Here is a 134,973-nt window from a genome sequence, read left to right as displayed (position 1 = left end):
TTTGAGATGTTTACTGGCATGACAATCATAAAAAAATATAATGGACTGACAAATAATGGAGATGTGGAAATGTGATGACTACTTTGAATTCAGAAATTATCAACTCCCTAGCAATGTTCAATAAAAGCTTTTCCCATTGAAACAATTAAACTGAAGGGTAACTTGATCTTGAAGAAGAAACCTTTGAATAATTCATTTTGGGCAAATGTTCGACTTAGACAGAGAGGATAAATTACTATTTTTTAATGCAAGTTATGGATTTTGGGTTCAGAACATAAATATAAAGATTGAGCAGAAAAAAAGTACATACAAATTATTATTGTTGTTGCATAGTACACCCTTTTATGTCTTTTGTAATCTATTTTGCAGTTCAGTTAAGAGAGACTACAGCAGATGACATCAGATAACTTGACACTTCAGGGAGATGGGATGGAGTAGAGTATCTGCCCTGAGCAGCAGCAGTAATGGTCCTGCCGCCGATGGTGGCGGTGGCTGATGACTCTGCTGAAAGTAATGTGTGAGCATAGCATCTACATGAGTTTGTTGGGGTGAGAGACAGAATAGTGTTTCAGAGAGAAATAAAAAAACGGCAGCAAGATGAAAGGCTAGCACCATTGTGTCACTCTCCTATAAGACACCTGTAACAAGATGATGAGATTTGCTGACATCTCATGTTATTGATGGTCCCATAGAATGACAACAGGAAAAAAGTCTGAGCATGTGTGCCAACTGATTGATAGGATGGTATGAGAATAAACTAAGGCCTAAGATAGAACAAGAATAGTCTGCATGACAACTATGGCAGAGTTTACTGTATTATATTGTATTAAAATAATTGTGCAAATCTTTTGAGCATAGTTTAGTTTCCACTGTCTTCTAACTCAGTCATGTAACAGATGCTGGAACAGAAAGCAGTAATGGCTGGCTGCTACACCAGTGAGATAAACTGAAGACAATAATTAACTCATGTTATTTAGACTACATTAGAGACTAAGGAAGCCCATGTTTCATTCTATAACACATTTAGATTTGGAAGAAGTATATTTCAGCACTTATGGATATCTGAGATGTGCATGGATGTTCAATCTGGCCATTATCTGGTTTAGGATTACATTACGGTTAGTGCTGCTGCTGCTGCTGCTCTTATAACACCATAAAACAGCATATCCCACCTCTAATTCAACTTCAAAAGCAAGTTTTCTGGTGACGACATGCCCATGCCCCTCATTATATTCTTATCATTCAATCAATGACAATTACAACCAACTACTACAATTTAAAAATGGTAACTCATTACTTGGAGGATGAACACACTGTACAGGAATCCCAATAACATTACTGACTGATGGGTGGACTTTTCTTTTTTATAAACCCGGGTTCCCCATTTAAAAAGCTGTGAGCTTCCTCAATAAATATGTACATTCTGCTGATAAATTTGTGAGCTCCATTTACTAAGATCTTGTGCTTGTCTTAATCTGTTTATAAATTTGTGTTTATAGTTGACTAATCCATGTGCATAGAACGAAGCTGTATTTTTGTTAATGCGGAAGTACAGTATATTGATATTGGTAATGATTTAGATCTAATTATTTCATTCCATGTGCACTTTTCTTTATTATTGTAACAGCTGGGCCTTGAAACCTGCAGAAGATCCAAAACAAAACATTTGTATCTTTAAATGAAGGCTGATGTTGATATTATTTATTAATATGACTTTGGAATAAAGAATCCAATAAGGGAAATGAAAGGAGGTGACAGATCAGAAGTGACATTTTAAACCCAAAAGTAAATAGCACATAACTCAGGGCACCAGGGTGTCTGGATTAAATGACCCCCCACCTTTCTTCGAGTGAAAATAACTTTCAAATCCATAAAGAATCAATGAACTCCACAGCATTTGACCAAGTTATACTGTGTAATTTGCTGATTCATTTTGGTCTAAATGTGTTGTTTGGATGGATTTCCATATTCTGCTATGTTCAAACTCTTTAATACTTACTTTAAGCAAAACAAGAAACAAGGTGATTGGCATGTAATATCACATTAAAACTGTCTCATTAAAGCTGGGAACAGCAAGGTTCTTCCATAAATCTGTTCCTCATTGATCTTTGAATACTGCCACATTTTCAGGCAATAATTTTGAGGATGTGCCTGAATACATTCAAAAGAAATAGCAATAATGTTATGTGAAGAGGAAAATAGATTCAAACAAAAAATAATTAACTGGCTTACTTTTACCTACACTAATTAAAGATAGCATTATATTATGCAACAATAAAAGACCGGTCATCAGTAGAAAAAGACTAGAAGTAATGGATTGAAGAGGCAGCATGAAGCTTCAGATAAGCAATTCCAGCTGCTTTGTGTGTGGTGAGAGTGCCAAACTATAATTGTCCAGTTTTTGGACCAAACTAGGGCTTTTGGCTGCTCTCAGCTCACTTTATTGTAAAAACCTTAACACACTCTTATTTGTTCAGGCTACTTCAAACAACAGTAATCTGCCCATTTTCACAACTATACACATCACCAAAATTACATCACATCACAGACATACAATTTTTACAATAAAACCACATCTAATCTGCTAAAAAAATGTTGATTTCTGTAAACATGTCCACATTTTTAATTTACAATTCATTCTTACACAGAGTAAATGTTCATATAAAATTTTGTCAAACAATATTTATGACAATTGATTTTAAATTGATTGTATGCATTACCGGTATACTGTATACAGAAACAGAATTTAGTGAATATGATCCCATTTAAGATGATTAGAGTGTGTGACTATATAATGAGCATGGCATTCGCAAAATATCATAATCATCACCCATTGAAAGGTCTTTATATCATTACAAATTAAGAAATGAGTCAGACTTGGATCATTAGGTTGATGCTTCAATCCTGAAGAGAGAGCACATTCCCTCTAAAATAGATGGTCCTGGTGAGAATTAAGTGTTCACTAAATACACCCTAAAAGAGAGTCTGTGATCATCATAATTAAGCATAAAATAAATTGAATGGTGTTATCTTCAGTAATCTTTGCAAAACAAAATATGATATTCAAAATTCACATAAATAAATAATTACAGGTTTCGGTAAAACAACAACAAAACAACAAAAGCAAAATCTAATAATAATCTAATTTCAGAATAACAAACACAGATCAGTCAGATACATTGCAGGGATGTTGATCTCATACATGTAGCACGAGCTGCAACCGTGCAATGACATTATTTTGGTTACTCATTTTAAAGTAGTAATTTTTAAAAACATTCGAAAATCTTCCGATTTTTAATCAATTCATGGTACAAATATAATCTAGATTACCTGTTGCCAGGGGGTATCGTTAGACCCAATTTATTGGGACGCGCACTATTTTCTTCTCTTCCAAACTGTCAATTAATGCAGTTTTACCCAAGAAACAAGCTTTTTAGCATGCATCTTGAGGCCCATTTCTGAGCAACACAGTGCACGGGTCCTCACATGCTTATGTGATAGCTGGTATCCTGCTGCATGCACACAGTAGTCCCCTTATTAGTCAAAATAATAGTCAAGAAAAGACTAAACTGGACTGAATTTATTTTGTAATATTTTTTTTTCTAATATCAGTTATTTTACTTTGGTGAACAAAGTAGCTTGCCTGCATAGCTAGTTTACTTGCAGGTCTTGGAAGTGCAAAAGCTGACAAACTTATTAGAATTTCTCGAAGCAATGCTCTCGCCTATAACAGAATGCTGCAATAAAAACATCCATACTGGGTGACACAAAGACTTTTAACTGTTCATGCCAAGCATGATCAAATACAATGAGTGTTCTAATAACATCTAACAGTAGCTAGGATCTGCTATCAACAAAGAGTATTAATGAGTTTTCACTCATTAATACTATTTTTTCATTAAAAAAACATTCAAACCAGAATAAAGGTTATATTTGTTTATGTATTTATTATTATTATTATTATGTACCGGTACATACATAACGAGACAATGCAGTCTCAGCAGGATTTAAAGATAGAAAGTAAATGTGATTTGAGTAATTGGAACTGTGCCCCAGTAGAGCTTTATATCAGCAAGGACCCTGACTCGAGCTGATCAAATCTGTCAGTAAAATCTAGCTGGCTGAAAATGAAAGCCTGCTTTTTGTCTCTGTCTGAAATCAGATACACTGTTTTTCATAAATTCCCATTTATTATGAGTGGTATAATGAATATAATAATTTATAATCCACTAGGTGTGTGTGGGAAAAGCGCATAAGAGCTTGAAGTCAAAAACAAAAATGCCTTTCTCTCTGACAGTGTATGTGACTGAGCAACAGGATGATGTGACACCTTTATGGTCATTTTTTGAGGAATCCATGATTCAGTAAATAAAACTTTAATAATTTAAGTACAAAAAAAGCCCTGCTATATATGATGGAAAACAAACCATTACAGTGGATTTCACCAGCAGCAAAGATCTGTCATTTGACAACCACATTAAATCTCTCTGCCTCAACTTCCAAGCATTGTTTCTGGAAAATATGCTCACAAAGGAGGCTTAGGGAATGTATCCTGGTGTTCAATCACACAGCAAGACAGATAGGATGATTAGAACCACACTCGAGCAGGTTTTCAACAATTTTGTCCCAGTACAATGACTTGATTTCACATGGTCCATGTTTTTACAAATCTGTCTCTCTATAGCCCAATGTTATTTCTCCTTGAGTGGCGGGCCACATAGACCTGGGACCTCCCCGAGGAGAAAGAGAGCATTTCATTTCACACTGACACATTCACCTCTCTACTCACTAGCCTGCTGAGGGCTGCTGGGGTTGTCAACCATGGGGAAATGAAAGGGAACTCGAGCTTTTGCCAGAGTCAAAACAACCTGAAAATTGCATTTGTGACCACACAGAGCAAAGCTGGTAGCAAAATATCTTAGATCTCTCCAGTAAGGAGAATTATTCACGTTGTTGTATTTTAACATAACCAATTGTGCCTAGCAGAGGGACAAAAGAATAGCCTGTGGAATTATATCACCCTGGCGTAAAGGGTAAACACAGGAGGTATAAAATGACAAGTTATGCTATATAAGGGAAATAAAAGTGTAGTGGCTTGTTTAATTCCCCTTTGTATTCTAATGCAAGGGGTGGACAATGTATTACACTGTGGTTTGTTTTTGGTCAAGCCAGAGATAGCTCACTAATAAACCACAAATTGGCTAGTCGCAGTCAAATAAATCTGATTTGATATGTTTTGCATGAATATAAGCCTCATCCAATCCGGAAACTACACTGCACTTTTTAAAGCATTCATGATACCCTTAGGCGTTTCATCTTCGGCAAAGCTTCAGCATATCACTTCTCATTACTTCTAGCTGAATCTTCCAATCTAGCCCTTTTAAGGTATAATATGACATCCCCGTTCTCCTGAGGTTGAATTTGCAAAGTGCACGAGACAAAAAAAAGCAAATGCATTAGGTGCCTTTTCCAGTTATTTATCCACATCGTTTGTTGTTTCCTTCATCCCCTGAATCTCCTGTTAATGAGTAGCATGCTGATAGTCATTTGCCATTCTAGGTACAAAAGGCAATAGCTTTGTTATTCAATTATACTTTTGTTTGAATCTTTTTAGATCCCACATTTTGCTGTTTGTTCAGATTTGATTCCATGTTGTGATAGTTATATGCCGAGATATTATTCAGCACCTGGATACATTTTAGTTGGAAATTTTCTGAATTAATATCAACTGAATTTTGATTTACTCTATTCATAAACCTTCAGTCAGAACCCACTCTGTTCATTTTGATAGGATTCACCATTTTGCAGATGCACACAAAGCTATCCAATAATAAAACTGATTTGTTTATGGAGTGCACACATTGACGTTATCATTTCTTATTTCATATTAGATAAAATACAAATTATAATTATGTAAACATACTAATGAGCAGCATGTATGATGTCCTTTTGGTATTCATAAGGTAACTCAGGTAGTTAGGCCAGAGGCTCTAGAGGTGTGGTAGGAAATCTATTCTCTGAGTAAGAAGGTCAGACAGATTAAAGCCTGCTATGAAATCCCAGTTTTCTATGACGGCTGTCTGCAGGGGAGCCAGAAAGCTCAAAAACTGAACTCTCAATGAGATGCAAAATTAACTTCCCATCTCCTGCGCCGAAGGTCATGCTTGGCGCTCTCTTTATTATTACTATATTTTTTTTTTGTCCACATGCAAAGGGGTGAGATTGAAGCCAAACGGCTGAGTGAACTGTGGAACCAGGCATCTGACTGAATGTCACAGTTATAAAGGATCAGATCTTGTTTAAACTGAAGCAAAGTTTAGCATTTTGGTCATCATTTCAGTTTAAGATAAAATAAACATTTCAAAACAAGATATCTGACTATTTTAGATTCACCCTGAACTAGTATGAAGGAGAAAGATTATCCAAACCAATCCAATCCAACTTTATTTGTAAAGCACTTTAAAACAAAACAACGTTGACCAAAGTACTGCATGGACACAGCAGCGAAATTAAAATAAATTAATAAAAAAACAATAAAAGCACAATGCATACACAGAAACATTCAAAAGTCTAGTTTCTCATGCTGTGTATGAAGCCAGAGAGAAAAGGTGTGTTTTAAGTGCAGATTTGAAAAGAGGGAGCGACTGTCTGTCTGAGGGATAAAGGTAGTATATTCCACATTATTGGACCAATTCAACCAATTGGTAATTCAACCTCAAACCAAACACATTTCTTTCAGAAAAAAGCTTAAATATTAAGTGATTACCTTTCAACATCAATGTATTCTATACATCAATCCTGGGTTAAATATTGGGTGATTATCCAGTTTCAGGATAATCACACAATATTTACGATCTTTATAGTTATTTTCTGATTCCTACATGACAGTGTAAACAGTAGTTTTCCATTTACTGACAGTAATGAAAGCACAGTTATTATGTCAAAAATAGATCAGTTTGATACACCTTCCCTCTTATTACAGGAAGACAACAAGTTCAGTCTCTTCATGAATTTACCTGAGAGCGATGTTAAATATGAGAGCAAACCTGCTTTGTTTAAAACAATTGCTGTGTGGTTTACATGTAACATCAACACATCAGCTCCAGTCAAAGACATGGCTGCTGAAGTCAAATGCATCTATGAAAGTCTTTGTGATGTTCTGTCATGTTCAGAGACAAGTGAAGGAATGCATTTGGAGACAAAGGCCTGGTGAGTGACAATCTTATCAGCTCCATTGAGCAGACCCCATGCATGAATATGATTCTTGTCTGCAACTTAAAGGAATAACGTGCACCAAAGATACATATATGGATATGTTTGGTATTCAATGTCTTATATTCATCATTTTAAAGTGTTTTGTTGACACTCAATATATGACTTATTACCCGTCCACTAGGAGCATCATCATGCATCTGCAAAGAACTTGTCATGTTTATTATCTGCTTCAAATACAGTGATTTATACCATATATAAACCTAGATTATTCATGAGTCAAACCAGGTTTCTAGTCTAAATGCTTAATGTAGTCATAGTTCCTGCAAGGATCCTCTTTCATAAGCAAAATAAGACCACGAAATGTAAAAACAAAGAACCAACTGAACTCGATTGGTTGAGGCGTCTTCAGTTCTCAATGACTGCATGGTAGAGAGCCCAGACTCTTCTACTCCTGTTCTCCTGAGCAGAAAACAAGCAAAGGACCAAAACCCCCAAGGAAATAAAACTCCCCACGAGTCATTAGCATTCGTAAGGTGAAGGGTCATTGACACCCCACCCCCCCACCCTTGTGTGAGCTGTTATGCTGCATTCCCTGGCTAAAAGCTGGACATTGCCGTCCTCAGAGGAGTGTCCCATTTCTTTCAAGTGCATGTCACTGCAAAAGAAGACATAGCACCCTAACAATACTAGCAGCATAAAAACAGTGGTGACGTTTCGCTAAGTTTTATATAATAGCCATTAAAGTGTGTGCTGTCTGAAAAGCCTCTCAGACGTTGTCATCTTCCATCCAGAAATTCTGCAGAGGAACAACCTCTGTAAAAGTGCAAAAGAAGAATACTTTCAAGGTGGCTGTTCAGCAAAAACTTCCTTGATTATGAGAAGCTTTTGTAGCAACTCTTTCTGCTCAAAGCAGGTGATATGTGACTATAAGAATTTTCTCATCACAAAGAAATGTATCAAACGCAACATGACAGGTTTCTACACCATAGCCACTGATAATCACTTTTAAGTTGTAATTTTGTATCAGCGTTGTATTGAACCACATGTGATTGCAACAGATCTATTATTACCTGCACTTATGAGTGTTTCTTTGAACTAAGAACATTTTGATGTGCTTAATCCTAGAAAAGACGCAACACATTTATTTTACAGTGTAGCAAAAAACATTTTAGTCATTCGGACACAGCCACACTACTTCATACAATCAAACAAAACGATGAAAGGAGACAAACGGGAGTTGCTTCTTTACCGAAAGGCAGTGCTAAACTTTAATTCCCACCCAATGAGCTTCTGCATGGTTTGTGACTTTATTCATGCAAATAAATGTTGTTAGGCTACAATAAATCCAGCAAGACTGAATGAATAAAAATACATGTTGATCAAAGCATACTCAACTGCTGCACAGCAGGCACGCATCGCAACGATGTCAAAAGTCTGACTTCAGTCAATCAAAAAAGACATTTATGATTTTCTTCACTTCCACAAAGAGGGAAATACATTTAAAAAAGAGCTGTAACTTCAGGCCATTTGCAGAGAGGATGAAGACAGTAAACTGTGGGGCCTGACAGTGTGTTTCTGTGGGAAACACCTCATCGCAGCGTAGTTTAGTCTATGATGTACTGGGTAAATGAAATGTCTCCCAATTATGCCGATATACAAGAGTGGAGTAAAAACGGATTGCTGCATAAATGAAGGCTTTACTACAGGCCTGGTGCTTGTTTTTAAAATGACTTTATGCTTAACATTATGTCCACATGTTCAAACCACCTATTGCCATGGGGCTGGAGAAAAACAGCGATGTTGAAAATATATTACGTGTAGAGTAATTAGTAAGGTATTTGTATAGATCAGGTTCCAGTCACTTACATGGAAGAAGAATGAACAGTAAAAATAATATGTCAGCGCTGATGCCTGATGTTCACTAAATAAAAATAGCACCACATTTGCATCCTGTGGTGGCAGAAGGTTGGCAGGGTTTGCTGGGTAACTGATGAAAACCAACTAACCAACAAAGCAACCAAGGATAGATCAAGTCCTAATGCATTTCGACCATTTCAATGCATTTCATAAGTCCCACTGCTCAGATGGCGTGTGCACCATGCATACTGACGATCCAAAATTCAAGTGTCTGCATTTCTGTATTTGTATGGTTCATGATTTTTTCCTAATCCTCAAATAATCACCACCAAATTTCCAACTCCCATCAAATCTCTGGAGAACTATGCAGTCTATTCTGGACTTTGTTTTAAGCTGCAGCGGGAATCAATTGTACACTGCACTTCACAGACTGATGAAATTACAAATGTGAGTAGGACTTGTGGTACTGTATTCTTGTAAGTAACACATTTGGCTTTACATGATTTGAAAATTAATCAGTTTAACGTTTCAATGGTTTTATCTGTGACTTTGTCCACAGTTGGTTTCCAGAGTCTCATTAATATGTAGCCTGAAGCATACTTGATACACCATGGACCACTCTGTATCCAGACAACTGGGCACTCGACTGTCTCACAGAGCTGCTCCACATTTAAGTGATGAGAATTAACAAAAATAAATAAATACACTATGTCCTATGACATGCCAGTGCTGCCTATTCTCGTATATTTTGTGACAAGATGAACTTTTCTTACTCTGCTTTAAGTTCTGTTTAGATGTGTAAACAACACTCGTGACTAAAAGATCACTTTCTTGCTATATTTAATGACTCGGGAGAACTTTTGAACCATTTGCCTCTATGAAATGTGGTATGTAGGCACTGTCTGACAGCACAAATCAGTCATGACTCATGATCGTTGTGGGATTTGTCCTACAAAGGCAGTGGTGGAAAAGCAAGGGAAGGAATGGTTCTAAATAAAGTATTGCTGCAGGGTTACATACATCAAACTCTATAGTTCATTCAAAATGTATGCTGTCCACTTTATCTATGTCGTGCATTTAGGCTTTAAGGTATAGTTTGACAAATGCAAGTCATTTTTCTCCACTAAAACAAGTGACAGGTGTTGAACTGCATCATAATGGAGTGTCGTATGGGAAGAACCCAGTGGAAAAGCAAAGGCGTTAACATGTTTGGGTTTTACAATTTTCACATGTTGTAAAGCGAAAAATACAAAGTTTGAAATGTTACATTTATAAACAACTGCGTCAAGTTTGATTTACACTGTGCAATGAAAAAATATTGCTTCATTTCTCTCACACATTTTCTGATTACAAGGTCTGTGATGTGGCTTCAAAGCTCTGAATGTGCTCTGGCTGTATAATATGAAAGGTGAGCCATGACCTGACTGTTGGCACTGATCGTGTAGAACAGGCCAGTCGGCCTCTGTGAACCGTTGGAGTAGGCAGACGCTCTGACCGACAATTTGCGTAGATGGAATAAAGGGAGGGAGTTTGGGAAAACAACTAACGGTTCTGATCAAACAGGCAGTCTGTCATCGAACAACGACTGATTCAGATGGGTCAGTTGCAGCTGATCAATCTTCGCCGTCCCCCTTTACACAGAACAAATGACCAGATAAAGCTGAAATTTCGAAAGACCCAAAGAATTTCAATAATTAAAATACAATCGTGGTATATTAAAACAAAAAATCCTTTGAATATAAGATACTTTATTTTCTTCATGGATCTTCCTAATGTCCCGTGAATACAGTATGTAGTAATACATTAAACAACTTCTCGGCATAAGCATCATGGTGTTTGTTGTGATCAGTCGGCACATTTCCCTTCAGGAAATCCTTTATCATCAAAGCAAAAACAAACAAACAACAACCACCAATCTAAAAGAGAAATATATGTACATGGTCTATGAGGAAAAAAATATTTCAATATGATGCATTACCTGTGTTAAATTAATGCAATACTATGAAGTTGAAATCCTGTGTTAACACTCTAAAAACATGAAATATGACAACAGAAAAGCAATAAATGCTTTTTTACAGACCATCATTCACTCAGAACAGTCAAAATAAAGTTGCATATGCTCCAGTGGTTTTTGCCACATTGTTAGCAAACTATTAAGAAAATTATCACAGTTTTATTGCTGCAGATTGCTACTAAAACAGACACATTAACAAGGCCATTATTCTTCTGGGTTTACGCTTCACTTTTAAAGATGCAATGTGAAGAAATATATATTCAAACCTTGCGGGGACACATGTCATGCTGAGAAAAATTGTAAATCTTTTATGGGTTGGTTCATCCACTCCCTGTTAAAAATGATTTTATGCATTGATTTCACTTTGCCTTTAAATGAAAGGTCTGGTTATGAAAACTTAGATGTGCCAGAGATATTTATTATTAAAAATAAAACAAAACTAGAAAAGCACTCAGAGAGCACAGACATCCACCGAGCAGCTCATTCTCCTCCTAATTTTATTTACACCATCCACATGGTGATCTGGATCATCATCAAACTTATAAATTGTTCCAAAACATCCTGCACATTTCATCCATATCCATCCAGAACCTTTTTACGTTATCTTGATAGATGGACAGACAGATACATGACCTCCGCCTCGCCTTGGCGGAGATAATGGTATACATTACAAAAAGGGTTGTGATCGGACATCAATTTATCCTGTGCATCTTGTTGATAATCCCTGAATTCTTTATGACCTGAATATTAGAGGACATCGCTCCTCTCCCAATTCTGCTCAGTGCCCTAACACTAACTGGAGTCACAGTAATTACATTTTCATGCATGGTAAGCTTCATTTTCTGAAGTATCTTGAAAGGCTCAGAGAAAAAAAGAAAAAGAAAATCAATGCTGTAACAGACAAGAGAACGATGGGAAAGGAAATGTCTGACTGTTTCAGGCCCAAACGACTCTGTCTCAAAATTAGAAAGCAGCCATTGTCATTGCTATTGTCACATCTTCACACAGCTTCAGTTATGTAAATTACAAGTGTTTGTTACAACATGAACTTTTTACTCTCCATTTCATTGGTGGCTGAAACATTCCCTACACTGCAGAAATCCCACTGTAACAAAAGTAGCTTCCTGTCTTTCTGCCACAGCTCGGCTTGTAAATAGAAATGCATCCCAAGTCCTACGCTTTCATATCACTGCAATATACGGTGTATCCCCTCAGATAAATAATAACCAAAGAGGGAAAAGCAACTCACACAGAACCCAGGATGAATTTATAAAAAGGCTCCCAATCTGGGTTTAACCGAATGGCTTTGCAGCAGTATAAAGCTTGTTTCACTCTAAAAACTGAACCTTTCAGGAGTTCAGCGCCATTTGCTCCATTTAATTTCAATGGAGCAGCTCCAGACAGTGAATCGTGATTATATCACAGACTGCAATCTCGGCTCGGTGAGATAAGATTTTGAAGATAAGATATAATGGAAACATATTGATCTTCCTGGGGAAATTAATATGACGTTTACAGGTATAGGGGGAAGTATAATATAGAATTCTGAGGAAAATAATATAGGATACTTTTCAAATAAGGTTTAAACTGAAATCTGGGAAATAAAATGAGCAATAATACAATAAAAAAAAGCATTGGCATTATATCGGTTAAGTCAAAACGTTTCGAGCAGCACAATATGGAAGGTAAGGTCTCAGCATTCCAACTCATGCCTAGGTACAAATACTTCCACTTGTGTTCACATTAAAAATACAAATGTAGGCCTATACATGAATAAATATGTTATATTCTCTTTAAACAATAGATTATGGGGCTGAAATTATGAGTATTCCCATTATTGAACAAGGTGTGGAATATTCTCCGGATTAATGTGCTCATTGTTCAGTCTTTATAACATGGGCAACTTTTCTCGAGTGGCTGAAAACAACTTTTCTAGTCAGCTTTATTAAGTAATCGAATATCTAAATCGATGAGAGGGAAGCATCTTGTTTGTTGATGTTGCTGCTGTACTTTGATCTTTTTTTTTTTCTATGAGATGCGTCACTATTAGTTAGCTCCATTCCAAATGTTGTTGTTCATTGCCTTATGAGGTGAGTTCATCTGCGGTCGGTTTTTTTAATTGCTCGCGGTTGTATCAATACCTAATCGATATCTACCAAGTTTATTGCTCCATCCCGACGAACCATTGGGAACGTGTTGCCCGGGAAACGGCCGCATGGCAACAGGATCAGAGCCTGGGGGTTGTCTGCTTCTAGGTCTGCTCCCATTTTACATCGCATTTCCTCACTAGATGGTGTGCAAGCCACTGGAGAGTACAGCTCCCCGCGCAGTGGGCTCCACATCCAGCACAACAAATCTGGGAAACTACACGGCATTTCTTTGTGGGGATCGGAGGAGGAGACGTGCGGTCCTAAAACATCGCTCGCGTCAAGGCTCTCTCTTTTAATTTTCCCGTGTTTCTTATTGCAACGAGAAGACTTCGGAAAAGCGGCAGCAGAATCCAGCTGTGATGGACACAATGATCGCGGTGCAGGATGCTTGCGTCTCCGGCCAATGGCTTACTGCGATGATGCTCAGCCTGTGCTGCTTTCTGCCGTCCTGTTTGCCCGCTGGACAAACCGTGGACTATTCCACGGTGGAAAGTGTGATCAGCAGACAAGGCGACACGACTCTACTGAGGTAAAAAAACAAGATAAAGCAACTTCACTTTCTCCCTCTGACTGGCGGAGTTCACGAATATATTTATATTTATGGAGCGCGCACTCTTTGCGCACCGGTTTTTGCTCCTTAAACGTGGCTTTCCACTACTTTTAAAGATCGAATCATCTCTTGGCGTTTACAATGAATACGAAATAGGCCGTTATCCCTCCATCCCGTGCTTGTTTTCGCCTGGCTGGGGGCGAGTCGGCGCCGATACGCACGGCGCTGCTCTCGCAAAGTGCATTTCGGCAGGTTGCGAATGGAAAAGTTTTCTGTGGTGCACCAGCTCACTGAGCTAAAGTGTAATTTTATTTGTTACAGCTTCTCTCTGATGGTTAATCCCCCGAACATTGGCATAATCCCTGGCATGTGTGTCCTGTGAAAATTGAAAGCCATCATGCGTGTTGGTTTACGCAGTTTCACGCGTAATGTGCTGTTTTCGGTGCTGTTCGGACAGGTTTGGCTGAATGTGCAGCAGTGGGATGTCGCAGTTCCAAAACGAGTGTATTTGTGGCCGCTGTCGATCAGAATGGAGTTAGGACAATGACGCGCTATCTCCCCCGCCATCCTCATCCATCCTCTTGAACCGTCCTCCCCCATCACGTAGACTGGAATGCCCGCTGCACTGGGAGCTGCCCGTTAAAGACACCAAGAACTGGCAGGGGCGTGGTTTGGTCAAATGATTTTATAATAATCTGAACATTTTCTTCGTCTGGGTAAAAAATCATGAAAGAGTCTCGGATGTTAAGCACGAATAATACAAATGTGTTCATTGTTGCCTCCGGAGGCGGAGGTTATGTAATCGCCAGCATTTGTCTGTCCCTTCATCTGCAAGACGGCTCATAAAGTTTGAATGTTGGAAATGTTACCAGGAACAGATGATTACATTTTGGTAATAATCCAGAATAAATCCTGGATTATGGATCAGATTGAAATATTTGGTAACATTGCAGTCAATATCTCTGTTGACTATTGACCAATACTTATGGAATTTGAGTCGTGTAGGGTGGGGACCTCTATCTCACCACCGAATATCAGCTGGACCGGATCCAGAATGACGTTAGGGGAAAAAATATTACATTGTAACAATCTTGTAAGTAACACTCTTCAATGTTAATTTGAAAACCCCATTTACAGATTCAAAAATCATTTAAAAATATACATCAACTCCAATTCACTTTATCTTTTCATGGTTGGTGTATAAAGATACCAGATCACCATGTGAATGGTCTAAATCTAATTATGAGGGGAATGAGCTGCTCGGCGGAGGTCTGCGCTTTCTGAGTGCATTTCTAATTTCTGTATGTATTAATGTTTAAAAGTCTCGCCATACAACTTTTTCTTTTTTAGTTGTCTTGTAATTACAAACATCTGCTATTTTAGGGTTAACCTTAACCCTCATTTTTGGAGGGTCGTGAACTTGTGATAATATTTTGTTTTACCAATATCAAATAGCGTGGGTATGCGAAAAGGCCGAGGGGGAAGCCTGCTGAGGGTCTGTGTCAAGTTGAAATGTATTTCAATATGAATCCTCTGGATGTTGACTCCAGGAGATGCAAAGTGTGGACCTGCATACAGAGCAGCTAACTGCATAAGTTTCCACTCGGCCCGGCTTTTAGTAATGCTGTCTCATACTTGACTGCTTAAGAGCTTAATTGATTTTATGGTTTCATCAGTTGCTTTTTGGAAGTGAGTGTCCTGCTATGAGGATCATTAAAACATTGTGGCAATCATAGTCTTACTTTGGCTCCAGATAAGAGGTAACTATTTTTACCACCTTCCCCCAATGTTCAAGGGCTGTCCTGCCAAAGAGACTTACACCTCTGTCTTTTTAGAAGAGCTGTCTAATTCCCTGGTGTCAATCTGGGTCGGCCGTGTGCAACAGCAGGAGTTTTGCTTGGATCCTCAGGATTTATTGGACCAAAGATAATCCCCTTGCTATGAAGCAACTCAATAAACAAGTTGCCTCCCACCCAATGAAGAAGGCACCGCTCTCCACCATTAGATGATCACCTCAGGAAATGTCATCTAGAAATCCATGTAATTGATGGGAAATGTTTTTCAAGGAGCTTTCATTTAACTATTCTTACAGTTAACTATGGAGCTATTCCACTGCTCAATGCTTTTTTTCATGCGGCTGAATTCCAGCAGTGTCAAATTGTCTTGTTGCTATGCTTTCATGTTAGCCCAGCCAATAAAGCATTCAAATTGCTGCAATTGCCTCTCTGTAATGCCAAACACTGACGTCATGACAGTTAAATGCTAGAAGCCTTCTCTGTCCAGTAATTTTCTAAACCACAAGCAACCTCTAATTTTGTCCTCTTTTCTTTGTCTTCACTGATACTAAGAGCCAGCCCAGCATTAAAGCATGACCCATGTAAGAGCTCTGTGTAGACAACAGTGCCTGTTTGTTCGGGTTCTCCATTGACAAGACCCCTGACTATCAGAAGGGCAATTCTTCTCTGCCCCAGAGCTGATAGTTTCCCAAAAAAATGTGAGCATTCTCAATTACTGACTAACCCTGCAATAATGCAATTAGTCATCGCCTCTCGATGATAGAGTAGCACCTGATAGGTGGGTTTGCTGTCACATGTTTATTTACGTCTCCTTTTCAATTATTGGCAACGCATTACTGCAGTTTTGAGTCATGTTGGACAGAGGGTTTAGTTCAATATAATGATTTTAGCCTCTTAATAATGATAAAGGGACCACATGTGTGTGTGTCATCACCTTTTTTTAATCATTTTTGATTACATAAAACCTCAAGCATTTTCAGCCACTAACAAAGGTCCCCTTATATAAGAGTCCTGCTGCTGCTACAGTGTCTTATATGAGTGCATATATGCATATGCTACATTGTTCTACATAGGAGCTTCCACAGGAGGTTATTGTTTCCAGGAGCTACCCATCCCTTTCCTCCCCATCCACTCACAGATTCCATGTCGTCTGGATTCGGTTGAACACACCCTGTCTCTTCCCAGTAAATGAGTCGCAGAGCTATGAATTTAAGGGGGACAGCCAGATGAAAAGACAGCTTCCTATGCTGTCAGGAAACACACGGTATCAGTAGCAGCCTCTTCCACATGGATAAGCAGCTGTATTCAACAGCAGAGAGTCTTGAAATCTAGCTGAAACCGAAGGTATAAGTAATATGCAGCACTGTTCTGGGGTACATCTGTTTTTCTAGTTTGGTTCTGTGTGCTACAGTCAGCTTTATTTATTTTGTGTGTGTGTGTGTGTGTGAAATCCATGCATGTAGAATAATGTAATTTTAGAGACAAAAGGTATGGTAATTGGTGCTTTTAGAAGCTGCATTTTACATTCTCCAAAGGCAGAAAATAGAAACCAAGTAAGTAAATTGGAAATACTGCAGGCAGTACTGCCAGAAATAAGACAGTGATGCGCTTACATTTGTTTCTTGGTCCGACAGTTGGCCCTCATCCACAAAATAAAGGCTGCTCCACAGACCTTCGTTTCTCTAATGGTGTAAAATTGACCTGTCACTAGTTTGAAAGTCTGGTATTCGTATAAATCTAAAATCATTGTCTCATGTCAGCAGAGCAGTTGATGAAAATCTTTTCTGTCCACACACGGTTGAGCTGAGCTATTATTTTCTGTTGAAACCCAGGACAGATAAGATGCCACATATCATTTTGCTCAGTTGTGCTATTATTGTGGCTCTGAAAGGTCCTGACATTTACTATAAGCACAAGAGACCACGCCCGGTTTAAATGGCCAGGTGTCCCGGCCCCAGTGAACCTGCTGGTGGGCTAGAAGAGAGGAAGAAGGGTCTGAAATCCAGAGGGCACAATTCAATGTAAGAGTTGCTGAACTTAACACAGACCCTCAGTCACTGACTGTGACCCTCTGCAGTTTCTGTATTTCCTCATGTCATAATGCGACTACAGCCATTTGCACTGAAAAGCCTCATCGCTGGACATGGAGCAGCCATCACTAGTCCTGAACATTGGGCTGCATGTTCATGATCTTCCTCTTACATGTCATAAAACATGATTTAGCACTTGTCACGGATCTGCGGTCCCATCTTCGTTTACCACGGTCTCCTCGAAACAAGGCTCAAGTGTTTGGCAAGTCATTTGACCTCATTTTTTTTGATGAGTGAATAAAACAATGGCTACGGGGGGAGGTGGCGGGGGGCTTTTCTTTGAGAGCATTGTCCCATTGTCCACATGGATTCATCCAAGCACGGATGTTTCTGAGAAATTCATTCTGTCTCATGTCAAAAATCTGACCCTTCCTTTTAAAGACTTGAAAGCAGGAATATTATACCATCATGGACGTCTCTTTCCTGTTGCCAAGAGAAACCGAGTGCACTGAATATGCAATCGATGTCCTTTAGTGAAAGTTGAAATCACCCAGCACGGTGACATGCTAGAACAGCGGCTACGAGGGCTTTCATTACCGCTGCCTCCTTTAAGGCCTCCGGTTAACCCTCCGCCACAGTGTACGCTCCAAATTCACAAACTGTCATGATTTCATTTTAAATGTCATTTTGTGAAAGGAGCATAATCTCTTTTAGATGAGAATTCAATGCTTTTTTTTTTTTTTACAATGAGTCTACATAGATACAGATCAGGTATATAAATGTATCTTTTAGTAGTAGCCTTCAATAGGCAAAAGTTGAAATGCACTCATTTTGACATACAACAGATGCACGGAATATCTACTCTAAGCCAAATTAATCAACACATTTTATTTTTCTGTCTTCCTAACATCTTCCAGCAGGCTCCAAAATTAACTTTTTTGTCTGTCTGCCAGTGGCTGGAACTGCTTGGCTCAACACACGAGTCTTGGAACGATTTCATCGTGATTTGCTGTTCCCAACAATGCAGCAGAATCTGCTCTGAGGTCTTGGCTGCTATTAACAGTAAAATGTGAGGCATTTATCTTAAACCTCCCGATCAGCTGTCAAATGCATCATGGCTGGCCTGTTCAGTATACCAAGCATGTTTGATATTTGTGGTTTAAAGTCTGGATGATCATCAGCAACTACCTGACATCCACACTTCCATTCCTGAGCACTGAACATAAAATGTAAATACTGTTCACTGAAAATATTGGTTATTATTGGTTGTACCTCAGGTTTGATGCGCGGTAGAGGAACAGTCCATTAAACACTATGGGGGATTTCCTTTGATTATAATTAATTATAAGGCTAATTATGTAGGCTTGGATGCTTGTGATCTACATATAACACTTAATCGATTAAGTTACGCATATAAGGTTGCTTGACAATATTTGATTCAACACTGGACACAAACCTCATCAAAAAGCAAAATGTTTTGCCATCCATTTGACAACGTGTTGTGTTTGAGCCTTGCTACATGCACACTGCACTGCAGACTCAGATGATGTGATCAGCATGTACTTCCTGACTCAGAGTATCTTTCTCCAGTGGTGATCCCTGAGTTATATCTCAAAGATGTGCTCTCTGCAGAGTTGTCTGTACTTCGACAGTTGGAGAAGAAATATCACAGATCTGCTCAGAAAAAGCTCCATATGTACAGTGGGGTGTTGCTGTTGCATATTTTACATCCTATCTCTGTTTATCGGCATAAATCAAACAGTATATTTACTTGTTTTATTTTTTTTATATCATCAGACTCACATCACAAGAGCTTTTTCCCCTTATGGGCCCTAACCATAACCCTATGATGATGATGATGATAAAGTGTAGCAGGTTTGTTGTGGACAATGATTCCACCCTACTGTGTGAGAGGAGTACAGCACATTACCACAGACAGGCAAAGGTACTTCATGCTATCAGGGGCCTTTGAGTTACTTTAGTCAGCTGAATATGGCTGGATAATTATAATAATAATTAATAAAAGGTTAAATGTGTTTGCTTTCACAACAAATAAACATTTGCACCGTGTCTTCCTTCAGCCTTCATTGCAGTTATGAGAAATACGAGGGTGCCAACCTCAGACCCTGCTTTCTCACAAGCTGTGAGGACATTTTACAGTTACATCCCATGATTGACGGCCAGGAGTTGCATCCAAAATAGTAGGGCTAACTAGGATTAAAAGCCAAAAAATGCATTTGCATTTGCAGGCACGCTATAAATGTACAATTATAGTCGTCATTTGTCAGGCAAGTCAATTTATTGCACTTTCTGAAAATGAAGGGTTTCTATTTGTAATACAGTTCAATTAACACTAAATTGATTGAGTGTTCTGGGAAATTACAGCCTAAATGGAAATGCTTTCTCAAGGTAAACCCTTCAAGGGGAATAGATGCCATGCTATGCTTTAAAGCCTTTTCCTAACATTATTATAATCACTACAAATCCAGGAATAAGAGAAATGGCTTGGGGTGCAAAATTGAGCTTTTCTTCAGAGCCAGTTTAAGACATCCACTTCACCTCTGCAGGGTTTTTGTGTTGTGAAAAAAGTTAGAAGTGTCAAAATGATCAGCGAACAACATCTCCTTTGCGGTTTTAAAGCAACGTGAAAGCATTTTACAGGAGAGGTTGTCCACTGCACCAGGAGACTGCTTTTTCACATCAGCAGAAATTTGTCTTGCAAAGGGCTGACATTATAAATTGAGTGTGTGATCTGTTCACTTGTTATTTACAAGCATATTCATTACGTGGAAATATTTTCAATCAGGTGTTGTGAGGTTTTACAGAGTGCTGAACCAGATAGACGACATGTGCACTGATTCTCAATAGGCTGTTTCACAAATCTTGCTGTTCCTGTGCACGACTTTGTAGATATATAGTCTTTTTCTCTCGGAGATCACATTTTACGTGATTAACTTGACAGCGGCAGAGTGCATTTCTTTTAACGTTCATCTTATTTTATTTTCGAGCAGTCTTGTCTTCTCCAAATCATATGCCATTGCTTCCAGTCTTTCATCACAGACAGCTGAAATGATTCCTCAGAGCCTCTTCAATTAAAATCTTTAATCAATTAGTTATCATCTCCTTGTGCTTCGTAATAGTTAGTTGTGCCGTTCTGACAGAATTGCATAATCACATCCGTGCCTCCTCAGTTGGGCCTAGTTATGTACGGGCAAGCCTTGTTATGCCTCTCATGTCAGCAGGTTATAGACAAAACTCGCTGACATCAGTGAGTTTGAAGGCTGATTGATGGTGAAGCATACCAAGCAGTGCAGTAAGCTTCTGGGAAATGAGAAAATTGCCTGCTCAGAAATATCTGCAGTAGGCATAATCATACATGCCTGAATTTTGGCTCTGTTCAGTCAGAAGTCGGTCCCCTTATGCAATGACGCGCGACCGACGACAATCTCCTTATCTCATCAAATCTAATCCAGAGTGTTTTAAGAGCATTTCTAATCAATGTTTGTGGCTGGATCATCAGGAGGAGAGGCTTTCTGTGGGCAGGGACGGGTTGATCTTAAAGTGTGACCATGGTCTGGGACTACAGGGGCTACCAGTAAACAGTTTAATCACGTGAGAAAAAGAATAGCCTGAAGTGCTGAAATCTGGCTATCAGGGGCGATGACCTTCACTGACTTCGACCATTTCAGAGAGATCTCACCTCTTTTTCAGGCTGTTTTTCTGGCATTTAGTGACATTAATCGTTGGTTTTCAATTGCCATTCAAATTTCCTTTTTTCTTTTTTTTACACAAAAATGTACACAGTTAAATTAAAGTTTTTAATGTAACTGAACGATTGCATGGGATTAATTATTTAATTGGATTCTTAAAGATGAAATACATTTCAATTACTTACTGGATGCCAAAGTTCCTTTAATCAAAAATTGGTCATGTCTCTGATGACTGATGATATATTTTGCTTCACTCAGATTTGAATGAAGAAGAAATTGCCAGTGCTTTTTACTAATGTCAAAAATAAACAAAGACATATTGTCATTATTAATTTGGTTTTATTTTGGCATGGCCAAAGTGTTGATTTGAGCCGGTTGTTGGTTTCGCGCTTTCTTTCCCTCTCTTTCCATTCGCTCGCTCTGTCTCTATTTATCTCTCTCTCTCTCTCTGTATAATGAGTATGTGGATTTCAGAATGCTATAAATGTTTATTGGAGCCGAGTAATTGGATAGTCTGCATTGGTAATTGTTAGTAAATTGAGAAAGATGCAGTGGACCAAATCAATATCAGTCAGAATAATGCTACCTTTTCTTTCCAGTGGGGTCAGGAATTAAAGTAACCCGGTAACAGAACTGTCACGCTGCACACAAATTAAAGGTTTATTATCTGGTGCTGTTTTACAGGAATATTTCATTGAAAAACTTTTAGGACAGTGATTGACCAAAGACAGATGCCCCTATTAGATGCTTGGTGTGCACATCCATAGCAATGCATTTATGCTTTATTCCACATATATGGCACAAATTAGTAACCGCTTGCAGATTGAGCCAGTTGCTTTTAGTCTCTAACAGTCCCTTCAGCTTAAACATCAGTCATGAGTAGTGCTGCTGAAATGGCCCCTGGCCTGTATTGTTTAACACAATGTTTAGTAATATAACAATTAATAGATACTAGTTCAGTTTGGGATCACAGTTGTTGGAAAAGGAACATGATTCTGTCTTTGCATAGACTAGAGGGAAGCTTTGACACTAACAGGCTATCAGGTTTTGTCCCACCATGGCTGGCAGACCGTCTCAGACCCTCTGCTAACATTTAACAATGAATTCATCAACGGAAGTATGAATATGACATTCATCAGTATTCTAATTTTAGGCTGCTTGGCTTACTTTGTTTAGCTATTCATAATTTGATTATGATGTCTCCACACATTTGTGACACTCCCACTCCTTTCATTCTTTCTGCATTTCTGTCCTTTAATTGCATGCAAAGGTAAACAGCTAATTCAGGAGGGATCAGTTGCTCCTGGGTAACGGACAAAGCTGTCTGTCATTCTTGGTAAATACTCGAGTTTGCCCTGGCTTTAGTGATTGGTCTTATCCTATTAGCTTAGCTCTGTGTTCTGTTCTGTGGAATATTCATTCATATAGCAATTGAAGAATTGTTTTCAATCAAAGGAATCACACTAAAGCTGAGACTGGAAAATAAAAAAATAGTAAGCTCGGGATGCACCTATCCCAGACCGAGGATGAAGATGTTTACGTTCAAAAACATGTTTTATTACAGATGATACTTGTGCCGGGAGGGTGATTTTTTTTTCTGCTGAGTGAAATCCTCATCAATCCACCTGTCAGTCAATTTTGGATGATTGCATGAATAGCATGATGTTTATTAACTAAATAACTTTGTGTATTGACCATAACACAGGGAAATAAATGGTGTCTGAGACAGGTCGAAATAGACGAGTTAGAATTTGAAATGGGGGCATTCATTGATGCAATAGAGTTAGATACCAATATATTAAAAAGAAGAAGCACATAATACTGTGTTGTGGCTGGTAATCGCAGGTTTGGGCTCCAGTTTGCTGATATTCGTGACCGATGATCATCAAGAGCGAGGCCCTGAACACGATCATGCATACCCTGAGCAAAACTTGCAAACATTACTTCATTCATCATCTTGGCTGCGTTAACAGTGATGCCGCTAAATGAGAAGCTCTGTGAAAAAGGGCTACAATGTCTCTCCAGAGATGCTTTTACTATGCTCTTTAATGACATCTAACTTAGCTCAGTCAGCTTTATAGAACATAAAATTAACCATGTTCTCTGTAGTACAGTCTGGGTCTCTCTCTCGCCTCTTTATTGTAGACAGCGAGCAATATCAAAAGGGGAATTCCAGCTCAAAGCTAATTAGGATCCGGCTCTTGAGCTATATACCTATGACATTTCAGGTGTCCATAAAAGTCGTTGCTGTTAAAATTTGATTTCTTAACAGTAAACCGAAGAGATGCAGTCAGGCGCCACAGAAGAGAATGTACCTGGTGCATGTTTCAAGCTATTATACGTCCTGCAATCTCTATAACAGCCAGTTGTCTTACCGTAAGTGGAAGTGCGTGGGTCTCGTCTGTCTTCTGAAAACCTTAATCCAGACAGCGTTTTTTATTGCAACACACTAACCCCCCCCGCTCCATTCATCTCTGTGTTGTGCGAGCGACATTTTCCTTTCAGAATATTTATCCTTATTTGTAACAGATCAGTGGCTATAATGAGTAGACTTTTTAAAACCCAGTGAGGATAATCCTGTCATCTTGTTTTTTTCTTCACGACCACCTTAGGGCCATTCAATGAGTACAAATAAATAAATAAATCTTCAGTGCCGCGTTGGTGAGGCGTACTCTTTGCTTTTTTGTGCTCCATATCTGCCATCGCATGGAAGAGCTTCATGTGAAAACAGGTGCTCGATCCGGTGATATGTGCTGGCTCGCTTCAGGGAATATCAGCGCCGACTGCTTTATTATGTCGTGATAATGCTGATGCCAGTGTGCAGCAGCACAGAAGTGCAGGGATGGGTGACTGTTCTTGACACAGCGCTTTAAAGAAATTACTGCTTTCACAATGATTTTTGGATTGTTTTCCAATTTTTTCCATCAAATGTGCTGACATCTAAAACAACCACCTGATAAACAACAGTGTCTTCCATGACAGGCCAGCATGGCCGTTCATAGATGATTAAGTTTACAGTCGCTCTGGAACCCATGGATATTTCTGTTCTCCACTGGTATTTTTAGGTATCTCCCTTTTGTTAAAAAAAATAAAAAAAATCACCTTGAGAAATGCCTTTAGATCAGCATGAGTTCTATAGCTTTTCCACAGGTTAACGTTAACCTGAGCATGTCACATGTTACTGTGCAACAGAAAAAGAAGTCACAGGAGACTCAAATTACTCGACACTGGTCAAACCGAGACTGCGAAGCAAATCCGTTTTGTAAATGGTTTGAGGAGAGCTAGTAGCTGTTTGCAGCCATGTTAACAGAGACATCCTTTGTGTTGTATGTGCTTTAGCTGACTATACTTACCTGGATCCTTTCATATATAGAAAACTGACATGGAAAATATAAAATGTGGCAGCAGCAAACAGATCTGGTTGGTAGAGAACAGAACTACAAACATGTTCCCCCACTGTCGTCATTACAAAGCGGGTTTAGACGCAGACATATTGTATTGACAATCACAGCTGCTTTTGCAGAATAAATTGTTTCAGCACAGCGATAGTGTGGTCTCGCAAACAAAGGTAAGTAATTGCATATGTCAAGATTTGATTGTGCAATAATCCAAAATATAAAAGGACGATGTATTGATAGGTAGATGACAGTTTCATGAATGGCCATGATGTCATCTTGACTAAGGAAGCAATTTCCATCACTTAGAGAGAATTGTTGGCCCGTCTCCAGGCAGTATGTATTCATGGGAGTCCATATGCTCTAATTCAGAACTCTTTAGAAAACAAAATAAGATTCTGCCCTGAGTCGAATCAGAGGAATGTAGTACATTTGTTAAAACACCTTAGATTAGTGCAGCATAACATATTTGATTAAAATGTTTCCAAAAACCTAACACTTGACACAGAAGTTGGGTTGACAGAGTGTTTGCAGTTGGTTTGAATACTATAACAGTGTAGGCATTTGCAAAAATAAATGTTTTGGACAGTTAGTGCAAAGAGCAGCTGGTAACATAGTGCATATTCTTCTTGAATGTCTAACAGTCTGTTTAACTGTATATGCAACCCCATAGTGGTGTGTTCTTCACAGAAGCAGTGTGATGCTACAGGGATGGCTGACATACAGTGCATTATTTTATCTCACGCATTTCATTTACAGTTTCCTCTCTTACAGCTGCTAACGGCTTATGGATATTTTTCCATTCCTCCAAATTGACTTTTATTTCCCAGTAATCAGCCAGAATGTGCAACTCAGCTGCTGCTTTACTGGCTTGATTATTCCACGGATGGAATATATTTTTGATCTCGGCCTTAATAATAGGGAGATACTGTATATAGCTGCATGCATGAATAATTCATGCAAGCATTTCTTTGTAGAGAAACATAAGAAGAACAATGCTGTAAGCTTACATAAATGGTTTAAGAAACTGCTTAGCAACTACGAGTAAGGCAAGTTGGATACCTGAAGTTCCAAGTTTACCCTCAGAAGTACCTTCTTTGAAGCCAGACAGAAACTAAACTCAAAGGCTTCTGTCCATATCATCTCCACCCCCCTCCTTGATCTAAATTCTTATCATTTTCTCCTGGATGAGACACACTGAAGCTTCTCCTGGTTTACTCTGCCACTGAGGAAGTGACAGGTCCAAATTATACAGTCTGGGGGCCCAGAGACACTTTAACACAAACAATTAAATAGGGATAAAAGCACCAAATAAAAGGAGGAGAATTCCAGGAAGAAAAAAAGGGCGAGACAAAAAATTAAATAGAAATGGATAAAAAAAAAAACAACGAAGCATTTTGTTAGGGTTTGCTAATAAAGCAGACAATCGATTGAGTTTGTGGCGAGCAGAATGACAGTAATGGCTCTTTCGACTTGTTTCCACGCCATAATCAGATTTAGTGGCACATCATGTATATTTATTCAGAAAGCTTTTTTTTTTACACAATGTTCTCGCCAATTGGACGGATCAGTCACGCTTCAGCGCGCACAAACAATTTTGAACCCATAAGCTGCTAACTGTTCAGCGATGTCTTCCCAGCCATATGGCTTGCAAGCATAGTAATTGCCTTTGCCTGCGTTACAGGACATTGTGGATGAATTCATGATCTGAACAGGTTCTGCTGTTTGGCAAATCTTTCTAAAGGACACTGGCCTTCTGTTTACTCTGCTGTAACCGTCTGAGCCCTAAAATAGATTAATGATCCCGAAATTGTCAGTTCATACACAAGCGCAGGGGATACTGCCGATGTGTCCTTGAGCGCCACACTTAATCTAAATTGTGTCAGTTAATATCCATCTTCATAAATGCATTATACGCATATCATAACTTATGTAAGTCACCCTCGAAGTCAGGAGAAACAAACAGTGCGAGCTGCAGGTAGCACCTTGGCCCACAATGTAATCCTGGGGAATATGAAGTGGCTTTGGTATGTAGTGCATTGCTCTTTGCATTGTCATAGCGTGGAGTCCCATTCATAATGTATTCCGTGCACACAGATGCTCTTTCGCAGGTAGCTTTAGAGAGCTGTACTGCTCTGAACAGGTACCTCTCAGTTTCCATTATTATTTAAAGCTATTGGTGGCCACCCTCGTGCCAGATGTGCTCTAGTCTACACAGTAAACAGGACCCACTGCCACGCTACACAGGGCTTGAGGTCAGCGCTTCATCAACAGTATACCTTATCTGAGTTGTTGTTTTGCTTAGACCTGGACCCAGCATATCCTGCCAATAGAGTTTGCAGTGTTGCCCAATTAGTGCTGAAAAGTGTAGCCGTGCGTCAGCAGAGAAGGCGTTTCATCAATCATCACTCCAGCTGCAGACTTGTTCCAGCCCTGTTCACTGTCTGACAGAAAGAGGAACGAGAAAGGAGAATGACAGCGATCAGCCAGTTCCAGGGACTGGAAAAACGCTTATTTTAACATAAAAATGTAACTATTTGTGTTATTTCACATTTCTATGGCTTATTTAGAGTCGAAAAGAAAGGGATTTGAGGAAAGATATGGGACACTGAAAATTATTAATAAACATGTCCTGTGTGAGTGTGTGTGTGTGTGGTTTTGTGTGTTTTATTGATTTCCATTACCAATCACTCTGACTATGCAACATCACGCATTCTGACCTCTGTCAAATATTATACATTCAATATGTCAAATGTTTGCACTGCCTCCCTCCCCTCTTGTGTCAGCCACGTACAAAGCAACTGCTCCTGCTTGGTATTCGCTTCAGTGCTTTGTGAGAAAAGGTCTCAGGTATTTGCAATGCCTCCAGAAATGGTTAATTTTTGTATGGAGGATCTAATGATAACGATGAATGGCCATCATCACATGAAATACATTTCGCTTCATTGGATTGTCAGTCTCAGCAGTGTCTGCAGCAGCTAATCAAGAGCTTTAAAAAAAATCGTGTGGCATTATATCATGTATTAAATGACTAAACGGTCATCATTTCGGATTAAATTACAATAATTGTGAGTAGAAATTATGGTTATAATTCCTGCAAGAGTCTTTTTGTTCACTTTTATGTCCTCTGCTCTATAAGACAAAAAAGCCCATGTGGAAAATATATTGCTCCTAAAGGAGGGGTACAGTAATATAATACACGATATAACCGAACCAGCGTGGGGCATTGAAAGACAAGAGCTGTGAAATAATTTGACTCTATGATGTGCTGTTATGGCATTCTCAAACTCATTTTGGACTGTAATGTCAGGATAAGGTTTGCAAAAACGATCTAGCCTGTGGCTTACTGTCCGACTGTCTCACATCCACCCTTCATAAAGCAGTCATAAACATTAGCTAATATATGTAATTAAGGTTTTGTCTGTCCATTAGAGCAATATTTCATTACTTTGAAAATTATCCTCAGCAACATTATCTTGATGTTAAAGGCCATATGGCATTTTGTGATGACCATACCACTCTCACTGGCAGGAGTTAAACATAAAACATTATTGCACCAATGGAATTTTTTTTTTTTGATTAGGAAAAGAAAATGATAATATAACACCATGGCATCAATGATTCGAGCAAGATGTTTATTTTCCTTTCTTTTTTTATGGCTTTGAGCTCAGAGTCCTTTTCTTTTTGCTGCGTTCAGAGAGCATGACTTCATAGAAGAATGGGTTCTTCATAAACCATCAGCTGGGAGAAGCATACTGTTTTAGACAAAAAATGTGGGAGAGCAGAGCTTGAATCTACTGGTAATAACCTCTTCTCCCAACCAGCACTCATGAAAGGCAAGGCTGACCTACATGCTGTAAGGAGGCTGCGATGCTCACTCTCTTGTTTGAGTGTGCTGGTGGGCAACTGAGTTTTTTTTTCTGTCAGGAGGTGATCCGTTGAAGCTGCAACTATCTTAGCAAAGCTCAAGGTGAAAACAGAGCAGGTTCTGTGAGAAGAGGCCTGCTCTGCTCTCACATTCGTCTGTGGGCAGGTGTGTACACAGATGTGCACTTTGTGTGTGTGTGTGTGGGGGGGGGGGGGAGACTGTGGGTGGGGTTGATTGACAGATTTATCTCCCACAACACTATAGAGCTCCATACATCATTAATCGTCGATAAGAATGTACATTTTGGTTTATCCTTAAAGGATAGAAGACTACACTGCAGGCCTTTCCTATTGTAAGCCTGTGTGTGTGTTAATGCACTGCCTTCTGGTGATGATTCACTACCAACTGGAGGTTTCTGACCTGTGCGTTTGGTTCACTGCCACTCTGATTGATGATACGGTCATCAAAATCGTGCCTTCAGGATGCCGCTGTCTGACGTGCTGTCAAGGTCAGCGGTTACTAGACTCATGGCAGCGTAGCAACCTGGTAATCTTCCCAAGGCACGCCCGGTTCCCATTCAAAACATCGATCAAATGTCTGAATGGCATCTGTCTTAGCGCATTATATGAGCTATTACTGGAATATTTGTGTCCAACATTAGCGGAACGATATCAAGATGAATAGATTTGTTTATTCATTTAGAAATGATGCAGCCCCCCTTGTGTGCATCATTCCAAAAGACGTGTGTGTGTGTGTGTGTGTGTGTGCGTGTGTGTGCGTGCGTGTGGTGTTAGATTTTGCCGGCGTCACCCCTATTCAGTCGGTACTGGCCCAGCTGTTCGTCTCTCATCAATGTTACTCACAATCACCGCCATCATCGTCATTGCATGAATCAGCAGATCATATTCATTCATAACAACATCTTTGATTATGTTTCTTACTCACATCACACACTTCAAGCCTGCATACAATAATCAATCAGTGTTCTATAGTGCAGCATACTGTCTCTCAGTCTATGTAGGCCTCTGTTTGTGATGTTGTGCAGAGTGATTTCCAGCTTCTTTGACAGTGTGCATGTGTGTGTCCAAGTCGGAACAGCAGCTTGGCTACGACTTGATTGGGACTAATGTTGAGCTTGGGAATTATCCTCTGCCATTAGTCCACAAATAACAGATTGAAAGCTATAATACTGAAACAGAGTGAGAAATGAGCATATATCATGGCTTTCAGAGGAAAACACACTTTCTCTGCTGACACGTGGGTGAACAGAATAATCACTCAATTGTGAGACCAAAAGCAGCATCAAGATATCACCCTATGTTTGGTCGGATGCAGTTAAATGTAAATTGTTGCTATTTTAGAAATTGTAGGTAACAATTTATAAATTGTGCTTGTGCATGGCATAGCTTTTTTTTTTTTAAAGGTGCTGGAGTTTCCACTCTTTCTTCTTCTACTATGAAGCAGGATGCATTACCTTTTCATTTTTTCTCATTATTTTAATCCCACTATTTTAGTATACCTTAGTCCAATCAGACTATAAGAAAAAGAAGACAACTCATTTTTGCACTGTCAGCTTTATATTTAAGCTCTTAATAAAAAGACAGTTGCCTCTCCCAGTCACTGAACTGGGCAGGGGGGGAGGCGCTGCACATGGGTTTTAACATTTCGGGTAGATGTTTTTGGACACTACTTTCCAGCTAAAAAGATGCCATCCTCCAATTTAATATATTCTTCTATTTCATTTGGCTTAAAGCTAAAATGCTTCTATGACTCATTCCAACACATTCTCATCCAAATTTAAACTCCTTCAGTGATCAACAATCATTAATGTTAATGACTAATTTAAATCTTTCCTCATGTATTAGGCATAACCAGATGATGCCTTTAATGAGTCATACACAGTGGTGGAAGATGAAATAGTGATGAAAACTTGGCATTTTTGTCTTTGTACAGATGAAACATTTATAATGCTCGTGTAAAAAGAATTATTACGATCAGGCAGTTACGTGTCGGTTGCTTGAGGTCGGTCTGAATCGCTCGCTACATCTCACCGAGGGTGGTCAGCTGAGAATTCAGTCCATTGACTTCCCCAGAAAAGTTGTTCCGATTGGCCTGAGTCAGATGTGTTTTACGTCCACAGATCTCCCGCATCAGCTCCTTCTCTCAGCTCCACGTGGTGCCGTCATTTTGTTGAAACTGTTTGAGGGAAACAACAGCTCTTTCATCTCAAAGTAGACTCTCCCGATGAGCCGACTTTGGATGAGTTCTCCTTCAGCCCACACCCAAGTCGTTGCTATTGATCTTCTTTGGAAGGTTTGTTCCACCCTGTGGACCCAGATCAGGACCAGGTTAGACATTTCAGGAGGAACAGATTCAGATTGACACCTGACTTTTCTGCTATTACCTTGTCTTGATGCCCAAACAGACTAAAGGCCTGTTTGCGGGTGAAAACTGTCAATGTGGTTGATCCTGACTAAGATTCAAGAATAAACATGTTTCTGTTCCTGATCACAGATCTGGGTGCTCGAGATCCAACCGGGTCATCATGAAGCTCTCCTTCTAGTTTTTACCACTTTGAAACCGTTGTTCAATACACACCAGCCAGCAACAACACCTGCAATTAAAAGGCGATTTAGAGTCATTACCTCACTTTTACACCATATTATTAGCCTGCGGGAGGAAACTGGAGCAGATCCTATGCATCCATGTGGAGAACCTGCAGTTTGTAGGAATGTCTCGGGTCCTGTGCTACACAGTTTGAATTATAGGTTCGAAAATATATATTGTGCATTGTTTTTTCGCTATATCCCAAGATAAGGCAATCAAAGTTGACTTGAGGCTTTTAACACACGCTTGGTAACATTTTTGACTCGTGGACTATTTTGTTGCTGAAAGTGAAATGAATGCTTTCCATTCACCGCTGTGTATCTCGAAGGCTCGAAGTAAAACCAAGCAAACACATTGCCTTTCATCAAATAGAAAGCGTGTCAACGGAAAACTCCATTATTTTTGCCTTTGGGCACTTTCCTATTTAACACTGTTCTCTTTAATGGGGTTATTCAGGAAACCTCGAGGCCATCTTGAACTAATTGCATGTTTCATAAACTGATAAGAAAATCATACAGGCTGCACCTCATACATCTTATTTAGAATTCTGTGCTTAGAGCTGAGTTAACTTTACTTTGTATCAGCCATTTTACCTTCAGATGAAATTACATACTCTAAACAGTGGAGTGTCTGAGGACTAGATTTGGTGTGTGTGTGCATGTTACTTGTATGTCTTATGCATGATGAAAGGCAGGAATTTGACTCAGAGTATTGGTTTATTGTCGTGCTTCTCATCTGTGTCTGATGCAGCGAGTTTGTTATGCTTTGTGCAGAATCATCACCTGATCCCTTGAAACTCCAGATTACAGTATTGTGTGTGTGTGTGCATGCTCATTTGCCACTGGCTCATTGGAATGTGTGCAATGACGGTAATGAGTTGCTGGAGCTGGTGAGGCATAATAATGCCCAAGGAAGGGATGCGATGGATTCTCTGCTGGGTGTATCTCTTTTGCCATTATTATCCTGGTTGCCAAAATGCTGAAGTCTCAGATGCTGCGGCAATTTACATGGGTTTAATAAACACACACATTCTCCTGCTTCTCCTTCAATACTGGCTCACGGGAGGGGGGGGGGGAAATAAGGCCCAAATCCATCATTTAATAGGCTTAGATAACAGCATCATGATGGCTAATATGTCTTTGTGCCAGTCTTGTGCTTCTTGTGGAGCTGTGCTATTCTCTCTGCACATGTTTCAAGGAGGATGAAGAATCACAGGAATAATCTTTTCCAGGATTGTTGTTTTTTGACACAAGATTAAGAGGAGCAACTGATGTGTAACAGCAATATGAATATGCATGTATTCGCAAAATGAAACTTGTACTTTCCGCAAGCAGGAAACAGCAGACTAAACTAATAGTTAAACAAAATTAAATTTTATTATATACAGTAATATAGAAATTGTGAAGGGTATTTTTTTGGAATCCACTAGACACAGTAACAGGTGGACAAAACAGTGGGTTTTCAACCATGGACATGCAGGATGGGATTCATGAGCTCAGCTTGCTGCTGGCACCACGTCGCCAGTCCAAGGTGGCAGAGAGATGATTTTGTCTGATGGGTGCATGGCTGTCAGTGGTAGGTTGGAAAATTGGAACATATCCAGTGGATAACTTGTAAACCCTTTTACACATTAAAAAAAAAAGAATGTACAGTGTTATTAAAGTGAGTGTGGAAGTATTTTTTTCATCTTTAATATATAAAGTTCGGGAAAGTTACTCAGATAAAAATGAAGCATCATTGAGAGACATAAAAGCCAGACAGAATATTTAGCTTTATGCTTTTTATCAGTTTGCAGAGTTGGATATATCAAGGTATACCTGTGGAGATATTTTAGTTCAAATAATACTAAATAAAGAAATGTTTCATTACATGATCAAACACTTATTGTGAGTGAACAAAGATGAAAATGTGAGTGTCTTACAGTTTGGCTGAAATGTGATGCTGTGACCTAAAATTATTACCATAGTTCCTACTGTTCTTCCTGCAGTCCACCTTAGATAAAAGGACAAGACATTTAAATGTCATATTAGCAGCAGATCACATGCGTCACTTACTGAAAAATAACAGGAGCAAAAAGGAGGCTTGGAAGGAAAAGTGTCTACAACTGAACAATGCTACTTCTGAACATGAGCAGCCGAGCGTAATCCAGCTTCAAAGGCCGAATCTCATGCATAAACTTAACTGAACTAATGTATTCTCAAAATAGATCTGAAGAGTAATCTCCGTTAAATGTAGAGGTAGTTGTCTCCAGTTTGACATAGCCTATACATTAAAGGTAGATAACATGCAGAGTGATGGAGATATTACCATTAAGAGATACGTTGACCTTTTGTTCAGCAAATTGTTTTATCATACCATATTATTCATATGCGTTGGCTTTAATTGTGTTCCGTCAAGTGTGACCCAACAGCTTTTCCTCTTTAACCTGCTAAATATTTACCCATTACAAAATGATCTATCCTTTGAGCTTGCTGGGGACCCTTGGTTTTTTTTCCCGCTTATTATCATACATTCATATTCTTGTAGACGAGACTACCGCGACCGCCTCGTCTACGCCAGTGTCGGCGTCCCACCCCTTAACTTATCAGTTACAACTCTGTTTACTACATACATGCCATATTGCATGTAAATATGAAATGAGTGCCAATGCTGTTGCTTTGCAAATCATAGTGATTTAATATTTGTTGGGTTACCGTTAAATAAAACCCACTGTTGCCTGTTGTATAAATAACTTTCCATCAAATTGTAGAAAACAAACAAAGAAAAAACAGAAGGAACCTTGTGAATTTGCTTGGATGTCGTCTCATGGGTGGGAGCTTTTGTGCTTTAAGATTAAATGCTGCACTAACCCTAACCCTGCACACCATTAACTTTCTTACTGAAATACTGACTTCTTATTCGTTTCAATCTGTCACCTGCTAATTGTGTTAAAAGTTACACGTTGTGCATTTGGAGTATTTAAATTTGAGAGTAAACAAGAAGAAAATCTTGACAAAACAATGAGGCAAAACTGTCTTCTTTTCGTCATTGATTTTCTGGTGCATCTAATCCCGTGCGAGGTTGCAGCCTGTTCCAGCTGGCAGTGGCAGAGCAGGGGGGATCAGCAGGGTTGCATACAGAAAGACAAAGACATGCATTTACTTTCTACTTTCTACTTTCTGGCACAGGAAGAAGAGCATGTAAACTTCACATAGAAGCATTCCAGATCTGCAGGCAGATTTGAATGCAGGAGCTTTTCCCTACGAGACAACAATGCTGCCCACTGTGCCACCATTTTGAATGAACTGTGTGCATTTATCTCAAATTGTATGGTTCAGCTTGCCTTGCACACACCAGGCAGAGCTTTTCGATTGTTAGACCTCGATTAAACTGTTTATCAATGTCCATACTCCTGTAGAAGTGTTTTTTTTTATCCTGCTGATCATCACTTCAGCAACAGACTTTAAGCCAGGGGAGAGTGAGGAAAATATGTGCCTTTGTAAGCCATGCTGTGTCCCTTGTTGGATATCATCAGTTTGCTGACTCTTTTCGCTGTGTCCTTAAGTCAACCCACGACACTCTGGTGGCCTATTCAAATTTTTAATTGGCTGTAATAAGAATTTTTTTTCTCACTATTGTATTCCTATGGAGTCTTAAAGTCATTAAAGCATTTGCAACTCAATTGAATTGACTTTTTCGGCCTATTCCTACACAAATACTCTGAAAGCAAGACAGGACGAAGAATTCATTACGTGCGTGTTTCCATTGAAAATTCTTCTGGCTCCTCCCATACAAAAACGGCAATTTGATTATGTCTACATATACAAACTGGATGCCGATTGATCAGAGAGTAGACTCATGTGACCCGGTGCAAACATTTCCTCAAACACCTTGGGTCGATGTACCACAGCTCAGTAAGGGGTTGGCTTCTTATTTATAGTGCAATCAGGATGCTGAAACTGCCAATAGTGTTAAACCAGTTATTTCACCCAATCTATAGACTAAAAGATGGAACTGAATTTGTACTGCATGCATGTTTGTAACAGCATGAGAGAGAAGCACAAATAGGGCATTTAAAATCTGACTGGGTCCATCGGAGCCTCTCCTTTCCTCAAAGTATTTATTCCAATATTTGCAGATGAGTGAAAGCAGTTAAGTGCTGTAGCAATTGCTTATTTCCCTTTGTCAGGATGATTAATGTGGTCGCACCTATCGCGCCATGCAGGGCTTCCAATGTCCTCTGACAATGAAGGATTGTCCATTTTTGCCATGGACAGAGCACATCAACAAGGGTGGATAAAGCCCTGCAGGAAAGCAATAATAAACATCCCTTGTTACCCTCAGTGTTTGTGGGAGAGGAACTTAAAAGTGTGGCAATTTCCATGTCATGCTGACAGTGGAGACTTGACACACCGTGACACTTGTGCTAATATTCACACAGTTATCTTTTATGCATCAGTGTTCAGGTAATCTGAGCCATGTCAACAAGGAGCGATGTCAGTGTCAACATTGTGGAACAGAAACCTTGATTTTACAGATCTGACACTGTACGATTTTGCATTCATTTCATTTTGACACATATAAACCAGAGATGCCCCTGAGTTATTCTTTCTTGAATTTATTTTTCTACAATAGAGAAAATATGTTGGTTGACTGTGGTAGTGTGTGGTGATGCTGGGCACGCAGGATCATCTTTCTTCAGATACATCCACCCAGAGAGGGCGGCCCTCCATCTGATGCTTGTTGTCATTTGACAGTTTTAAGCCACTGGTAATATAATAGCATAAATTTCTACTTTTAACTTGTAGGAATATCCATATATATTTGATTGAAAATATTTCTGAACCGCACTACAGTTATGTTTTCAGGTTGCATTTATTTTGTTCTTGTTTATGGGTTGCTTCCTCACCAAATTTAAACCCAAATAGTTTCCAATACAACTTTGTATTTAAATGAATTTTCTAACTTTTCTTTCTTTCAACTTTCTAACTAGAATTTAGCAGTCATTGGGAAAATACTAATTTACTTTCAGATAACACAGACACACACTATTAAATGATCGAGTGATCTAAAAACAGACAGCAGACATCATTCAGCTCAGGGTCTGCACTTGAGCATTGGTTATAATGTTCGTATGACCAAACACAGGCAGTATTTAGGTCAGCATGATCCAGGTCACGCTGACATAGTGCAAAGATGAAAACATAATTACCCTGATGGACCAAACTCATATCAACATTCTTTCTGCCCTCCAAGTGTTTGTCAGCGTATTTAAAAAAAGAAAAACTGTGATTGTTTTCAAGTAAATATTTGCTTATTCTTACTGTTGCATTTTTAGTAAATGAACATCAGAACATTACAGTTGTGTGGTGAAATGATTGTCACCAAAAAAGAGCCCTCGATCATCTCAGGTCTTCGTAGACCGTTCACTAACATGTTTGGTTGCTGGCTTGACTGATTCATCTTTAATCAGTCAGGTCAGCAGTGACTCTGAGCCGCGTTCGGCCTTGGCCTGTCCTTCTGACTTCACTTCTCTTGCTCTTCTCGGCACACTGCCAGGACTGACCTGTCGCCTGGGTGGTAGGAGGTGTGCTAAACAGTGTGCCTGCCATACTCTTCACATATCGATGGAAGAAACCACACACACACACACACAAAATGACAATAAAGAACAGCAGCTAACATGAAAAAGATATTCACATATTTATTTCTCATTATCTTTTCACTTACACGCGAAGCTAATAGTCTCTTATTAACTATATTCCCTTCCAACATCAGCAGAGGCTTTGCATGTGGTCTTTCATTAGACGGCATCGATGTGGTTACGCCCCGCAGAGAGACAGAACACTTGGCAGTTTTACTGTTCATCTTGAATGTCACAAAAAATGCTATAAACACATTTGAAATGAGCGGAGAGCTGTTGTGTAAATTGACAGAGCTCATTTATTATTATTAGGTAATCAGAACTAGCTTTCTGCACATTCTCAAAACCTAAAAAAAAGTAAAGTAAATGGATTGTTGCAATTGTTGCACACAGCTGTATTCCAGATGTTGAAATAGGGATCTGTGATTGAGGATCTGTGATCAACAAATCATCAAGGAGCTCATTGCATTTGGTAAAAAAGTCCATTTTAATTCCAAAAAATAACATCCTCTCAGGGCAAACAACAATACTGTTGTACGCTAATGCGTGTCTCCAAGTAGTAAAAAAGAGTCCATGTTCAATCAGAATATTTATCAGTTACTTTAATTTCACCCTTAAATCCTGTCTGAAATCATATCTAGATAAATGCCTCTGTTTCTTTGGTGCATTGTAAGAATCACTGTCTGTCTACCTATAATCTAACAACATAATAATTAGCTTCACATTTGCATGTTGCAGGGTTTTGGAGACAGAGAGGGGACGCGGTCCAGTGGGAAAACGACGTCAATGCATTCCCTCCTTAGAGCATCACACTTTTAAAATGCCACAGCTCGTTAACCTACTTCTTGTGCTGTGCAGTGCAGCTGTAAGTCATAACTGATGAGAAACTGTGCTGTTATTATAGAGAGAGGAACATAACAAGGCTGTGTGAACGTGTGTTTGTGCCACAGTACGCACTGTATATGTAAATACATGTTTGTGTTTGAAATGGCAAGCCAGGGAGTGAAGAAGAAGGAGGGACGGAGAAAGGATGATGGAGGATGGGTGGGATGATGGGATCAGGTGGGCTTGGGTACAAATGGGTGACGGGGGCAGATGTCCGAGCTGAGCTGTTGTCTCTGACATTGTGATCTGCAGGGAGCAGGTAGAGGAGAATTTAGAAACGTGTAGAGCGGAATGAAGGTGAGCAGGAGTAAGACAGAGTACATGTGTGTAAATGAGAAGGTCCCAGGCGGAACAGTGAGGTTACAAGGAATAGACGTAAAGAAGGTAGAGGACTTCAGGTACCTCGGGTCAACAGTGCAGAGTGATAGAGAGAATGTGGAAAGGAAGAGAAGAATCGTGTGCAGGCAGGCTTGAACGGGTGGAGGAAAGTATCAGGTGTGCTCTGTGATAGGAGAGTGTCAGCAAAGATGAAAGGAAAGGTCTACAAAACAGTGGTGAGGCCAGCCATGATGGACGGCTCAGAGACAGTGGCTCTGAGGAAAAGGCAGGATGCAGAGCTAGAATTTGAGGAGATGAAGATGCTGAGGCTGTCCTTGGGAGTGACCAGGTTGGATAGGATTAGAAATGAGACAATACAAGGGACAGTGAAGGGTAGACGTTTTGGAGATGATGTCAGAGCAGACGTCAATGGTTTGGACATGTCCAGAGGAGAGACAGGGACTATATCGGTAGAAGGATGCTGAGGATGGAACTGCCAGGGAACCGGGCTAGAGCTCGACCCAGGAGAAGATACATGGACGTAGTGAGAGAGGACATGAGTGGCTGGTTTTGGGGAGAACGATGCAAAGGAAAGGGTGAAGTGGAAAAGGATGATTTGCTGTGGCGACCCCTCATGGGTCAAGCCGAAAAAACAGTAGTAGTACTATTAGTAGCAGTAGTTTACTAGCTTTTATGATTTAGTATTAATATTGAGACAAAATATTTCCTATGTAAATGGTAACATGCCACAGTGATAATGGTGGGAACTTCACGCTGCTCTCTTGTGCATTAAATAATGTACACCTGGATGCAGGATTCGTGTGTTTGTCCATTAATCAATTGACAGGAAATGAATTCAGGTTTAATCTTGGGATTTGACAACTGGCTTTAGAGAATACATAATTATCTTATTTAGAATTTACTTACATTTTATATGCCAACGATCAATGAATTAAGTGAGAAAATAATCAACAGCTTAATTAAGAAGGAAAATATCTGATAAATGGAATTAAATATGGATGGCTATTTTCCTCTAGAGACAAAATGCATGCAGTTTTTTTGCATACTGTTTTCTGTCTATACATTATAGCATATAGAAAATCAAATGAACTCTAATTAACAGACTCCCAGGGCCCGGGTAATATTTTAATACTCTGATCTTCATGTGTGCTTGTCAGGGTTACGTCAACCACCCACAGCTTCCCACAGTTTGATTTCTTGGTCTTTAATACGCTGCAGAAATTCAGTTATCTCCCTAATTTATATTCTTATCTTCTTCGTAGCTCTTTCCATTTAGCTTCCCTCCTTTTTTTACATAAGGGGTAAATTACACAGACATGTATCTATGGAAAATGTCTAACGACAGCCAGTCATTACTAGCTTCTCGCTGTTTATTTGCAAACCATGACACAAAGTCAGTTGTCAGTCCGCGTTTAAGCTGGAACTGCAGGACGGTGGTGTAGTTTGTAGTGTTGAGCCATCCGTTTTGAAGGACAGAGTTGGTGTTCTCTGCATCCGCAAGTACTGACAGATACCTAAAGTCAAAAGAGCAGTGCACCTCGTGGTTTTTCTACTGTCAGCCACCAGGAATTTGTGAGACGATGTTAAAAGCAATCCTGTTAATAACAGTAACAAAAGTAACTACTTCCATTTCCTGAAAACATGCCTTCCTTTATTTTCTAGTCAGCAAGAGGAAACAAAACAAAAAAAGCTTTATAATTTCCCTTCTGAAATTAAATATGTTCGGTACGATGAAGCGTATTGTGTTGTCATAGAAGGCAAATGGCACAATCTTTGGAGTGCAGGAAGCCCAGAGCAAACTAAAATAGATGACGTCATTTCCATTCCGTTTCGTGAAAGAAAGGTACAGTCATTCATCCTCTGAAGTGCTCGTCACAGTGAGTCTCAGCTATCAGAGGTTCTTATCAGAAATGCTTACCTGTAAATCTTTGCAGGCTGGTTGTTTCTGGTTTATGATTGCATCCGTTTAAAAATATTAATCCTGTGACTCCTGTGATTAATCCTGTAATTCTAAATATGGTTATCTAAAGTAGTATTGGTTGTGTCTCCTGTTGATGACATTGAGCGCTGATGGTGTTGTCATAGAAGTTTAACAGTTGTAGTGAATAAGATCATCTTTTTTGTTGCTGGATTTTGATATTTAACAGCATCTGCGTGTGCGGTGGCTCAGTTTTGACGGGAATGTATTACACAAAGCTCATTCACACATTCATAAGCATCAATTGTCTGTGGAAAAGTGCTGGTCCAACATGCCTCAGCAGAGGCATCCTTTATTCACTCAGGATTCATCCAACGCTCAGCTTTTATTCAACCGCTAATTTTCTAAGGCCCATTCATTTAGATTCACTTAGAAGTCAAGTTTATTCAGTCAATGTCAGTTCATGAAAAAAAAAAAAAGAATCAATCATGTGAACTAATCCAGAGATGACTCATGTTGAAAGATTTTCTGTACACAAATTAGTTCTGATGTTGGCTTGTGCTCCAAAATGAGACAAACGGCAGGTGAAATCTTGCGAGGGACAGAAGAAGGGAATGTGGACAAACTTATTTCAGTATTGTTATGAAGACAATCATCAAAGGCGACTTTCTCATAGGTGCGTCTTGCTGATGGCCTTCACCCGGCAGCTCTTATGCGTTTCAACCAAAGCTATGCGAGCATGAGCAGCTTCATTTCTACGCAGTGGCCTGGAAGAGGGCATCTGTGCCTTAAGGGGACCCAAAGCTCAGGGGAACAAGTTGATGTTGCACTGGGATTGTTTCCATAATTGTTTTGGCAACAACAAAGATTTTTTTATGAAGTCAGAGGTCAGACGATTTCTTGCTGCTCCCCCGAGTCCCTGGCTCTGCCTCTGTATGTTGAAATTTATACTGACATGAATAAAATGAGAATAAATCAACATGCTGGAGTTGTCATCGCTGTGAGACGGTTTTAGACAGTTCTTTCTGTATGTACTGTTAGGTGTTGATTTCAACATTGGGTCTGCGTGGATTATAGCTGGAAGGTTTCAGATGTGTCCCAGTAGCCACAGTCAACAGGATTATTTTAGGGATTAAGAGCCTGGTGCTCTGTATCTTGGCTGAACGGCACTACAGCACATCCTTATTCTCTTGTTCTTTGCAACAACTCAACACCGCAACCAGAACCAACCCCCCAGTGAGCAGACTCAAATACGTGGCCGTACTATATGCAGGGACACGGAGACAATACCACACACACACACACACAGGTGCAGCAGTGCACATTGGAAAAGGGGTAGATGAAGGTAAACACAACCTGATCCCAAAAATACTGGGACACAGTAAAATGTCAATACAAACAAAATTAAATAATTGTATTGTTCAAGCAGGGCTGTCGCAGAGCAAGTTGTGTTTGGCAGCATCAGCGGTGCTTTCACAGACCTGTATGCAAGTCACACATGCCATGACACTAAGACCAACGTTTTGATGCCGTGTCACCCGAGGTAAAAATCACCAGCATTCAGCGGTTGTTTTTGTTCTCACCCGTTTCATACAGAGATTCAACCTTGATCTTTTGAGGACATTATGGACTGAAGATCTTAAGACGTTTTTGCTACTGCATGCTGAGACACATGCATTTTCACAAAGTGGTGAACCTCTCTGTGGTTGCTGTAAGGCTTTCCATATTACTTTACTGACTCATTGACATAAAATAATGATCTTTACAATCAAATATCATGGTATTGATCGGTTTCATCCTCTGAATAACTGGTTTGTCTTCCATCACAGTAAACAGATTATATTTGGCCTTCTGACCGTTGACAGACGAATCCATGCCTTGAAAAAAATGCTTTGGGCATCCTTCACTATTTTTGACTGTTTACAGGCTACATGCAGAGGAACGAAGAAAACAATTGACAAAGTAATCTGTAATAAAAACGATTTGTCTATTGCTCTGACAAATGTACAGTCACGCCCCCCCCCCCCCTATCATTTCTGCTCACTTTGATGTGATGTGACTGAAATCAGAAGTAACTCAGCAATCTAAAAAGAAAGCTTGACAGCAGAAGGACTTTGACTTTTCACACACCAGTCACTCATAGCCTCCTTTCAATAGTGCTTCGACATCCAGTCAGTCAGTGTGAAATGTGTTTTCTCATTCGAGGATTTATTGGACAGTTGAGCTCTGTTGAGGGCAGCGAGTCGTAAAGGTTGTAGAGCGCACCATGGAGGTACAGCCGTCACAGCATATCTCTCTTTGCGCGCGGAATGGCTAAAATGGAATGAATCATTATCCGCTGATTGTGCGATCAAAGATTTCTTTGCTGAATCACACACTTACTTTTCACTCTTGAAATTGCTTATTTTCTTCAAGCTGATTAAGTGGGTGCTGCTATAAACATGAGGACAAAAGCTTTGCTTTGAGCAGATGTTTCAATGGAATATCAAGCACCACTAATTTTCCGATTTAAGTTTATGCTAGACTGGAGAATGAAATATCCAAGGTGGTCCTCTCAGTGTTTGAAGCACGATTTGCACTGTGGTGATGTGCTTTTTTTTGATAGAGTGTTTTTGTCTTAACTCTTACAGATTTGATCTGATCACTGACAGATTATCAGGTCTGACGTCTAGCATTGTTTCCAATCATTAAGTCTGAGCAGCAGGGATTTGCAATATGGAATAGTTTGGCAAAAAATGTGCCAACAGAAGGAAAGACATAACAAGCGCTAATACTAAGTGCGTCACAAAAGAGCAAAAGTGAATTATTCACTCAATTCATAACCGTTGTTAAGGTTTAGTTTTTATACAGGATCCAAACACAGGAGATGTGATATTGTAAAAGACTGGAGGGGATAGACAAAGCATTTCAGGTCATCCCAGGCAGAGGCTGTGCAGGTTTGAATGAGTTATGGGCCCAGAGCATCCTGAGGCAGAGCCTGGCCAGTCAGAGCGGCTGGGCTGATCGGAGCACGTGGGTGGAGAAGGCTGGCAGACTGGCGTTCACTGAGCTGCAGCACACGAGAAATGAATGAGTCATAGGAATTAAATAAACATTGGAATATCTTAATTGAGCCTGAGCGTAGCTACAACCACTGGAGACTGCAGTGTGATCTGGTGATGAGTGGAGGTCGAGACCCCGGTTAAATATTGCAGATCCTGATTATAGACGGGAGTCAGGTGTGAAGCCACCAGGATGAGGCACGCCCTGACACACACGCACACACACAAACCAGGAAAAGGAGAGCACAGAAGTCATTACAACTCATTATAACCCACATTTCACAGTTTTTCAACACTTCACTGCGTATTGATGCGATACATTAGAACAGGGGTGGGCAAACTTTTTGACTCGCGGGCCACAATGGGTTCTAAATTTTGTGTGAACTAATATAAATGGCATGTAAGAGTCATTACATGAAAGGATTTGGCCTTTTACAGGTAGCATTACAGGGAGAAAATGGAATTTCGTTGTGTTTGTGGTGTAAAACATATAATGACAATAAAAAGCTAATCTTAAAAAGGTAAAATGAATAGAATTTGGACAAGTTTGGCGGGCCGGATTAGAAAGCCCAAGGGGCCGCACATGGCCCCCGGGCCGTAGTTTGCCCATGCCTGCATTAGAACATTTCAAAGTTTAAAATATTCACAAAGGCTACCATCCTCATAATTATACTTAAAATCATTCATACCTTTGATGCAATCAAAGTTTAGGTTTAATGCAATTTCCAGAAATGCTCAGGTTTTAGAATGGGTGGCATCATGATTATTGTGGGAAAGAGCTGCAAAACTCTGAAGATCTTATTGAGAAATTGATGTAATTGTGATTGTATTCCATAATGTTTACAAAGAAACTTAAGAAAATATTTGCTGGTTGTACTCTTGCTATGGAAGCTTGTATGGAATCGAAGAATTGTGTGCCTGATACACTGATTTAAACGTGTGAGCTGACAATGAGAGACACTTCAAATTGTGGCTGTCAGATTGCTTAAACATAAAACATTCCAGTGAAGCAGAAGTGAGGTAAATAACAATAATGAGACATTCAAGATGACCCGCCCTTCTAATGTAAGAGCGTTACAGCACTGTTTATAATGCTGATTCAACAATACAGGAGAAATCAAGTGACCTGCAGCGGTTCAATGAAGCTTGTAGTCATTACTAGGAAGCGTCTTTTCAGCTCCCTTTTTATTTTATTTTTGTCAACCCATGTGCCCCACATTTAAGTCCAAGACTTAACCCAATATTAGTAGTGAAACATTCATTATGTCATCCAAACAAAAAGCTGAAAAAATATTGAATCACTCCAGAATATGCACTTTAAAAAGGACCGCATCCTTTGCAATCACATGGTCGGTATACTGCAGGAGGTAGGAGGGTGTTCTTGTGGCGGTTGGACTATAAACCATCTCAGTGCCAAAATCCAAAATTAGATGAAATGTTTTAGGTGAAAGCAAGAAGTTAGATTTTCTAACTCACTGTAATGTTCTTGTATGTTGCTACGCTCATGCACGTTACACGGGGCTGCTCATAGTTTTATGCCAAGCCTCTCTGAGGATAGCCTGCATTTTTGTCATCAGAGTACACAAATCAGTCACCATTAAAGCGTGACTTCCTTTACTTTTGCGTGGAGCTGAGCACAGCTGATTGAGATGAGCCAATTAGTGTAGCGTTAGACACACATGACCACACACATACACACACAGCTGTGTCTGAATTTGGGAGGTGCGTTCGATAATGTGGCCCTTTACAGTCTTAGACACATACATATATGGTGCTGTTATAATTGTTATTTGTGTGTGGGTGGATTGTGGGGTTCCGGCCATTTGCATACACATGGTTAATGTACAGCAGGTTTGATTAACATTAAATATCAAGCTATTTTAGGGTGGAGTGTAAATTAAACCCGCAAGAGGAAACGTCACGGAATGCTTGTATGTTCAAAATTAATTGTGCTGCTATAGTCTATAGACCAGTAAGCTGCCAGATCTGACATATTTTAAGCTATCTGAACAATTTTGAATGTGTACATTGTAGATAATAGTATTGATTTTAGTGCTCTGACTGTATTACAGCCCTGTCGTAATCATATTCTTTTTTGAAAGCACAAACGGCTCAGAACTTGTAAGTTCATAAGAGTAATTATGAAAAACCTAGCCGAAATAGCAGCTTTTTTTCAGAAGCACCTTTGGTACTTTTAGATAAAAGTGATTCTCTTTAGCATACTGAAATGTAAATGTTCCTTACTGGCACATTTTAACAAATTAAATGCCTTCGGTATAAAGCAATGCATCTCTCATGTGATCACAAGTAATACTATTTATATTTACATATATATTTGTAAAGGGTGGCACAGTGGGTAATGCTGTTGCCTCAAAGCAAGAAGGTTCAGGGTTCAATTCTTTTCTGTTTGGAGTTTCCAAGGTCTCCCTATTTTTCCCTCAAATGTCAAAAAAATCAGTAATCACATTCCTACATTTCTAATAATTTATATTATATAGGTGGAGATATAGTGCTGACATTGTGCAGTATCTTTGGTAACTTGAATCAGGACAAACAGAGGGATTAATGATCTTGCATGGCATCTGCTTGGCTTAAAGTTGAGCATTTCTCTGTGGGTGTTACATAAGTATTACATAACAAGAAGTTTCAGACAGTATGACCCATATAGAAGCCTTTTTTTATGCCAAATGCAGAAATAATTCTGCTGAATTTGAAATTATTTTCCGTGAAACATGTTCACCGTTACACGTTCACAGTTGAGAAACCTAGAAAACAGTTTTATAAAGCAAAAAAAAAAACAATCTGGGTCAGAACGACGCCCCAGTGGTAAGCCTGGCATTCGATCAAAGAACTTGAATGGGGTTGTCTGAACAGATTGCAATCTGTTTCTTTTATTAACTGCCATATTTTAATTAATGGTTTGTCATCTTTTTTTTACAATCTTTGGGAGGTGCTTTAATACCAGCTTATCGCTTCCCTTTTTTCACACTGAGCATAATTACAGGATTTGAATCAAACTTTGTTATTTGTCAGCCAAAACACGGAAAAAAAACGCTCTGATTTGTCTGCAGTCAATTGCAGAAGCAGGGATAAATAAAGGTATTAATTAGTGCATGTTTCAGGTGTCAAAGCTGCAAAGTGGGTGCACTGAGGTCTGTGGAATAATTACCGTAGCTTTGTATACTCCACAGGAAGTCTGCATCCTGGTGTGCTTTTTGAGAAGAGGCCTGATGAAAGCAAAGCCCACCTTAGGTGTTATTATTTCTGTATAGCTATGCCTGGTCGAGGGCATGAACAAAGGGAATGTGACAGAAGAAGGACCTAGTTGCTTACATGGCTTTATCGTAACTTCCAAATAATACTTGGCAAAACAACCAACTAAGAGATCCGAGGATAGATCCCTGTTTTCTTCATGCTATGTAATAAAACGCCTGGTGTTTAAAATCAGCAGATCTGTGTCTGTCTAAATCAGACTTTGAAGTACTTTTGATAACTCGAATATTTCTTATCCATCCATTGCCTTGTAGATAACGACCTCAATTATCTCATCTACAGCCGCTTTTTCCACTTTGTTGGTCCCAGGAGTTGCTGACTCATACACTGCGGACAATTTGGAGTAATCAATTCACCATGTTTTTTGGAAGTAGAAGGAAACCAGAGAACCCGGAGAAAACCCACGCGGACACGGGGAGAACATACAAGCTCCTCACAGAAAGGATTTGAAACCCAGTACCTTCTTGCTGGGAGGAAGCAGCACTATCCACTGTGCCACAATGCTGCCCATTATAAAAAATAAATGCATTTGAAAATATTGGATATCCTATATGCTTCTAATTACTTTCATGTAATGAAGTATGGCGACCTTAACAATTTTTAAAGCCTGAGCAGTGATGGTTAGCCGAACAGGTCCATATAACATCAACCTGTGGATAGAAAGAAGTCAGCAGCAGATGAGACCAGCTCATATATCATCTGACAGCCCCAGTCAATGATAGCAGCAAGCTAAGGCACGAGCATGGCTGACAGGTGGGTGGAATGAGAAATAAGGCCCAAGTGTACACCAGTGTCAGAGAGAAGTTGTTTAACAAATAATTTATATACTTGTTTAGACGTACAAAATCACATCAAACTCTGTGGCAAATGGTGCAATGATGAGGAGTAACAGAGGCAATCAAGTTTGGCTCTTTAGCTGTTGTCAACACGCCATGCAGACGGCCAGAATCAGCACTGAAGCCACCGAGGAAATCAGTTTGGCACTAACCACGAAGCTCTTTACTCTACGCCAAGAATGTGTCTGTCAGGAAAGGAGGTGTGGGACAAAGGCCTGGTCCAGGCTGGGTTCCCTTTAGAGAGGGTGCTGCCCAAGAGGCATTAGAACAAACAAGTGTTGAGCGATGGAGAGTGAATAGTAATAAAAACTACAAAAGCAATCTTTGGAGAACCCATAGATCTGTAAGTTTGTTCTCTAACTGACCACCTGAGCTGGAGCGTTCCTGGCCCTAAGGTAAGATTTACTGGAGGAAGCTCAAGGGTAGTTTAACTCCTTTCCTGTTTCACTTTAAAAGCATTGCACATGTTAGGAAATTATTATTTTTATATAAGAGTAGATTGATGGCCTTAAAATAATGCACATTTAGCTCCCAGAATTTTAAATCTTCTAATTCTATTACTTGTACGAAGATATTGAAATGACCAAAAGAAAGATAATTTAAAGTGTACTATCTGACTGTGAGAGAAACGGCTTTAGCTCATCGTGGCTTGTTACCTTAGTGACTAATAATTTTACACTGCCGGGTGCCAGTTTATGGCTTGAAATTTAATGCAACATGTTTTTTGAATCCAACGGCCACTAGATTTGAAAGATTTTGATGGGCTTTCATAATGACATCCTTGAATAACAAGGCAACCATAAATCATGTTTTCTCCAGTGTAGCTGCTATTGATTTCTCTGTTTTCACACCCACAATTGCCCTTTCAAAATCAAAATGTTCTTTCAACATCATGGGTTTAAAAGGTCACCATTTAAAACATGCAGTCTTTTAAAACAGACCAGAAGTTGCTGTCACCTTGAGTGCATCAATTTCAACATGCTTGTTGGTGTTGTTTTCATGATGCTTACATTAACTGCTAACTCCAATAGTATCTCACTCTAGATGAAGCGTAGAATAGCTGAAGTAAATTTCACCAGGATCTCTACTTACTCTGTTGCTGTCCCCCTGAACAGGAACGACCTGGGAACTCATCATATGTCTGGTATTAGTGTTACATACTTGTCTTGGATATCAAACCATTTGAACTTAAACTCAATGCTGTGATGAAAAAATAAAAATAATAAAACAGATCCATGTTTTAATTATTGTGATAAGATTGTAGTGGTAATTGTCACCCTACAACCTGCATCTAACAACACACTACCTGAATAGTATCAACTGGTTTTGTCTGCAATCATCAGAGATTCACTAATAATTTTCTCGCTTATTTGTTGCGAGTAACTTTTCACTTTAAATCATTTCCCTTCTCTCGCTAGAGTCATTATTCATTGCAAGACAATTTAGCTGCCCTGCTTGTCACTTTGCAGATAAATGAAAGGCAAATCCGGTTTGGTGCCATTGAAACGCAAGTATGATAGCGACTCCAAGTCGCTGGTTTTTAAATGGCTAGTTCTGAACATGCCAGTTCAGAACTAGCCATTGGATTGACCCGTGATATTTAAATTGTAGATTAAAATAATACAATACAAAATGTCATTGTTGATTCATTAACAGAGCAACAATTTGCACTGTTACTAATGGTTCTGGCTAATATTGGCAAATAGAGTTTGATATCTGCCACAGCAGACTGAGTCACCCTCACTGGCTTACTTTCTGGAAACATGTCTCTGGTCTGTGTTCTTGCTTCAAATATTCCATATAAGGCAGTGGAGATGCAGTTTATATGAGATACATGAAATGTAAGACAGTGATTGATTGTATTCATTTATTTGGAGAACTTGTAAACACAATCTTTCACTGACAGCTAACATTGCTGGAGAGGGAAAGATTCATTAGTAAGTGAAATTAAGGATACGCCTGTCATGGCTAAAGTGGTATTAAATCGTCAAGCTGACTGTAACGTCTATTTTACTCGCTTCTTTTCAGACCGTGCACATTTTCTCAGATGCAAGTTTTCTTTCTTCTTGTAGGTGCTACCTGTTGGATGGGATCTCTAAAGGTGCCTGGCTGAACCGCTCAAGCATCATATTTGCAGGAAATGACAAGTGGTCTGGCGACCCACGTGTGTCCATCGTGTCCAGCGTTGGAGACAAACACGAATACAGCCTTCAGATACAGAAAGTGGACATAACTGACGACGGCCAGTACACATGCTCAATTCAGAGCGAGCGCAACCCACGGCCAAAGCTCCTCAACCTTATTGTAAAAGGTGCGTACAGGTCTTGTATTTGTGTGTGTGTGTGTGTCTATAAGTGTTTATGTGTAACTGCTTAATAATTAGCAGCAATCAATAGCAATGGAGTTCCTGATAGATTTCAGTTTTCTGTTCTCTGATGTTTTGTGTTTACTTTCTTTGTGTTTTCATGTTTGATTTTAGAGCGCTGCTGTTTTTTTTATCTAACAGCCACAGTGTTGCACATTACAAAGACCATTTAGCCAACATGATTTCCGCAGTGACTCCAAATATGTTTGCTGTCCACGCACTCAATGGTCACAGGTGTATCTGGCGGCATCTGTGCCTTAAAAATGTATGCTATTCTCTTTTACTCAGGAGTGGAAGGGAATGAAATAGAACAAAAAACATAATTTCAGCAGAGATAAATTGACAGTGTAAGGCACAGCCTGGAGGCTGTGGTGCAAAAGATAGAAGTGTGTCAGTTCAAATGACTTGGGGCAGACTCTGTACATAGCTTTAATCAATCCTCTGTGGGGGGGGTGGGGGTCACTGCAGGAAACAAAATGATATGTGATTGTTAGGTTTCTCAAATCTTGCATAGGATGTCACTGGATTTTATATCAGGTGTTAAAGTTGACAATGTCTACCTTTAACAAAATAAAATTACCATTGAACCCTGTAGAGACTGTCCAAATTGGGTTTTATATTGAGGATATCAGTGTTTAACATGGTCGGTAGGTATTGTTGGGTTTTAGGGGACATTTTAGATAGACTGCTCCAGACACATAGATGTAATTGGAAACTTTGTCCAATTCCTACATGGTGAAATTATATTTGTGACTGAGTTTGAATACTGATTCTTCAACACTGTGGATTAGGAAAACAGCTCTACCGAAATTCCATCTTCCGAGTGCCATGTGCTCTGTCTTTAATAAACTAATGCAAGCTCTCAGCTATGTTTAGATCTAAATATAAATATGAGTATAATGTTTGACAAAACAATTTTTTTCCCCCTTATGTTTTGGTTTCCATTGTTTACTACACCATATGTTGTGATAGTCTGCATTTACTGGTAAGCATTCACTGGAATGTTATAGTAGGCATACAGTATTTTTCTTTTTTAAGTGGTTGGGATTAATTTCAAAAATAACATATTGTTGGAATGTGCAAACCTTCACACAGGCAGCGTAGTATTAATGGAACAGTTAAGGGTCAGACACGCTGTTTTTGTTTGAATGCAAGCTGTGAGAAATGGGAACGTGTAAGCAGTTATCCAGCTGGTGTAGCCATTATGAGTGTATGTAGTATATTTCAGGGGTGTGATCATATGTGCGATGTGTTTAATTTGCTCAAAACCATAAATGCGTGTATTGCTTCTTACATTCTGACCTGGTAAAATAAGTCCAGCTGTTATTGAGAGAATAAACATAATGCCATTTTGCTGTTCTACATTTTCTAAGATGCATACTATCCTATCAGTATCCATCTTATTGCACTGTATATAAACCTGAGCGGTGTCGTGGCTGGTTGCCTGTGACCCACATCAAGGTCTCAGAATTACACTTCTCTCCACTTTGAACACATCATTTATTAAAACCCTGGATGCATACTGCCTTACATGATGTCTGTTTGTGACGACGCAAGCCGTCTACAGGACTGAAATATAAATGCATTGCGATTGCTAACTCGTCAGACACCACAGTGCTTTGCAGGCACAGTCCCGATCCTGAACGGTCCACCGTTTAACAAACCTTCTTTTGCATTTCTTCTTTTTTTCCCCTTGTTTATTGTGAATGGTCAAGAGCAACTGTGTTAGAAAACAATCATTAACTGAAATAGATTGATTCATTCAGTGCTGGCCCCCATGCTGACTTTAATCAGTGGATCGGTTGTGGACCAGTTAGAACCGCTTCTGAACTAATTAGGATATGTCAAAATGTTCCTGTTATTCTCCATGCACCGGTACTCCCTACACTAAAATGTTGTGCCGTTCACACTTACATCCATCTAAGTTTGTACATTTTTTTGGGTCACTTTCTGTTGCTGATAGATGGCTGATCCAGATGACCTGGATGACTGAGAACCTACGCATCATTGTAACTTCTAATAAATAGCTTTCAGCTGGCACCGAGCAGGGCTTCTGCAGCTCAGTCACTTTGCCTCTGCTTTCGAGGCATTTTGTGGAGACATTATGCTGTTATTCACGTGGTGAACTGCGTTCAGCTGCTTAACATGCAGTCATGATGCTGCAGGATCATCATGATTTTGTAGATGTTGACTTCCTGCACAACATTTTGTAGCTGGAATCATATCAGTGTTGTTTTGGGTCATGGCAGCATCACCCCATTGACCATATGGTCACAATCAAACCAAAGCTAATGTGCCAGCTGTTGGCTGTATAATATGTTTTGTGATGCCCAGCCTTCCTGATAGGTATGTTCTCGGAGCCATAATGTTGAACCGGCTTAACACGCTAATTAGTAGATTGTTTTTGTCAGCAGGAGTGTCTTGATGCGAGTGGAGAAAATCGTTGGCGATGCTTGTAAACAAAAACAGAGAGTATTTTACATTGCAGCTGAGTTGGTAATAATAAGTAATAGTGATTAAGGCCCACGGATCCCTGAATCCGACACACTTTAAAACAGGTTTCTGTGCAAAAGTAAAGCAAAGTAGTGTTATGTAATGTTAGTAATGCAGTTGGTATGAGCGCTCTTAACCTCCTTAACTGATTGCTTTTATTTAACGTTGAATGTCTCCTTATTTTTGACACATTATGAGTTCTATTAAACTTTTAAATTACAGCAATCAGATCATTTTTCAATTAGGCTATTTTGCACGAGTGGTGCTCTCTGCGGCTCTCCGCTCTTTGTTTTCCCTGTTTTGGATGCATTGTGAATCAGATGGAGTTTTTTAAAGTAGAGAGATAAAGTATTCAGGTCAAGCAGGGCTGTGTGATTTTTGTTCTTGTCACATTGGCTGCTGTTACTGCAATTTTATTTTATTGGATTTTTTAGCTTGTTTGTTTTTGTTTTGTTTGTCTGCTGGCTTTTCATGGTTGTAAATAGAACTTTTTGCCCTAATTGCACCTACACAGCCTCCCTCTCCTCAAATAGCGCAATCTGCAGAGACACAGAAGCGAATCAACAGGGAAATAATGGGACAGAGAGAGAGAGAGAGAGAAAGAAAAAGAGAGAGAAAGAGAGAAAGAAAAAGAGAAAGAGAGAGAGAGCCTCCTCATGCTGATTGTTGGTGATCATTGTGCTATAACGCTCTCGTGAATAAATGCAAGTAAATAATTCTGTTTGCTAGCATTATATTTTTACCTCTGTTGAGATGGAGGTCATGTGCGTCCATCCGTTAGCAAGACAATTCAAAATGTTCTGGACAGATATTGATGAAATTTTCAGGAAACATTATAACATGCACCTATGGTTCATTCATTGTGCTCCAGACATGTCCATTAACTCTTTCACTCCCCTTGCCAGAACAGACCCTATCTGTGCTCCAATTCATTCCTGAATAGGACTCTGACTTTTACCCAAACATAAAAATATGACCAAAAAAAGTGATTTGATCACTATTGTAAGGTGATTACATAATACATTACAACATACAAGTTCACAAATGAATTTATTGAGTAGCAACCATTAAAAGTATAGAAACATGTATGACTTGTTAAATGTATTAGGACAGCATCAGGTGCATCTGCTCATAGTGAGTCATGAGGCAGCGGTTGAGTCAGAGCTGTGTTCGGTATCTGTGAGCTGCTGGCAGATCAAAATGACTCCAGCTGATAGGTGCCTGCAGTCGTGTCTCTAACAGGCTGCTCGAGGTAATTAAAATGTGGTTCATTGACATCGTTGTGAAATTTCGAAATTCTATTCATGGCCACGGTGTTTGTGTGTGCCTGTGTGTGTGTGTGGTGGGGGGTGCACGCACTGTTACGGCATCTCCGCAACTTTACACCATATTGTGCTCTTTTTTATTTACTTTGTAAAAACTCTGTGTTGTGAATAATTACCTGTCACTGTGCGATACTTGTGTACACATGCTTAAGCCCACTCAAGGGTAACAGAAGGGATTTCATTACCGATGAGATGCAGCAGGGGAGCAGCTCTGTCATGTTGCAGAAACTTCTCAGAGCATACTTTCTTTCATCTGCTGAAATGAAAGGCAAGACTTGCTAAGGGAAAATAAACAGCCACTTTAATCCGGGGTTTTCAGTCCAGGCATGCAACATTTATTAATGCTGCAACATGAATGCTACAGTTGAAGTAAAAGGGATTTCATGGTTTTTGATTTTTGGCACTTTTGCTGTTGCTAGACAGTGCACAGTGAGGAGTAACACAGAAAATGGGAGCAAGAAGGGATTACTGAATATTTATGGGAGTGTGCTGTGGGTCTCAACTCATTTTAGGTGCATGTTAGGATGTCAGGGTCCTTGACCAGCTGATCTTGCAAACAAATCCTATGTTTATCTTAAATATCTATGCCATTCAGGCTGCCTTATATTGGGTTTTGTCTATCCATTTACCAGTACACATCTTGCCAGTATGATAACATTGGTTTTATTTAGGGAAGGCCAGCATTAAAACCATAATGAAGATGGAAATATGAACAGCATTTTGTTCCATATATTCATGATCAGGATTTTTAAGGTTCTAATCTGGGGAATCCACTGAAGTTTTTATAACACAGGAAATTGTCTAGGTTGTTGTTGTTTTTTTTATGAAAAATTAAAACCCATGGGAGTTTCTTCTTACATGAACGTTTACCACAGCTTTACAGCAACAGGAGTCTCTAGTTACCGGCACGCTCTAACTCGTAAATCACATGTCTCTGCAGCAGGGATTAGAGGCTAGAAATGGCTGTGACTCCATACTCATCTCGGGAGAATCATTTAATCGCTGTGTGACATTTAGCCCTCTTCTACTGTTGTGCATCACCTCAAAAAATTAGACATTGTGGGATTTAAGATATTATGGGACTGGCATTAAACCTCTGAGTCACGTCAACAAAAAGCTGCAGCCTTCGCTTGTGTCACAGTGTAAAGAAAATGTTAAGCTCCCTATGTTGATTGTGACTAAATAATATAATACACTAGGAACACTGTAAGTGAGTTATACCAGCAGGTACAAAGAAACCATCTTAATTGTGTACAATCATGCAAAGACAGAATGCCACTGATATTTTATCTCACTGCATAACTCCAGATTTTTAAGTGCCTAAATGTGTCCCTCACATAATCCCAGTTAAAAGTCATCAGGGTCTTTTGAATGACTGAGGGGGTCCAGGTACATTTGGCACAGGTAATTGCTGAGCGGTTAAACCCTTCCTTTGAGACTTGACTTAGCAAGATTAAACTGAATGGGTTTTGCCCCGGGGCTGGATGCATCCTAGTGAGCAAGACTGCAATATCAGTGACATCACTCTCAACCTTAACAACCATGACCAGAACTCTTAGTTCCCATCAGCCCAGCTGATTTAATATTCTAATAGATGCCCAGTCTTTGCCTGCATATCCTAATCTCCAGCATGCATGTGCTGACCTATTTACAGTCTATCCTGACCATATCAGATGTAGGATACAGAGGAATGAGAGATCGGTATCATGCCCAACCCACCCTTCCGCACATCACATGATCGTCCTTCTCCGCAGCCACAATTCTTTTCCTTCCTCTGTTAATTAAGATTGTAGATGTGATACTGTATTATATATGCACAGCACCTCTCATCTAAAAATAGCTTGTCACAGTGCGCGGGGGGAAAGGGGCACGCTTCCCTTCACTGGTAACCGGCATCGGTAATGCGTTTTCAGCTTTCAGCAGAGAAAGCACATAACTGAACTCAAAAATGCATTCAGAGGAATATTGCTGACAAATTGCCATTTGAATCCATTTTTGCAATTACAAAGTGCCTGTTCCCAGCATGGTACTAATAATACTGCAGAAATGAAATGCACAAAGTAGATGTGATGCAGTTTATCTTAAAAAGAAACTCATGTTAGTCTTCCTGCGATGCTTCAGTGATGATGATCACTGTGATGTAGTACTTCAAAGGGTTAACATTTTCAAATACGCATAATCATGTTTGTAATGAAAATACTTTGGTCATTAATATGGATTTGAGTAGATCTACAAAGAAAACCCGTTGCCCACACTTATCAAGCGAGTCGGCACCGGAGGAATGGCTACAATATTTAATTTACTTTCACCGATACACTCCATGAATTTAATCATATTTTATCTAATATTAAGGAACAGAGATTATGATGTTGAGCTTTCCCTCTTTTGGGTATTTCACATCCTTAAAGCAATAGCTCGTCACAATTGTATGTGAGCTAAGAGTTTTGAGGAGGATATAAATTGGTGTTACAGTCCTCCGCTGGAGTATCAAGTACCAAGAGTCGCAGGGGAATAATAATGCATTAAAATAACATGACTGCCATTGATATTAAATATAATGTGTACAGAGAATGAGTGCATCTGAAGGAACGGATTTGCCTTCATGGCTCCTGAGACTTAGCTAGAGACTAATCATTGTAATTTCTGTGTGTGTGTGTTATTGTGGGGATGTTTTTTTAATCCCTATTTTAGTCGCTATGCATTAATGCCCTCTTTTATGTGTTTGTAAGCACCTTCCTTCCTCATTATAAGTGTGCATCTTCATTCACATGTGTGTGGGGATTGTGTGTTTGTGCATGAATGTGAGACCTCATCATGGAAATAGCTGATATTAGCCATGTTAATTACAATGAGTGAGGCCAAAGGTCAGCCACTCACGTCTCTCTACAGAGCAGGAACAGCTACAACATGTGTGGAAAGAAGCTTTCGCATTGTCATCTTCACATTTTTATCTATGCAATGCCACTGCTGCACATTTGCTCTATCAAATTTTGTTTAGCCACCTCAGTTTAATCTGTCGCAATTTTCATAATTTCATATTCATCCATTATGGAAAGCTTGATTCTCTGTGTGTGACAATTCTGGACCCACTTTACTCAGCAACTAGCGGAGTGATGTGTTTGTGCTCTCTGTACTTTGAAATGCTTGTTTACAATTGTAAGTCAAAATGAGCTTCAGATTACAGAAATGAGGTAGTTCCAAGGCAGAACATGTAGACTTAGTCCCTGAAAATTTCCTTGGACGCTGTCCCACTTAAATTATCATTTCCTTTTTCCACATATTCTCTACATCCTGTCTTTTTGGATGACATTGGTTTAATTAGCTGCATAAAAGCATCTCTATTGTCACTCACTGTTTCTGACAGGACATAAGTATTTGGTGAGACACGGCTTGCCATAGTTGCACAAGTAAACACGCACAGATGTCTAATTACAAGATATAAAATAATTTGTTGGGCTGTAAAACATTGCCAGTGGAATAAAGAAATGGAAGGCAACTTTCAGGTCAGCCATTTTGTTGATGTCATTCCAGAATCATTGTTAATAGTAGTTTCTAAAATAATGGTTGAACTTGGCCCCTGTTTACACACTATTAGCCTACTGTAAGGCCTTTAAAAAAATAGTCCCTATTTGAATCTTATTTAATCTGTTTTTATTTATTAACCATAAACATATTTGGCAGACATGGATAAACTGTGACTTGACTGGTTTGTGGAGGCCATGAAAAAGTAGTTCAAGTTTCAACAGGTGAAACAGCAGCCAATGAGCTTAACTTTCACTTGAAATGGTGGAAGGAGATCAGCTTTATCCATGTGAGTAATCAAACGTGGAGTTCAGTATTAAAGTCAATGCCAAACATTAACCACACCCCACCTTCTTTGGCTAAATTTCAATAGATGCTAATTTTCTCTGTGGTGAGATCGAGGTCACCACCATACATGACTGCATCAAATTCCATAAACATTGTTCGATAATAAGATATATAGAAACACATTTTGAAGCTCCATTGACTTCAATGTTACTGAAAATTTCAAAGTGATCCGGAATACAGGATCTCTTCTGTATCATCACCAAAATCTAATCAACTGTTCCCGGGAGGATCCCCAAAATTTCCTGAAAATGTCATCAAAATCTGTCGAGAACCGTTTGAGTTATCTTGTTAAAAGTCAAGCAAACAAACAGAAAGACAAACCAACGCAAGCGAAATCATAACCTCCTTGGAGGAGGTAATTTATAAGGAAAAGTAGCCCTGATATTGCTTCAGTCAAATGTGTTTTTTTTATTACTCTACAAATATTAATTGCCCACACAAAAGTATTCATCCTGCTAGACTTTGTAATGTCTTTATAATAGTTGAACGAATAACATGTGCATGTGCAACACTTTGGAAGCTTTTTTTTTTCATTCTTTAATCCAATCCTTTTATTTGTATATCAACTTTGGCTCAACTGTGGACACACAGATTTTTTTGGAAACAACATTTTTGCATTTTCCCTCCAACAGTGGTGTTAGTTCCTGACTTCTTTGACACTAAATAGATGGTTTACAGAGATGTAAATGAAACAGAGACCAAAGTTATCTCACTTCTCCTCCAGGCATGGTTTAATATACAATACACCTTTCAACAGTGGGGTTAGCTGTGAAACAGATTTGTCGTGGTTGAAGTTTTGGCAGGCATTTCGGAGATACACTGGCCTTAATTGGGCAGATAAATATCACAGGCTACTCTTCCTGGCCCTACAGCACTACTGCATGCATCACACGGAATGTAGACTGACCACCAGCACCAGTGGGGTGCTGTCGAGCTTTCTCTTCCCTGAAACTCACCTCATTCCCAAAGCGCAATTAAGGGGAAGAGGGAGATTTCCTCCAACACTGTGCGTTGCTGTTTTTCAACTGTGGAAAGCACCAGTTGCAAAAGCCCTCCTGCATTGTTTGAGAATCCAGTTGTCATCTTTATGCTATCTCATATTTTTAGTCTTGAACTCGCATTAACAAAGACATAAAAAACAAGCAAAGTGAAAAACAGGCACGTTTAAAGGGAATTAGTGAAGTCACTGATGTTCTGTATCACTCATAATTTGAACATTCAGCAATCTACATCAACACTATTTAAGAAGTAGCAAGAATTGACGTGTTTTCTGCAAAGTGGAAGCTCAGGGTTTTTAATGATGAGTAACTTATTGAAGAGTCATGAATTTGGCCCTTAGAAAACCCTTAGTGGGCACAAATGTCCCTGTTATTACAGGGAAATGTCCTCCATGTTGTTCAGTCCAAATCTTCGTCTGCCAGCCCACAGGGCGGATTTGTGAAGCATTCAATAGTGGGTGCCATCAGAGGATGTGGCAGTAGACACACAACACAACTAATGCTGCATGCACACACCTTTATTGTTTGTGGGTGCACACACACACACAGGCACATTCTGAGAATTACTAATCCTCTTCAGCACTTCAGCCTTGAATTATTTGGCAGCCAGTGCTATTTATCATGGAATTAATATGACTCGGCAATGAGAGACATAAATCAAGAGAGGGAGGAAGGGAAAGCTTGAGGACAGTGTGTGTAGACCCTGATTCCACCAAACTTCATCATTCACAAAATCATCCTCAAAATGCTTCTTGTCTACGAGGTGATCTACGTTACTTACACATGTTTTAGGCGAGAGCGTGGATGAAGACGGCATCACACATGTATGCCACGCAATAGAATCTATCAATGTTACTGCTGCAAAAATGAAATATATATTTGAGGGCACAAATGAAGAATAGCATGTTATTATTTATTATTAATTCATTCATGTTCTTGTCCGCAATATAAACAGGAAATATTGGATGTAATTAATGTAAAAGAGAGAACATGATTTACTTTCTTCTTCTTAAGAGTTTGGACTACCATTAAATTTATTGACAGTGGTACTACAAGCCATATTTAATACATAGCAAACTGATAGCGAATAGCCATTAAAGACCAAATCCAATCTCCCACCTTCCTTAAGATGCAGTATTTGTCTGCTAGCTGCCAGCAAATCGCTCTACATTAATCATGACCTGGATTTCAAAGTGTGACCTCTGACCTTTAGCATGGAATCAGGGCAAGTGACAGATGGAGGGTGTGCTTGGCATCCTCACACCAGTCTCCAGTTCACACATGCACATCCACTCACATTCTCTTTCTCACGCACGTACACACACATACACACACACACACACACACAGAGTTGTTTATCATATGCTGAAGCTGAAACATACTGATTGGTGTGAATAAATTAGAAGCAATTTCAATAAGCAGTTGGTAGCTTATCTGTGAATTACATGTTCTCCCATTGAAGATTAATTACCTCACAAGGTTTTCTGAAAAGTTCATTTTCAATTGATTTCCCCTAATTTATGAATTCCCAAGAAGGGCTTGGAATTGGAAACAAGCTCTATACTATCACACTTTATGCATCGTTAACCTCAGGGGAAATCGTTCTTCTTATGTATCAGTCATGACATTTTTGGAAGTGTATTATTTTTGGACCATTAGGTCTTGACAGGAATATTATCATAAATGAATGGTAAATCACAACTGGAAATACAGTGGCATTTCTAGGTTTGTGAAATGTGAAAAAAGCTATCTACAACCGGGAAATTCCGGGAGTTTCCTGCATGCCCAATAATGAATCGTTTAATTATCTTGAGAGTTCATCACCCTGATCAGCTCAATATCTACAAATCTGACTTATTTAAAGAAGCAAGTGGGATCAATCACCATAGCCATGAACTGCCATATGGTAACAATTGTTGCTAGAGTATCGGACATGTATCGGACATGCCCAGTTTATCTTGGATTGCAGTTATAGTTATCAGCATAGATTAATCTGGGATAAAAGTATACCAGGTGCTTTTACATTGATCCGTTGTTGTGTTGACACGCATTACAGTAATGCAACAAGAATAACAACCTCATTTCACATGCACAAATAACCACCACAGAGAAATCCTGCGTCAAATGCAGATTTTGTTATTTATTTTTATCAAGTATAGCAATTGCAGACACACCATATCATCATACTTTACTGTCCCCACACTATCACACACTGCCATTGGACCCTGAGGCTAATTTCTGCAGTACATTAATAGGGAAAATCACTGGATTCATCTTTTCCAATGATGCCATTATAGAATAATGTTCATCAGCTAATGCGCTCTTGCTGAGAGTGTATTTGTGTCTTTAGCCATTTACTGTCTGCTCCAACTCCCCATATCTCAATTCTGTATTAATCTATCTAACATCTAAGCCATAAGGAGATCTGAGAATATGAAGATGCCAAACACAGCCGGTTGATGAGGTTTTATGTCTTGTCCCTGCTATTCCAGCACTTAGTCCACCTCCTTTCTTTGCTGCTGGGCTCAAATAAAATGGAAGGAAAAGAAAACATCTTTGTTTTTCCTCAACACTTTATTGCTTTTTATTTTTGGCATGTGGTTGTGTCTTTTTTGAGGGGGGGGGGGTGATTGAGATTGATATGTTTAATAACACTATGAGAGAGCTGCAGGTGATATTGGAAGTATTGTATCAAGTATCAAATATTGTGCCTTGACTGTAAGAACACTTCACAATCACGCCTTGAATCCATAGGGTCAAATGTTTTGTCAAATAACCATCCAAATAACTACAGATTTCTATTTCTACTTCAGTTAACTATTCCCGAATTTAAGTGCAATTAATTATGTGTGCCTGCTTTATGAGAGTGCAAATGGAGGCAATCCCTTTGAGTAATGCAATCAGTCACTGTTGATGTTGCGTTTCTGTGTCTGCCACCTCATTAACGGACTGGAATTTTGTTAGATTTTGCTGCCTGTAGTGAGGAAAAAGATGTAAACCTTAAGGAATAGCTGTATGGAAACGGTCTCATTATTGAGCTGTATATTATGCCTTAAGCACACAGGCATGTTTACAGGTAAATTATCATCTGCCCGTATCAGTATCATGTTTAACAACCTGCAATTTAGGAAATTTAGAGTAGGCATTTATGAAATTGCAGGGATCATTTCAAATATCTCTGGTTTACTGGTTTATCCGCAAAAGCGAAACTCAAATCTGCTTCTAATCCAATTTCAAATTGCAACTTGTTGTTGATGTCCTCAGATCAGTAATCATCAGCCTTTTAATTTCTGTAGGACGATGGATGGTAGACAACAGAGGATTTGAATTACAGCAAATGAAGGTGGAATTAGTTGATTAATTGACGAGTCAAATCAAGTTGCTACCCTCACTAGTTGTCTCCAGAATAACGCAAGTTCAATGCATTCTAATTCTATTAATGTAGAATTGTAGAGAGAGCCATTTCTAAAACTAAGTGTATTGTGGACTTCAAAATGGACCAGAAGGTGTTACATTTGTGCTTTGGGTTGCTTAAAATAATGGTCAGAATTTTGATTCAGGAGACATTGCTGAATTCTGAAGCATAATTATTTTTGTACACTTTGCAAGACGAACGCTGCTTGGTTTGCGTGAGACGTCGAGTGTATGGAGATTTATGGACAATAGTCACAAATTTCCATTAATGGTGAATAACAAATATTCTGTCAAACACAAGAAGTAGGACTATTTCATTAATGCTACTAAGGTGCTATGTCAAACACATCATTAGTATTCCCTGCCTCTGCTGTCCCCAGTTAGCTTTGAGTTAAGGCCTAACTTTACAGTAAACATTTGAAAAACATAGTGATGCAAATATGCACTGAAATGTCATTTATTCTGAGTCAAATCTTTTATTAAAAAGGTTTAACATCTGAAATGAATATTAATAACATATAACTGTCCCAATCTGATTTCACAGTGTTATTAGATAATGCGATTTTGGATGGCGTCACGTGGCTCTAATATATGCTGTATTTATTTTGGACTTTTAGGCTGGTCAACCAGTTCAAGTTTAAACTTCTGATTAAACAGCATGGAAGTAAGCCCTTAGGAACATCCTTTCTGCTTTCCATTACAACAGGTTGCTGAGCTCTCCCTTTTTGTTCTAATTGGAAAGCTGGATGGCAGTTGGTTTAAACCAGTAATAGTGTCCTGCAAATTAGCAGAAGTCGTCCTGGAGATGGCCTGTCAGAATTTTCAAAGTAGCAGTAGAAACCCAGTGCATTTATGTAGTGGAGCTGTAAACAGTTCCTTAATTCAAGGAGGCATCATTTGAGGTGCACTTTTTCACCGAAGGAGACTGCAAGTCAGGCAATGATGCCACTCAGAAGATCAGCTGAAGCAGCTCGTTATCAATGCCTCCTGCAGGGACTGAGGAGGGAAATTAGAGATGAATGGCCAAACATGACAATCGTAACATTGATAATGAATTAGCGTGTAAAGAAACAAAACGCTGTGTGTATGCATGACTTCTAATATCATGCTGTCATAGGTAGGTACACAGTCAAGACTGGCTCTCGTGCTTCATGAAGTGGAGGTTATGGTATAATGTGGGACACTCCAAAAGAAGCAGCCCCACAAAAATGATAGTAATGGGCTTTCCAGGCTTTCAAGGTAATATGCCAACTAAGAAATTTGCAACCAATTTTCACAGCAAGGTCTGAAAGATTTTTCATCACAGGGCTCTCCATTACTGTGAATAATTTGCCCCTCTGACCAGAACACAATCTTTTTTAGCATGCTTGAACAAAGTACCAACTTCCAGTCTTGTTTTCAGTAATATGTACTTGTCACTATATTCCCCTCACATTAAAATTTACTATTAGATAGTATTTGATAGTTTACAAGACCTGAAAGTTTAAACAGTAACTGTAACAATTTAGGTTTTTTTATTGCATTAGAAATATCGATATACGTTGTAGCAAACAAATGGTTGGATGTGTAGAACGCAACTTGGTTGCACCAAAATCCTAATGACCCACAACAGTGTGATATTCAGAAGAACATCGTCATTGCTGATGATACACTCACACTCAACACCGGCTCCCCACAAGGATGTGTACTGAGTCCGCTCCTGTACTCTATGTATGTCCTGGTCTTCTAACACTGCGGCGGTGGTGAAGAAGGCCCAGCAGCGACTCCACTTCCTGAGGGTGCTCAGGAGGAACAACCCGGAGGAGAACACTCACTAGTTGTTAAGAACGACGAGTGTTGTGTTTGGCGACTCTCTTCTGTCTCTTCTGTTTCTTACCACAACGAGCAACGGCAGCTGCGGAGCTTCTCCCCCGGTCACGATCACACTCACAGTAACCTCGCACAACAGCTCCAGCCAGGGTAGAATTTACATAGAAATAACACATTTATGATGTAGGCCGGAAAAAAAGGAGCTTCCCCTCCTTGAATGACGAGCAGCCACCACTGATTATTGATCCTTTATTCTGCTTCCTGTGCTTGTTATTTATTCTTTCATGGAGCAGACACCGTTATACAGTGAAACATCTCAGCCATGGATCAGAGCTGAGCAACTGAAGGCTCTTCATCTGAACTTTGAAAACCTCTCAGTCCCTGCCATGGAGAGAGATAGGATCAGTAGACATCCCCAACATTTTCCATTTTGTGCTATCAGACATTGAAGAGATTTGTCAACAGTGGGGCCCTACAGCAAGTAAACACTGCAGTTTGACAAGCAATAACCTAGATTCAACATTGCCTCTGGTCCTCTGAAAGTGAAGGTCCGTCACTTTCATCTCATTTAGATCAAGATCTGTTGATCAAAATGATTCCTGTTCCCCCAGAAAACAAAATGCCTGTGAGGAGAATGTTTTCTTGTGCAGTCCCTCATATCTTTGGTAGGTTGAGACTGGGTCAATACAAGGGGTGTAAGATCATATAAAAAATGAAATAAAAAACTGGAGTGTTGCAATGTCATGTTTTGTGATAGTATATTCATAATAACACTGTGTCAACTTTACAATTCTGGTTTTAGTTCAACTTTCATGGGCTTTTCCATGTTACTCGCATCTTTATTGTTTGGGTTTATCAATATTATATTAAGTCTTGCATTCCTGTCCAAGAAGTCATTATCTTAACACTGACAATGTTATGAGATTTTTTCCCTCTTTCCCTTACACAAACATGATTTGTGATAGATAGAAGATAGATGATAGACAGAAGACAAGATCATGAGATTAAAGTCATCCTTAAACTAATTAAACTGTCACTTAATAGTGTAATTTTCATTTTCATACTGTATGTTCATACTGTATCAGCATCCTCTGTATTGGTGAGAACCGAGTTCAATGACAAATGAGAACACGTTACCCCAGAAACGGAACCTAAAATAATTGAATTCACCTTTTCAGCTCAATTTTCTGGTGGGCAGGATGGATTAGAGATCTTGAATCCCATGGCAACTGTAAGGTTATGACTTTATGACACAGCCCACTGCATGACAAGCTCCCCGAGTGATTGAGATCTTGCTGATTGCATGCACATCCCTGTGTCTGCACACATGTGCGGGGGTATTGAATGTGTCGACATGTCGTTGTGGATGACCACGTGTGTGTCTGTGTATGTCTGAGCAGCATGTAGAAACCTGAAACGGCAGACCTCCACCAGGATTGCCCAGAAGCATTTTGCATTATGGTGGTACATGTTGTCCAGCAGTGAGTGCTGATGGGATACCTTTTATAGCTTTGTTTTATTGCAAATGTACTTTTTTTTATATATATACACAGCTACCCTATAGCCCAAAGTATAACCCTCTAGCAGACCCATGAATCACTGCCAGATTGCATCCATTTGGTATGTGATTTAAAAATGTTTTGCTTTGTTCCTATGAATAGATGTTTCAAGCAACTGAGCCAATCGAGACCTTTGTTGATGGGACTAACTGTTCCAAGCACTGTCATGAAATATTAAACATAGTAACAGGCAGCAGTTTAATCATTGATCAGACAGGTTATTCTTGCTCTTTGAGACTGTAAATTGAAGACCAATGTCTGGGTCTGTGCTATATGGGATAACTTGTGTCGGCACTTAGAGTGTGTTGAATTGAATTAAAATTGATGCATATTAATTGTGTTAGTGATGCTTTAATTTTGAGATATCTGAGCAAGCTACTTTATCAAACATTTTATTTAACAAGACACAAATATTATTGGATATACGCTACATACACTTTGCCTCATTAGGGTCATTTCAGTGAAGTATGTGTTTCATCTACTATATGAACTATATGTTGTACATTTCAAATGCTAACCTTGTTTATGTATTTTCAACTCTCTTTTCCAGTTCCTCCCAAAATATATGACATTTCTTCCGATTTCACGGTGAACGAGGGCGGCAATGTGTCACTCATCTGTACAGCCAGTGGGAAACCTGAGCCAACCATTTCCTGGAGACACATAACCCCATTAGGTGAGTTCACCTAACATCTCGTAAACCTATGCTACTGGATGGAGGAATGAATACATAGAGAGAGGAAATGAGGAGGCATCGACAGGATCAATAGGTGATAGACCAGAGACAACAGAGGATCGGTCAGTATGTGGAAGACAGAGGGACAGAAGGGAAGATTGGCGGGCTGGAACTAGAGATGGAGGTTTGGATGGATTTGTGAAAGAAGGTGTGATGAAATTGGTGATGATTTGATACCCATATACTTTATATATATTTTTCTCTGCTCCATCCATCCATCCATCCATTGGTATACTGTAGACAGAGACAGAAAGCATGCACATTAGATGTGAGCATGTAAACATGTAAATTCACCAACCATATCAAAAATAAGATAACCATTATCTTTTAAAGTATCATCACCCATAATCTGTCAATCTCTTCAAATGTTGTACTTTGGCATTTTAAAAGGAGACACTTCAAGCAAGTTGAACAACAAAAGATACCCTTGTTTTCTGCCATAGGCATAAGGCAGTAGTTCATGTTTCATCAGAGCCCATTTTGCAATAACAAACCTGTTGAGTATTGAGGATGTCTCATGTCTCCAGCGAGAACACTGGCTTGCCTTGGCACTTTCTAATTGATCATTTAAAGTGCATTAATGGAGAATATCTCTATTGTTGTCAATGTAATTTATTTAGGTAGCTTCTAGTCAGAGTGCAATCTGTCAGCAGTTTGAATGCTGAATCCTCCCTTTGAAAACTCATTCCACAGCATTAACAGTTGCTACAAAGCCCCCACCCAGCCACTTTGAGCTCTCCCTCATTTTCATATTAATGGATTAGAGCCTGCTTAGCTTATCTGATAACTTGTGAGGAGGACTGCATTTATCTTATGGCTGTCAAAATGCTCCTCTCTTGCACTCGCCCTCATTGGGAGTTTCCAAAAGATGATCAAAAGAGCCATCCTCCGACTCCGAGTGGCAGTCACTCATTGTACTTTGAAGTGTCCACTCTTTGAAGTGTGCCATGGAAAAAAGGATACGATGGTCCAATGAAAAGGGTCCCGGACTAAATGTAATCACAGACTGTCTCTGAGCACATCAGAAAAGAAACCATTTGCCATGGGATCCCGCAGTGGGTTATTGTGGTAAGAGTGAACTGTCCAAAGGACATGGCACAACTGAAACATTGTAATGGGTTATTGCATATCGATGGAATTCATTAAATCTGTTAGATATGGAGATCAGTCTGCTCGAGCTAGTGCTGAGGCAACGTGCGTGTGCAGTCATATGTGAATATACGGAGACCTGCAGCCACTAACGGAAATACTCAGTAGTTATCAAGACACATCGACAAAAGAAGCACATTTTTCAGGATTTTAAGAAAATGAAGAGGTTATTTGTTGCAAGGAGTAAACAGTAATGCTCCATTTAAGAACATTATGAAACTGAAAGTACAATTTAATAATAACTGATTAAATAGATATGAAACTATTGTTCAAATATGTTCACACCTTTGTTTTTTTTCTATTACACATTTTCAAATATAACTTTCCAATTAAGTTTTTTTTAAAGGTTACACAGCTTATAGGCAATGTTTTTTGATGCACATAGATAAACACATGTATTGCCAACAAAGAAAATGTATAGTAACAGGCATGTACTCGTTTTTGTCAAAACTGAATATTCATCAGTGATGTGTTGATAAGACTGGAAGAAATACCTTTTCTTGATTTGTTTGCTTTTTAATTCAAATGCTCGGGCCCAATGCACATTGCAAGTAATTTTGTAGACTGATGACTGATACAGAGTTAAAGTTAAAGCAAAAATCTAGTTAAAGTTCAAGATAAATGATGATGTATGAAGTAAAAAATTACATCATTGCAAGTTTGAGGTTAATCTTCAATTCAGTTTTTTGTTGATCTCATACAGACTGTACTGATGGTATTATTACATATCCTCCACAATAGTTTTGCTATTTGAGAATACAGGCGTTATCACTTCCGTTGACGTGAGGCCAAGCAGGTGCAATGGCTAATGGCTCAAGTTATCTTTGTCGGTCATGCTTTCCTCAACCCTCAGCCAGTTTGGGGGTGGGCTTGGCGATATTGTGCACCGTTGAAGTTCTGCTGCAGCAGTCAGTGAAGTTTGACAGAATGATAAATTGCCCTGACTGTCAAGCTCCTTTCCCACACTGACTGTTTTGTGCTTGCATTCCCCCCCATTCTTTCTCCATCCTGCCAACCAACAACCGCCAGCTAATAATAAAACTTTCTTGCACCCATTGAAGTGTGGCCATAAACCATTTATAGAGAACATAATTTGGTTTAGTGTGTTCATATAAAGTCAATGCATATTCCTCTCTTAGAGATACAAAATGAATCACGTACATGCAACTGACAGACCATCACTGTTAGAAGGAGCGGAGCCTTCCTAGTCGTAGAGCATACCCAAGTAAAAAAAAAAGTGCCTTTACTGTGAAGTGCATTATAGCTTGAATTGATTTGTGCATGATGGGGGCACTTTGGACTGGAAAGACCGCTCAGGCTCCTTTTGCATGCAGTGAAATTTGGATGTCCAAAGTTAGTGTTTAATTGTCTGTGTTCCTCAGCATTTATTCTATCTCTGACTGTTCCACTGATGCAGCTCCTGCCATGGGTTTAAAACGTGTTTTCAGTCACGTCACAGGTGAAATAAGGAATACCCTCAGAGGAACATTTGTGTTACTCCTAGAAACAACCCAGTCATTATCAGTTTAGACCTAGCATCGTTACTAGAATGTAAAACTGATCAGATATTATGTCAGCCTTTCAAGATATTGATTATGAATGCTGCTCGATGATTTGTTTCATCACTATTCTTTATCTTATATGAAGAAGGTAAAGTATAATATAATAATAAACATAACCTGCTTCCTTCCCATTGGTTGGGTGGATGGCTTTGTAAAATTGCTTTGATAAGCTTTTTTTTCCATTGAGATTTGAATCCATGGGATAGGAGTGTGACCTTTGAAAAGGTTGACTGGAATACCTATTTGATTGTTTCCTGTGATAACTCTCAACTGGCACACATTTTTCTTTCTCTTTCCAAGCAGGTAGTACCACATAACCTTCACACACTAAAACCAGCAGTTTGCATCTTATCCTCATAAGAGCTTGCTCGCTCCAGATTTGAATGGCAACATTAATTGTAGAGTGCCTCAGCCTATTTCTATGTTTCATTCCATTTTCTAACCGCTTATTCCGCTATCGGGTCGCGGGCCAAGCTGGAGCCAATCCCAGCAGTCAATGGACGAGAGGCAGGGGACACCCTGGACAAGCCGCCAGTTCATCGCAGCGCAACACGGAGACAGACAACCAGCCACACACACACTCACACCTACGGGCAATTTAGTGTCACCAATCAGCCTAGGCTGCATGTCTTTGGAGGTGGGAGGAAGCCGGAGAACCCGGAGAGAACCCACGCAGACACGGGGAGAACATGCAAACTCCTCACAGAATGGCCACAAGCCGGAGACGAACCCGCGACCATCTCGCTGTGAGGCAACAGTGCTTACCACTGCGCCCTATTTCTATGTCTATATAAAATAAAAAATATCCAAACATTACTTTATAATGTCTCTAAAAACGTTGAATCTTTCCTGTCAGGTCAAGCAGCAATGTGTTTTGGGTGTTTGTTCACCAGGTTCACTGTCAGGTTCTTTTTCACATAGTTTGCAATGAAGTGACGCACAGATCAAGTCAGACACCTGAACGTGCTTGTTTCAGTAGGAAAGGTTTGTCTCCTAATCATTGTGTTGGCCAATTTGTCAAGACCCTGAACCTAAAGCCTGAACCATGAAATAACTGCCATTCCATCATATAAAGAGAATGTATACATAACTATTTGCATACATGAGTTTTAAATTTGTTTCATTTTTGCCACATCTAGCATTTTTGTGTGTGCCAAATGCAAATGCATCTGTCTGATTGTACGAATCAGATTTTTCATGAAAGAATTATAACAATTGATGTCGCAAAAACTCCATCCATCCATCCATTTTCAACCGCTTATCCGGGGCCGGGTCGCGGGGGCAGCAGCCTAAGCAGGGAAGCCCAGACTTCCCGCTCCCCGGCCACTTCCTCTAGCTCTTCCAGGGGGATCCTGAGGCGTTCCCAGGCCAGCCGAGAGACATAGTCTCTCCAGCGTGTCCTGGGTCTTCCCCGTGGTCTCCTCCCGGTGGGACATGCCCTGAACACCTCACCAGGGAGGCGTTCAGGAGGCATCCTGAATAGATGCGCAAAAACTCATTAAATATTATACACATGCCCTTATGAGGCTTATCTACTAGAGCATAATGCATTAATCAACATACATGTGCACTGTGTCAGACTGTGAGCTGTGGAAACCTTTCATTTAGTTCTTAACTCCTGCAGCTTATTTAAAGCTAAAGTACAAGCGACAGTTCGACTTTACGACCGCCCTCATCTCACAGAGTCAGCATACGACAAAACCCTCGGAACCAATTGTCGTTGTCAGTCAACGACCCCCTGTAAAATGTATTTTAAATAGAGTACTATGATAAATACATTAATCTTCCAGTACTTGTGTTTTGTTTCCATTTGTTATTCTGTCTTTCCTACCTGATACTTTCATTCCCATAAATCATTCATCAATTGTTTTATGTTAATTCTAATTCACAACACAATATGTTTGTTTATTTGAAAGTATGCTCCTCTCTAAGCTATACATTTGTGTATGTTTTATTTTATTCGCTCTCTCAGCCCAGCTTCATCCAGCAGCTGAAAGTATGATTCATGCCTATATTTGTCCACACAGAAAGCAACGGAGATAATGCCATGGGTCACTGATGTGGCAGTACTTGCAATCAGACATGATTTAAGGCTCCTTTTTTCCTGGTACAGCTCCCTGGAATTTTAGGCCTTGAATTGACAGCCAGGGAGCAGAGAGGGGGCGTACATCAAGGCCGAGTAAGACCCTGTTTTTCAGGCATACTCTAGATTGTGTGATTCTACCCCGAGTTCTGGCCCACACCTTGGATTGGGTCAGAAGCCAACAGTACACAATGCAGCAGTGTGGGCTGTTCTCCATTTTCAGAAGTTAAAAGGATAAATTGATGTAGCAAATGCTGCTCTGTGCTATAATGGATTATTCACTGTTGCCTTCCCTATCTGTATATTGCAGCCCTGAAGGCAGTGTCCTCACAGCTCCCCTACACAATATGAGAAACTGCTTACTGCAACAGGACTCAGACAGCATTGGCACCTAATATAAAATTAACATTGTTATCATTTCTTTCATTTGCTTAGAGTGGCTAGTTTCTCAGGTTGAAGGGGTCTTTCGGCAGCGTCTCATAGTCCTCATCACACACACAAACAATTCTGGTTAGATCCCACAAACATATCTTTGTTTTTCATGTTTAGTTTGAAACTACATGTTTTACTGTAATTTAAATGGTAAATGTTGGACATTCTGTATAATGTAATTTAATGGATACATACATACATGTACATCATTGCAGTCATATAATGATCAGTGGAATTTAGTGGACTTTGCAAAGATGATTTGTGACAATTTTACATTTCTTCTCAACTTGATTAATGTTTGACCATCTCCAAGGTGTTATTCGGAACTATTTTCACACCGGAGTCCATCTTTTACTGACATCAGTTTAAATGGAATCCACCTGTGGATTTTACCAAAGAGCCCTGTTGAATGGCAGTCTCTGAGTCACGTAAAGCCTTACGTGCTAATGCAGCCATTGTAAAAGGAAAATATCAGAACCTTTATATAATGTCATAATGTACACCTGCACTTCAACTGTGATGATACATGTTTTTATCAGCTCTCAATAATTAAAAATGCATTTCCTGCGAGGAATATGTTATCAATGTTAGTAATGCATGAAAGTGCAGATTATTCCCTTTCTCTCTCAACTACATTGTTTAAATGTACAATAGATTAACATAATCCATGTTTTTTTTTATCGTCAACTCTAAAGTTCATGTATTCAAACAAACAATATTAATTCAAGTTTTTTCAACCTCTTTTCAGAAAGGTTTCGACACTTGCAAAAAAAGCATGTATATAATTTGCTTTTGGTCCCTATTAACGGGTAATATTTAGCATATTCAGGAAGCATCATCATCTTGCTCACTTGCACGTATTATATTATTTTAGATTGTGATGTCTTAACATTTCCAAATAAGGAACCTTTGTTCTCTTTTGATATATTATTTTCCCCACCTTTCTTTATTATCTACAACAGTGAAATGTTGCAATGTTTTACAAATATTTGATAAATTTAGCTTTATTTCTTCTACTTTGAAACACGTAACTGAAAATTTCAGAGAGGGTCATGCAACACCGTTAGGCAAGCAGACCACTCTGATCCGGCCACTTGGTATGGTAAATTATATTGGAAGCATCAAGCATACTCGGCCTCATGGGTCAGTGCTTTTTATTGCATAGCTCCAGTAAAATACAAAAGTGCACACAACAGATTCCCACATCCTGTGGCTCATAACTTCCCATTACTGTGAAATACTAGGGCATTGTTGCATTAAGGCCGCTGTTTAGGAAACCCATGTGGCATATCGAGGATAAATCTATATATGTCACTGTGACATAGATTGTGAAATCCTGTTGGGATGACCTGCAGACTGGATTTATTCTTGTTCACATGATTTATTGTCTTTATGTTCCCTTTTTTTTATCAGGTGTAGTGGCTGCCTAGATTTGAGCCGAACGTCAATCAAATTGTACAATAATTAATTGACAAAGAGAATTTGACAAACGATTATATATTTTAACATATTATGGCAGTTTAACCTAACTTGCTTTAAAAAGATTTAAGTTATTCCTAAAAAGAATTTCCCGCTGTGCATTGAAAAGATTTCTGATGGAGTGAAATGTCCACCTGCTGAGCCCCCATAATGAGTGAATTTTAAATCCTTAATTACAAACCCGTTTGCCATGTCTTTTCCATGGCTCTGACTCTCACTATCTCGGTTCTCCTATGGCTGCTCACTAAACAATAGAGTGGAACAATTTACACAGCAAACTAGTATTTGAAGTCATATTCAATTTAAATGTTTTCAAATATCATGGAATAAATTGCCAGAAAACGGTCCCTTCTTTCTGCCTGACAGATTATACCCTTTCTCTTCCAGAGATCCCTCATGCCAGCATCTTTTGAATAAAGTTCTTTCATTTCTTAATTTATGCTTTCCTGCATACCAAAGAAATTCCCTGGAATGCTGTTATATATGTTTAAGATATATATACAAAGTACATATGTTTTTATACCTGTTTATTACTTCGGTAGAGTTACACATGCAGGTTGCTTAGTATGTGCAAATCCCTGTTACTTTTGACATCCAACTTGCACTGCACCATTTAAGCACCATACTGACACTCTTCTGCACATCCCCTCCTACATCATTGGGATTAAATTTAAAAAAGGAAAACTGCTAGCAATGATTAAATACCACTTTAATGATGCAGAGCCCAGCCATGAGGCGTGCACCGCCACTAAAATGGAGCTCTTTGTGTTATGTCTCTATCCCTGTGCTCTCCTGGCATAGTAATGTTTTTTTCCGACTACATCCAATGCTTGCGTGTGGATCAATTTTTCAGACATTTTTCTACGCTCTTTTTTCAATATCTTTGCCAAGACCTTGTTGTCACTGCCACAACAGCTTACTAGTTTGGATCTAAAATCCCACCAGGGTCACAAGATAAGCAAATAGCTTTAACAAGTATTCGACTCACTCGCAGGGGAGATTCTTAATTGTGTGTTTCCTCTGTGACTTTTAAAGACATTCACACAGCATTCATTCGAAACCACCATTACTTCATGTACGCAGTTCTATAAAGAAGCTTTGGACACACTCCTTGTTTGTCATATTGTTACGTGTATCTCTGTTTCACATCTCAAATGAAATTCCACATAAAGCAAAGGCAACTTGTGTAAACAACTCATTGCTTTGCTGCACGACCCAGTCGCCCTTGAGCTTCAACTCACAGACCAATGGCCTGACACTTCCCTTAAGAATGTTCCGGTGCGTAGCAGAATTCCAGTTGATTTCAAGTTGTTTGGCTCCAAAGCAGCAAAGCGTTCCAACAAGATTTCACTTCCCCCTCCATGCTTGACCTTAGGTGAAATGTTATCTGTGCAACACTTGGTTAGTTTTTTTGCCAGAAGTATCCGGATCCCTGTTGTCCAAGCAATTCAGCTTTTGACTCATCAGTCGATTGAATATTCTTTCAAAGGTCTTCAAAATGTGTTAAAAGTGAGAATGCTAGAATATTCGAATTTTTTGTGTATTCTTCTTGGTAAGAGCATTTTGAATACTGAAGCCATGAACTCAGATCTTCACTTTTCCAGTTCAATATATTTCAGTCACCTTCTCCCTCATCTCTTCTGGAATGTCTTGATTTGCGGAGAAACTTACATAGAACTACATAAAATGCATGTTTTTGGGCAATGTGTGAAAAACAGCAGGTCACAAATTGAGTACAAACAACAAACTACTTCATACAGTATTGACAAAATGTGTATGTAAGGCACGTGTGTATGTGTGTGTGTGTGTGTGTTTTTGTGTTCTGGTGGGTTGGCAGAAGATAATGTACAGTCTCACTGTGCGGGCCCAAATTTACTTTGGTAAAACTTCTTCCCTAATGAAATTAAAACTTTCATTTTGTATTTACTCTGATTGATTTTGATTTATATTAAATTGTGATTGTAAATTAGACACACTTTAGTTTGAGATAAGCACAAAAATGGAAGCAATAAGAAGAGCAATCCAGTGCTGTCTTCTGGTTCTTTGTGCACGTTGTCTTTGTGTCTCTATTCTTTTTGTCCACTTTGTAAGTACTTCATTTTTCTTTCTTTCTATTTCCAGCCAAGAAGTATGACATTGGCAAATATCTTAACATCACTGACATCACAAGGGATCAGGCTGGAGACTATGAATGCAGCGCTTTAAATGACATCGCCTCTCCTGACACCAACACAGTAAAAGTCACAGTCAACTGTAAGTATATCACCTTCTTGGGTTTCTTTTTCACATTAGCCTTGCAGATGCATGTAAGACCTGCAGAGACAATTCACTGATACCAGTATCATGTCCCTGATGGTGCACTTCGAGAAAGTTTACCATCTATAAGCTTGAAAAAGTTCAACCTGGAACTTGATGTGTATTCATATTTTATGTGAGAATTCCCTTTTTGTCTGTGCAAGCAGCTGATTAATTCACTGTCTGACTGTACCAAGCACTATTCCATTATCCAGGTAATGAGTCTTTCAAAAGTGTGAGGAGACAGTAATGAGGAACAGGGGCATTAACAAATTATACAGGGCTTGGTTATCGTGGTCACATGGAAATCACCACTCAAAGGTAGGACCAGAATTGGGAGTCTGACAATTACTGTCATTGTCTCTGTTTTTGAAAGTACTTCTTTATTTTACTGTGCATAGAGATTTTTGCATCGATGCCCTCTGTGCTAAATAAGGCAGCCACAGAGGGGAGAGGAGTGAAGGAAAAAGGTAATTGTTCAACTTTTCTGATGCAAGATTTAAGAAATGGTTATGGGGTTTTTTTATACACAGATTTTTCAAATCTTCACAAACTTTAAAAGTTTGAGTCCAATAATGTATTTTCACCTCTCTGCATAATATAACTTTCATTCTGGTTTCATTATGAAACAAAGTGTAATGGCCATTATTCCTGTGTAATGCGTGGTTCTAATGCGCTGGGACTGAGTAGAGTGTTAGAGACAAGTTATTTATAGCTCCACTGAGACATGGGTTCGAGAGTAAAAAATAACTAGAACTTTGAGTGGTGGTGTTTTATCTGGCCAAAAAGAGGGGATATTTGCGATGATTGATAAGGGATGTCATTGTCAGACAGCAAATTGCAAAGTGATTGAACAGGGATATGTGGGCTAGTCTTCAAATGAAGTGAACTGATTTAGCGGGACTTTTCTTTGCTTTCAGATCAAGTCACAACAGCTTGATCACCAGAGTGATACTTCGGATGAGAGTATGGTGTAGTTTGTCAAGTGCTAAGGCAGGATTTGCCCAGAGTTATCTGAAGCAGAGCCACAGAGCCGTTTCTGTCATTGACCAGCTTCTCATGCTCTGTTGTTGATATGAACCATGGAAGTGCATTCAGTGCAAGAAGCTATAAATTGATTTATGAAAAACCTTTATTATTTATCTTAATTGTATAGTTCATATAATTATTTAGGTTAAGCAGATAACAATTTGCTTCACTTCTGACAGAAAATAGTCTTTAATAAAAAAAAATGACATTGCTGTATAGCAGCGGTGTCAAACCTATTTTCTCTAAGGCCCACATTAGCATTATGTTTGCCCTCCAAAGGCCAAATGTAAACCGTAACACAGTAAAAAATGTGTACAATAAAATATTCAGTTTTGATATCACCTTTTTAAAAGGTCGTGACTTAAAAATTGTTAGCGATAAAGCCATACTGTAAATGAGAAAAATCCCAAGTATGGACCAAAGTTTGTGATGGGAATAAATTAATACATCTAATATTATTAATTATTAATCAAATGCAATCATTTGAATGGATAAAGATAACAAAGATAATCAATACAAAATAAAACCAAAAAGCCACCACCTTGTCTTGTCATGGACATGCGCAAACCAAAAAAAACAACCGAAGTGGGCAAGATAAAGAACATTCCCCGAGTCAATGCCGCGGAAAAGATATCACTTTCAGAATCAGCACTGGACAGCTCCACATATGGCCGACTACCTATGGAGCTGCCCAGTGCTGATCTTGAGCACCATATGTAGCTGGCTACATATTGAACTGTCCAGTGCTGAAGTTCACATTCAGGATCAGCACTGGACAGCTCCATATATAGCCGACTACCTATGGAGCTGTCTCGTGCTCATCCTGAGCGCCATATGTCGCAGGGATCAACATGTCAGCATATGCTGGAAAAAACAAAAACGTTCAAATAACTTTCAATAGTCACCGCCAGCAGATTATTCATTTCCTGACTGCAGCGTGTTGCTATTGTTATTGCCATGTTGTGGAATTTTTCCGTTTGATCAGTTCACTACTTAAGTTACAAACATTGCATATTCAATTGTATAGTTGTAAAAATATATGGATAGATTATTGCTGTTATTATAACATAAATCCTTTCAAATGATCAGGTTAAGAATACCACACTACGCCATTGATCAATAAGCAAACTTATTCAAGTAAATATTAAATAATAAATAAAGAAAAATATCATCCAACACAAGTTATGACATTAAGTTTGTTCAAAACTCTTTTGTCACAGTTGAGAGGGGCATAACTGCAGTACAACCAACAAATGTGGGCTGTTAAGAACATGTGTGACAGATGCAGCATTTTACAAAAACAAATGTCTGCACACAGCTCTCGCGGGCCACAAACAAATGACTTGGAGGGCCACATTTGGCCCCCAGGCCTTGAGTTTGACATGTGCTGTATCGGCTGTAAACTCTCACGCATTGCTTCTGACTTCTGTACTGCTCGGCAGAGATTCTCTCTACATCCAGCCTAGTTGCGACACACCAAAGACCTTTCATTGAAATGCTTTGAAGTATTATATTGATAATATAAGCAATTTAACATACAAAAGCAGCAACTGAATCCTAACAGAATGTCCTAATAATACAGGACAATGAACACCATAATCTCCTTTCAGGAAATGAAAACACCCTTTTGCAAGATATGACAATAGATATTTTCTAATTGACCAATGGATATTTCTGAACCTGAGGTGTGGGTGAAATGTCAGAACCAGTAAAGCAGCATGTACTTCTAAATCGTGTCTGGGCCCATTATCATTAAAGATGGTTTATATGCTTAAAAACAGTGCTTTTTTTTTTACAGTCCAGTGACACATTTGGCATGTCTCTTGACAAATCTTTGCACATTTGTCTTCAGTAATTACTTCATGGAGGTGATAGAGCAGCCTGTGTCTCCACTGAGTGTAAATCTCACAGCTTCCTTCCATTGAATGTATAAATATTTCATAATGTCTGGCACCCTGTTTGAGCTATGGCCAACATTCAGCTGCACAGAGTCAGACTTTCCTGGCCTCACAAGCCCCTTATGGATGAAAAGTCCAATGTTTTATTGGGTCTGTTTAGCAGTTATAGCCCTTGGAAACTACAATACCTAAAAAAAAAAAATGCTGCTGTCTGTAATGCAGAACAAAGTGAATTTGCATGTTGACATCTTTTTATGGCAATAAGAGGTATCTGTTCAAAAGTCATAGCTGAGTTACTCACTTCATGTTTAAATCATCAAAAGTTATCATTGTGCATAATAAATCATTGTGTATTTCGTGGCACTTGCTTTATCCATCTTCTCACTATATGGAGACTCAGTATTGCAATGTGCTTGTTTTCGAAGATAAGGCAGCAGAATATATTAATTATGTCCTTTGGAGCGGTTGATATGGCCACAGCAGGCAGAACCTAAGCCAGCTGGTGGCCACCCTCCATTGCCTCCTCTCCACTGCGGTGCAGTCCTTCCTCTTTGAAGGAAGAAGAAGCATTTGGACCATGTCCCAATGTGTTGCATCATTCATGCTCACCCATCAAGCTGTATTCTCTGAGAGCTCAGGAGCCCAGGGTATTGGTACGGGCTCAGTTTCCCACATTCTAAATTAAGAATAAAACGGTAGCCGACACCGCAACACAAACAAAGGAGGGTGATTACATGGCAATACGTAGGAAGTTTACTTAAGGCAATGCATTCAAAGGGTGCATGGTCTTGTAGATATTTTACTTCTGGCAGTGTCTGTTCTGTTCTCACCAACATGAATTGGGCCATTTAAAAAACAAAAAGAGAATAGAACATAAGATTCAGCTTTCATAAAAAGAACATTTGAAGATATAAGCTATCAGACTCGATCGTTAAATGAAATGCAGTCATAAACATTATTCAGCAATTACTTCTTCTTTTTCTCTTTCATCATTCTCATAAGACTAGATAGACGTGAAGGACACTGACATTTTGCGGGTTAACAATCTAGTTAATTGCATGTCCAAACAATTCCCCTCCGCTTTTAAACTGGTCATTTTTGAAACTAAGAGTATAGCTGACCTCTGGGCTAATTGCAGATTAAGGGCACTAATTAAAATAGGCAAACCAAACTAATGAAAACAAAATTAAGCTCCATCATAATAACACGAGGGCCTTCTATATCCCAGAGTCTGCCGCTTGACTTTCAGTGACATGATGAGTTACGTTTGAGTTGTTTTCATCAATTCCAGTACATGCAACCGCTGCTTGAGTTTGTGTAAGGCCAAAAAAAAATGGAATACCTTGATCGGCTCATATTAATTAGATTCCTGGAACTCCAGTGTCTTTTGTCTTTAGCCTTGTGATGATGATGGATGATTGTAGACTGAATTCTCATGAGCTAAACTCAAATGATGGCAGTCATCCAGGCGGTCACACGACAATCAGATTGTCTGAAAAGCTCAACTTGGCGAAAGAAATGATTCAGAGGTGATTTTTACCTGATGAAATTTGTTTTCTGATCCACTTTTCAGATTTACATATTCATCTTCTCTGCAGGTGGGCACCGTTATTGGCTGAAATTCTCACCACACAGTGTGACTCAAAGCCATAAATATAATTTCTAGCTGGCTTCATCAGAGGGATGGATGAAGAGAAAACAACCATGGAAAATCTCCTCATGAGATAAAAAAAAAAAAAAGCTAGTGTTTAATGAATTAACAAAGCCGCTTTGTTGTACAATAATCAGCCACAAAATGCAAAACGGCATCTATAAACTGTTTCTTTTTCAAGTTAAGAAAGTTCTGACCTTCCCCCTCCAGAGAGATTTCCACACCGACTTCATATTGAATGAATGACACGTCAGAGTTACCAGTTACTTGCTACGATAGTCATTTCTTTTGCATGAATCTGGAACTTTGGTTTAGTCCTCCTTACACACTAGCTTCTACGGGTTATTATTTTGGGATTTCTTTCAGGCTGCTTGCTTGTCTCACCACTATTCTTCATTGATGTATGGTAGAGTTCAGGTTTAAACCAGCAGAGGTGCCGCTCCATCTTCAGTATCACTTGTTTTCCTTCCTGGCAAGGTTTTTCTTGCTTTGGAGACTGAGTCTGAGTCTTATGTACGGCTTGGTTTGCCAGATATTTGTAAACCCTCTTCCTCTTCCAGTGCCCTGCAGCTGTGAATTCTGCTCACATACTCACCATGGTTGTGTTTATACAAAGAAGGGGACCTCACTTTCTCTTCTGCTTGCAGTAATTGAATAACAAAACTTTGATCACTTTTAATTAATTATGAGCATGCACAATAGAACAGTTCTAAGCAATTAAGGGGAATGTATTGACAAGTTTCTGGGCATCATTGATATGGAGGGGCATTCTGTGACTGCATTTTCCTTTAATCACCTCGTATTTTGTTTGTTCCAACCCTGCCTTTCCCTCTAAAGCGCCTGTCATCTGGCCTGTTTGGGATTCAAGCCTTGCCCTGGTATATCCACAGCATGCGCCTCTCCCTGCCCTCACAGAGCTCTTTGGGGGTGTCATAACCATCTCCAATAGATAAGAAGATAAACCTGTTTACTTGTGGTCAGGAACACTACTTCCTGGCCACCCAGCATAACAAAGTCAAGTAAAGACAAGAAAGGATACAGCTATTAAGGGAGGGAGCATGTTTGCTGTGTTTCATTTTACACTCAAAAATTTCCATAGCCTCAGTGTAGAGGTGGATCAAAGGGAGAATGAATATTCATTCCACTGTGACATGTGTTGTAGGCAGTAATTTAACATCAGACACAGAGTCTCAATTGAGCATATGACAGTTTGTCGTATGAAACACTCTGACTTATAATTTAAAAGAGAAACCTCCTCGAATTGGATTCTTATCCAATCCTAAGTAGAGTTAAAGCCAGTACCCTGGAGCTGTTTGGATGTAAATCCATTCCTCTACATCTCTCCAAAGCTCTTGTCTTGATTGCTATTTGGATTTCTAGTTGCGTGTGGGGCATGAATAAGAGAGCAGAATCAGGATTTCTTTTTGCAGCATTAATCTTCTTGTTAGTACCGTTTCAGAATTATTTGGCAAGCACAGAAAAGTCATATTTTTGTGACCTAAAATGAACTTTATAACATGGCTAAAGGTAAAGGCCCAAGTTTCATGCCTGTATTTTTACACATGACAGTTTATAGACTGTCCACATCCCCTCAAAAAGCTGGATCAAATGTTTGTTGCTTTGTTTATTGGCATTTTTTTGTCACATTTGAACTTGGTTTTCATTCAAAATGTTTGCTTTTCTTACATTCAACAATGACTGTCAACATCAGCACAAATTGAGGTGTTTCGGTCATGGAAGCATCTGTGTCTTTGTCCAATTGTTTTGTTTGTGCAAGTTGTTCTATTGTAGTGGATGACCTGCAGCTGAGACCACTTTGTTATTCAGGACCTGAGGTTTGTAAGCCGAGAATGCCAGTGGTGTGGTGCCAGCGGGCCAGATGGCAACCTTAGTGATGCGTGTGACCGGATGCTTGTTTTGTTTTGTTTATACCTTGAACATTTTTGTTAATTAATTGATAAGCTTTTTATTTCACTTTTTCTATACTATTATTATTATTATTTCCCCTTCGACAACACATAGCATGTTTCTCTCCACCATCCCTACACTCTTTGGGAGTATAATTTATGCTTGTATGTCTGTGATCATATATCAGTTAGCATGTATAATTATAAATACTTAGCTTGTTCATACAGGTGATATAGTGACTTTATGAACTCATGTACCATGTCTCAAATTTGAATTAACTTAAAGAGAGGTAGGGATTTGCGTACATGAAACCATTTAGCGTAAAACTCAGATAATGAATTGGATTCTTCGTACTGTCAAACCACACAATCCTGACCACTAAACCAGTTATTTATATGCCTCGCATTGTATTAAAAGAAGGAACACAATGTCCCCGAGCTGTTCTGAATAGAAATCTTAATTAATTAATGAATCTTGGCAGCACAGCCATTCCTGACGGACAAAAAAAAAGCAGGACAATGAAGCCCACAGATGGCAGTGGGGAACACTGCCTCTGTATGTAAGCTGATAAGTCACGCACTGATGAGTCCATTTCTTAATTGCAATGAAAACTGATTTTCAAATCTGAATGAAGAGGTGGGATTATTAATTGATCTTTTAATTAATACTCTTGCGTTCTCTGGATTCTCTTTCCAAACAATGGTTTGCAGCTAAATAAATCGTATTAGTGCTTGAAGAACAGCAATTAATCATTAATAGTCACATGAGGACTACTTACAGCACATGGCTCAATTAAATCCTGTAAACGAAGGTGGGATGATTTTTCAGCAAACCCCTATCATGAAATAGACAAGGGGTCAAAAATCTTATGCGCCATTAACATGCTTGTAATTACCGTAGGCACTTTTGGTTACACCACCGTTGCTTTGATTACGAGCCCTGAGTGATGCAGCTGTAATGGAAGTCTGTTCGGTATTGACACCAAACTGGTTATTTTTTACCCAGCCGGGCCTTCACAACCCATTTTTCTGTTGTGCCTGTGCTATTCCTGGACCCAACCCCTCACCCCCCATCGTGTGGAGTCACCCTGACTCCAAGTGTGATTTACAACACTAGCACAGCATTCTCGAGACACTAAATTACCTGGATTATTGGGCCTTCATGACTTTTAGTGCAGTACTTTTGCATTGCTTGCCAAATCTTGATAGTGTATTGCACAATATATGATGATATAGCACATACCAGCGAGTTGAAATTTGAAATTATTATATTGAACTCCAATTTATGGCTGTAATCGCTCTTAACAGATCCAGTGCCAAGCTCAAATATTGAAATACTTAATATTATATATATTGCCTTTTTGGACAAACAACATTTCATGAGGTTTCAATGATTGTATGACTTCAGTGGAGATAGGGACAATTACTTGAAGCCAAACTCATTTGATAGAATTATATTATGGTAAACCTTTATGAGTGTGAGTTATTGTTACTTTTATGAGTGCGAGTTATTGTTATTAAGGAGACATATGAATCCTTAATAATCACTGCATGTTGATCAGCAACACAACATTCAAGTAAAACATTAATCCAATCCACTGAATGTAATGAATGAAGCATGGTATTCCAGGAAATATGTCATAAAGTACACAACTTCATTAAAGGGACAAATTTGGATAGGCTTTTGAGAAGTGATTTTAGATATTTACGTTTTAGCATAGCTAGTATTGACACATCTGCTTGGACTACCATGTCCACTGTCCCAGCATCCGTGCAGAGTGACAGCCAGGTCACCCTGGTGCTTTCAGGGGCTTCAGATAATCAATGGCCCCACACAATAACACCAAAACAGGATTACAAGAATTCACTAAGCTTCAGGTGGTCATTGATTGTATCGTATTTGTTATTGGCTTATATTTCTGTGCTTTAGAGTACCGTTGCGATTTTCTCTCCTTTCATATTCTTAAAATATTTTTCACATCTTCTCTGGTGAGCGTAGACTCTGATGTTACTTTGATCATCCCATTTATTCTTTGGTGCATGCTGTTGTGGTTCTTGTACAAATATACTGATGGCTGTGCAACATCTTTGTGATGTGTCGGGTATGGGGGGGGGGGGGATCTGTGAAGTTCAAACTTAAAGTTTGTGAAGTGAGATTAAATAGGGTTGAAACTTTTGGCTTTTGGAATATAATTCATAAAAATAAGGCACCACAAACCCTACGTATGCACATACATACACATACACAGCCAGCACAGACAACAATTCAATGTCCTCAGCATGACATCCATTTAATTCTGTGATATATGGACCGGAATAACAGAATGACTCACCTTGCTACCTTTGTTGGTTTTTTGTCTCTCTGTTAGCAAGATAACTCAAAAAGTTATGGATGGATCTGGATGACATTTTCAGCAAATGTTTGGAATCTTACCATGAACAGTTTATACAATTTTGGATCCAGAAGAGATTATGGATTCTGGATCAGTTTGACATTTTCAGTAACACTGCAGTCAAAGGAGCTTAGAAATGTGTTTCTCAATATCTCAGACTATTATTGACCAATGTTTATGGAATATGACAGTCATGTAGGGTGGGGGCCTCTATCTCACCATCGAATTTCATCTGGATCCGGAATGGGGTCAGGAAATATAAAATTTTAACATTGAAAACCCCATTTATGGATTCAAAAATCAGTTAGAAATCAACTCCGATTCACGTTTACTTGTCATGGTTGGTGTATAAAGATATCAAGAACAGCTTATTATATTTCTATGATCACCATGTCAATGGTGTACATCCAATTAGGAGATGGATGAGCTGCTTGGCAGAGGTCTACACTCTGAGTGCTTTTCTAGTTATTTCTGCATTTATTTATTTTTGCCCACAGAAGAAAGATTGTAGCACAACTGGTACTCATGCAAGGACGGATAATCTGCATACAGTAGTTATATGAATGCATTCATTAGGATGCAGGAGGAGGTTGGTGGAAGGGCATCCATCATCACCAGAGGCCACCGTCTCCTTCGTGTACCTCTCCTACATGACCGTACCCAACGTGTACAAATACCCAGATGTATCATCTTCTACACAACTGTTACATGATCACACTTTGTATATCTCTATGGTCTCTCAATGTTTGGCAGAGAGACTATGTTGCATTTTCTTCATTTGAAGGAAGGGCAGGTATCAGCAATCTGTCTGACAAAAATCCATGTATTTGCATTAATGACTCATGACTTAAAATGCATGGTTTTTAAAGCTCATTATCAGACTTGCAAATAGTCCATAGTACATCTCGCTCTCAGACACAGCCGGACAATTTAATGAAGATGCATGATTGTCCCTAAGAGTCTGGCCTTCTTTTGTGATTCAGAGGCTTTTAATCAGAATCTGCATCCATGGCACACACTAATTTTGCTTGTATTTTATGTAAATAGGGCATTCCAATTGTGTATTCAGAAGAGTGTTTTATTTGTCAGGCCAATCCTACTTTACACAATACACAATCTTACTGATTGAGCCCTGTGCCTTTAAATGATGGGTTGTGTCAGTGACTTTGCTGCCACAGTGTGAATTATCTCAGTTTGTAACAGTCCTTAATAGGTCAGTATTTAATGCAAACTTGAATTCAATCTCACAGCTTCCTTAAATCAAACAGAATCTCACAAAGTCCCTGCAGATGCAACATGTTGCTGCAGGTAAGGGTGAGAGAGAAGTCGGTATAACACAGAACTACCGCTACAATCCTGCTTCCCTGAACCACACCCACTCTCTCTAAACCTTTACTGAACACCAACCAGACCGCACCACCACACCTTGCCACTGTTGAATACCAAAACAATGAAATAAATAAATCAGTCATCTATTACGAGTGAGAATGAATTCCTCCATGCATCCGCTTCCATTTGGATAATCATTGTTTTTACTGTTAAAGTGGATGAATTTATTTTATTTACCATCCAGCTTTTATTAATTCAGTATTATTTAAATAACAGTCATTATGTGACTATGATAATGCTAAAAGTATTGTTTTAGCTAGTTGTTGTCCAAGTGCATAGTATATCAATAAAATACTGCAGTAATTTTTGATAACTCCAATGCATAATTATATTTAATTTAAGGCTGTGTTACTATAAACAGGGTGCATATTTGAATTACAGGAGTGGGCTGCTGGTGAGCCTTTCCTTATATACAGCTGCCTTCAAGACACTGGCAAAGAGATTTATACAACAATTGAGCACATGAAAGAAGCCCATTTTGGAGTCACAAAACCGGCCTGTGCCATTGAGTCTTTGAACTTCTATTAAGCTATTTATCATTACACTTCATTTACACTTTGTAGTGCACTGACCAGGGTGGCATCGATTGTCCTATTGAAGATCAACCACACCAGTGCAAGGTGTCACATTAATGCTTAAATGTATTCTTGTGTTTTTCCTTGTGTTCGTGATAAAACAACTCTCTCTTATTTTTGTTACTTTCACCAGTTGCCCCAGCTATCCATGAAATGAAAAGCTCTGGAGTGAGTCTGGGACGCACAGCTCTGCTAAGGTGTGAAGCAGCTGCGGTTCCTTCTCCAACTTTCGAGTGGTACAAAGCTGAAAAAAGGTGAGCACATTTTGGTTGTGTGTTATTTAGGATAGAGTGCATTAGCAGCAGCACTGGGATGCACACTAAATGCAGCTCTGTGTGCACATGTATTGTACATTTATTTTTAGCTTTGTGACAAGAAATGTAAGGTTTTGAATGTTATTCAGCTGCCAGATTTTCTATATTGTTAGGAATCATGGTATATATATATTTTTTTATTTCCTATTGTAAACAAAAACCCAATAATAGATGCTGATGTTGAACAGTTTCTAGGTCAAGTAAGCATAAATGTATGATAGGATGGGGGTGGTTTTCGTTTGGCTTCTTTTTCACATAGATCTTTCATTTGGTAATTCCTATGTCATTTGGGTTTTGGAGAGATCTCCGCAATGCTTTTGCAAGTCTTGTGTTCATTGTCCTCACCTTACATCATTTTAAACAGTTGTTTGGCAGAATAATATACATCCATCAGTCTAGATTCAAGTGTCAGTTCTTGAATTCAACTACCAAATTGCCCCCGATTACCCACTCCCGGTGAGCACAGTTTCAATCATCAGCTCACACTGTGCTAATTGTAATTATGGGGTGGATTCAATTTATTCAAATTGCTAAGGAGCCAAGTTGCTATGATTCTAGTCGTTACTTAATTCAAGGACTTCTTTTGTAACTTCTCACATGGTTAAATGGCGATTTCTTAATTTAATCACCATTATGGAAAGGATATTAATGTCAGGATTTAAGCACACAGCATATGTAGCGAAAGCATGACATACTGGATGTGACTACTTCGTGTTTTACGTCACTGTCATCAGTTGAATTTGAATGGCAGCCGCCGTATTTTAACATTATTAAAAAAATTGTATTTTGCTCATTCCATAAACCACAAGCTTTGAATAGTCTTTTACCATTAGATTCACACTAAGGTCAATTAAACTTTCTGTTGTTCGACACAGACACAATGTGCACGGTGGTGGTATGTAAAAAGTGTTGTTGTTCTAATACATGTCACGCATACAGCAATTTATTTCGTCCGTGCGTGCTCACCACTTCTGTGCACCCTCGACCAATGCCTTTCTCTCAAGGTTTTGATTATTTATCAAATACAAAAGTACACTGATGAAAAGAAACCCAGCAGTGATAACTATCTCCCATAATCCCAGGCACACTGCAAATAATGAATTATAATCTCTACAGCCTGCTAAAGATCACCACGGCCACCGAAGTAAACAATTTCACATTTGTCAGTTTTGCCGCACAGATGCCAAACACAACAAGAGTAGGATTTATTGGCAAACCCTCCGCCCTTGCACCTGCAACAAAACAATGAACAACATGTCAAGAGGCACCCAGCTGGTTCACTCCCGGGTCATTTTTCTCTCCGCTCAGTCCTTCAAGCATGTCTGCAAAGCAGTCACAGCAAACTAAACTATAATGGATCTGTTGAAGAGGATGCTGAAGGACTACACAATCTGGAGAGCCACACGCAATCGGCATGTAGGAGACGAAGGTTTCATTTTGTCGTCATTGTGTTCTGTTTCCAGGATTACCAATGGGCAAGGAATAGACATCCAGAACCTCAACACTAGATCAGTCCTCACAGTGACTAACATGACAGAGGATCGTTACGGGAACTACACTTGTGTCGCCACCAACAAGCTGGGGACGGCCAACGCTAGTGTGCCTCTCATTCGTAAGTTGTCATTCAAACTGCTTGTGGCTGACATCATTGGTCAAGAATCAGAGCTAAGTGTTGTGGGTGTTTGTAGGGTCTGCAGAAGTGTTGTCATGTTATGGCTGCATTCATTATAGTGGATGAAAGCTAAAGGTAAACCCAGTGATGCAAGTGGCTACCACCATATCACCAGTAGAGGTGCTTTCTTATTTGCGAGTTGTTTTTTATTTGTGAGTGTTGATTGTGTATTATGGTTACAAACTCCATATGTATTCAATTCAGGTGGGTGGTTGTGTGTGTCTGCTTTTTAAGTCTACATCTGCATGTGAACTGGAAAAAAAACACTACCTGTCTAAGAAAGTTGGATGTGGTAACTGAATAGCATTTACAAAGCCACCTGCACAAGTCAGTAATTATGAATCTGATTTTAAGAAGTCTGAAATTCAGTCTTTTAGCCCAACCCGTTTAGATTCCGGGTTGTGCTAATGTGTGAGAGCTGTTCCCTGTCCCTCAAACATACGAAATGTTCAAAGAACACATCTGAATTTGGAATAAAGAAAAACATTAACTTAACCAAAATACATTGGAAATGTATACCGATTTTAAATAAATCTCTGAGAAATTGCTCACAATCAATTTCATCACAATCAATTTCTGAAGGAGCAAAGCATGCCCTATTGTTACCTTATCTGTCCCCATACCTTTATTCACTAGTTCAAGGACACTTTTCTCTACTTGTTCCAATGCTCATGCTGTGCTTCTTGGGAGGTGTTATTCCAACTGTTTTCAAGGTTTATAGATGTTTTGTCGAAGGTTTATTCTCATTCTCTATTCTGGTTGGGGAGCATACTGGTAATAAGAAGCTGAGGCAACGGTGGCGCAGTGGTTGAGAGGGTGGTCCTATGATAGAGAGGTTGGTGGTTTGATCCCAGGCTCAGGCACATGTACACTGTCATTGTGTCCTTAGGCAAGACACTTCGCACACATTGCCCGTGCTGCGACCAGCAGCAGACTACAGTTGAAGTGTAACTGCTGTAAACCAATTCAACCTTCGGGTACAAATAGTCACCTTCCCTTTTGAGTGAAACCTTACGCGGACTGATATGTCTAATATTAAGGTGTAGTTATCACATCTGCACTGCCTGTTTCACTTCATATTACAATATGTCATCCTACTAAACAAATGTGTGATTTTAGATGATATGCGAAAACAGCAACGTTGAAGTAATCTATTTATTTGAATAATTATGTTTAAAACAATATTTAATGCTTCCACCAATACAAAGGAACCCAAAAACAGCTCTTTAATATGAATGTATTTTTTTTATACTGCTGTGATATAAACATACATAACCAACAATAATTTAAAAAATGATGCCACGTTCTGGGTTTTTTCCGTTGTCAAATTGATAGTTACTGCTATAATAATGTAATATTCTGATTTCCCTCGCAGAAGGGATAGATTAGATAAGGAGCATAATCTATCCCTTCTGAATTTTACTTTCTGACAGAATGTGATGAATAGGCCATTTTCTTTAAGGAAAAACTTTCTAATATTAGAAATTATTTATCATTACCCAATTGAATTGCATCTCGACCACATCAGTGAAAAAAAATCCTGCATTGTTCTCTGGATTGCATCCCTGTATTGCAAACCTTTTCAAATATGCCCTTGACAGTTTCAATAATAAACTAGAAATTATTATTTATAGCTTATTTCACACATTTTTGTTCCCTCTTTTTACTCAAGTATACTCCAGTCTCACCGTTAAAGAAAAACAGATGATGGCATGTGCCAGTAGGTAGCCTACTATAAAAATATATAGAGATAATTCCTCTGGGGTGCAAAAGGTTCAGTCCTTAAACTATTGTTCTTCAGTCTCTAGATGTTCCTGCTTGGCTTTACCATAAAAGACACAATATATCATATACATTAGCTGGATGTTCGGAAACTGAATACTTCCAACACTGGGATACTCGTAGGTTATTCTAAAAGTTTGCAATAATGTTATAGACCTGCCATTAGTCTCCCCCAAAATGTGGAGATACATTATATACAGGTTCCAGCATTGTATTGCCTAAACCACAAAGATTTATCTGCCTAACTCTGCCAAACTAGTTCCCCCCATTCATATGCAGCAGATACATTTTATGTAATGGTATATTTGCAGGATTATCTATATCCAAATCAATAGGTGGGCTCCAACTCATTCAAATTGCAGCAGCCAGACCGCTGAGACTTACACGAATGATTAAACATATTACTCTAGCAATACAATCACTTCCACATCTCCTCTCCCTCTTTACAACTCCGGCTGCTTATAACTCGATCAGACCCCTGAAGTCATCTGTCATAGCAGTTTTACTGATCTGAACTGCAGATCAGCAAACAAATCAATTTAAAAAACAAATCCAAAACTTTCTCTCTCTCTGTCACACATTCCTCTTTTACTCATACTAATATTTTGTTCGTTCATGTTCTCAATTTTATAACCTCCCTGAAGGAGCTTGTATTTTCAAACATCCTCAACATGGTTTGTGATGCACCCGCTCAACCTTATGAGAGGGTGCATCATCTCCTAAATAAAACCGCTTAAATTTTGCAGATCTGAATAAAGTTTTTTTGTGTGTGTTTTTGTTGTTGTTATTTTTCTTTGAAATAAGGCACATACCTTCGTTAACAAAATCCAGCATATTGTTTGGGGCCCTGGTGCCTGGTGTTGCTGAATATCCCTCAATGATTTAAAGCTTGTGTAAGAGGGAAATGTTAATTTAATGAATTCAGTGAAAAAATGTGCACAGGTGAAATAACTTATTCACCATTTTGTGCTGTACCCTCTGATGATAGCATTGTCCCTCGCAGGCCAAAGACTGAATGCAAAAATATATTTCTGTAGAGCTGGTAATTGTCAAAGGAGCCCTTCACTCTGCTGTTTGTGTATGCACAAAGAACATCAAAGGCTTGTCTCAGATCCTCAAATGGATGATCTTAATGTGACACTAGCAAGGGCTCAAAGGCAGCGCTGCAAAGGAAACCCTCAGAATAGTCAGAACAGTGAGCTTCCTTTGCTGCCACTCTCAATTTCTCTCTCTTTCATCCCCTTGCTTTATCGCTTTGTCTGTCTCTCTAATGTGGGTTTGTCCCTCTGATTTTTTTTATCTCCCTTTTTGCACCTTTGCCCCCATCTCTCCATCTTCCTCTCTATCACGCTGTATCTGAAACACACAGGAGCTCTTTTCCCTTTGCTTTCTCTCACTTGAACTCCACTGATGGAAGTGAGGCCAGTTCTGCTGTCACTTTTAATGTGAAATGGCACACAATCACCATAGTGCACGCTTACTGAGGGTTTGAGTTTACGGCACGTGAAGTTAGATTACTATTTTAGAACTAGTCGATAGCTGCCATATGTTAAACTGAATTTTAAGTGATGAAGGAATGTATGATTTTTGGCATGCACATTCTTATAAAATAGATTCGTTGGTAAGTGCATATGAATAGATGGCATCCAGCCTGGTTCATCCTCATTCAAGTCATCCAACTATAAAACAAATACAGCATTCAAGTTTCTTGCCAAGATTCTCAAGTCAAAAGGTCCTTATCCTTCAGTGGTGCAAATGTTGTATTTAACTAACTTAACAGAGTAACTTTAAATCAGTTCAGAAAAAGGCATGCCATTGTTGCTCATGGGAGGAACTGTTACAATGTTACAGCACAGTTTCCTTGTGATGCAACCATTGGGAAAACAAGATGAAAAGTTTATAATATGATTCCTGACTGTGTGCACATGTTGAAGCTTCTGTCTAATGTCTGCATTTTTTTTTAATCAGTTGGATGGCCATGTCCTCATTGGACTGCAGTGCTTTCGGGTTTGACATTTGTGTTAAACCGTGTAGGTTATTGTGCTGTTAAACCATTAGTCGGGGATTGTGATATGTTTCAACTAAGTACTGCTCAAGGTTCTGTGTTGACAGCACAAACTGGGTTTTTTGGAGCAAAAAAAGAGAAAAGAAAAAAGTTTGTGTCTGGATATTCATCGGTTCTGTTCACAAATCCTTTGCCTATAATCATTGTCTGAACGGCACAACACACGGTGTCACCTGCAAATTAACAAAACCATTACAAAATAAATCATTTCTCTAGTTTTAAGTCATTGTTAAATCACAAAGTGCTATTGTATTGAACTGTATAACAGCTTTCAGCGATTGCCCAGGAACACAACAGAGTCTTTTGTGCTTCTATACATGTTTACAGCTGTGTAATGAGAGTGAGAGCGTTTTTTTTTTTACCACCAGACAAGCTGTCTCCCTATAGATTTCTAAACTGAATTACAAATAATGAAAAGTCACTTTTCAAATTAAAAAAAGTACCAATTTGTATCAACAAAATCAGGACAGAAAGATTACAACAGCACCATACAGCGTGGAACAATTTTGATTCATTCGTTGTTGTACACAGGCGGAAAGCAATTTTATACAAAGGGCAGTTATCAACTGTAGCAGATTATGTTCTGGTTCGTTATTATGATCACTCATAAATTTCACAGAGTAAAATTATGTGGCCAGATGTTAGTCAGTATGTGTGTTGTGTTGTGTTGTTTCGTACAGAGGAACCACCACTGGTTCAGCCAACAAGTGAGTCCTGCTATTTATTTATTTTTTTGGCATATGGACAGAAGAAGACAAATAGAGAGATAACGTAATAAAGAAACAGAACATAAAAGATGAATGGTTGCCGTAAAATGCTTAGATTGCACACATAAATTTTAGGGATTATATTTGATGGTCTTGTCATTATAAAAAATAGTCTGCTGTTGCCATTGAATAAAGATGCAAACACAGAGAATACAAATGTCCATGCTATATTCTGCATTAATTTTTCAACAACATAACCATTAGTTCGTGATTATTAACAATTGCCATTGACATGATGAAACTATTGCTGTAGGCTGTGTTTAACCTCAAACCTAATCCTGAAATGTTACCAACACATTTTATCCCGGGCATATTTGCCTCCTGAAAATTATTTACAGACATTGGTTGACCAAGTTTTTGTGTCAGGCACTTTTGTTGAATACATAAATAACCACTTGATAATAAAACATTGGCCTGTTCTCTAGTGCCACCATCGGGCCTAACTTTAAAATTAGTTAATTAATAAAATGTATAATACAATTAAAAACTTTAAACTTATTATGTAGAAGTCTCAAAATTCTGAAAGGCCAAATGTATCAAATATGACAGACTGGACTTTAAAGAGTTAAATATGATTTGTAGTCACTGATTTTCATAGGTGTGAGTAGTAGGACACACACACAAGGTTTGCACAGTTAAAACACCTTGGGGTTAAATTGACTCCAGAGGAACACAGTGTTCAGCACATTGAAAAAAATATAATCATGAACATGATTGGTTAATCAGTTGTACCCATCAAATTAGAAAAAGTCATGAAATACAAAGTAAAAAAAAGAAAAAGGAACTATTATTATTTGAATGATTAACATTGAATGGTGTCAAATTGACGCGGAGGATAACAGGAGGGTCAAAAAGTGAATCGTAGCACCAATGCATTGTTTCAGATTGAGTTTGTGCTCATCACTCCTTGTGCGTACATATAATACAACATTCGCAAAACACACACACACACACACAAGAAACATCATGATTATAGCTGAGGTATAACAGTCACCAAACTGGCAATCCATATTTCATGTGTCAGATGGAAGTGAACTTTGATGAAAAGACAGAGGCTGCTCACTCCAATTTTCGGAGGAGTCCTCCAGATTAATTGCTGTAGCTCTTATCCCCCCATCCCACCTCGGCTTAGCCCTGAAGGAGATTTGCTCTGCCTATACCTTTGCCTTCATTCCACCACCCCCACCCCCAGCTGTAATCGGTAGAGACTGATGGAGGAGAAAAAAAAGTTACTCTTTTCACTCTCCTGTTCTTTCTCCGTCACCGCTCAGCCTCCCTCAGGCAAGAGACACTGCTGGTTCGTCGGTTAATGAACGTTGTGTACTTTTGTCACACTTATCAATCACTGCACATGTAGGTGTCATTTCAACATGTCTGCTCATTTGCCACTGTTCTTGATGTTGTTGTTTGTTCCCACACTGTGTGATAGTACGTGAGTCATGGAACCAACAAGGAGGAAGATGTGAGCTCAGAGTGAAACCTTAAAATAACACTGAACATATCGTGTTTGTGCAAATCCCCTGCCTCTTCTATTCCGTTGTTGTTTATTTACATTGGTCATGAAGGCATGCCATGACCCTAGTAAAGTTCAACAGGTTTGTGATTGCTAAAAAGCCTTTTCACGTTTTATTTATTTCTTTATTTGGGTTTTTATTTCTACCCAGTGAGGTTGGAGTGGCCTTTATTTTCACCAAAAGCATCCTCACAGTTTTGGACCTTTTTTTATTATTTTAATGGCTGTATTTCCATATTTAGGCAATCAGAAAAAAAACATTAGCATTTCCCATTGCACTGCTATGAGGAAATGCTTTCTGCTATGGCAGTGTTCTTCCTACGACCCAGCAGGCAATGGACTTTTTTCCCACCCACATCCTATCCACCCTCGCCGACTCCTACAGGCCAAACGCATGACTAGAACTGCTCATCTCTGGATGACTGAACCCAGCGAATGCCTGCAGGATGATACACTCTTTGGGCAGCACTCAAATGACTCTGGATGAATAACTAATTGGTTGGCTCACATATTAACATATTTTAACACCTACTATTCCGTGATCATGGAGGGTTCATCAAGTGAAATGCCTGAGAGAAGCTGAACAGTTCACAATAGAAATTAAAAATATCCTGATGAAGCGCTCCCATAAAACATGAAAATGAATTAGACACCTGCTGTATGACCAGACTGCAGTGTTAACATTAATTCTCCTATCGCTTCCATTAACGGTGGCTAAGTGCAATTTGTTTTCTACCAAAAAAGTAATGCAAAAATGATTATACTCTGTGGACGTTTGGCATTTTATTGAATAATACGTTATTATAATGAAATGTGAGTGACGTAGTATTTCAACAATTTCCAGAACATTCAATATCTTTGCTACATTTTGGATCTAATATGTTAAGCAAGTCCACAAAGTGTACAGGAGGTGCCTCAGTAAGTTGGATTAATATTTGATAGAAATGTTGCATCAAAGGAAATGTCCCAGAAATGGATGAGTGTGTGAGCATTAATCAAATTGCCCCCTCGTGCCTGTTTGAAGAAAGGAATACAAAAAAATATGTCTTCACACACATGCTCCCTTTCAAGTACTTCAGGGGTAAACATGTCTCCTTCATCGACAGAGGGCAAATGCTTCTGGCTTCACATACGAATGTAGATTCATAGACATTTTTCCCGATAAAAATGAAACCATGAAACTAAATTCTTCATGGCATTTGCCATAACAGTAATCTGTTAAGAGTAACCAAACCTGAGTAACCTGTTCACAACTTCATTCATCCTGCAGCCCCACAGTTGTAACTAGCAAACTGAGTTCTCAGTGTAAATGGAAGAATGGAGGATCTACATAGATATGGCTTAGACTTATCCAATCCCTGCAGAAACAAAACAATATTTCTGAAGTGTGAATATGTGTAAGATCATGTTTTCCCTTATGTTTTGCTCTGCACTCCCGATTTTGATACCTGACTGATTCAAAACGCAACACCTTGTTATTCAGTTACTTGGCTCAAACTTCACATAAAAAGACATGTTTGCTGCCGTTCGTCCACGGAGACACTCGCAGTTCAAGTAGTTTAACGTGCCGGATTGAACATCTCTGGATTCACATTATTCCATCTCCCAAATGTCACCAGTAGCTTAGTCTGAAATGAATTCATAAGGTAATCAGATTGGGAGTCAGAGTTCCCTCCTTAGAGGGATAAAATGCAGACTTTGAGCTTTTTGCTCATTCTTCATTTTGTTCATAAATCCTGAAAGGACACAAAATAGAGAAGCAGTCAACAATGTAAAGACAACTTGTCCGCCTACCAAAAAAGCCCATCAGGACTGTGAAGTAGCCCCAGTTCCCAGGTTAAAAAACAAGTATATCCCAGGGATAGAACCTGTTGTTTATGAGCATGCAGAGGTTGCATCTTGCCACAGAGACAGCAGTCCTTAATGCATGGAGGGGATTTGTCTCCATTCCCTGTCCTTTTGTCCTTGCATGCCTTTTTCTTTTACGTCTCCATTCTGTTAATAATACATGAATGTCCTCTTTCCCTCCCCTTCCCTCTCCCCCCTCTCCTCCCCTGTAGCAATTTTTGAACCCACGACCACTAGTGCTGTCTCAAGCCCAGGTCAGTATATGTCACCATGCTGTACACCAAAAAACAAAGAGGTCCGCTGCCTCACACTATCTCCAGCCAAAAGCCTTTCCACCATCTTAATTCATTTTAATTGGCTGGCTGAAATGCCTGCTGGGTGTACAGCTTTATTGTATGTATTTTATTTATTCTATTTTCTTTCCTTTTTAATATTTTTTTTTGTTAATTTTGGATTGGCTTCTATAGCCTGGCTACATATACTCCCTGCAGCCTGCGCCATCATGCCCTCTTCCTCCCCTCTCCTCTCATTACAGTAGTGTCATCAGAGTGGCTCCTCCATAGACCTCTGGGTATGATGCTTTCCATAATGCTGATGGCTTTTTCTTTATGGTTTTTTCACCACCAACATCCTCTCTCTCTCTCCGGCTCCTCTGTGCTGCCTAAATTCAGCATCAAAGGCAGGAAGCTGTTGGTGGCAAAGGCCCCTTGTTTGTTGTTTGCAAGGTGGAGGCTCTGCTGTCTTTGTACTTTTATCACTCCCTTTTTGTCTCCCTTTCTTTTCCTGTGTCTTAATCCTCCTTTATCCTTGGCTCTGCTTTCTGTCTCTGTTCTTTCCCCTGTCTAGAACAATCATTTGGCACGTTGCCACCCTCTTTAACCTGACGTCCTGACCGAGCTGCAGTTGGTGCTACACTGTCATTGTCGTCCTAGTCAATACCCCCCACCCGCAACTCCGCAAGCACCTTCATTGTACAGTATTCCACTGCTTCCATGTTCCAGCCCAGAATAATCTTCTATGTTTGGTTGTCTTTTCTCCCTCTCTACTGGTGTCATGCAAACCAGAGTTTGGTCTCTCATTGGTCACATTGTGTTTGCTCATCACTATTCATGGGCCCAGAAACATGCAGGAATGATCCGACACTGGAAGGTTTTCACCGGGACGACATTCACAACAGATTTAAAGAAAAAAAAAAACATGAAATATTTAAACATACTCAAATGCATCTGCACTTATAGCACATGCAGGGGCTCACAGTGCATGACAAAGCTGCTCGAATGTATCTGTGACTTTTCATTGCCGTCTTTGTATAGATTCTTATGGACTCTATTATGTGTTGACCCGCAGTCTCTAAGTGAGTCAGAAATATAATTATACTCGGTGATTCTGTCAGATAAGTCAAATTAACCTTAGAATCAACCAGCAATCCTGGCATGATTAAAAGACCAATGGTCTCACTTGTGAAGAGGAACTCACACTCTGGTCTTGTCTTGTTCCAAATGGTATTGTATGAGCCCCTCAACAGCTGGCTGGTCAAAGAGAATTATTTTACATCACTGCAAAAAAAAAATAAACATTGTTCCAACTGTTTAATTAGGTCTAGTGATTGAAGTTTAGTTGCTTTTATTTACCCTGTAAATGACTTTGGGAAGATTTGCTCCCAAAACAAGGAGTGTTTTTAGTTGCGTGAATCTGGAGATATAAGGTGGGGAAAAAATATTTCAATGCCTGAAGCCCAAACATCCATGATTCAGCCCATTCATCAAGTTCAGATGACAAAGATTCAAATTAAACAGTGTTAATAGGCAGCATGAGTCATTATGTTTTTTTGATATCTAACCTTACAGTATTCTGCTAAGGTTCAAATGGGACAAAACATTATCCTGTGGGATAATTAGATATTATTTTAACACCAGATATTGGTGTGGGGGGTTTTTACGCTGACTTTACAAAGACCAAATTTACAGACATCCTTATGCCTCCAGGATAGTTTTCACGATGATCAGCAGTCTCCACCGGCAGGAACTATGTGACAAGTGAATTCAATTATGTTATACTATATTGTGAAAAGTATTAGGAAAAATAGAGCCTATGCAGATAATGTTGTAGTTTTAGCCCCATATACGTGAGGCTGTCATCTGCAGTTGCCCAGGTGTGAGTTCAACCTGCAACCTTCTCTCTTTCTACTTCCTTCCTTACTTGTAACTGGGTTACAGTTGTAGAGTGTGCTTGCTGTTGTAGCAACACAACAGTGCGGAACCTTCAAAATTGTACTTTGGCAATGTTTTCAGAAATCTTCAGTACTGACCATAGTGCAAACAATAGTTTATCTTAAAGTGTTGATAATATTGAAGTCACCTATATAAGGAAGGACACCCCTGTTCCCAAAACAGGAGATGATGGACCCATGCTGGCATCGTACAATCACCCCCAAAAAACGGTCAGATCTCAGTGAAGATTCCTCGTGAACAGTGTGCTGTTCTTGGCTTTGTTGTGTTGGAAAAGCTGCATCCTGCCCGGTGGTGTCAGTAAAATTGTTACGGAAGTCAAGCTCTGTCTTTCAGTCTCAGCCTAAGCCAGCTGTGACCCCCAACACACACGCCCAAAACATTCACACTCAGCTCCATCTGTCACACTCCCTGCTTGCATCTCCAAGTTTTCTAACATCCAAACTCTGCGGTGACTGACATGTTCTTTTTCTACCCCTTCAGAACAATGACTCATATATATGTGATATTTTTAGAAATAATAATAATTCATCAGGCAGTATGGTAGTTATAACACTGTTGTCTCTCAGTAAAAGTAATGAATGTTCTCCCCTTGCTTGCCTGGATGAAGAAAATGGGTTGCTCTAAAATTGCCTATAGATTTGAATGCGAGTTTGAATGCTTGTTTGTCTCAGTCCGGCTTCTCGCCCAGTCTCAGCTCTCCCATTTCGACCCTCCATGGCCCTGCAAGGATCAGTGGTCACGGAGAGTGAATGGATGTTGACAGTGGGGTTGGGCGATATGGACCTCTGCATGTATCACGATATTTTTGGGATGTATCACGCTATGACGGTATAATTAAAGTGAGCGGAGTCTTGTATATAAAGCTACAAACCTTAACCCATATAATTAAATACACTTGTCTCAAATTGTAAATCATATTTATTGATAACAAAACTGTGCAATACAGCAAGTGCATTTAGTGTTCAGAATTCAAGTACACAGTTTAGTACCAACTGCAAATTGCAAAACAGTAATACAGCTAAATATTGTCTGAACTAACGGCGCAAACTTCAACTCAACTTTTGAAAGTTGTTTTGCATTGATTGGCTAAGTGTAGACGGGCTCACTGACTCCGTCTCACGCTTCATCGCACACTCTTCGTACTGAACTCTGCGCTTGCGTATGAGATGTTAGAACACATTTGTCGTGTTCCCACCTTTTGCCGTCACCGCTGCATTGCAAACTTTGCAAATTATGGTCTGTTGCTCCACATCTGCTCTATCGAAACCAAACCACTTCCATAGTACAGAGGTACCTCCCTGTTTGGCAACAATATCATCGTCTATATTCTCCACTTCTCCTCCTGCTCTTAAGCATTTCTCCGCCACTGCTGGACCATGCTGTGGTTCAAGGGAGACGCCAATACAGCGCGCCACGGCGGTTGCAGGAAAAACACGTAATCAAATTAGGGTTTTTTTGTTTTAAATGATTATTTGTACCGGAATAAGTCATTTTCTTATCATTGGAAGAATTTATACTGGTATATAAAAATTATTGCCCAACCCAAGTTGACAATTAGTGATTTAGATTAAATATTTAATAATAATTTGCATTCTTGTGGTGGAGATTAATTCAGCTCCACTGTCTGTACTTTAAATATGATAACTTGCCTCAAGCTATAGCTTAGCTTGCAGAGCTAATTCCAGACTAAAAGTAAAATGCATCCAGCACCTGCAAAGTTCACGCTTTCCTCCTGCTAAGGAAGTTATGCGTTCACGGGTTCTTTACCTGTGTAATTATATTATGTAATTTTACCTTTTCATCATGCTGATTATATTAATGCTATTTGTGTTATTTAAATAACTTTAAGCTTTACATATGCCTGAGTTGAATGCTTAGAGTGTTTATTATTTGAAATAGTTTTACTCCAGTATATGTTTACGTGTATTTGAATTTTGACTCTTGAATTTCACCTCCAGGTGTTTAAAAAACATTTTCTTTCCTTCTCAAGTGATCTTATCTCATTCACATTTTGCAGATATATTTCCATACTTGTCAGGGGATCAGAGACAGAAATAGAAACCGTCTGTTGTTGATTTAACAGAATGTTTTTTTTTCATCTACTGCATAAACTTTTGTAACGCCTCTGAATAAAATGGTAATATACCACTTTTATTTTTGCAATAAATGCCCTGGCTAGTTTTATCCTTAGCATATATGGCGATATATGTTTTTACCTATATTTGAGTACTGCAACAATACTGTATGGCAGCTGGCTTGATGCCACCCTGTCATCCCAAGGAAATGTAGATCTGTGATAATAGCATTTATATGCTCCCACAGGCTTCCACTTCTGTTGATCTGTGTAAATCACTTGACAGTAGAAAAACAATGTTCTCAACACTGTTCTGAGTCCCAACATTTGTTTTGTTTTTTTGTGAGACACGGTCTACAGTTATACTGTTTCAAGTAATATCACATGAATTATACATAATGTGCATGACTATGATTCCCACATGTCATTTTAGCTCACAAATATAAAAATGAGGGCCATGTGAGTGTAGCCAAGTGAAGATGATCATTTTTTATTATCATTTTTTATAAAATTCCCCCCCATAAGAAGTATATTGAGATTAATTGCAGAGAAAGTAAGTCTTGTGCTGTTGTCTTGGCTGCCTGGCATTTGTTTACACACCCACGCCCCCTTTCTTCATCTTGTTCATGAAGGTTCATGTGCTGTTAATAGTATCCATGATGGAACAACCTTTTTGAAAGCAGACATGATTTCATCCAAAATTGTTCCATGCTTACACAGTATTCTTTGAAATTGAAAGTCTCCTAACTTTAATGAAGACAGATTTCATATTGATTTAGATCCAGGCCATGTCATATGTCTTTCTTTATTCAAGGTCCAGGGAACAGCATCAAAGAAATAATCTACCTCATTAAGTATTCTACCAAAGTCCTCCAAAATTCAAAAGTCACTCACTCAGCTCCCCAGCGCTCAGGAGGCTGTGCTAATCAAATTATTTTTGTGAGCATGTAAGGCTTCTTTAATGAAAGGATAGCTTCCCAATTTGTGTCTGAAATCGAGATTTTATTTTATTTTTTGGAAGATGACTTTAAAGAAGGTTGCATTATGATTTTCCCCTATCACTTAATTTATCTGATGTACATCCAAGTTGGACCCCAAGGCGCATTTTGTTGATATTATACTGTGTGAAACCTTTTTAGTAAAGAAACAACTTACCATTTTCTCTTAAGTGCTAAATTAATATTCTCTCTTGGCTGTCACTTTGTAAATTTTAGACTGGATATTACTGGAAGAAGCTCATAAGCACATTTATCCTCTCTTTGAAACCATGTAATGGATTACTTTGGTCATTTAATCCGCAGCTGACTGTTTTTTTTTTAATGCAGTTGCAACATTTTTCTAACTTTAGCTCTAATACATAATGCATCTTTAACGGCACTCATTAAATGTTAATACATTTTCAACTTTTTTTCATGTTTCAGTGGGAATTAATAGTGATAAAAGAGATACTGTTTGGAAGCACATTTTAAACGTGAAATCTTCCAGTGTTCAATGGGAGCGCTCCATTATGGATGAGGGACAGCCCCTCTGTCGAGGCTGATTATTGGTTGCTATCAGCTGGTGCCTTGTAATGAAGGCAAAGTGACTTTGAGATTATTTTTGTTTGAGAAGCATCTTCACTGTCTGGGCTATTGTCAATATGGTGTCACATCAAAAAGATATGTTTTCCCTGGTTATATTTCAACATGAAAGCTACAGCATCATAAGCCACTAAAATAGAGAAACTGCCACCCGTGTTGTCTTATTCAAGGAAAATGATTTTACAGCTTGAACTCAGAGCTCACTACTTTCATAACAGATAATCTGGCATATATTATAGTCCATCATCCTGATTTAACTGGTGTGAACAGGAAAATAGTAAAATTGCCAGTAACTTATGAAAGTACAACAATATTAATTTAACTTTAATACCCTTCTGATACCCCATTACATTCTTAATTACCATCAGGATTGTGTGATGAACTCTGATACGTAGCGATTGGTATTGGTTTCTGTGGATGTCGATGCCTTACTCGTTTCACCTTTGGTGCAAGCAATTGCGTCAATCAGTAGCAAGTACCAAATGTTTCACATCCCATATTTTGTCTTTTCAGACTTTTCTAGCTCTGCAAATAAGCAGTCTGACAGTCAAATGAAAAGAGGTACCAAACTAGATGCACCGTTTTGTTCTCACCACACACACACAGTCTGTGTCCCATTTTACCCCTGAAGCTCCCAAAGACCTGTAAATCAACTATGGCAGAGTTCCTGATCTTGAAGTTATGTGTTTTTGCTGGAGCTCAGAAGTTTTGGATGAAGTCAGCATCATGAGATCAACCATGCAGGGCCCCCTGAGTATGAAAATCTACATGAAGCTGATGACAGTGTTTCTTTATACTTCAGCAGCCAGAAGCTCACGCCAGAATTTCTGAAGTTGAGTTCCGTAAATTGGCAATTGTAATATATGTAGGCACCGATTTGTCTAGTTGGCTGGTTTGTGAGTAATCACCAGCAACATAGATGCACTCCACTTATGAAATAACCAGCGCATCTTCCACTAATAAGCTTGTATTTTACAGTTTGATTGGAATGGCATTGTAAATCATAGAGACCTGGAGTAAATTCCAGAGTAAACAGCAATCCCTCTCCTCGCCCAGCGTGCTTGGTGTCAGAAACGCTGAGCTACCCACAGATAATCCTTTTTTGGCAGTGCATTTTCTACCAGCCTTATCACTTGTACAGTGGCAAGATCACGAGGCGTGCAAGCCCCTTCTGCCGCCGCCGCCCTGACTCCTATCCAGTAGAGTTTGTTTTGAGGCGATATGCTGACCTTCATTTTTACTGACAGCAAGATTTCCCAATCATTTCTGGAAGGACCCGATAAGCAGATGGCATGTCATCTATCACACTTGACCACTAGATCCCTGGACAATGTTAATAGAGGAAGGGTTTTGTCCTGTCAACTTGGAAGGGTGTGAGCGCCCCCCCAGTTGAAAACCTGTTGCAGTAGTAAACTGGTTTGAAGCCACGTTAAACTATAGCATGAATGATAAACTCTGAAACAGAAAGTATAATTAGATAGATGTGGATACAGTTTTATTTCCCATTTAGTTTTGCCTACTTTATCACAAATTAATCCAAGACTAATTTGTTTCCTCCTTGTTTAGATGATGCAGCAATTGTGAGCACTTCAGCATAAAGAATTCTGTGTACGTGTAATAACCACTTACAGTATTAACCCATTTATTAAGGCAAATGAACTGATGGCGGAGAAACTGAGGGTGTCTTCTTTAGCACTGACTCAGAGTGCATTTAGAACTCTAATTAAGGTCCAATTAAAACTTTCCCCTCCAATCAAATTATAAAAACTGATAATTATCCACATTTCACCATCCTTAGTGATCACTGTTCTTTACTGAACCCTCCGAGGATCCTGCTTCTCACCTGTTTTTGGTGGGTTTCTGGTGTAAATGGCTGTGCTGCTCTGCAGTGGATTATTCCGCTTACCCTACATCGCTTTGACCGAGTCTCTCCGCCTTCTGTTTCCAGCTCAATCCCGTTCCCTTGTTCCCACATGAACAATTCTCTCTGATCATCTCTTCCTCTTTGCATCACTTCTGGAATGTCGGCCATTAAAAAAAACTACACAGAAAAACTGTGTCACTTTTTTTTTACTCTGTTTGTCATCCATGTGTATTTGTCAGGATTTGTGAGAGTAATATTGGTGGTCGCTATGAAATCTGTCAGAGCCTTTCCAGTTTTTAAATCGTGTCAAAGAATTCTATTTCTTGCCTTTATTTCTGCCTGTTATTTGTGCTTTTGTTGCAGGCGGTGTTTTTTATTTTTCTGTTACTGTCACTTCTAAAATTGTCTTTCTCATGTAGCTTTTCAGACTGTAAGTCGGCAACTTTCACACGTCTGCCACTCTACTCAAAATATAATATTATTCCTTATAGACCAACATTACTTCATTTTTTTTGAAAGTTTTGGCTAATAGAATATATCAGAAAAGGGAAATTACTGTTAAAGAAACAAAATAATTTGATTTTTTTTTTGTCAATTCAAACCTTTTTTCCAACTTGAATTGACTCTCTCACCACAGCAGTCATGGTGATGAATAGCATGTTTCAGTGGGAAAGATGAGTTTTGCTCCTCATAACAACAGACATGACTGCTACTGCTGTGTGAGAGCTGGAGCAGAAAATGGATAGTCATTTCCTTTAATGGTCACGAAAAGCTGCTGTAGAGATTCAGTCTTGGACTGTAATTGAGACACCAGGGTATATTCCCTTTCTGGACAGACTCTAATGGTTACTGCATTAAGGAGGATGATTGAAGAAACCCACACACTTACAGTAGAAGCTGCAGTAAATCAGGAAGAAGTGTCTTTTTGGGTTCAGACTGTGCACCAGCTCGGGTCTTGCCCCTCTCTCTCTCATCTTTGGTGAAAGCACTCAGCAGAGTTAAAGGGGTATAATTTTGAAGTAAAAGATTACACTTTTATCTGTAACAGAAAGATAACTCTGGGTAATTTGTCATTGCCCTTGGACATTCAGTAAATGCATTATTCAGGTTATGTACTCACCGGTGTTTGTCCATATGTCTGTCTGTTAGCAACATGCTCAAAAGGTTCTCTACAGATCTTGATGTTGTGGGTGATACCAGGAACAGATAATAAAATTTTGGTGACGATCCAAAAGAGATAGTGGATTATGGATCACTTTGAAATGTTCGCTAACATTGCAGTCAATGGAGCTTCAAAATTTGTTCCTCAATATCTCGGTTGATTGTTGACTAACGTTTATGGAATTTGACAAAGTCATGTAGGCACTGTCTTAGGCCAGAATTTGATCTGGATCAGATTCAGAATATTACATTTTAAAATTTAATCAAGTGTGATTCACTTTAACTTTTCATGGTTGGTTAATGAAGATACCAAGGACAATTCAGAACCTTTAGGTGATGATCCAGATCACCATGTGGATGGTGTAAATTCAATTATGAAGGAAATGAGCTGCTCGACGGAGGTCCGTGCTCTCCGAGTGCTTTTCTAGTTTCATCTTCAAATTAGTCTTTCCTGTCTGCCAACATATCAAGTCTCGCTCCAAACACCTCCACAATGGCTTTTTTTTAGATTCCGTCTTATTTCTTTTGTCCTGTTTGATGTCTCCAATCTCTCCCCTCTGCCCTCTCTCCATGAACTCTACTCTCAGTGCAGTGCTGCTGCTGCAGTGTCGTTTCATTCTCGCCAACAATCATGTCTGAGGTCTGAGCTTCTTCAATCTTAGATCAGTCCAGACTGCCCATTACCCACAAAAATGTAACACACGTTTGTCCTGGCGAAAACAAACAAAAGAAATTACACTGACAAACAAGATGTGTCAAAGCATTTTCTTTCAGTTCATTTCTATTTTATGCATTCAGTTATAGCTGTGCACACTAAATTACACACTAGCAAATGCATGAAAGCAACACTTCAGTCGCTGCCTCAAGAAAAACATTTTAATAGACCCAACAATAGATGCCAGTGTCTGCAACAAACCACCGATGAAATGATCAGATCATGCTTTCGCTCTGTTTGCCACCCCTCATGGGTCCTCAAAATCTTTTTACTGACAAGCCACACCTTGAAAACCTTGGAGATTTTTAAATGCAGTTAGAAAAGGTCATGACATTCTGAAATGTCATTCTCTTTGGGTAAATGGCTTGGATATCGTCTCATTAAATAAGGCTAGTCCTATATCAGCTCAAATTCAGCCGTCTTTGGCCTCTTCGGTGTTGCCGGTCCTAATACTACAGGCTCTCGGTGCAAGTTGGAGCGGTGTCACCAAGCATGATGCACTCCCCAGGAGGCTAATAAAGAGTGCAGCACACAAGTTCCCATTCAGTGCTAGAGTGTGCATGTATGTGTGAGTTAGTGGCGGATGGCTGGGATTCATTGCTAACAGTTAATGCACTTTTTTTAAAGCACACATGGAAACGTGCATCACGCATAGCTCACTGCGCTCTTAGTTCAATTCACTCCCGCCTTCAGTTTTTCAATGGCATGGAGCAAATACGTGTGGTTTAGGGCGAAGCCCCCAAAAAGAGGTCATTAACCCTTTAGTATTCCCCTGCCTTGCAGCTGATGTGCTATTCAAGGCTTCTAACAAGGATGCATCCTCTTAGCATACATTACTGATAAAGGAAGTGAACACTCTGGGAGATGCCTTTGGCTAAACTATCTTGAGACGTAATGCGCCAAGGCCTCTGATGTGATAAACGGCCACATTTTTAAAATCAAAGCCCTTCCTTCCTGTTCAAATAGGCTAACGTGTTTGAAGCAATCAATTGCCCAAGTTACTCACCAGCCAGAGTCGTGTCACCATCGACACTGTTAATTAGCCCTGACGGATCCAGGCGCTTTTGTCTCAGCACCTTTGTAAGGGGACGAGTGGATTAGAGTATTCTACCACACATTTTTTATTCCTCATGCCATCTTGCATAGGAACATCTCAGTGATGGTGGGAGGCTCGGAGTTGGGCCTCCAGCCGTACATCTGCATCCTAACATGAAGCAACGAATAATAACTGGAAATGGACTTGTGTCTTTCACCAGTAATGAATCATAGAAGGGATCCGATATCACAATTACAGATTATCGCTTATTATTACAGAGACAATTTGTTTTTATAGCTTTTATATGGTTGAAACTAAATTGCATTTTAATACTCTGTAGTTTACTTTGAAGATATGCAGACTCTTTTATATGAGTTTTGAGATGACAAGCAACTCCAGTATTTAGTTAAAATCATATTTCATTAAGAATTTACTTTACATTTATGTTTGTTCTAAATTTTAAGTATCAAGACATCCGATGCAAAAACCAAAACCAGCGAATAATGATGGGTCGTCTGTGGATCATGAAAACTTGGCTTATTCCTTTATGTTATGAAAACCATAAAAAATAATTCTTCCATTCCAATGAGTATGAGCCCTGCAATTTATTTTGTGCCCATCTTACACATACTGCCACTGTAAATATTAAAGCACCAAATGAACAGGTGTGTCATTTTTCAGTGAGTCTGCAAATTAAATCCAGGAGAATCCCACTTGCAGCCTTTCTGTGAGGAGTTTGCATTTTCTCCTCGTGTCTGCGTGGGATCTCTCCGGGTTCTCTGGCTTCCTCCCACCACCAAAAAAACCCCATGCAAAATTAGGTGAATTGATTGCACTAAATCAGGGCTGTCAAACACATTTTCTCCAAGGGCCACATTAGCATTATGTTTGCCCACCAAAGGCCAAATGTAAACCATAACACAGTAAAAAATGTAACTAAATGTAATGTCATTTAATGTAAAATAAATGTAACTACTCCTTAACATGCTGTTAAATAACTATTTATTTTATTTAACTCTTTAGCAGCCCCAGTAATTACAATAAAATATTCAGTTTTGATGTCAATTTTTTTTTAAAGATAAAGCCATACTGTAAATGAGAAAAATCATAAGTATGAACCAAAGTTTGTGATGGGAATAAATTAACATAACATCTAATAATGTGGAAAAGTTCCATTCAAATGCAATCATCACGCAGGAACAAAGGTAATACAAAAGGTAATACAAAGGATACAAAATCAAAGCAAAACCAAAAAGCCACCACCTTGTCTTGTCATGGACATGTGCAAACCAAAAACAACAACCGGAGTGGGCAAGATAAAGAACATTCCCCGAGTTAATGCCGCAGAAAAGACGTCACTTTCAGGATCAGCACTGGACAGCTCCATATAGCCGACTACCTATGGAGTGGTCCAGTGCTGATCCTGAGCGTCATATGTACATATGTACATATGGCGCTCAGCAAAAATATTATCTAACACAAGTTATGGCATTAACTTTGTTCAAAAGACTTTTGTCACAGTTGAGAGGGGCAGAACTGCAGTACATCCAACACATGTGGGCTGTTAAGAACATGTGTGACAGATGCAGTATTTTACAAAAACAAATGTCTGCACACAGCTCTCGCGGGCCAAAAGAAATTACTTGGAGGGCCACATTTGGCCCCTGGGCCTTGAGTTTGACACATGTGCACTAAATTGTCCATAGGTGTGAATGTGTGTGTGAATGATTGTCTGTCTTTGTGTGGCGCTGCGATGAATATGTGTGTGTGTGTTTGCAGCTCCTGGTACCTTGCTGAATTTAGCCAGGGGTCAATCCACCGGTCCAATTTGTCAGTAAACGCAGATTTATTCCCCTCAGTGATCTCAGTCAATAATGTTTGACCTCATGTGAAAAACAGGAACACATAGCTAGAGAGAGAGAGAGAGCGGTACTTGCATACTTCGATGCTGCAGTCAACACCACTCCCCCCCCCCCCATCAAAGAGAGAGAGTATGTGTCACCATCATTTCTGGTATTTATGCAGCCATGAAAGTTGCATATTGATAGTGTGGGTGCGTCAGATGGGATAAGCCAAGGGAAAGGCTAAAGTGGATTTGGAGTGTGTGTGTGTGTGTGTGTGTGTGTGTGTGGGGGGGGGGGGGGGGGGGTTCTGTTCAAGCAGATAAGAGTAACATTTCCTTTTTTGGATGTGACACATTTCAGAGTGAAGTATTGTCTGCCTTTATTCATAAAATTATAACATCCAGTCAAGCATGTTTGTGATGCACGAAGCTGCCTTTCAGGAAAGCATGTTGACCTATGCAGCTAAACCGAGTCACACATGGGGAAATGTCTCAATGATACCAGTAACTTTTGCAATTTTCATTTAATTGTACGTACCATAGTTCCTTTTTTTCACACGCGAGGAATATTATACATAACGTTTTCACAAATGCATTTATCTGAAACGCCACTTTGTAGTGTTTTACATTAAGAAGGCATATAAAATAAGTTGGAACGATACATCAGCTCCCAACTTAACCCTTTCTAAATGGTGTCTGGCTCATGTGGCTGTGTGGAATACACATCTGAATCAGTGGTGCTCACTTCAAGATGGTGCAGCTTTTATCTGAACCTCCTGCAGGCACACAGCTATGAGGTGGGGAGCAGAAACTGGAGTGCATCGACTGCCTCAGGTTCTGTCTCAGTGTAATAAAAGAATATTTCATGCGTGACACTCTCACAGCCTATGGGCGTGCACCAACCAAAGCAGACTTTAAGCTAGCAATAATTAACATCAACATATGGCTCGTGCCTCTGTTGGATTGTGCCCCTCCTCTGCGCTGCCTCAAGTTGAATGCAGTGCCTGAGCTACAAATATTCCACTGCTCATGCTAATCACTCTGCAATTGATTCAGCCCTATTTGGGCCAACAATTTCTGTAAACCACAGAATTGATCTGAGAGAAATCAATTAACAGCTCAGGATAGGTAAATATGAAGAAAAACTATGGATTGCCCTCCATACACTGTGACCATCTGTGCAAATTCTAGTTCGGGCTCATGTGCTTGTGCGGAGACAGTTTTGCACAAGCAAATTCCAGTCAGGTTCGAATAGCCCCAGGTGAACTGATAACCAGACAATGTGCAGTGATAAAGTTATCTCATATCCATCAAGAAGAAAATGCTCTTAACCCTCCACATTCAGGCCGGCTGTGTTATCAGCACCATAATGGAAATTGATAAAAGAGGGCTGTCTTATCATAATCCTACATACATAACAGCAGGGAATTGCGATTTAAGGAGGCTAAAGGCGAAAGAGATTGGTAAAAAAAAAAAAAAAAAGGAGTGGGAAGGAAGAGATAGTTGCCTCCTGGTTGGAGATCAGATCTTATCGGACTATATTGATGAGGCAAATCATGGAGATGCGAGTACAGTAACGCTGGCTTGTCATCAACATTCCTCATAACCAGCCAGATTGTCGCCGTCATCATCACAGGGGTGCAGTCGCCAAGGAGCAACTGACTCAGCAAAATCCTTGGGCCCGCGGCAGGAAAACAAAAAAAGCCTGATAGGCATTAAAAAGTGAGAGAGACAAAGGGAAGGAATGGGGAATTATTAGAGATCGTGGAAGTGAGAGACCCAAATATGAGAGGAGGATAATTATAGCAATAGTGAAAATGAGAGAAAGGAATGAGGAGCTGCATGAACCTGCTGACATTGTTTGTTTGTCCCTGTGTATTTTATTAAGCCTCAAACATTAGAGAGATTTAGTGGGAGTGGCAGCCAAAGTCATAGAGCCATTATACTTTTCAAAATGCAGTGATTAAAATATGTGCACTGTTTTTTTTTCTTGTTTATTCCCAGAATGTGCTGATGTAGATTTATTCTTTATATTTGTAAAAACAGGAGGGGAGAAAAAGTATAAATCATTTTGTTAATGGAGATGTATCCATCGTCGTGCATATAAAGGACATCATTTGCAAGCTCATTGATTTCCTGCAGAAAGTATGTCCTTGAATTGATGGGCGCCATAAAAATGCATGCAGGTCACTCTGATTCTCAGCAGACTCCACTATTCAGCTTGAATAAAAGGAACACCCGTACAGTCTGTTAAAGGAAGAGGAGAAGCCTGAGCGAGTGAGACGTCGATCAATAATGAACAGGAACCGTATCTGTATGTAGAACGCCGGAAATGTCTTCTCAGTAAGGATTTCTTCCTCCAGCTCACACTGTCCAGATACCCTGCAGAGGCGTTGATTAAGTCAAGTTGAAGGCCAAAGCCTGCCTGTAATCGAGAGCCCCCAGCTCACTAAGTAAGCTATCAGGTGACCCGTCTCCCTTTCTCAGTCACTCTCCATTTCGATATTAATGCTGAGAGGAACCATTAGAGCTTGATCTTCAGCCCCAAAACACATTCTGCTGGATGATGATAACCAGGATCTGTAGAGAGAGAGAGATAGGCTGTGTGTGTGTGTGTGGGGGGGGGGGGGGGGGGGGGGGGGGGGGGGGTATGGCAGCACTGGGAGGTGGAGGAAGGTAAATGATCTCTGAAGGCCATCTTATTAATGGAAGCTTTTCATTACTAGGACTAATGCAAATGATTGGTAGAGCTAATGAGCTTGAAGGTCCGTGTGAATGAGGACCCCGTGGAGCAGAAGTGTGTGATGATCATAGCGGGAGGCGAAGGTGATGAGTTCTCAACATCATATCTGGACATGATGAACATTTTGCTTATACAATAACTGGAGGAGTGGAGAGAGAAATGGATGAAGGCGCTGAAGGGTCTGCATGTCGATTGTGCGCCGACTCAATATGGCAGCGTGCTACCAGAAAGAGGGTGCAAGATGAATGATAGAGGAGAAGAATGCATTTCACTTTCAGTGGAGTGAAGTGAGCTATCGCTATCAAGTGTTTGCACACGCTCGGCGTAAAGGCACTTTAAAAGACGATGAAGTGCAGCACACACTTTTAGGGCAGAGCTCATCAAATGTCTTGGGTGTTGCATGATATGAGTTTGGACTGAAACGAACCAAGCCAGACATTTTTTTGTGGTTGTACTGTTAAAGACACCCTTGGCGGTTCATGGGAACCTCGCGTGTAGAGGGATTCAGCTCGATTTACAGCATGATGTGTACAGGATCAGTTCTGGCTCAGGATTGTCTCATGTGGGCTCTCACAGTGGTGGTGGTGGGGGGGGACCAAAGGCCACTGATGATTGATGGTCAAGGACACTGAACCTCTCCCCAAGCCCCCTGCTCAGAAGAACCCGGCTCTGAAGCTGTGTCCTCGGGGATATTGGAATGCTGCATGCCTGACTGTGTGCTGTTCACGACAGCCTGCTTGGAGGATACGACCAATTTAAGGGATGAATCATCCTTTAAACGACAGAGAAATGAATTTGGGACTCAATCCAGTGGATTTTTTTTTTGGGGGGGGGGGCTTTTTGCATTTTCTCATATGCATTAAAGAACTTGTGTGAAATGTGACACTAGCCAATATGGCCTTGAGGGTTTCTGAATGGATTTGCACAAACCTGACAAACCCAGTGTGCCTGATGGGCTGAGAAGAGGAAGGGAAAGGCACTCACACTATTACTTAATGAATGGTGACGTTCCAGTGAATTACAGAGCAATGCATAACACTCGAGGTGGTGCTCAACAGAAACCCTGCACCGAGTGCTCCTGTTGCGTATTTCAGCACGATTCATTATCTGTGTCACCAGTGACTGAGGTTAAGGACCTTAGCATTTGTTGTGCATGTGAAATGTGGGTGACAAAACTGCTGTCGATGGAGATTTGAGAGGGAAGAGGGAGGGAAGAAGGACAAGAGAGAGAGAGAGCACACTATTTAAAGCTTATGGCTTCAGTCCAGAATCAGAGGAGAGCGCCAGGGATTGTTATTTTCATATGAGTCTTGCTGGAGCTTGGGAGGCTTTAGTTTTTCATTTCAATTCAGTTGCAAAACAGTAATTGAAGTGTATAGCTTTCATCTCCACTTATCTCCTCGACTCCTCTCCCTTTGGAGCCCTGCTTGTCTTCCCACCATTTGCGCATCTTGACGCTGTTGGTTTCTCTATGATATATTGTCTGGAATGCTGGTACATTATTGTAGCTCGGTACTGATGTGCATGGCAATTAAATTCAAACCCCAAAGAGCTATAGCTCAGGCAGAGCCCCCTCCTCTTCCTCTGCTTTCCCATCTGCAGAGTCGTTCTCGCACCCCTTTCAATCACTGTCCTTCCTTTTTTCCCGAACTCTCTCCTCCTTTGATTCCCCTTCGTCTCACCCGTATCTGTCTTTCTTTTGTGCGTACTTTCTCTCCGTCTCTGTTGCTTTCCCCTTTCCCTATCCCCTTCATGTTAATAAGCAGAATAATTGTGTTGCAGGCAGTTCCTGGTCGGGGAGTTAATTAAAATGGCAAGTTACAACCCACACAGTCAAAACAATGGAGGCCGCCGCTTTTTCTCAGTGACACAGGAAGATATTAAACAAGGCCAAAAAACAAACACTATGAGGAGGAAGGCTGACTTTCCCCAGCCTCACTAAACATTTGCCCTCCTGGATGCAACTGAAGGGTTTATTATGGTGGTATCCAGTCCAGTCAACATTAGTCCTAGCAGAGAGCCAGTGTTTGCCCGTTTGCTCCCTGAACTGCTGCATGAAAAGCAGCCGTGTGTCAGATTTTAACTGCGGTAGTTACTGAGCCAGAAACTACACTGACACTGATAAAATGAGAAACTGAGAAAGGGCAGTAGTGGCATCTGTCTATTGCCTACCCGCCACCACAGACACACACACATATGCACACACAATTCTGCTAGCGTGGCTAGCACGATACAGCACGCTCAGGCTCTGGCAACGTTGCGCCGGCAGAGCAGGACAAGAGCTGTTGCTATGGTTACCCTTTCTCGGCTCGCTCTCACAGCTCGGGAAAACTGTGTCATTATCCTGTACTTTGGATGGGAGAAGAGAGAGCGGGAGGGAGGATACGGGGAGAGAGAGAGAACGAGGCACAATGAAGAGACAAAGATGGGAAGGCAGACAAAGGGAGGGATAAGAGAGGAGCATGCACCGAACGCACACATCATCAGAATGTGTATCCATCTTTGCCCCTCTAGGCACTGATATTTACTTTTCTGTTATATTTTCATTCGGTCAGTGAAGCTACTTCTCTTTTTAAAAAGGTAGACGTCAAAACTGGCAAATAATGCTTTAAAATCTCCCGTAAAAGCAGCGCTGTGTCGGGTGATAATGAGAGGTGTGTCTGTTTCCTCTCTCACCGCAATCTGCTGTTAAAATCGTCACCAAACTTTCCATAATGTCGGTAAAAAAGATCAATCTCTGCACCATTGCATTTATTTTAAAACACTGGCGGCCATATTCCACTCTAATGGCCAGCAGTTTGTGTTCTTATTGAATAAATACTGGATAACAACCATAACTACAACACAGCGAGATAACAATCCTCTCCTGCAAATCCTCTACCGGTTATTTATAACCCCAGGAATAAATGGAGAAATTGACTTTATATGTTCATGGTTTTGTGCGTGTGTGTGTGTGCGGGCGCCTGACATGAGGTTTTTACTTTACTCGGTGTGTTTGTGTGACGTGAGGTCCACATCGCAGGAATAACATTTTCAACTAATTACCTGGCCGTGTAAATAGTGGTACCCTGCTGATATGTGCTGTGCAGCACATGATTTCCCCTGACAGACCACAGCCCGGCTTGCTGCACGGTGCGTTTGCATGCCTGTGCGTGATGGTGTGTAGACATGCATGTCTACACACAAGTGTGTGCGTTACAGTGAGAGGACAGGTCTTGTAACATGCTCGATGTGTGTGTAGCTACAAGTTAGAGGAGGCAGAGTCACCCCTCCAAATGAAAGGCTGCCGTCTTCATCTCTGTCCATCTGACACATCTCTCCAGAGAGACCCGCTCATATTACTGTGGCTGTCCGCTGCTCCGAGAAACACAAACAAACAAAGCAAAGCTGCCCATGATAGGAAAGCAAAGGCCGAGCGCAGCCCTCGTCTGTTCTCCTCGCCCGCACTGACAGCTTCTTTAGTAATGTTAAAGACAGGAATTGGAAAAATGTGCTTTGTGAAAGGTATTTTAGAAGGTTGGTGTTACGTAATAGAGTTTTAAAGGTATATTTCTACTTTGTCGGATATTTCATTGTCAATGTGTTGAAATTGTCCCGCCTCTCACAGCACAGTGAGAGAGCTGTCAATTAATCCCCAGAATCTGTTCTGAGGAGAGGTTTTAATCACCGGCTTTAGTGGACTACAATCATACAGATTGTACGTTAGAGAGCAAGATGATAGTGTCGGCGGTGAAAAAAAGCCGAAAAGGTCATTAATAAAGGCTAAATAAATGCTCCCAACTTGCTGTCTCGTTGCAAAATAATTGTCTCGTTGAGGCTCTTGGCACATTTCAGATGTTTATGAGTTGTCAGTTCAACCCAAGAGTCATCTCCCCTTCAAACACGGGGAAATTGTTCCTCTTCTTTCCTATCTCAGTGGCACCTGTAATGTATTTACAGAAATTTACAGAAATTAGCCTTTGGCTATAATCTGGCATATTTACATATTTTAATATGTACTGTCCCTATTTAAATTATTTAATTAATTAAAATAAATTAAAAATGTATTTATTTATATGCATTGCTTATTTTTAAATTGCATCTGTAAAGATAGGCGCGTAGCCTGACTTAGCAGATGACACATTGCATGATCCCCTCACATTTATCTCGTGTTGGACACAGCATTAGGATTACCATTATAGTAATTCTAATGTTTTAAAGTATGATGATAACACTTCAATAGTTCAACTACTGTAGGATCCAACATGCAGTTGAATGTAATCGGTATATATTTGATTTCACAGAATTTGAGAACTTCTTCCGCCTCTGATCTGCAGAGCTAACGGCAAAGCCGTTAAGGTTCCTATAAATGGAGTAACCAATTCAAAACCGCAGCGGTACAGTAATTGCAGTTTTTACAGCCTCATTTGGAAGCGCCATACAAAGCTTACTGTGGATTTTGAAATGGTTGGTGCAGCTGAGTAAAAGTGCAATCAACACTAATCAGAGCTTCTCTTATTTCCTTGCCCACAGCTCCCAACACTGCACCCTATGGGAGCACAGGAAGTGCATACATCCCGCTGGCCTGCCGATACCTGGTCCTGGCTCTGTCTTCCTTCATCAGCATGTACTAGCAGAGGCCAGCCCAGACACAATGACTGTGGAGAGCATTTATGAATCCTTTTTGACATTGCTGATGGCTGGAATCGAATCTGGTACAGTTTTGCTGAAAAGCCGTGAGAGGAGAATAAGCAGCGTTACTTTCTGTGGAATTTTATTTTTCTTTACCTTTTTGTCGTGTAAATATGTTGATGTTTTTCTTTTATTTTTTATTATGATCATTATTTCCTCTCTTGTTTTCTGATTGATTGACCACCTTGTAAATTGTTGCTCAACCCCCACTCCTACGCCACCTACATTCATATCAAAAGCGCCCCCAAACTTCCCAACTGAGCTACTTTCTCTGAAAGGCAAAAGGTCATTTTCATCTTTTTTTGTACGTGACTTAATTAAAAGACAACTTTACCATGTCAGTACACATTAATACCACAGAGGGTTGTATTGAATGTATTATAAGTTGCTTGAGAGACATTTAGATCCTGAACAATAGAAATTTGAATTATGGCGTGTGCTTAAAAAACATGGGGGGAAAAAAGACAAAAAAGGCAGTGGTTTTTTCTGGACCTGTATTGTCAAAAATGTCTCATTAGGTGGATGAACAGTGTTAAAGGTGTGCTTTGTTTTATTCTGAAGTGGGTCCTCGACTTACCATGCCTGTCAAATGGATTTGATCAGGCAGCTGTCAAAGTAGCAAAGTATACCATCTTGTATCTTTATACTTTAGTAGAGTGTAGGCTTTTGTTTGAAAGCGGGGCCAGCTTCTCTCATTTGACCAAGATCATGACGTTTGTGCAGTTGAAGGGAGGAACACTGATTCCCGATGTTTACATTTTTCATGGAAATGTGAATCCTCCAGCGTATACGCCATGCTTCTTTCAGTGACATTCTTACAGTTCAGGAGAGAAAATCAGAGCCCGAGTTTAGCTGTTAAGCGTCTCCCCTTAAACATCGGGCTCCCAGTGGGCCGCTCAGCAGAATCGCCGAATTTGTCATGTACCTACGGATCAACTACTTGCCGAAAGCCCACAGCGACTCATTGTGGGTCAGTTGAAGTTCTTGGCTGGCTTTATACATAGACAATGGATTCTGGGAAAACGTAATTCTGCAGAACAGTATTTAATTCCTCTGTTTTTCCTTAGAGATGATTCAATACTTGAATATATTGCAGTCTCTTGAAAAGTAAATATATATATATATATATATGTCTACTTTAAAGTACCAGTTATCAAATAAAGGCTGTGAAACCGTAGAGCTGGTGGCCATGCAGTTTAAGGTTTCCAGCAAATACATTAATATATTTAGTGATTTCTAAAAGTCATAAAACAATTAAGCATTTTTGACACCAACAAGCAACAGATTGAAAAACAATGCTTATGAACATGCCAATTGCTACAAACATGGCTAAAGGCTATTTCAATATAAGAAGATTTACCATCAGGTCATTTTTCTTCACTGCAATCAGCCATATCGAGACTCAGATTGCTTCTCATTTTAGCCAGACTGTCACGGCATATTCATTGTCGAGTATCTTCACACTATGGCGTAAACAGAGATATTGTACTGTATTGCCTTAATAGTACCGTATTAAAACAAGTCTCCTATAAAGAACTTCCGGAAGCTTTCAATGAGACACAGCTCTGTTTGACATGCTAATGATTATTGAATCTTTCCAACGAGGAATAAAATTCAGAATCAGTAAATTCAGTATGTTCAAATAAGCCAGTTGCATCTACGCAAGATGCAGTTTGTGTCATCCAGGTTGACTTGTTATCTAATCTGAACTCGGACTGTGTTGTATTTTGCCCTGAGATTTAGGGACGAAGAGTAGCCTAGTTCATGCAGTATTTTCACGTGAACTTGTAACTGCAAACCGAGAGAGAAATAGCCATCGCAGTAAAAAGACTTAAAGCACAAACACTGTTGTTACTTTTACGTTTTGTGAGGATTTGTTTTTATTGTCTGCTAAACATTATATTTCTTTTGTTGTTTATACTGAAATGGTTATCAGCTTGTTTTACAAATTATGAAAATACTGCATCATATGATCTTGTTTAAACGTTGAGGTATACTGAAATGGGTCAGACGTATATTTATTCTCTTCATTTATGAAAACAATGTATAAAAATACATTTGAAACATGTAAAACCGGATATGCGACATTTATTTGAATGAGGCAGTATGGCATAGTTTATAATGCTGTTGGGTTCATTTAGATGCCAGCACTGTTTTCTTTTTTTTTTTTTGGCAGATGTGTGCATTCAAAAGAACAATGTTTGCAATCAAATTACCTACTTTTTGAAGAAAAAAGGGTGCGAACCAATATTACAGTATTATAGAACAGAATAAATGTGTGTATATTTGGAGAAAATAGGATATCTTTTGATCTTTAGAGCCAGTGTGTAGTCATAGTTTCCACACTTGCGTGTTTGACGGTGTGCAGAGAGTATGGTTGTGCTGCATGTCAAAGTTAACCTGTGTTTTTGAGGTGGCCATTTTACAGATATTCATACTTTTTATGAATGGAACCAGTTGTTTCCAAGTTCTTAAATCTGGTCGAAAATAATTCCTCCTACAGACCATAAAACTTATTTTTTTCCTTTTTTTGTGATTTATTTAAATCAACTTTGCTGATGAACTTAAAACGTCCGCTATTCTGAGTCATAAAGATTATCGTGGTACTATGGTAACAGTCCGGAGTCAAGTTGATTGCTTTTTTTAAGCACTTTAAGACCATACTAATATTCCATATGAAATGTACTGGATGTTGATTATTTTGAAAAATGGTATTAAGTCCCTATCGAATCACTATTATTTGTAATAAAAGTCTTCATGTTACAATATAAACCTACATCTGAGTTAATGAGCACTCAAAAGGGTTGTTGAGAGCACCATTAGAACCATTACAAATGGATTTCAACATGAAATGTCCTTTCCCTTCCTTTAAAACTGAAGAGTCAAGTGGATCAGGCTTCTTATTTTCAGACTACGTAAGATCTATCAGCACTTATTTCACCTGTTATCTCGGAGAGAAAAGTTTGGTTGGAGAGAATGGCTCGTCCTATACTCTCTGAACAGACGGGAAGGTAAATGATTAATTGAGTTTCCTGTGTTACTTTGTTGTTCACAAAACCCTGCGCAATGCAAATGTTGCACAGACGCTGCTGCATTGGAGGCATATCTTTTGCTTGGATAAAGCCAGCATCATATTTCTAAAGACAGTGAAAAAGCCTTCGCACAACAATTTTGTTAAGTGTAAACAAACAAAGGTGAGTAGTTGGGTTTCCACACAAATAACTTTAGCTGACAATAACACAGATTATTAAATTGTAATATGTTTGTGCTCGTAGGATGTTGTTAGCCCATTAAAGAAGTGCCACTGGGCTCCTTTGAACCCCACACAGGCCAACCCTGGCTCAAATGCTGCTGTGACTCCCCTGTTTGCACACTGCCACTTGAGTCAGCCTCTTTTTACAGTATCGTGTATATTTGATCTCCTCCCCTCCACCCTCAAACTCTATAAATCCTCCTGAGCTCAGATGGCCAGATGCCACAGTACATAGGATTAACAGCGGTTTGCACTGAATCATTATGATTGACCGAAGTGTGCCATTTAGTATGTGTGATCAAGAAAACATGAATCACTGCTCTCCCATAATGCATCTGGGGTGTGTCATATCATCCAAGACCAAAAGACTTTTGAGTATCTTACAACCGGCGTACTCTTGACTGAAACCGTCACGGTTGTGTGGCCTACTGCTTAAAAGTCACGCTGATGTCGAAGCTGAAAAGAGGCCACCCCACCAACCTGCACAGATCACTGCCTCGCCCCGCACTCACAACCGACAGCAGGAAAAAAATAGCGCTCCACTCTTAAATGTAAGATAAGAGGATTATAAATATTCATGCTGGTGCATAGTATTAGGGCCCCACAATCCCCACCCTGAATTTTCAAATTGCCAATTTTAAAGCATGCCCCCACCCTGCTCTCATCCCACCTCATTACAATCAGGCTGATATGTGTGAGAGCATTTACCACAAAGTTTGGGTGTGTTGCATCATAAACACGTGGAGGGGGGGCAAGTACTGTACTGAACGTGCCTTTAAAGTATTTTATCAGTCTTAATCCTAATTTCAGCATCAGTGCCACAACGTTAACCTGTTCACAGTCTTTACTGATTTGCCAAATATCTCTGAATTGGTTACTTAGAACATCTTCACATGGAAAATGTTCACCTAAAAAAACACAACACTCCATGTATTATAGGTTTTATGTAAATATAAAATTACATGTATGTATTGGTGTGAAGACAAATGGTTTAAGAAAACAAAATATATTCTGACATTAACTCCAATGTTGTGTAGCATATTAAAGAAAATAAAAAAGTGGCAGCAGAATTACTATAATTATAAATACTTCATAATTAAGGAACAATGTAATCTTGTATAAATATTCCAGAGAAATAGAATCAGGGTTCAGACAGTCATTCTGGATGTCATCAGGTAAAATATAAGGACTGAAAATTCTGCTCATAAGTTGTGTTAACGTCTTTAGTATAAACTCAAACAAAGAATCACTTTTTTTATAACAGCCGAAATAAATATTCAGCATGTCTGCACATTTTCTCAGTGTATTGTGACTCGAGCTCTAAATCTGAAATGAATGCAATTTTTATTGAACAGATGAATTCGTCCATAACGGCTAAAATCCTGGAGCAAAATATAGGCAGCATATATTATGGAAATGACAGGACTGTATTTTGGAGTGTTGTGGCATCTGAGGCCAGCGGGAACAGAGAGGAGGAGAGTGGAGTCGTCGCGCGAGAGGGGCTCCTTCTGACCCTGTGGTTAATGAAGCCCTTCCCGTGCCTTTGTTCGTTTTAACCAGGACATTGTCATACATGCTGAAGCTGCGTTGCTTCTGCAACCATTATCATGCTCCCCTAAACAGCGCGCCAAGTTGACAGCATTATAACGGTCTCTTTAGTAGTATTTGATATGCTTGTTGCATAGCAGGCAAAAGCTAACCCTCCTGTCAAACACGGGGGGGGATATTCTTTATACATAAGCAGATTGTTGGCACATTTCATTTGATTCTAAATGGACTAGGGGAAAAGGCTTCTTTCTCTCATCTGAAATCATTCCATTGGTGTAAGAACAGTGAGCAGTATTTGACTTGTGTTGTTCTGCATCTCCTTTTAAATCCCTCTGATAATGTGGCAGCTGCCAGTGCATAGAGGGACATGCCATTTTGAAAAGAGGCTGCATCAAGTATTTGTCAATCTGTCCCTCATTATTTCCACTGAACTGGAAAATAAGTTGCCAGGCAATGATGCAGAGCATGAGATAATGCTGGGGTTTTAAAGCGAGCGTGCCAAGTGTTTTTTTTTTTTTTTTCGCGTGAAGCTGCTGGGCAGTTGTCAGATTTCGGGAACGATTGGGCGGAGCTGCCACGTAATTTTTTTTTGCTAATTTGCCTGACTGTTACTGTATTTGTTTTCATGCCTGAAACAGCAGACCACACCTGAATGACACAGTAAATGAGTCTTCGTAGCACCGGTTCATCTTGTGTGTCCTCAGTGTTGTGTTTGTTTACATGGATTCAACGTATGAGTTGCAACATTTCTTATGTAAATGAATATATTTGCATATATTCTGTTCATTTTACACAAAATGGGAATGGACACTGAAAGGCTAATGGGATTTTTTTTTTTTTTTTTTTTACATTTAACTATTTGTTTTTTGGATTTGTTAAAATTGCCCTGCTTAAAAAAATAACCTGATGAGTTGTCTGAAAGGGGAATGTTTAATAAAATGTGTATGAAGGTCCTTTAGCCACCAGGGATATAGTTGTACATTTATATGCTCTACGTCACTGGAATGATATTTATGGCTTTAAGTGGCATTGATATATCTATATATACATATATAATATATATATTGATATTTGTCCAGAAATAAGAAAATCCATGTACTTACGTTGAAGCTTACATTGTGTATAACACATATGCAAGTCCATTTTCATCATGTTTGATGTGATTTTGTAGCAGTGGTTTGATACTAATAAATGGCAGTTGATGATGGGATTGTAGTTTTTTGTTGTTTTTTTTGTTTCCAGCCTTAACAGCAGAAAAGCTCTCAACAACCCGTCAGGCTTTTGTATGTGTTCGAGAGGAATGAAAGCTCTGCAGCCACTCTGTCAGAGTGATTTATTTCTAACACATTACTAAAAATATACAAGTCATTCGTTTAATGAACAGACTCTTTGAGTTTCCATTCGTGAAGCTGGTGACAAGCTGCAAAATAGATCCTTATGTGGAAAAGATTTGTTTTATCTACCAAGGACGTTATGTTTTGTGCCGACATTTGTCTGTCTGTCTGTAAGCAGCATAACTCAAAGGTTAGAGACAGATCTTGATGAAATTTTCAGGAAATGTTAGGAATGTTACCAGGAACAGTCGGTACAATTTTGTTGATGATTCAGAGGAGATCCTGGATCATGAATCAATTTTAAATTTTCTTTAACATTGCAGTCAATGGAGCTTCAAAATTTGTTTAATCCAATAACATGTATGGACTTTTGTTTATTTATAGGAGATCCACATTAGCTTCCACTAACGTGGTTGCTAATCGTCCTGTTAAAAACTGTTGAACATGTACAAAATGCCACAAAATAAAAATACAAACACAAATGCCTCAAAATACAAAACAAATATAAAAATACAAAACTTTACTGACTACACAGTAACGGTTTTCTGCTGTCTATGGACAGCAGTGTAAGAAAAGCAGCAAGAAAAAAACACAGTCAGCAACTGTTCAGATATCTCAAATAAAATGCTGCCATTTTTGAAACATGACTATGTGACTTTATGAGCAACACAATCATGACAGTCAACAATTTGTTTCATACATGACAACAATCTTTCTCCAGGTCATCTCACTGGAGCTTTCAGCTGTCGTGGCAGTCTGATCCCTCATCCCAGAAAGGACATTCCAGCTCAGCTGCTCCTCGATGGAGGGTACGCATGAGACGTCAAGGCGGGCAGAAGTCACAGTGGTTGCACCCACCCAGGGTCAGGAACTCCGACACACTAAATATAACACATTCTAAGTGGTAGAGAGCTTTTCTGCAATTGACATTGCACACAGATTCAAATAGAAATCTGAGTTCTCTCTCCAGACTGCTGAAAGCGGGAAAAAAAAGAACAGCAAATTGATTGAAATTGCACTGAAATGCGGATCTGCAGTCGGGCATCTGTGACCAGCAAACCCTCACAGACTTGATCTCATTTGTCAAGAAGCTGAAGGTCAAACCAACATTATCAGCTGACCAAATGTTGTAGGATGTGGCAATGATGTGCGTAATGTGTGACTGCACATCCTCCCTCCGAACAAGACGGCAAACATCATCGAGTTGTGTTCAAACCCCTCTGTCCAAGCTGTAATGAAATAATTGTACAAATTTGTCAACACACACTCACAACCAATGTTCTCATCCTTTTCATGTGGCGAAATAATTGAATTTATTTTTCTGTGTGCATCGCTCAATCTTTAATAAATCAGATACTAAATTTTAGACACGAAGCCCGTCTAAAAGCCAGTCACGCTGGAAATGGCCAGTTTGATATGGTGACAAATGGTTGAATCCAAACACCGAGTTATTGACCAGAACCAGAAAGTGAGCTGATTGGGAGCTGCTCCCCACCCAGTTGCTTGTTTCTTTGCTGTGTTGAGTGTTCCAAAATCAAAGCAAAACCAAAAAGCCACCAACTTGTCTTATCATGGAGATGCGCAAACCAAAAAAAACAACCAAAGTGGGCAAGATAAAGAACATTCCCCGAGTCAATGCCGTGGAAAAGACGTCACTTTCAGGATCAGCACTGGACAGCTCCATATAGCCGACTACCTATGGAGCTGTCCAGTGCTGATCCTGATCGCCATAAGTAGCCGGCTACATATGGCTCTCAGCAAAAATATCATCCAACACAAGTTATGGCATTAATTTTGTTCAAAACTCTTTTGTCACAGTTGAGAGGGGCATAACTGCAGTACAACCAACACATGTGGACTGTTAAGAACATGTGTGGACAGATGCAGCATTTTACAAAAAACAAATGTCTGCACACAGCTCTCGCGGGCTAAAAAAAATTACTTGGAGGGCCACATTTGGCTCCCAGGTCTTGAGTTTGACACATACCAATATTTCTATTTATAAAAATATTGTTTTTTTCCCCTGCTCGTCATGTTTATTCGTGTGATTAATTATGATATCATCGAGCTGCATTGCTGTATGCATAGGACACCATGTCTTTATATAAATGTATGCGTTTACTCCAACTGATGGTACAAAGACTTCAAAATCATGACATGTCTGACTGGAATATTGATGGACTGATTTTTGCCATCCATTGTTTTACACAGAAAGCAAATTTTTACGCAATATACAAAATATTGAGGGTTACTTTATTCGTACCTGTAGGTAGACTTGATTTACTGTTCGATCAGATAAAACATCCTATTTCCATTCAATATTACATGAAAATCTAATACAAATTATTGTTGCTATTTTATTTATTATCAGAACCAAGTGGATTTTCCTGAGCGTTCAGACGTCCTCAGATCAGCCAATTACATTGTGCATCATATCACAATACCTCCAAATGCCAGTGGTGGACTTGTTGATTGCCTTTCCCTCTGATGCAGTGACAGAAAAAAAAAATCTGCTTCCTTTTTTTTTTAATCAAAACCTAATTTGGGAGACAAGCATGCACCTGTAAAAGCTCTAAAACCTGTGGCGAGGAAATATTACTCTGAATATATTGACTTTAGATGAACAATATCAGGCAGTGGTGTCGAACCAGAAGCAGAGTGGTTTGAATAGAGAGAACATTCCAATTATTTCCTTTTTTTTTTATCATGATTTGATTTGGAGCGTGAACACTAGGTTGTAGTGAGTTGTAAGTTATTATATTTAGAATAAGAATAATTTGTTTTAAAGACAGGGATGTACTAAACAGCAACAAAATCACACAGAGAATCATCAATTATCAAAACAATCAGGTTTCCATTTCCAGACAACAGCAACTGTTTGCACCCAAGTATATTACGTGCGCGTCTATATTTCAAGACAGTTTGATAAAATTGCACATGGTTATTATGTGGTGACGATGAGACAGCTGTTGCCATGGTATCACTCAGCATACATATTGTGCTATTAAGGGCATACAGTGAACATATATAATCAGTGCACACATTCATAGATTCATCACGATAAAGTAAAATTCAAACACAGAGCTGGGGTGCCTTACATAACCATCAAGTAAGCCTGGTGGGTGCTGTCATCAAAAGTGCACCCCCAGCTGCCTTCCTGAGATGAAAAACAAATGAAACACTTTGAGGCTGAGCTGATTCCCCTCCCATTCTGAAACTCCATCTGTCACTCTCAGCGACTTATTCTGAGCAGGAGTGCTTTCCTGCATGACCTCCATCACAGCGTGCATGATGAACGAGGTGGGTATGGTCTCTGTCCTCTGTCTTCTCTGTGCCAAGGCAGCAGGGGTACCCGCGCATTGAGAACACCTGCAAACTGAGAGTAATGAGGCAGCAGGCCACACCGCCGCCCGTCCTCCCTGCACTAATCAATCCAGCTAGCCATTAAGGGTACCAAGGAGAACGGCAGAGTTAGGAAAAGTAGCAGCTTCATATGGCCCTAAACCTTTGTCTGAGTAGTTTAATGTTTTTACTCTTTACATCCAGCAAAACACATCTATAAGTTTGTATATTGCCTTCATTTCAGCTGGAAAAAACTACTGTTGGGGCCAAAAATAAAAACTTGTAACTTCCTTTTTAGGGTATTAACTGAATTTACTGGTATTAAAATCATAAGTCATCAAAAGATTCTCCCATAAAAATGTAATAAAAGTAAATAGAATAAACTGAATTCAGTGAACCGTGTTTAGGTAAGAATGTTATGCATTTCCAAGCATGATTTAAGTTGAGGCTTTAAGGTACATTTGGCATTTGTATATAAATGCTGATTCGGGACTTAGCCTTACTTCTCACACACTTCTACTTTTCCCCAAATGTCCTCAAGCTCTGGTTTTCAGCTTCAAACAAGAATGGTACTACATAGAAAGATGTTTTCTTCCCTATTTAAAATGATATCTTCCCTTTCTTCCACCCCTTCAGTCTCCCAGAGTCGTCTTCTTTGCAATTCCATTCTCTTCTTGCCAACCTCTGAGACAAAAGTCAAAGAGACATATCCACCCCCACCGACCAAACAAAATAAAAAAAGATCCCAATATTCTATTTCAACTGTCTCACAGCAATCATATTCAAAGAGCATTTTTAAATCCCAGCACATCTGGTAAGCATGGCTAATGGAAATTTAATCAGCAAAGCAAGAGGACAGCAGGCATAATGCAACAGATGACAAATAGAAGAAAGATGCAAATGGCGTTTATTTCAGACACGGCTGATAATGCATCCTCCTCTTTCAGCCTGAAGCTTTCGCTTGATGGTTCAGAAGTGGTATGAACCATATTCCACACCCTATCATTTTGGAATAATTTCTGTAGAATAGAAGGTTTTTGTTTTTTTACGTCTCTTGTCAGTGCAGCTGAAAGAAATATGTCCTTGACTGGCAGACTGCAATGAATAAAAACGTTATAGACATTCCAGCAGTCATTTCTCACCAACAGAACTTTCAAATTGGAAACATAAGGTGAGAATTCTTCAAAATTCTTCAAAATAGTTTAAGCCAAGCAGCAGCAGAGCGAGCTGATAATGTTCAACAGCAAGATTGGGCTGCACATGTTCTGGACTCTTCAATGTGCATGGTGCATAGCTTCTTCATGAAACATCAATAACACTCTTTTTGTTGAATTTTTTTTTTTTTATTTAGAATCATGTGACAATGTACCACATCTAAAGCAATTCCCAAGAAATAATGATTCCTGAAAGCAAATTATGTTTGTTGGGATCGTGAGAATTTGGGTTAGGACAGGAATCCAATGCATTCTTAAGATTTCATGTCTTGCTTGTCATGTCATCATTTCAGACCTTAAAAGCAAACTCAGACCTTCAAATCCACCGAAGAACCTTGACAATGTATGCGCACCAGTTTCCTCCCGACCCCAAAAACATGCAGCAGAGATGAAATGGCGACAAATGTGAGTATGTAGTATTTGCTGTTTCTAATTCTATGCGAGCCTATAAAAACTGGCAACCGGTGCAGGATGTGCCCCGTCCCCTGCCAGAGTCAGCTGGGATAGCTGACTATCCCTGACTCTTTCTCTCTCTCTCCCCCCCACACTGCCCTGCGCAAGCTAAGCAGTTACAGACAATTATTGCATTCTCCCCATTGTGTTTACACGTCCTGCCTGATTCCTTTCTTTTCTATTTTGCCTTAATTTTTCCCCCTTTGCCACTTAAGTGTGTCAAGCTTGTGTACTTCCCCCTCCTTCTGTGCCCAGGTATTTCCTATTCCATGTTTATTGATCCTAGTGCCTTTTCCTTTGAACCCCCTGTTTCTTTTGTATTTCCCTTCCACTGATTGTCCACCCTGTGTTGATTAGTTTCACCTGCGACTCCCTAACAACAGTGTCATCACTACAACAAAACTCAACAAACCAGTAAGCAAAGACTAAAAAAAAAGAAGAAAATGACCTTCACAGAAAGAGAAATTACATCTTACCTTTGCTATTCTTTATTCTGAATTGTGCCCAAGTGCACAACGCTGGCCGGCTTTTGCTGTATGCTGTCATAAATGCTTGGCTTATGGCACCATAAAGCTGTGTGCGATCATCAAGAACTGGATTCTGAGTTTCTTTTATCCTATATGAACACAGTTTGTCTCTTTTAAACATCATCCAGTTTAATACCATTGCCTGTGGCTTTGAAATTCTATGCTGTGCTGCTATTAAAATCCCAGAGCTGCACCTTCCTGTCCTCTTATATCTACATGTGGATCCTCGTCCCTGAAGCAATAACAATTTGTGACATGCTGCATTGCACATATGGCCACTTGTAGATCATTTGTGTGTATGAGTGAGAGAAGATGTTGCATAGAAGTTGCTTCCTCTGAGTCATAATCATGTCATAAGGAGATCAACCAATCATTTACAAGCAGAACCAAGTTTTATTCTTGATGCAATGCATTTAGTTATTTGCCATTAAACAGCCTCATTGTTTCTGTCTCAGTGAACATGCTTTCATACTGGTGCAGCAGATATTCCATCCTGCAGCCCAGGTGCGCCTGTGCCTCAGAGAAACAGTCCGCCATTAGCGCTGATACCTCTGTCAAGGGAGCTGCATGACTGTTACCTGTACAAGAATGCATGTCTGGCCGGTTCGCCTGTCCCTCTCAAGCACTTAGCCTTTCCACAACAGCTTGGCTTTAGCTGATACCTTGCTGTCAGCGCAGAACCGTACAGCTGTATAGTGCAGCATCCCCACAGAGACATTGCTAATCAACTCTTGTTTTGGTCCTTAACCGCTGGCGGTTGGACTTCAATAAATAGCTTCAGAGCTGTCAGCGCACTGTCAAACATTTCCCTGAACTGGCAGCCCATGATAGGAAGGACTTTAATTAGACGAATGCTGGCACTGCACTACACATAACATTTTAAACGCACAGCTAGAGCTTCATATAGTCTCAAGTGTTGAATATGCATAATAATGTTAAGTGTTATTCATCTGTATAGCACCAGATACACACAAGAGGATGCGTAGAAAATGAAGGCATCAATTTAGAAAAAGCATCCAGCTATATGTTCCTTCAGATTTCCGGTTTGACATTGATGTATAATCTCTTATAAACACCTCAGAATTAAAAAAAAATAAAGCACCACCCTCACCCTGGTGCATGGACACATGTCATCAGCTATAGCATCCAGACTTCTAAATGAAGATGAACTAAGTGGAATTTACTGAACCCCTTGGTCTGGGAACAAATACAGCAGAGAAGCAACTCGCTTCACGATGTCCTGCTGGGAAGTCTTTCTGTCATTTGTTTTTTGGTTTCTTTAAATAACAGAAAAGTGGTGAAAACAAAACAAAACAGGACATTGCAAGTAAACATATGTGAGATGTCCTACTTTAAATACATGAATCCTGGTGAATTCAAACAAAGCAGAACGAGGTCGACTCATGGTGAAATTATGAATAAAGTGGATTTAGAGAGTTGGCGGTCGATTGGTAAAGCATCCATTCTAATGAGTTTTCTTCTTCCTTTATTCCCAGTATTATTATTGTGAGTTAGCTCGTCACCGTTTGACAGCAATCTCATTTTTCTTCTTCTTCTTGTTTGCCGTGTTTGTTAAGAGTTGGAAGCCGGTCGACTCACATCAAACCACAACATGCGCTCAACTGACACCCAGAAGTTCTGAAGGTACGTTAGCGAGGATGTTAATCTCCGAGCAGCAAAAGTGATGACATTTTTGCTCTTCTGTTGAGACGCGAGGCTTCATGTGCTGTCTTACCAAAAAATTAATTAAAAAAATTATTTAAAAATTATTTAAAATTGTTACCCATGCGCTTGCTCGTGGAAAATGAGAACCAAGCTCCCAAATGCATAACTTTATTGGTTATTATAAGATAATATTAGGAGATTAATTGTTGTTAAAAATGTTTCATTTTTATTATTTGTCTCGTTTTATCCAATGGGTTATGTTTTAGATCAGGAATGAATGTATCAAATTAGATTGGTTATACATTTATGTGTTTTTTTGCACAATTCGTGTAGCTAATGTAGAAACATACAAACAAGCATTTAAAGAAATATTCATTTTTATGCAACAGTCCACATCTAAAATGTCATCTCCACATTCCTGACAGTTGTCTCCTGCAGTCCGGATGCTAAGCTCAGAAAGGGTAGAGGTAAAGTATCCTAAAGAGGTTGGGGTCAAGTTTTTGTTCACAAATATTACTTTCAAAATTAACAAACCAAGGCACGAATAATTTTGTACATTTTTTAAATAGTTTTGAAACACTAACAAAATCGCCCTGCAACCTCTGAAATGAATTATTCAATGGAACTTATGTTTGGTTTGGTTCCTGTGATTGCTGCTGTAATACCCCCTTTGATAAGCCTAATGATCGCTGCTGCTGCTGCTGTGTTTGTCTTTGTTGAAAATGGAGCGCTTCCTTCTAGAATCTAGATGCTAGCTGGTACTGTGGGCCCAGTATTTGAACTGTGTGGATCTAGTGGGTTGAAACGTTACTGTTCCCATGTGGGATAATGTGTCCTTTCCCTCAGGAGGAAATTCAGTGGAAAAACAAGCTGATTAGAGAACGGACCCGCAACACGAAATGACGCACCATACACGTCAACTCCAGACAGCTTTTATACCAGCGCTGGCATCGCCTCTGCTCACATCTTACCAAACCAAGAGCTGCTTTCAATCTGCACATCTGTGAAGATTAGGTATGGTGAATTACAGATGAACCCAACTTGCATCTCTGCTGCCACCACATGTTTTCATCAACTTAAGATAGCCTGATAACAGGGAGCGATGCCTGGAAGACTGTTGCATGTGGTCTAAGGGTGCGAAACCCATGCCCTCCCCAAAGTTCACATCCCCAGCATCACCACATCAAGCATCTTTGTGGAAATGTCACTACGACAGGTGATCATTTACAATGGGCGCCGTGCTGGCACAATCTCCACCCGTTGCATCTGTTTGTTTGCATCACTATATGACACAGATAAACAAGACGATGTTGGTTTTAGCACTGTCTCTATGTAGCGCTCATCTCTGTTTGACAGCCTGTCACGAGCGCTCTCCAAACACGTCATTGATAAGTGTCTTAGGCTGCCTGTTTCTCCTTGAGCAGAGGATAAATGAATATGTCCTCTTGAAGGCTTGACAATATAAGTGATATATATGGCCCAAAGGTGATCTTAGTGATTCATCGCCCTACGTATATAACTGAATGCATAGCAGGCGCTAAACGAATAAACAGCTGAGCTAATACAGTCAGGCCAGGGAAACCATGTGTGTGCTCCTGCATGCTGCAGATGATGAGCTCGCTTTGGCACAGAGAGGGTGTGACGTTACTGTCCTCAGTGGTCATCTAACAACCAACAAGCTGGCTGGGCATTTGGGAACCTGCTGTCAGATGTATAACTCTTACAACCTGTAATTTGTGTTGGTTTAAGTGCATATCCACATATCTAGATTGTTTTGGATGATATTTTCCAACATTTGACCAGCACTTTAAGACAAACAAAAAACTGAAAGAGCGTTAAACATTCTGTCAGTTGTAGTCTAGTCATGTTTTATTTGCCATGAAATGAAAAAAAAAAGGTCATGCTTCTACTGAGACTAGTTTGCAACAGATCTACGCTCCAGTGAAGTACAGTTGTGCATTTATCAAATAGAACTTGACGGCAGTACCTGTTTCACATGGTATTAGTTTTTCACAAAAGACAATTTCAAGGTCAACCCAATTAGCCTACAACATTTTTCATTTGCATTTGTTCTTCAACCCTCTGGATCCACGATGCTGTGAAGAATATGCAATGCAGGTGCAAATTCTTCTATACTACTCAGTCAGTCTTATAGTCGCCTCGTGTTTTGGAGCATGCAAAGTTATTGTAGCGTAGCAGTGCATTAGCATGAAAAGGAGAAGTAAAACTTAACTATGCTTGAGCAGTCAAAATTATTATTACATTAGACCTTGGGAGACGTGTGGGGCTCTGATTTTTGGCACGCAGCTATCAACCTTACTCAGCTATCAACCAACTACATGCTAATCAGCATTCAAAGTGCATAGGTCATGATCAGGATAATTAATCTAATGATCATTATTATTTTTTTATTATCTGATAAATTGGCAGTCTTGACATAAATTGGCAGACTCCCTGAGGATGCACACATGGGGAAACAGTGAAGTTTAAAATGCCAAAATCTTATCTTGGAAGTGTTGCTACTGGTGTGATCTAATTAACTCTTTTTTCGTCAGTCACGACTAGATGTACACATGGGGCTAGAATGGTATGAAATTAAGGTTGCAGAGTTTGGTCCGACGACCCCAATGAGGCTCTTTAATATGGTGTTGAATATGCCCTTGTTTTTATTGCTTATAGAGTGATCTGATGGAATTGTGATTAAATGCCTTATGATGATTAGGGAGAACCCCTTTTCTATGATGCGTCAGTTCCTGCCAGCTGTCGACATTAACAAACAGGGAACTAGAACGCATTCCGCGCAGACCTCGTTGTCACAAAAACCTGAAAAATTGGGGGAAAGTTTGCTCATGTAACTGCCCCTTCAGCAATTTCTGTCACCATTCTGGCTTCTGAAATAACAAATGAGTCTTTGTGAGTGTGCACAATGTGCGCATTCCATTTTGTATCTATACAAGAAGATCAATCGTTTTATCATTGTGCTCAGGGCAGAGCTGACACTGTGGTGATGAGGCAACAATGACATCACTTTACTTGTCTGGCCTTGAAAACGTACATAACATTTGGAATCATGCATTTATCAGTGGTATACATGAGTTATCAACGAAATATGAGTTCCCATAATTGCACATACAGAAAAATAATAATAAATTAATAACTTATTTCCTTTCAGGTATATTAAATCCATTTAAAAGACTGAATAATCTCAGAACAAAATTTTTACCAATATTTATCACCCCCTTCTAGATACATTTATGTAAAAATGATCCAGATCTACCAATTGTTCATTGCGGTGGCTATATACAGTATTCATGCCGGCAGAATCCCTCTCAAACACCTGGACTCCACCATCCTCTGGGATTTCATTTGAACTGGCGTTCCTTCATGACCCACAAACCTTGTTCCTTATTTGAACCAGTAAATGGAACCACATCTTAAAAAGAGGGGGATTCTACTTTTTCAATAGCTAACAGTTCAAGCAGTACAGTATCATGTGATATATTGTTGGTTTGTTTTTCAATCAATCAATTAAATGTATTTGTGTATTTGTATGGGCAAAAATCATAGAGTACATTTGTATTAGTGGGCTGTATAATCTGGCCATCCTTTGTCCTAAGACACTCAAATCGAGAGAAGAAAAACTTCCAAAAAACTGAAGGGGGGGGGATCTCAGAGAAGGTTCCTTTTTCCAGGACAGACAGTAGTCCAATAGATGTGATGAGGAAAGACTAGTTCAACAAAATCACATATGAGATACAGACATGTAAAATAAGATGAGCAGGTGATGACCTCTGCCTCATCCAGTGGGACTGAGTCTGGAAATGGTGTCATGGACATCAAGACCTGCAGAGGAAACTGGCAGAAGAATGTGAGAGAAAGAGGGAAGAGAGAGGAGGGACAAAACAGAGGATCAGCGGACATGGAGTCATGAGGAGTGCTGAGTTTATGATTAGTACTATATACACACACACATATCTTTACAAAGAATATATATATATTATATATGTACATCATGTAATAAACTAGATGTGTGTACATGCACGTACATTGTATATACACTTATATTACATTATATTTAATATGGTACACTGTAATATAATATATTCATTGCATCAGACAAAAAGGAAACAAATGAATCACCTTTATATCTGATCTGTTTATAGACCTTTTCTACCTGATAAGCAGTGGCGTAATGAATCTTATGACAACTGGATAATGATATGATGCTGTTGCTCTCCGCATTTTATTTATTTGTTTGTATATTACCTTTTGTCTTTTCACAGCCTGTGCAGTCAGAGACTCACAAATGATTTTAGGATGGATGTGTAAAATAAATGAAGACCTCTTGGCCTCACCTCTGTGCTCTCACCAGGCCTTGGTATAATAAGCAGTTAATAGTCCTGCACACTCTTTCACTCAGTCTTTGCTGCTATATTTTAATCCCAGGAAGGGCTGACCTGTAGATACCGACAGAAAGCTGGTGAGTGACAGCATAATGCATAGTTGGCCATAATAATTGGTTTTAGCTCTGGACAAGAGCAAAGTGGTAACGTTTGTGGGTGTGATTTGATAAGGTACAAACATAAAAGTTACATAAACAGACTGGTGTTCTGGCCCCTTTGCACAGCACAGCTATCGAGAACCTTCACATGAGTTTAAATCAATGCTCGGTGCTGTAACAATCCAAAGACCCATTTGCAGTGTTTAGAAGAGTTATACAGTCATGCAATAATGAGTTTGCTTGTTTTATGCTTTGAGTTCCAAGCATTTATTTGGCTGCAAGACCACTCTTACATACAAATTTATTTTACTTTTTAATAACAAAAAAAAACCTGCAGTATTATTTTAGGTTGACTCTCATAGGAGTATTTTCCTTTTTGCTCATCTCCTATGCCAACATCGAAATGATCACACCTTTCTCTCTTCAGTTGCAGAATCCTTAGAAATACCTTTTAATGCAAAATGTGAATTCCTGGAGGCCCCTGTGTGACCTGTGGGTGTCTTGAGTATATATTACTCATACTATTCACTGCTTTTCAATTAGAGGAGGAGGAACAGTAACAAACAACCTTCTTGGCCCATGGTGCTCCTTTGCTGTTTTGTTCATTTTGGGGTCTAAGACAGTAAATTATCACCATGAGTCATGTATAATAGTTTACTGTATAGATAAGTAGAGAGCTAAAACAAGTCCAATGATGAGGAATACAAAGCATCCATTCATCCTCCAGGAATTACTTAAGTGCCACATTGGCACAGCAATCATCTCATAATAAAAATAGATATACTGTATACATATAAAATACTTGCATTATACAGTATATATATTTTCATTATTAGCCTTCATGAGATTCTGAAATACACTGAGCATCTAAGTCTTTAACACAAAACCTGTGCGTAGATAGCTGATGCGACTATAATTTATAAAGGCACCAGTCTGTGCTACATGGGAAACTGCTAACATTTTTTTGAGTATTACTTCTCTTAATGAATCATATTGTTGAGATAATTGTATTTTTGCACAGGATTATATGATGTTAATTGTCTTCTAACCAGCCCCAGCTGTATGATTTAAAGAGTCAGGAGAAGAAAGAGACGCTAACTCAAAGTAAAACTACACGACAATGAAAGTCCCATATGTATCTATGCAGGGGACAGATACCACTACCAAAATTGGTATAATCAAAGTATTCAGTAAGTCACAATTGAGCAACAATAGAATCAGCCATGTGCAGCGGCAGATGTGAAAGAAGTTCAGCGGCTCAATTTTCGAGGACAAAGCAGTCATTTTTGCTTTGTTCCATGGAGGGTGAATCTGACTTAAGCAATTCAACGTTACCTGAATAGAACTCTGGGTGTTGTAGTTCGCTCAGGCAACTAATATAAGGAGAAAGATGCGCTATCATCCTTCCTTTGATCAGTTATTTAATGTATAAACTTGTCTTTGGTTAAAGTCAGACTATTAAAAAAAAAATCTTAAGTATGGCGGAACATGTGTGGAGGATTTTCCATTTTTGAATTACTACCATTGTTGTTGGGAAAAGGAAGCTGTGGAAGGAGAGTAGGAGAGAGTGATTCGGATGTTGGCATCCTTTTCATCAGACGCTGTGGGAGAGGGAAGCAGCAGTAAGAATGTCAGTTTACAATGACAGCTCAGGCTTTTTATCACTGCATCTCACCGTGGCATGTTGTGTCCAGTGGATGATGTGCGACTGTAGTGACAGGAAGAGATCTGTGAATACA

At 39.4% G+C, this 134,973-nt stretch overlaps 1 protein-coding gene across 1 annotated transcript; it reads left to right on the top strand.

The window, feature by feature from the left end:
* Window positions 1-13,595: 13,595 nt before the first annotated feature.
* On the top strand, window positions 13,596-115,339 carry LOC137914152 (neuronal growth regulator 1-like). Its single transcript, XM_068757758.1, has 8 exons — window positions 13,596-13,765; window positions 49,180-49,418; window positions 65,491-65,616; window positions 74,503-74,634; window positions 85,652-85,772; window positions 87,296-87,444; window positions 95,692-95,733; window positions 115,239-115,339. The coding sequence occupies exons 1-8, from the start codon at window positions 13,596-13,598 to the stop codon at window positions 115,337-115,339; spliced, it is 1,080 nt and encodes a 359-aa protein (XP_068613859.1).
* The last annotated feature ends 19,634 nt before the right edge of the window (window positions 115,340-134,973 follow it).

The sequence above is a fragment of the Brachionichthys hirsutus genome, unplaced genomic scaffold (genome assembly GCF_040956055.1).
Source record: "Brachionichthys hirsutus isolate HB-005 unplaced genomic scaffold, CSIRO-AGI_Bhir_v1 contig_1051, whole genome shotgun sequence".
In the NCBI taxonomy this organism is placed as follows: domain Eukaryota; kingdom Metazoa; phylum Chordata; class Actinopteri; order Lophiiformes; family Brachionichthyidae; genus Brachionichthys; species Brachionichthys hirsutus.
The sequence above is the reverse complement of the archived record's forward strand: the minus strand, read 5'-3'. Positions and strand labels throughout refer to the sequence as shown.

Excerpts from the sequence above, each read along its gene's own strand:
- LOC137914152 (XM_068757758.1), top strand. The coding sequence starts at position 13,596 with ATGGACACAATGATCGCGGTGCAGGATGCTTGCGTCTCCGGCCAATGG. Across the intron at positions 13,766-49,179 it reads GGCGACACGACTCTACTGAG|GTGCTACCTGTTGGATGGGA; the intron begins GTAAAAAAACAA and ends TTCTTCTTGTAG. Across the intron at positions 65,617-74,502 it reads GAGACACATAACCCCATTAG|CCAAGAAGTATGACATTGGC; the intron begins GTGAGTTCACCT and ends TTCTATTTCCAG.